The 137,586-nt window shown below is 54.8% G+C and overlaps 7 protein-coding genes across 12 annotated transcripts in view; 1 reads left to right on the top strand and 6 right to left on the bottom strand.

The window, feature by feature from the left end:
- Positions 1-5,231, bottom strand: part of LRRC61 (leucine rich repeat containing 61) — a 28,929-nt gene extending 23,698 nt beyond the window's left edge. The window contains exon 1 of the mRNA XM_025380325.1: positions 4,824-5,231. The gene's annotated coding sequence lies outside the window, so the exon portion shown is untranslated. The remainder of the gene's footprint in view (positions 1-4,823) is intronic.
- Positions 5,232-17,097: 11,866 nt separating this feature from the next.
- Positions 17,098-18,740, bottom strand: LOC112620185. Its single transcript, XM_025378459.1, has one exon. The coding sequence runs from the start codon at positions 18,277-18,279 to the stop codon at positions 17,782-17,784; it is 498 nt and encodes a 165-aa protein (XP_025234244.1). The 5' UTR covers positions 18,280-18,740; the 3' UTR covers positions 17,098-17,781.
- Positions 17,098-25,141, bottom strand: ATP6V0E2 (ATPase H+ transporting V0 subunit e2). 6 transcript variants are annotated; one of them, XM_025378455.1, is made up of 4 exons: positions 23,856-25,141; positions 22,069-22,116; positions 18,946-19,057; positions 17,098-18,491 (listed from the first exon to the last, which is right to left on the bottom strand). In XM_025378455.1, exons 1-3 carry the CDS (start codon positions 24,098-24,100, stop codon positions 18,964-18,966), a joined length of 387 nt encoding a protein of 128 aa, XP_025234240.1. In that variant the 5' UTR covers positions 24,101-25,141; the 3' UTR covers positions 17,098-18,491; positions 18,946-18,963. The 6 variants fall into 6 exon arrangements, with proteins under 6 accessions (XP_025234240.1, XP_025234237.1, XP_025234238.1 ...); XM_025378452.1 differs by having other exon boundaries at positions 18,989-19,057; XM_025378456.1 differs by having other exon boundaries at positions 18,143-18,491; positions 18,941-19,057.
- A 5,045-nt stretch (positions 25,142-30,186) lies between these two features.
- On the bottom strand, positions 30,187-41,343 carry LOC112621840 (zinc finger protein 862). The gene is made up of 4 exons (XM_025381275.1): positions 40,953-41,343; positions 37,868-37,972; positions 34,898-37,012; positions 30,187-33,299 (listed from the first exon to the last, which is right to left on the bottom strand). The coding sequence occupies exons 3-4, from the start codon at positions 36,999-37,001 to the stop codon at positions 33,127-33,129; spliced, it is 2,277 nt and encodes a 758-aa protein (XP_025237060.1). The 5' UTR covers positions 37,002-37,012; positions 37,868-37,972; positions 40,953-41,343; the 3' UTR covers positions 30,187-33,126.
- Positions 41,344-46,447: 5,104 nt separating this feature from the next.
- On the bottom strand, positions 46,448-59,168 carry LOC112620740 (zinc finger protein 862-like). The gene is made up of 5 exons (XM_025379549.1): positions 58,908-59,168; positions 52,861-52,972; positions 51,354-51,458; positions 49,204-49,901; positions 46,448-47,456 (listed from the first exon to the last, which is right to left on the bottom strand). Exons 1-5 carry the CDS (start codon positions 58,929-58,931, stop codon positions 47,238-47,240), a joined length of 1,158 nt encoding a protein of 385 aa, XP_025235334.1. The 5' UTR covers positions 58,932-59,168; the 3' UTR covers positions 46,448-47,237.
- A 4,740-nt stretch (positions 59,169-63,908) lies between these two features.
- SSPO (SCO-spondin) lies at positions 63,909-120,925 on the bottom strand. The gene is given in 103 exon segments (XM_025379868.1): positions 63,909-64,083; positions 64,941-65,091; positions 66,585-66,715; positions 67,527-67,587; positions 67,762-67,857; positions 68,509-68,726; positions 69,529-69,575; positions 69,667-69,809; positions 69,911-70,038; positions 70,210-70,412; positions 70,549-70,687; positions 71,095-71,211; positions 71,363-71,521; positions 71,812-72,090; positions 72,350-72,396; positions 72,669-72,793; positions 73,035-73,165; positions 73,900-74,067; positions 74,379-74,723; positions 74,914-74,960; positions 75,036-75,188; positions 75,458-75,704; positions 75,799-75,930; positions 76,701-76,868; positions 77,068-77,277; positions 77,800-77,955; positions 78,104-78,145; positions 78,508-78,731; positions 78,856-78,986; positions 80,092-80,258; positions 80,542-80,741; positions 80,845-80,941; positions 81,272-81,472; positions 81,703-81,873; positions 81,993-82,184; positions 82,276-82,322; positions 82,878-83,047; positions 84,060-84,139; positions 84,264-84,434; positions 84,583-84,789; positions 84,983-85,035; positions 85,686-85,780; positions 87,730-87,875; positions 88,092-88,223; positions 88,612-88,782; positions 88,962-89,008; positions 90,245-90,497; positions 91,184-91,348; positions 91,660-91,833; positions 93,085-93,176; positions 93,348-93,473; positions 93,557-93,686; positions 93,812-93,934; positions 94,035-94,214; positions 94,949-95,113; positions 95,198-95,416; positions 96,719-96,862; positions 97,146-97,316; positions 98,803-98,860; positions 99,604-99,676; positions 100,204-100,354; positions 100,434-100,578; positions 101,282-101,409; positions 101,519-101,737; positions 102,050-102,154; positions 103,287-103,341; positions 103,443-103,596; positions 104,177-104,327; positions 104,447-104,629; positions 104,722-104,862; positions 104,959-105,111; positions 105,223-105,454; positions 105,535-105,626; positions 106,409-106,645; positions 107,103-107,324; positions 107,520-107,753; positions 107,997-108,166; positions 108,258-108,351; positions 108,448-108,597; positions 108,948-109,057; positions 109,146-109,273; positions 109,375-109,571; positions 110,723-110,857; positions 111,208-111,464; positions 111,721-111,815; positions 111,930-112,119; positions 112,860-113,094; positions 113,318-113,483; positions 113,660-113,887; positions 113,972-114,147; positions 114,697-114,814; positions 116,037-116,181; positions 116,490-116,730; positions 116,837-117,008; positions 117,281-117,433; positions 117,860-117,939; positions 118,028-118,186; positions 118,924-119,017; positions 119,116-119,360; positions 119,603-119,782; positions 119,949-120,031; positions 120,434-120,616; positions 120,876-120,925. Coding segments are annotated over 103 exon segments (15,477 nt in total). The 3' UTR covers positions 63,909-64,060.
- A 2,395-nt stretch (positions 120,926-123,320) lies between these two features.
- On the top strand, positions 123,321-132,682 carry ZNF467 (zinc finger protein 467). The gene is made up of 5 exons (XM_025379456.1): positions 123,321-123,787; positions 125,818-125,892; positions 126,336-126,452; positions 127,679-127,789; positions 130,625-132,682. The coding sequence occupies exons 2-5, from the start codon at positions 125,859-125,861 to the stop codon at positions 132,148-132,150; spliced, it is 1,788 nt and encodes a 595-aa protein (XP_025235241.1). The 5' UTR covers positions 123,321-123,787; positions 125,818-125,858; the 3' UTR covers positions 132,151-132,682.
- Positions 132,683-137,586: the final 4,904 nt, after the last annotated feature.

Raw genomic sequence — 137,586 nt, 5'->3', positions numbered from 1 at the left:
TTTTTAAATAATAAAACATTTTAAACATCTAGAAAAGCACAAAAAATATTGTTTCAGATACCCACAAAAAACACCTCAAAGAGTAACTATATGTTTGCCACATTTGCTTCAGACATCTCCCTGTCTTTTTCAAAGAAAAAATTGTGACATACCCAAAGCTCCATCGCCCCCACCCTATTTTCTTTCCCTATTTCCTTCTTCTGAGCCAATCAGTACTCTGAGGTAGAGGCTGATCACTCTCTTCTATAAGCCAGGGTTCTTTGGTGCAAACAATAGACATAACTCTACCTATCAATAGTTTAAGGAAAAATGCATTTTCTAAGGTGTATTAAATAGTTCAAGAATCCTTGGCAGGGCTAGAGGAAGAGCTTCTAGGTTAAATCCAGGAACAAGGCTGACAACTATTCTGCAAAACTGGTCACATAAAGTCACTGACCCCAGATACCTTCGGCTCCTGCCACAGTGACGGAGCTAACACCGCTGCCACTTACCCTAGGAGACACGCATACAGCCACGGTGCCACATGAGCAAGCTGCCACCACCCCTACCACCACAGCTTAGCATGAGTGACCTGGGGACTAGACTACATGCAGAACCTCACTCGCCCTGGAGGGGCCATATGGCTCCAGTACTGTGCTTGCCAGAAGAGCTCCATCCTGTCCATGGCCTCTGCCTCGAGTTGCTCATTTCTGCCACTAACACTTACCCAGGTGCATCTTCTTCACAATCCCCAAGTGTCTTGCAAAAGCTGGCTCCAAAGATTTCTGGGAAATGTTGTTTTTAGCTTTCCAGGCTCCAGGTAGGTCCCCAGGGAGCTGCCAAGAAGGCTCAGTGAGCCCTTCCAGTGTCTGTCAAATAATCCAGTATGTGTGTATCCATAACAACACACACACACACTCACTCTCTCTCTCTCTCTCTCTTTCTAGGTAATGTAAACCAAAAATAAAATTCTAAGGCCCTCGAACCATCTGAATGCACACCTCCTCTTGGCCAGGGCATTCCAAAGTTAACCTGAAACACTGGTTCAGGCCATGATGGGAAGGGAGGGTTGGATATGCCTCACTGTATCCGCCTCCCTTTTGGATTTCAGGAAGAGCTAATAGGAATTAACATCAACATAGACCTTAAGTCTGATAAGAAACATTTACAATCTATTCTGTGAAGCCTGCTACCTGGAGGCTTCATCTGCATGATAAAACCTTGGTCTCCACAATCCCTTATCATAACCCAGACATTTCTCTCTATTGATTCCAGGTCTTTGGATAATAACTTGACCCTTTCAACCGATTGCCAACGAGAAACTTTAAAATCTACCTATCACCTGGAACACCCTTACCCACCCCACCCAGCCCACCCCATTTCAAGTTGTCCCACCTTTCTGAACTGTCACATGTGTCCGTAGAGAAGACCACCTAAACAGGCTTTGTGTGAGCAGCAAGGCTGTTTATTCACTTGGGTGCAAGTGGGCTGAGTCTGAAGAGAGAGTCAGCGAAGGGAGGTAGGAGAGAGGCAGCTTTATAGGACTTGGGTAGGCAGTGGAAAGTTACAGTTAAAGGTAGTTTTCTATTGTTAGCAGAGGAGGGGGTTACAAGGTGCCTGGTCGGGGGATCATAAGATTCATCATCCAGAAGAATGTCACAAGGTCAATTGATCAATTGGGGCAGGGCCAGAACAAGTCATAATGGTGGAATGTCTTAAGTTTGGTCAATCTGTTAAGGCAGGAGCTGGCTGTTTCACTTCTTTTGTGGTTTTTCAGCTACTCGAGACTTAGCTCCTGCAGGCCATCTGGACATATATGTGCAGGTCACAGGGGTTACAATGGCTGAGAATCGGCTCAGAGGCCTGACATTCCTGTCTTTTTATGTATAAAATATAAAGCTATAAGAAAAGATAAAGAAAATACCATTTTTTTCTGGGGATTATTGGGGTAGGGGTGATGTTTCTCAGGACTGCTTCAAGCATGACCAGGGACTGCGTGGACACCTTAAAGAAAATTTTATAATCAGTTAGTGCAGTAAGTTTCAGGTCTAGGGTGCATGTCTATGTAGCTAACAAGGTGCCAGTTAGCACATTTTTGAGCTTGGAATTACCCTAATAAAATAAGTTCTCTAAAAACAGTTATCAGGCATATTAGCTTTAATGTAGGTGGTGATGAGTTTTTAGGCCAGGGAAGGAATAATGTTTTATGTACCAAAGCTTTTTGTCCCCATTTTCTGTCATATGAGTGGGATTCCCTGTTGTTAAGCCAATGATCTATTGTATTACCCTTTTCCCATAGGTATGAGCAGCGGTCTGAATGGAGAAGTTCAATAGCTTTTATTGCAGAGCCTATGCAGGAGAGATGATAAGTAAAATAATCTTTGTCTCCTGGATTAAGCTATGGAAGAATGAATTTTCCATGATCTAAGAACCACTTGCCCTGAGTTGGAAAAGACTGGTAGAGCAGGTTTTTAGAAGAAGAGTAGGTGAGAGTGATAAAGGAGAAAGAAAAATACTGGCCTTCTGGAGTGGGGGCTGGAATATTAGCAGGTGTGGAGGCATTGGTTATTTCCTTGGCTGTTTTGTTGGCATAAGCATTTTCTTTAGCAATAAGATCAGTTGGTTTCTGGTGTCCTTTACAGTGAATGACCCCAGCCTTGGCTGGCAAGAGAGCAGCCTTAAGGAGGGCCTTTATTAGAGAGGTATTGATAATGGAAGAGCCTTGTGTGGTGAGAAAACCTCTTTTGGTCCAACAGGCAGCATGGTTATGGAGGATGTGGAAAGCATATTTGGAGTCAGTGTGAATGTTAATGTTCATTCCTTTGGTGAAAGAGAGTGCATAGGTTAAAGCAATCAGTTCAGCTTGTTGGGAAATAGTGGAGGGAGGAAGTGCAGCAGCCTTGATAATAGAGGTATGGGACATGACAGCATAACCAGCTTTAACTGGCGAGATTTGGCTGGGTTTAGAGGAACTGCCATCAATAAACCAAGTGTGGTCTGGGTTTGGGATTGGAAAAATAGAAATATGAGGAAAGGGGGAAGATGCTATGTATATTAGGGAGATACAGTCATGTGGCTCAGGACTTGTGCTGGGTGCTAAGTGAGAAGCTGGGTTGAAATCAGGCCCATGGGCAATAGTTACTGTTGGGGTTTCAATAAAGAGTGAATAGAGCTGGAGGAGTCGAGGGGCAGACAGTAAGTGTGAAAGGTGTGAGGAGGATATTAATGCTTGAAGGTTGTGAGAACTGTAGAGGGTAAGTGGAGCATAGCTTGTGATTTTGAGGGCCTCTAGAAGTATTAAAGCAGTGGCTGCCACCATACGTGGACATGCGGGCCAGCCGAGAACTGTGAGGTCAAGTTGTTTGGATAGAAATGCTATAGGTCGTGGGCCTGGCTCCTGTGTGAGAACTCCAGCAGCACAGCCTTGTATTTCAGCTGTGTGTAAGGAAAAAGGTTGAGATGAGTCAGGGAGTGCTAGTGTGGGAGCTGTTTCTAGGGCCTTTTTGAGAGAATGAAAAGAAGAATGGGGAAAGGACTTAGGGTCTATGGGATCAGTTAAGCGGTTTGGTTAGAATGGCAAAGCCTGGTACCCAGAGTTGGAAGTATCCAACAATGCCTAAGAAGGAAAGGAGTTGTTGTTTGGTGGTCAGGATAGGGGTCTGGGAGATTAACTGAATACGGTCTGCAGGAAGAGCATGTGTATGTTGATGGAGGATTATGCTGAGATATGTAACACTAGGGGAAGAAATCTGAGCCTTAGAAGGGGATACTTGGTACCCTTTTGAGTAGAGATGTTGAAGAAGTAGGATAGTGTTCTGCTGGGAAGATTGGTAAGAGGGGCTGGAAAGAAGAAAGTCATCAACATATTGAATAAGGTGGGAGGCAGACAGGCGGAAAGAAAGGAAGTCATGAGAGAGGGCCTGACCAAAGTAGTGTAGGCTGTCCCTGAAACCTTGGGACAGGACAGTCCAGGTGAGTTGCTGGGACTGGTGGGTGTCAGGGTCAGTTCAAGTAAAGGCGAAAAGAAGTTGGGAGGAGGGATGCAAGGGGATGGTAAAGAAGGCATCTTTGAGGTCGATAACAGAATAATAAGTTGTGGAAGTGGGTATTGAGGAGAGGAGAGTATAGGGGTTTGGCACAACAGGATGGATGGGAAGGACAATTTGATTTATGAGGCAAAGGTCTTGGACTAGCTGGTAGGACTTATTCGGTTTCTGGATGGGTAGGATACGAGAGTTGTAAGGAGAATTTGTAGGCTTTAAAGGCAAAGGTCTTGAATTAGCCAGCTTCTGAACGGGTAGGATAAGGGAGTTGTAAGGAGAATCTGTAGGCTTTAAAAGGCCATGCTGTAACAGGCAAGTGATAATAGGCTTCATCCCTTTAAATCTTGCTGTGGGATGGGATACTGGTGTTGAGCAGGGTAAGGGTGATTAGGTTTTAATGGAATGGTAAGGGGTGCATGGTTGGTTGCCAGAGAAGGAGTAGAGGTGTCCCATACTTGTGGATTAAGGTGGGGAGACACAAAGGGAGGATATGAAAGAGACCTTGAATTGGGCAAAAGGACAGCAATGAGGTGTGGCTGTAGCCCAGGAATAGTCAGGGAAGCAGATAATTTAGTTAAAATGTCTTGGCCTAATAAGGGAACTGGGCAGGTGGGGCTAACTAAAAAAGAGTGCATAAAAGAATGTTGTCTAAGTTGGCACCAGAGTGGGGGAGTTTTAAGAGTTTAGAAGGTTGGCCGTCAATACCCATAACAGTTATGGGGGCAAGAGAAACAGGCCCTTGAAAAGAAGGTAATGTGGAGTGGGTAACCCCCGTATCTATTAAAAAGAGGATGGACTTACCCTCCATTGTCAAAGTTACCTGAAGCTCGGCATCTGTGATGGTCCAGGGGGCTTTCTGAGGCAATCGGGCAGCATCAGTCTTCATCCGCTAAGCCGAGATCTGGGAAGGAGTCAGCCAGAGAGCTTTGATCCAGAGAGCTTTGATCCACAGCCCTAGAAGTGGCTGTGATATGAGTTGGACAGTACGATTTCCAGTGGGATCCCGCACAGGTGGGACACAGCTTCGGAGGAATTCTGGGCTGCAGACATTTCTTGGCCCAGTGGCCAGTTTTGCGACACTTGAAGCAAGGTCCATGAGGAAGGCTTAAAGGAGTAGCTGGAGGCTGTCGTTTGGTTGTTCTGAAGTTTTTATGTGCTGAAGGTATGGCTGGGGTTTCTCTTACAGCAGAGGCAAGCAGTTGCAGCTCTGAAATACATTGCCGCTTGGCTGCCTCTTTATTGTTGAACACGTTGAAGACAAAGTTGATTAATTCCTGTTGTGGGGTTTGAGGGCCAGATTCCAATTTTTGAAGCCTTTTTCTAATGTCAGGAGCTGACTAGGTGATAAAATGCATATTGAGAATAAGATGGCCTTCTGGCCCTTCAGGGTCTAGGGCTGTAAAGCATCTGAGGGTACAAGGGTAGCCACCAAGCGGGTCAAGAACTGGGCTGGGTTTTTGTCTTTACCTTGGGTGGCTTCTTTAAGCTTGCCATCACTAACAGCTTTGTATGCTGCCTTTTTTAGCCCTTCAACTAGGCAAGAGACCATGTAATCTCGCCTAGCTATACCTGGGGAGCCTGTCTGGTATTCCCATCGGGGATCATCTCGGGGAACTGCCCTGATGCCTTCTTGGATATCTGGCACATGATGCCAGCAGGTGTCAGCATGAGATTGGGCTAGGGCATAAACTCTTTCCCGCTCATCTGGGGAGAGGGGAGAGATCAGGATGACATTTAAGTCATTCCAGGTTAAACTGCAGGACAGAGTCAAATATGGGAATTCCTGTATATATTTAGCGGGGTCTGATGAGAAAGAGCCCAGATGCTGACTGATGTGGGAAGGGTCTGATAGAGAAAAAGGTACATGAACCCTTACTATGCCCTCAGCTCCAGCCACCTCTCTAAGAGGAAACTGTTGGGCAGGTGGGAGAGAGCTAGTTGTGGAATGAAACTGTAAGCCAGACTGAGTGTGAGGAGGGGAGGTGATAGAAGAATTATAAGGTGTGGGAGCAGAGGCTGAGGAAGAATTGGGACTTGATTCAGCCTGTCGAGGAGTGGCCTGGGGAGGGGGAGAGAGGTCAGAGGGGTCTGCAGAAAAGGAGGATTCAGAGTACTCTGAGGTTGCGATAGAGACTGAAGAAACGGACAGGAGAGAAAGAAGAAAGAGTTGGGATGAGTCGCATTGGGAGCAGAGGCTAGGGAGGAAACGAAGTGTAAAAAATGCCTGGATGTAAGGCACCTCAGACCATTTGCCCATTTTTCAACAAAATTTATCCAGGTCTTGTAGGATGGAGAAATCGAAAGTGCCATTTTCTGGCCATTGGAACCATTGTCGAGTTTGTATTGGGGCCAAGCAGAGTTGCAGAAGAAAATAAGACTCTTAGGTTTTAGGTCAGGTGAGAGGTTAAGAGGTTTTAAGTTTTTAAGAACAGAGGCTAAGGGGAAAGAAGGAGGAATGGAGGCTGGAAGGTTGTCCATAGTAAAAAGGTAAGTTTAGAGAAAAGAGGGGGTAGAGACACAGAGAGAGGGGGGATGGTACTTGTCACCCAGGGGAGGTGGTACTTGCCACCAAGATGGAGGATCAAGGCATGTGTCCCCACAGTGATTAAACACCTCTGGAATGCGGGTGAATAATCCGCAATGACAGACACCAAGGGAAGACTGTCTTCCTGAGTCAGTGACTGGCAATGGAGTTTGGGGTCCACAGACCAAAGGGGTCCTTTCTGTCTCTACCAGAAAGGGAAAGGAAATGAAGGGAAGGGAGAGATCGAAGGGTGACGTGGAAATTGAAAGGAGAAAGAGGTTGAGGGATAGCGAGAGAGGTTGGAGAAAAGAATAAAAAGAGGCCACTTACCCGATTTAAAATTGGTGAGGTGTTTTGTCTGGGCCGGTCTGAGGACCCAAGGTTGTAAGTGGATTTTCTCATAGAGCAAAAAGCGGGAGGACGGGGGATTGATCTCTAGAGGGAGGTCCCCCGATCTGAGTCACAGCACCAAATGTCAAGTGCCTCTGTGTGAAGAGACCACCTAACAGGCTTTGTGTGAGCAATAAAGCTTTTTGATCACCTGGGTGCAGGCAGACTGAGTCTGAAAAAGGAGTCAGCGAATCGAGATGGGGAAGGGGTTGCTTTATAGGAGTTGGGTAGGTAATGGAAAATTACAGTAAAAGGTGGTTATTTATTGTTAGCAGAGGAGGGGGGTGCAAGGTACATGATGGGGAGATTATAAGACTTATTGTCCAGAAGAATTTCACAAGGTCGGTTGATCAGTTAAGGTAGGGCAGGGACAAGTCACGGTGGTGGAATGTTGTAATGTTGGTTAATCAGTTAAGGCAGGAACTGGCTGTTTTACTTCTTTTGTGGTTTTTTGGCTGCCCTGGACTTCTTGGCTCCTGCAGGCCATCTGGATGTATATGTGCAGGTCACAGAAGTTGCAATGGGTGAGCTTTGGCTCAGAGGCCTGACATGAACCAAATTAATGTACATCTTACATGTATTTGATTGATATTTCATGTCTCCCTAAAATGTATAAAACTAGGCTGTGCCCCACCCACATGATCTTAGGGTCTCCTGAAGGCTGTGTCATGGGCCATGGTCACTCATACTTGACTCAGACTAAATCTTTTCAAATGTTTTACAGAGTTTGACTCTCCGGTGACAGTAATAAGGGTTAGAAATACACATATATGAAACAATCTATATATCATTTTATAACTGCTTTTTTAAAAAGCTAAGCATTATACTTTGTTTTCCCTATGTTGACATATGTAGTTCCAGTTCATCATTTTAACCATCTTATAGTATAATACTCCCTTGTATGAATCAACCACTGTTTGTTATCCATCTCCCTATGAAGGAGCCATTCAATTGTTTTCTTTTTTTTTTTTTTGCTACACAAATATCATTGTCTATGTCTCATCACACATATATACAAGAAATTTTCTAGGATAGACACCTAGAAGTGAAGCTGCTTGTCTTTGAGTCTGAGGTGTTCATCTTGGCAAGGTATTGCTAAATTGTTTTTCCAAGCTGGTTGACTCCATTTGCACCCCTACTTACATTTCCCCCATCCTCCCCTGCTAGCAGACATAACTTGCCCATCTGATGAGTGTGAAATGATGTCTCATTGTGACTTTAATGTGCATTTCCCTAATTACTAATGGGGCTAAATATATTTTTCACCTACTGATTGGCCACTCAAGTTTTGCTCCTTGTGAGTTGCTGGGAATATACATGCCAATTTTTCAATTGTATTTTTCAGATTAATTTGCCAGTGTTGTTTATATAATCTGGATGGCAATCTTTCATAAATATGTACCACAACAATCTTTTCCCTGCCTTATTTAGAAAATTATTCCCTTTTCTGATGTCAGGAAGTCATTCTCTTATGATTTACTTGAAACACTTTGACATATTGCTCTTTGGGGTTAGGTCTCTGACCTTCTTGAACTTTATTTCTGTGCATGATCTAAGGTAGGGCTGCAGTTCTTCTTTCGAAGTAAGGGTTCAGATTTGCCCACTTTTAAAACTTGGGTTTGTCATATTGTTGAAGTATGAGTTCTTCATATATTCAAGATACAAGTCTTTTGAAAGATATATGCATTACAAATAGTTTCTTCCAGTTTGTGGTTTGCTTTTCATTTTTTTTAACAATGGTTTTGAAGAGCAGAAAAAGAAATGAGGCTGTCTGATCTTGCCCTCTCTCCCCACCTTCTCCTTCCTTCCCTTTTCCTGGCACTAGATTCACTAGGAGTAGGGGAACTTGTAGCCAAAAATATATAAAGAACTTCTATAAATCAATAGGGAAAAGACCAAAAAAAAGTAATAGAAAAGCAAGCTCATGATTTGAGTAGGCAAATTAGAGAAGTGGAAACCGAAATGTCCAATAAACAGGTGGAGTCAAGCTTAGCAGCCATTAGGGAAATGCAAGTTAAACTACCAGCCAGGCGCTGTCGCTCATGCCTGTAATCCCAACACTTTAGGAGGCTGAGGTGGGCGGATCATGAGGTTAGGAGATAAGAGACCATCCTGACCAACACGGTGAAACCCCATCTCTACTAAAAATACACACAAAAAAATTAGCTGGGCATGGTGGTGCACACCTGTAGTCCCAGCTACTCAGGAGGCTGAGTGAGGCAGAAGAATTGCTTGAACCCAGGAGGCGGAGGTTGCAGTGAGCTGAGATTGTGCCACTGCACTCCAGCCTGGCGACAGAGCAAGACTCTGGCTCAAAATAAATAAATAAAATAAAATAAAATAAAAATAAAATAAAATAAAATAAAATAAAACAAACTACCATTTCACACACATCATCTGACTGAAAACATTTAAGAAGATGAATAGCAAATGAAGTCCAGAAACTCACACAAGGCTGGCTGAGTGTAAACTGAAACAATCATTTTGGAGAGAAATTTGGCAATCTCTTGTAATGTTAAAAGCTCTTTGACTCCTAAATATATGTCCTAGAGAAATTCCAGCAAATGTGCACAAAGACATATAAAAGATGCTTACTATTTGTTAATCTGGAAGTAACACAGGGGTCATTAATAGGGGGGTAGAAAAAGAAAGTGTATATCACTAATGAACTAGATCTATATGTAACAGCACTGTATCAGTCAGATGTGTTGCAATAATGCTGCATAACAAAACACCCCAAAACTGACTTATAACAACAGGTATTTAATTTTGGCTAGTGTGTCTCTGCTTCAGCTGGGCTGTAGTAGTCTGTTTTCACAGTGGTGATAAAGACACACCTAAAACTGAGGGAAAAAAGAGATTTAACTGGACTTACAGTTCCACAAGGTTGAGGAGGCCTCAGAATCACGGCAGGAGGCAAAAGGCACTTCTTACATGGCAGCAGCAAGAGAAAAATGAAGAAGCAAAAGCAGAAACCCCTGATAAACCTATCAGATCTCTCGAGACTCATTCACTATCACGTGAATAGCATGGGAAAAACTGGTCCCCATGATTCAATTACCTCCCCTTGGTCCCTCCCACAACACAGGGGAATTCTGGGAGATACAATTGAAGTTGAGATTTGGGTGGGGCCACAGCTAAACCATATCATGGGGTTTGGCCAGTCTAGCCTAGGATTGGCTCGACTTGGCTCAGGTCATTTTGTGATTAGTGTGCTCCTCACATTTCATCTTCTCTGGGCCCAGTAGGCCATCCAGAACATGTGTAAGCCAGCGACACTACAGGCAGCTCTGGGAGTCAGTTTATATACCAACTCCTGATGGTACGTCCAGCCTGCTGCCCAGGAAGGAAGCCAGTGCTGGCAGCTGGAAGGCGCCTGGCGTGTATGGGAGCATCAAGAGCATGGGGAGATGCACTGCAGTGGCCAGCACAGACCTCCAGTCTGTTATCACAGTCTCACTCTCTGTAATAAAAAGGTTAATAAGGTAACAAGGAGGTTACGTTGCTGTTTTAATTTGCTTTCCTTGACTAAATTATGTTTAACATCTCTTCATGCTCAAAAGTTTTTTGTATGTCTTCTGTGAATTCTTTTGTGTCATTTGCTCATTTATCTACTTGTGTGGTTTTTGCCTTGAAGGAAATTTAAATTTTAATTTAGTTAAATGTATAAAGTTTTATCTTCATAGCCTCTGGATTTCTTTCTTTCTTCCCCTGAGATAGACCTTCCCTATTACATGATAATTTTAAAAATTCTCCAATGTTTTTTTCTAGTACATTTCTAGTTTCCTTCCATTTTGTATTCGTTTTGCTGCTGGGACTCTGGACACTGTTAATTGCCCTACTCATCTCTTCCTTATGTATTTGGTTTGCTATGTTTATCATATTCATTTTTTTTTCTTCCAGTCAGTCTCGCTCTGTCGCCCAGGCCAGAATGCAGGAGCACAATCTCTGCCCACTGTAGCCTCAACCTCCTGGGCTCAAGTATTTCCCCTACTTCGCCTTCCTGAGTAGCTGGGACTACAGGCTCACACCTCTACACACACCCAGCTAATTTTTGTATTTTGAGTGGAGACAGGGTTTCACTATGACGCCCAGCCTGGTCTCGAACTCCTGGGCTCAAGGGATCCACCTGCCTTGGCCTCCCAAAGTGCTGGGATTAACAGGTGTCAGATACTGTGTCTGGCTGTTTATCATATTCTTAATTCCTGATTGTAAATTTATTTCTGGACTCTTATTTTCTCCCCTTGAGTCATCTATATGTTCACGTGCCAGCCCCACTGCTTGCATTTCTGTAGCCTTGCAGATGGTATCTTTATCTTAGACTTTTTAGTAGCTGGGAGTGCCAGTGTCCCTCTCAATGCTCTGCTTTTCCAGGAATGTCTTGGTTATTTCTTACATGTTTGTTTTTCCCAGAGGGCTTTAGAAACAGCATGCCAATTCCAGTATCTGCTTCCTCCCCCCGTCCTCCAAAAGCATTTGTGTTTTTACTGAGAAGATGCTACATTTTACATTAAAGACATTTGACAGGAAACACAAAAATACAGATACCTAAGCAGGCCCTAAGTATATTTCATGGCACTTATTTGTCAGGTCCTGCCTCACATACAAAAGCACGCAGGGCACTTGCCACCTTCTCTTCCCCAAAGTGCATCAGTGTGGTGACCATGACAGGAACAGAAAAGGGGAAGGAAGCTGAGATCCTGGCAGAATAAAATGTGGCATGGAATTAAATAGTTAATATGTAAATATAATGAAATTAATAGCATTTATCGACCACATAAGCACTTTAGTCGATTACCTCAGTTCATAGTCACAACTCCTATGAGGCAGGTGCTACTAATATTATCCTGATTCATCAATAAAAACGAGGCTCAGAAAGATTAAGTCACTTTCACTCAACTAATCATCAGTAGAGCTGGAATTTGATCCAGGTGTAGGCTCCGCACTCTTAACCTCCAAGCTGAGCTGAGCTGCTAAGTGAAGTTAAACTGCTTCTGGGAGGCTGGGTAGAGAAAAAAAAGAGAAATATGTTTGCTGAATCGATTGCTGCCAGCCAAGGGCAAGGCCTTTGCACCTGGCATTGCAGGTGATTGACGCTGCAGAATCTGCAGGAATTCAGAGCCTGGGGCTCCTGCTGTATGGGACACAGAATGGGAAGATGAAGTCACCACCCCAGTGTGTCCCAGGTCTTTGTCAGAGGACGAAATGCTGACATTTCAGGTGGGCGGAAGACCCTTGCTGCTATCATGACCCTTAATCCTGAGGTTAGAGAGCCAAGGCGGGGGTCCTGTAGGGGTCTGAGAATATCCGTCCCAACCATGTCCACCCACCCTGCTCAGGGAGCCGCCTGCAGGGAGAACACCAAGTTCCACTGGGCTCGGGGCAGTGCCGGAGCTCCCTGCCCCCGGCCTCCTGGGAAGCACCAGCTCGCAGAGGGACCAGCTCGTGCTGGGGTCAGTGCCTGCTCTGATACCTGGTAGTCCCTGGCAGCTTGAGGGCTTCCTTGTTGCTGGGGTGTAGTCTTCTGGTCAGAAGCTCCAGTCCTGCTGGGGAAGCCAGCTGAAGGCATCCGGCTCCCCTCAGGGCCCCCCAGCCTCCTTTCCTGAGGGTCTGGGGTGATAACTAAGTTTGGAAATCCCTTGAGGGGTTGAGGTTCTAGAGCAGTGGTTTCAATGGTAGGGGTGCTTCCCTAGGGAACATTTCAAAATGGCTGGAGACATTTATAGTTGTCATGGCCAGGAGCAGGGAGAAGGGCTCTGCTAGCATCTGGTGGGTAAAGGGAAGGGGTGCTGCTAAGCATCGTAGGATGCACAGAATAGTGCCCTCTCTTGCTCCCCGTCCCCCACAAAAAAACCCAAAGAATTATCTAGCCCAAATTGTCAACAGTGCCAGGGCTTGGACATCCTGTCTTCCAGGGCTTCGGTTAGCACCGTAACCCTTGGGAGCTGGTTTAAAATGTGAAGTCTAGAATCCCGTGTGAGACTCTAAACCTGCAGGGTGCAGTGTGGAACCCAGGAACCTGTACTTTCAAGCATTCCAGGTTATTCTATTACAGGTAGACCACACTCCACATTGACAAGTAGCACTGCAGGCCGCACCTGGCGCATGATTCCCGAACTCTGGCCCCGTGTGGGTCTGCCTGTGGCAGAGGCACCTGGAGAGCTGGCTAAAGCCCCAGCCTCCTTCATCCCTGGAGGTTCTGTTGTAATAGGCATGGCTTCCATCCCAGAATTCCATGGGTTGTTTTGTTTGGCTTGAGTGATTCTTTTTTTTTTTTTTTCAATTATTTTTAAGTTGACAAAAATTGCGTACATGTAGGTGTATACCATGTTTGGAAATGTGTATACATTGTGAAATGGCTAAATTGAGCTAATAACAAATGCATACCTCACTTTTCATTTTGTGAAATGTACTCTTATCAATTTCCAAGCATACAACACACTGTTGAGCACTTTGTCACTGTGGGCTGCACACTAGGTCTCTTGGACTTACTCCTCTTGTCTAACTGAAATTCTCTACCTTTTGACCAATATTTCCCCAATGAGAGATTCGTATTTAGATTTGCTAACCCAGTCTGTGGCCTAAATGCACACAGGACTCTGATCATCTGCCCTCATCTTCCGGTGTTACAAGTCAAGCAAAACTGCGGTGGCTGCCAGCTGATTTCATTCCCGGAAGCCCAAAGCTTTATCAGCGGAAGGTCACGTCCAGCACGCAGATAAGATTAGCCACGCCTCTCACTTCACCTCCAGCTCCTCACTTTTCCAGAATTATCAACTATCCTATTTCTGTTCAAAGTAGCCAAAATTAACCAAGGGCTGCTCTTCGGGGGCTACTGCAGGGAGCGTGCACCCTATGGCCAGCAGGAGCAGCACCTCCCTCCCTCCACCAAGAATCTGTGGCATCCCTGTTACAGAATGGAATGTGCTAGATCTCTCAGGGATGTTGAGGTAGGAAACAGTTCGGGAAGATGGAACCAGAAGACGACTCAGGAAGCCTGGGATCAGACTGGAGAACGGCAGGGCTCTTCAGCATGGTCCTTTGGTTTCCGAAGCAGTGCCTGGCACCTTGTAATGGCTCAATGCTCGTCAGCCATTGCCACTATGAAATATTCCTGAAGGGCGTTTCCTCCAGGCTGTGGTATTGTCTGGAGAATTATTGTGGCTCCCTGCTCAAGCCTGTGGCTCTAGGGCCACCATCTCTGACCTCCACACCATCCACCCCCAGCGATGCACCGACTGGACAAGGTCTCCCTGGAGACTTCATCCTGCCCGTAGGTGCTGCCCTCTGTTGGCCATACTCTTTGTGTGCAGCTTAACTTTTCTTGGTTACCTTTACTTTTTTTTTCCTCAGTGGCTTTGTTCTCCCTCTCAGCGTGGCCTCCAAGGCCACTTCCTGGTCTGCCACTTGGTATGGTTCAGGGCTGCCCTGCTGTCAGCCACGGTCCATTTTTAGAGCTCTTTTGCATCGTGTAGGTTCATGAGCATCAGAGGCTGATATTTACTGATGTGCCTCCCACATTGGGGGAGGTGGGTGGGGTTTGAAACTGAGAACTCTAACAGAAGTTGGGTACATAGTGACTGCGTCCAAACCCCTGCACCAAGAGACTGGACCAACCCTAGCATGGCTTCTGGCAGCCCAAAGTGGCATCCCTGGGACCACCTGGCCACCCTTTGAGTTCCTGTCTGAAAAGCTCAAGGCCGTCAAAATCGTTCAGTGTTTGTTCCTACCAACACCTGACAACAGGCCTCTGACCACCCCCCCACCCAACTTTCTTAGAGCATTTACGTTAAAAACGCTTAGAGTCGTACCTCCTTCCCTTGTCCCTTTGAGATGTACACGCATGTCTGTCCGGGAGTGTCTTTCTCAAGAGCCTGAGAGCCAGTCCTTTGAAATGGCATCATCAGGAAGGATGGGGCCTGTCTCCCAGGCTCTGGGGGAGGACAGAAGCTAATTTCCATCACTGCCAGCTGGCACACACAGCTGGCCCGGCCACAATAACACAAACAGCCCTTTGTAATTCTTCACTCCCATGGTTCCTGAGCCCCGGAGTGCCCTTTCCCGACTCCTACGTTCTCCCATTAAACTGTCCAGTCCCCCTGCACAGATCCGAATGGAGCTCAGCTTCTCCCGTCAGTGGTTAATGAATAAGATCTGTTTTCGTAGCTTTAACTAAGGTCCAGCTTAGTTTATCTTTGACAGACCCACTCACCCTGCAGGTTCCCGCCTCGGGCGTGGAGAGAAAGCCTCTGGGAGGAACATGGTCCTCACCAAAGCGTGGGAGACTAGATCGCGCCAGGGAGTGCAGTGGACATGAGCTCTGGGTCCCTCTCCTCTCTCCTGGAATGGCTGCACAGGAAGGAAGGGTCGAAGACGTGAGAAAGGCCACCCTGCCTGGGAAGGAGCTGCCGGCCCTCAGCAGTCCAGAGGCTGCCCAGAGAGCAGGAAGCAGCTCTCCAGGACTCCACCTCCCAGGCCCAGATGATGCCGCCCAGGGTGCTCAGTGAGAATTCACCGACAGCCACACACATCCCGGGAGAGTGTCTAAAGATGCCACCAATCCAACATTATGGAAGGCAAGAACTCAGCAGAAACCGAGACGGGGAAGCAGTCATTTGGGATACATGCCCCCCACCCCAATCCTGGGCCAACGCGGATCTTCAGCATCCTGAACCTGAAGTCCCCATGGTGGGCCCGTGGCGGGCTGGGTGTGGCTGTAGAGATGCAGTTGCAGGAACTGGCTGAGTGGTTCCCCCAGGCCCAGGGCTGACCCACAGCGACCTGGGAAAATGGGCCCAGAAGGTCCCTCCTTGTTTAGTGTCATCTTTCCAGGTCCAGCTTCACTGGGTCCACAGGGTCCCCATCCTGAAGTCACTGTGTTTTTCAGCCCCCACCTGCCCACTCACTCCCAGCCCACTGCAGTCTGACTTTACTGCCCATCACCAAAGATGCCAGCTGACCTTGACTTCTTGGAGGTAGAGGACAATGGGGGTCTGTGTTGCCTCAACCACTCTCTCCTGTTGAACCTCTCATCCTCCTGAGTGACACTCACCTGGTTGTCTTCTGGCTGCCTGCAACCTCCCAGCATCCTCCATGGGCCCACCTTCCCCCACCCACCCCGTGACCTCACACTCCCTGGGGTTCTCTTCTGGGTTTCTCTCACACGGAACCCCCTGAGCAACCTGCACCCCTCAGGGATCACCAGTTATTTATGCCGATGGCTCCAACTCTTCATCCTGCAGCCTCATCTTCCTCCTGACCATCCACCCCACCCATCCAACCACTACCAACACTTCCATAGGGTGCCCTGGACACACACGACTCAGCAGAAAACAAAAAACAAAACACCCCAGCTCCCACAGCCACTCTCAGACCTGCCCCTGCTGTACTCCCCACCACTGGCAGCCTCAGTCTCTATGGGTCACAGTCACGCAGCTCCCCCCGGCTTCTCTGTCCTCACCACTTCCACCAGGGGCCCTAATAAAGATGTCAGACCAGCCTGCCAGCCACTGTGTAGCTTGTAGAGATAACGCTAGAAATCCAGATGGCCGTGTCACGGCCCTGCTTTAAATCCCTTTCACAGCTCCATGGCCCTTGGGATCCATCCAAGCTCCTCAGCTGGCTTTCCGCCCTCAGTGCTCTGGTGCCTCCATTGTGCGCCTTCCAGTCCCGCCCCACCCTCCTGTCCCTCCAGGGAAGTTCTTTCAGCTCTGTCCTGAGCGACAGGCTGGGCTGGAGGGCTGGGCTCCTGCTGCCCGCTTCCCCACTGGCCCTGCAGGAAGCCGCGCTGGCAGATCCCAGCCCTAGGCTATTTCATGAGGCAGGCCTTGGAGCTGCTGGGGACCTGCTTCACTGCACAGCCCCAGGAGTCCTGCACTCTGTCCTCTGGGGCCCAGACGAGTGGTGCTCAAAGCTGCACTTGAACAAGTCCTTGGTCTTCCTGCCAGGCCTGGTTCTCCGCGGAATCTGGGCAGTCAGCAGCGGGCCGGATTTTCCTCCAGATCTCAGGAAAGCAGTCCTGGGTGTCTGTGTTCATAACTGCAGCTCCCGAAATCCTTCCCTGCTCCCCTCCCCAGACCCACCCATCGGAGAAACAAGAATCAGGTCGGCGGGGCAGGGGACCTGCGCACAGGCAGAGGCCAGGGCTTTGTCACCAAACAGTAATCTTTTCATCACCATTATTTATTAGATATGAACCAGGTTTTCAACACAAGTCACACTCAACACCCTCACCCAACAGGAGGGGCAACGGAGGCCCGGAGAGGGAGTGTTGGGGGAGGATGTCAATGGGAGGCCCCAGCCTGAGCCCTGAGCAGCCGGCCAGCCGGGAACTGGCATGTAAGTGAGAGGCATCCTATTCTCCTGCTGCTCGAAAGACAATGCCCACTGAACAGGACAGCAGGCCAGATCAGCAGTCCATACAGAAGCAAGGCTGGCGTTTCTTCCCCTGGAGCACCGGTGAGGACAGGCCCTCAGCTGGGAGCCAGGCAAGGCGGGTGAGCTCTGTGCTAACCACTAACCACACCGGGAGCTTGGGTAAGCATGAGGGCAAGGCTGGAGAGGCCCGGGGCCCCTGCGTGTTGCTTCCCACTCCTGCCAGGCCGGCACGCCCCCATTCTTCACCATCCCTAGCACAGAGCTCAGGGCCCAGGGGCAGAGGGCAGGGCTGGTGCAGGAGCAGGGCTGGCCCGCCCCATAGCGCCACTCCCACTGCCCCTTCCCCTCTCTCATCCCAGCTCTGGTCACTTAGATGCTGCCATGAGAGGCTCTGAAATCCACCCCCACTGCAGCCTGAGGCCCAAGTCAGGGCCCAAACCTGCCCTGTGCTCAGTGCAGTGCAGCGTGTCAAACCTGCACTGACAGGCTGGGGTCGGGGAGGGAAGACATCTGCTGAGGGGAGGTCTGGGTGGGAGGAGGGGGAACAGGATATTCTGAGGAGACACAGCAAAGGGTGCCAATATCTAGGACTGAGGCCATCTGGACCCACATGACTATGTTGCTTTTTGTGTGTGAATGTTTCTCTACTTTAACATTTTCAGAAATTTCACATCTAGATGTGTCAGAAAAGTAACAATTCCATGCCAGAGAAAAGGCCTTGCCTATAACCCAATAGAGGCCCACCAGTTCCCAGCAGGATGGTGGCAGAGCTGCTGAAGGGGCACCGACTCCCAGGCCTGGGCCAGAGCACCCTCCACGCGGACACGGGTCCTCCTCAGGATGGGCTGAGTCCTGGCATCTGCCCCATCCGTAAAGGGAAGGAGCCCGCCCATACCAGCTCCCCAGCAGCATCTCCTTGGGAAAGAGGGCGAACTCCAGAGCAGTGCGGGTACTGGAGCAGGACATCCCCTCAGCCACTGCTGTGCCCAGGGCTCCCCAGGGCCCAGGCTGGCTGGGAAGACTGGGAAGACTTCCAGGGACCAGGCAGGCCCTGCAGGTCTGGGTCTCTGGGTGCCAGCAGGAGGGAGCTGGAGACCAGACACAGCTGTGTGGGGGAGGGTCCGGACGAAGGGGTTGTCAGGGACAGTGGAGCCACAGGCATTCTGAGAGCTGGGCACCTGAAAAGCACATCACATGGAAGGGTCCCGGCCTTGGGGTGGAGACTCCGCTCCCCCCGACCCTCCCTGGAAAGCCCCCTCACCCTTGCCCAGATGGTCCTCAGCTTACCCTCTCCCTCCCTCCGTCCAGATTAGGGTCTTGCGTTGGGGTGAAGTGCTGTGAGGATGGGGGGTGGGGAGTGGTGCTGGGAGCATGGCTCCCATTTCATCCCTGGCGGCCAACACAGTGCCAGGCAGGCAGGGAGTCCATGCTCAGTCCTTTCCCCGCCTTTTTTTTTTTCACGAAATAAATAGATGCCTGAATCCCAACAAGAAGTCTAACCACGGCCTTTTCTTTCCCCTCTTCCCCACCCACACTGCTTGCCCACACAGTACCTGGGTCGGGGCAGCAGGTCACTCTCACCCACACCCCTCGCCCACATGGTACCTGCCCCACCCCTCGTCCACACAGTACCTGGGTCAGGCAGGCAGGTCACTCCCACAGGAAGCGCACGTACCAGATGGTCTCATTCTTCAGCTGGGGCCCGAACAGGGGGTTTAGCTGTGCCAGGATGGCGATGAGCCAGCTGCCAGGGACAGCAAAGCGTGGTGAGCCTGGCACAGGAGGGTCCTCCCACACCCACAGGGGAGGCCTCAGTCACATTCTTTTGGATGCGGCCAACCCAGCAGATGGCAGGGCCTGTGTTCCCAGGGTGAAGGGCCCAGGGCGCCATCCACACTCCCGCAGGTGCATGGGGTTGGTATGGCATTTGTGGGTTTGGTTTCGGTTTCATTTGATGTTCGGTAGATCTGAAGGATCCCCGAGTTGGGGCTGAACCTGGGGTTAGGGAAGAGGGGAGGCAGCCTCAGGGGCGCTTTGGGAGCGACTCCCAGCTGTGCCCTCAGACATTTCTGTCCAGGCTCCCCAGGCTCCACACACCAGAGCAAACAGGGTGGGCCTGGCGGGCAGCACATCAGAATCATCTCCTCTTAGGAGAGAGAAGGAACTACCCCAAGACGTGAGGAGCTGTCGGGTCCGGGGCCTCCTGCCTAGGCTGCTGCCAGGCCACTGCTGTTCAGGCCAGAAAACCCTCAGGGACCTGGTCCCACCTGTCATCACTGTTGGACGTCTGGGTGGCTGTCTGGCCCGTCATTCGTGACAAAGCTCCCACCTTCATTGCCACCGTAGTTAGTAGGTCCCCATGCTCTGCCCCCCATGACCATCCACACTGCTTTGTCTGTTTCTGCAGGAAGGATCGATATTGTTCCTCTATGAATCCCTCACAGTAGGTAGGAGGACCTAACGCCCAGGAAGCCATGAGAAATTGTTACCTCCTTTACATCAGCATTCTCTCTGAGTTTATGTTTTGTAAATATAATTGCTAGGTGTCACATTTTCTTAGAATGGCCCCACCTTTCTACCTCTATGCATCCAATGTGCAGTGTGCTTTCTGTTTCCCGTATGTTGATTCGGTCAGTATTTGGGATTACCCCACATCTTGTGTAGACTCCGTCTCCCCCACCCGCCCAGCTACCAAACCCAAGCTCCTCTGAGGCCCTGCCATGGGCAGGTGAGAATCTTTTGTCAAGCCCTGAAGGACCTAGAAATAGCATTAAGAGAAAGGGCCTTAGAGATGCTCTGTCCAGGAAGAATTTTGAAAAAAAAAAAAGTGTGTTTAAGTTAAACCACGTGTTAAGAGTCATCATTATTTCTAACAAGTTTAGTTTTTGTCAGTAGGAGGGCTTATACATTTCCGGGTGCAGTGGCGTGTGCCTGTAATCCTAGCTACTCAGGAGGCTGAGGTGGAAGGATCGCTTAAGCCAAGGAGTTCAAGCACAGCCTTAGCCACATGGCAAGACCCTGTCCCTACAGAAAATTTAAAAATCAGCGAGGCGTGGTGGCACACGCCTGTGGTCAAAGCTAGGCTGAGGTGGGAGGATGGCTTGAGCCCAGAAGGTTGAGGCTGCAGTGAGCTATGATCCCACCACTGCACTCTAGCCTGGGCAACAGAGTAAGACCATGGCAATTAACTAATTAGTTAACAGCCAGGTGCAGTGGTGTGCACCTGTCATCCCAGCTCCTTGGGGAGGCTGAGGCAGAAGGATCATTTGAGCCCAGGAGTTTGAGACCATACTGGCCTGGTCTCAAGACCAGGGGTCTTGACAAGACCCCATTTCAATCAATCAATCAATCAAACATAAGGTAAAATAAGAGAATTGATTAACAGGAATAAAGAATCCATGATCTAATCAGATAAAATAGTTTTAACTATGATAACATACATCAAATCAGAAATCAAGTAAATTTTTTGAAAGTGAGTTTTGTCTTATGTATTTGAAAAATTTGGCAACCCTGGAAAATATTCCAGTTGCTTTCAAAAGAATCTGTTACCTCTTAAAGAATCAGCATCTCATCACTTTACCTGTCCTGTTTTGACTGTTCTAAGAACACCCAACTATGCCAAGCTTAACCCATAAAAATAATGTACAAGACATAGGAAGATGGGAAGCCCAACAGCCTTAATGCAGCTCGATTAACCACGAGACAGGCCTCCCCGCAAACTAGAACTTGAACTTATCTCTTGGTTGGCAGCCAGGATCGTCTAAATGCGGAGCAATGTAACAGCAGGATTGGGATGGATGCGGGGGCAGGGCCTTTTTCTTTTTCCTTTTTAAAAAAATTTAATAAAGAGGGATTGGCTATTGTGAATGGCAGTTTTGGCAAGAGACCAAACAATGGACACTGAGGATCTGGAAACTGATTCCCTCACACTGTCCAGGTACTCGAGTCCCTGGGAATGTTCTTCTATATCCCCAGGGTACCTATCCCAAGTTTGAAGACTTACTCTCACCTACTGGTTCTTTTTTTAGAGTTGGATTCTCACTCTGTTGCCCAGGCTGGAGTGCAGTGGTATGATCTTGGCTTACCACAACCTCCATCTCCCAGGTTCAAGCGATTCTCCTGCCTCAGCCTCCTGAATAGCTGGGACTACAGGCATGCGCCACCAGGCCTGGTTAATTTTTGTAGTTTTAGCAGAGATGGGGTTGCACTATGTTGGCCAGGCTGGTCTCGAACTCCTGACCTTGTGATCCACCCTCCTCAGCCTCCCAAAGTGCTGGGATTACAGGCGTGAGCCACCGTGCCTGGCCTCTCACCTAGTGGTTCTAAGATGGCTTCATTCCAGTCACCTGGGGGCATTCATGAACAACAGGAATTCCCAAGTGCAGATCTCGAGAGTTGTAATTTCATGGCTCTAGGGTGCAGCCTGAAAACTGTGTTTGAACAATCACTCCAGGTGACCCAGTCAGGCACAGACAGCATTGACGTGGCCCGACTCCTTCCTTGCCCAGGTGAGAAAACTACAGCCCACGGGGCCAAAACACTGGGGCAGAGCCAGATCCAGAGCCCAGGGTTCATGACTTCTGGCCCACTGCTCTCTTTCCCATTCCACACCACCTCCACTCCTGTTGTTTTACAGGTTCAGCCTTTCAAAAGGCATTTACTACCAGGACAGAAGGAAGAGCGGGCTAGGGTGAAGAAGAAAGGAGGGAGGACAAAGGAACTGGCTGATTTTGAGCTGGGGAGAGTAGTACTTACAAGAGGTAACAGCAGACGGCGGTGGCGACCAGCATGGTGATGATCACTCTGCAGCAGAAGAGGACACGGGTCAGGACAGATGCAGCCAGCACCTCACAATGCCTGGCCAGGACCAGAGCAAGAAGAGCTCCTGGTGTCAGCTCTTTTCCATTGGCCTTCCTGATGCCTCCTGAACACAGGAGGCTGAGTTCTACTCAGGGTAAGAATAGCAAGCCAGAAAATAAAAACTGAAAGTGTCACCTCACAGAGAGGCCAACCTTGACCACATCCAAGTTGCCTTAAGAATCCTTCCCGGCCGGGCGCGGTGGCTCAAGCCTGTAATCCCAGCACTTTGGGAAGCCGAGATGGGCGGATCACGAGGTCAGGAGATTGAGACCATCCTGGCTAACACGGTGAAACCCCGCCTCTACTAAAAATACAAAAAACTAGCCGGGCGAGGTGGCGGGTGCCTGTAGTCCCAGCTACTCGGGAGGCTGAGGCAGGAGAATGGCGTGAACCCGGGAGGCGGAGCTTGCAGTGAGCTGAGATCCGGCCACTGCACTCCAGCCTGGGCGGCAGAGCAAGACTCCGTCTCAAAAAAAAAAAAAAAAAAAAAAGAATCCTTCCCTTCATCTCCCTTCTCTACCACCCAGTATTTCTCCATCTTAATGCAGATGTGTTGCGGAAAGGCAGTGCTCAGAGCTGCATTTGTGGAAACCCACCAGGGAGTGGTCTGTGGAATTCAAAATTCATGGAGCAAGGGGAAGGAAAACAATAGGCTAGAAGACAGGACAAGAAGCAGGCAGCCTGTGAGCCACTTCTGAGGCCCGGTGACTTGTTACAAAGAGAACAGGGACTAGCCACTTTGTGTGTACTCAAAGAAGACCAGAGACAGAAGCTTCAAGTGCAGCAAGAGAAATTTCAGTCAAACTGAAGCAAGAACTCACCAAGATTAGCAGGAGATGCAAGACATGAAAATGGTTTACAAAGTGAAGCTGTGGGATCCCAAGCCTTGCTCGTCTTTAAGAACAAAGGCAGCACTCACAAGTCCAAAGGGCCTTTGGGAAAGCTAACTCTAATCCAAACCAGGCCCTTGATCTTTGATGTAAAGCACTGCAAGCTGGTGCTGGAGACAGGAGCACTGGATCCCTTTTTCAACATTACTAAGCAGGTTGTGCCAGTCCTGGCTGGGCACTGGGTAGACAATGGTGAATTGGACAAACTCCAGCCTCTGGGAACATGCAGTCAAGGGAAGGGTGCTTTGCAACTGAGGATAATATGAAGCAGAAACTGGTGAATGGCGCAGCAATCTGCTAGAGGACCTTCGAAAAATAACGCCAGCGAAACTTATCCCATACCTACAAAGTGCCATGCACTCGAGGGGTTTTAAATGCGTTACCGCAGGTCATCCTCACAGCAGCCTTTTAAGGCAGGAGTCGACATTATCTCCATTTTACCCATAAAGAAACTGAGACTTGATATTGGCTCCAGGTCACACAGCTAGCAAGGAGTGGAGAAACTGCGTCAGTGCCACCTGTGCCCTTTACTGGCTGCAGGAGGGATGACAGCCATCTCTAATGTCACTCTTCTCTTTACCTTCTGTATATGCCCTCTCGCCCCACCTCCTGCCTGTTCCCGGCTGTCAGAGACCCAGGTGCAGAGAGACCTCAGAGGTGGCGTCCGGGTTCCTGGCGTCCCTCCTGCGGACGCTCGCTGCCGGGCAGGAAGCCGCCGCCCCGGGGCGGAGGGGAGAGCCCGGCCAAGGGGCCGGGGTGGAGAGGTCTGCAGGGCCTGCGCGCCTTCCTTACCCGCGGTTGGGTCCCTTCGGCACGAACCAGGGCCCGGCGATGCCGATGAGGCCCCAGAACGTGGTGAAGATGATGACCGGGAGGGCGAATGAGTGCGCCGTCATGGCCGGGCGCAGGATGCCCAGGTGGGATGCAGGGCCGAGCAGCGGGCGCTGCAGATGCGCGGGTCCCCGGCCGGGCAGCGCGCTGAGCATGCGCAACAGGAGTCGAGCGCCCGAAGCGATCAGTCGGGCCGGTCCGCGCATGCGCACCTCCGGACCCAGCCCGCCGCGCTGTCACTCAAGACCTGCCTAGGAGCCCACTCGCTGATTGGCTGAGCGGGGCCGCGGACCGAGAGAAACGCCGAGGTTGAGGGGGTGCGGCCGTCCGGGTTCGGCGATGAGCTTGTAGGGTCCGCGTCCGCCCCGAGCCCGCACAGCCAACGTCATGCCGCATTCTTATTTCCAAAGGTCCCTGGAGCTTGGGATCCCACCCCAGCGGTCTTCGGGGCGTTCTCTGCCTGTACGCGCCCCGCCAGCTCGGCCCGAAGCGCTCTGCGGACCCGCAGCCTGGGCCGCCCCGGACCTGACGGCCATGCGGGGGTCTGACGCGGGAGCAATGGCCTCGCCCTCAGAGACGCAGCGGGAGGGCGGTGCCCGCCTTCCCTCTGGCCGGGTCCTCGGCACGCGTTCTCCTCACTCCCAGGACAAGCGGAGCGGCGGGCGGGGACCAGGGCCTGGGGTCGGAGACGGTGGAGCCAGAAAGGCGCCAGCAGCGCAGAGACGTTTGGGGGCAGGCGGGGGCTTCGCGTCTCGTTGGCGGGAAGCGGAATGAGGTTGGACCGGCCGGGCCGGCGTTCAGAGACCCGGCGGGAGGCGGAAGGCTGGCATCGTCGCGGACGTCCATCTGTAGCGAACCCGGCAGAGGCTTTGGGATTAGATCCCTGACTCCTTGCGTCAGTAGCTACAGTTTGTTTAAACATAAAATGGGATGGCCGTTCTTACAAGGTTCCTGGAGGATTAAATGAATAGGCATGTGGAAAACACTTAGCATAATAGGGCTCGGTAGTTTGTTCCATCAGGGCTGGAAGAGACTTCAGAGCCTGCTTTCCTCCTTGGGCGTTTGGATCTCACATATCTCTTCTGTGGCAATCAAAAATCCCCATCTTCTGTAGAGATCCCTTTTACAGATCAGTGGCCTCCAGGCGCTGTCTCTAGCAACAAGTGCTACCCTAAGCAGCCGGCCACACATATTCCCTGGCTTCATGACATGGGGAGGCGCAGTCCCCACGTGATGCGGAAGGGAAATGTGCCTGTCCTTGCACTGACCCCATCATTGATGTGTGCTCCTGGCGGTTTCCCAAAGCAAGAACCAGTCACATCCGCCCTTCTCTGTTCCCTAGTTGAAACCTCACTATCCATCCCTTCAATTCATGCATGTTGGAGGTGGGCATGGGGTGACACCAAACTGTTAGGTATAAAATACCATCTTAGCCTTCGAGGGGTTTCTAAAGTAGTTGAGGAGTGATATATTCTGGTAAAATCATAATGCTGGCCAGCACAGTTCTAAGAGCCCTGTGATCAAGGTAGCCAAATACCCATTATGAGAATTCAAAGGGTGGAGAAATCCAGGAAGACTCCCTAGAGGAGGTGAGATTTTAGCTAGATTGTAAACAATGGTTATTTTTCTCATGCAGAGTGTGTGCATTGTTGAGAACACTGGTCTAGGATAAGGGTGCGCTTGGCATCCAGGAGATAGAGTTAAGAGGCTGTCGATTGAGGCCTTCAAAAAATCACCATGAGGGCTGGGTGCAGTGGCTCACGCCTGTAATCCCAGAACTTTGGGAGGCCCAGGCGGGCGGATCACGAGGTCAGGAGATCAAGACCATCCTGGCTGACATAGTGAAACCCTGTCTCCACTAAAAATACAAAAAATTTAGCCGGGCGTGGTGGCGGGCGCCTGTAGTCCCAGCTACTCTGGAAGCTGAGGCAGGAGAATGGTGTGAACCCGGGAGGCGGAGCTTGCAGTGAGCTGAGATCACCGCGGAGCTTGTAGTGAGCTGAGATCTGAGATCGCGGCACTGTACTCCAGCCTGGGAGACAGAGCGAGACTCCATCTCAAAAAAAAAAAAAAAAAAAAAAAAAAAAAGCACCAGGAAAGTTCCGTAGCTCAAAAAAGATGGACTTTTTTGAATTTTGTTCTGGAAAAAAAAAAAAGAATCCTCTGTATAAAATGACAGCTGTAGAATGCAATGTATTTCCTTTCTTGCCTCTGCTCCTTTATCTTGGCTTTGGCCGGAAGCAAAAGCAGGGCTGAGTCTGAGCAGCCACTCATGTCAGCAGCCTGTAGCTCTCTTTTCCTTTAATGTTTTTGATGTTTCATTTCTGTCCTAATTTGCATGTGATTGCATGTGTCATTTGTTTGGCAGCTTTGTGATAGTCTGAGGTCCATGAAGGGATTAAAACCAGGAACTGGCTCCTTTTCCAACCACTAAAGCCTCATCTGGGCCCACAAGCTCTTGCTGTTCCCTGGAGCGTGACTAGAAGATGTGAGCAGCTTTGTGCCGGAGCCCCATTTCCATGGGTAAAGTGTTCACCTGATCAAACAGCTCCCCGGAGTTCCACAGTACCACATATTTATTTTCTAGAACTTTGTTTTTAGCTGAAAGGAATCTTAGAGGCTCTCTGAGGCAATCCTATCGCTTTACAGGTGATAAAACTGAGGCCCAGAGAAGTGAAGTAACTTGCCTAGGCCCACACAGCTCATCAGTAAAAGAGCCAAAACACACGGCCAAGGCTTCTCCTTCCTACTCCAGTGTCTCCTCCACACTCTCAGCTCACCCCTAGGGCTTGTGCTCAGGTCTTTGCAAGTAAGGCCTGTGACATTTAAGGATGTGACCACCTATCTCCCACCCATTGTTCTGGTGGCCATGAGGAGTAGAAGGAATTGTACCAGGATGTGACAAGAAGGAATTAGGAGCTGGGAGTCTTGCTGGGTGAGGACCTTGGCCCCTTGCTTGCTTGCCGTCTAATAGGGGCGCTCCTGGCCTGTGGGGTCAGGGAGAACTGACCTAGAGCATGGTTGTCTCTGTGACTAGCTGAGCCTGTTTTTCCTTCAAGGGCCCCTGGCAGTGGGAAAACATATTATGACAACTGCCCTGTTTTATCAGCCCTTGGCACTCCTGTTATTGCCCTGAAATAAACATTCCTACCTGTATGCCAGGCCCTGCCTGTTTATGGAGCTTTCTTAGGTTTACAACCTACCCCCACTGTCCCAAATTGATGGGGTGAGCCCAGGGCATTAAACGGGTGGTACAAGTCAGGCTTCAGGACTGACATGGGTCTATGTGTGCTCAGTGTGGGTTGGGACGCTCGGCTGTCTTTCTCCCTACGGTGCATGCTGCTGCCAAACCAGAGATCACTTGTAGACTTGAAAGGGAACGTGAGCTTTGGGTGAAGAATTCCCAGCCCCCAACAGAGGCCAGAAAGCTACCACTCAGCCAGGTAAGTCTTGATGGAACATTTCTGGCACAAAGGTAACCATATTCATTGAGCCTTTAGTGCCTCCTGGGTCCTAGCGCTTCTGTGGTTTGGATTCAGGTTTTGTACTTTGGTTTCCCGCCGTTACGACAGGAGCTTGGGTAACCTGTGAGAAACACGGCCACAGTGTAAACCTCTGGAGACAAGCTACACTGAGGGGACAGTCTGGGTGAGGGTAACCAGTGCCGTGGCTGTGCGAGCTCACGTGTGCTCTTTCAGGAGGACATGTCTCACAGCCACACATCTTCAGCTCTGACATGCTCAATCTCACACGCCCTTTTCTGAAACCTCCATCATGTGCTTTCTGATTCTCTACAGGAAGAAGGAAAATAAAGTATGCATTTTATGACACAACCCAGCTTGCAGGGATGAAGTAGAAGGTCCTCACTGTACCTCATGGCAGGCTGCTGACGGCAGATATTTAACCTGGCTCACTGAACTGGGCAGTCAGGGAAGGGTCGGCTCCTGCTCTGTCCAGCTCTCTTCATAAGGGACTCGGTGATACTTTTTATAAAAATGACTTTGATTTCTGCAGAAGGCGGCTTGCCAAGCTTGCTGTCCAGCAGTGGCTGCTGCAGGGAATTATTCAGATGGCAGCAAGAGAACCCTGGCTTCCTGGGCCAGGACATTCCCCTCACATGTGTTGGAATGAGAGCAGGAAGAACGCTGGTCGGAAGTCCCTACCCAGGGCTCTGGGACTTCAGTGTTCTCAGACCAACTGGGCCACTCCTCTGAGTTGGGATGCTGACCCACACTTGGCCCTGGCTGCGGCATCCCCAGGACGCTGCCCTTAGCCGTCATCTCGTTGGGGCTGGGGGCTGAGCAGGTCACACCGAACAAAAGGAGTGTGTCCCCATCACTAAGCTCACATCTGAGTTCTCTTCCACAGAATTTGGTAACAAAGTCAGAAACGAGACTGAAGATGATTCTGGAGGCCACTGGGAACCTCCCAGAATGATTCTGCAGGCTTCTGGGAAGCTGGAAAACCCCAAGGCCAGACTGGCCTCTGAGAATTCCCAAGTCCTTTAGATTCCACTGGAAAAGCCATCCATTGGTGCCAAGTGTGTGGAGAGCTTCAAGAGCCATACAGCCCTGGCCATCCATGAGCATATCCATGTCGGGGAGTGGCCCTGAAAGTGTCCTAGTGTGGCAAAGGCTTCCCACTAAGTGGACCTCAGATGGCACAGGAAGACCCTCCTGGGGATGTGGGAGGACACTGCCTAGGCGGTGAGGGGCCGCTTTTTCAGGTGTGCACATTAAACGCAGACACAGCCTCTCTTGGCTGCCAAGAAGCCTGTGCAGGGCCCAGGACCACGGAACACTTGCAAACTGTCACTACCCAGAGGCCTGCGCCTGTCTGGAGTGTGCCCAGTGTGTCTGTGCCTCTCAGCTTATCTGGACTCACAACAGCACCGCCGCAGCACTGCAGGGCCCTTCTGTTGCTGTGAGTGTCAGGGCACTTGCTGGCTGCCTGAGCAAGGCAAAAGGTTCAAAACAGGAAGTCTCTGGGCAGCTATTCCCAGGCGCAGAGAGGAGCAGTGGCCACGCAGGTGCCAGTGTGGCAGGAGCTGCAGTCAGAGGCAGCATCTCCAGAGCCCTGGGAGCAGAGGCCAGCCACATAAAGCCCACGAGTGTCGCTGGCATGGGAAAGGGACATGAGGATCACACTGACTCAAGAGAAGGCCCACAGTGAGGAGGCCCCACCGAAGCGTCCCCAGCAACAGGGGCTGAGGCATCTGAGGCAGCCAGCCCACTTGGAAAAGCCTGCTGACTGCACTCCGGATGTCAAGAGGACCCTTGGGAAAAAGAAAGGCAGGAGTGCAGCACCTTCCAGAGCCTCAGCTCGCTTCTCTCCTTCTAGCTCCGGCTGGAGTGATGGAAGAGGCTGCGCTGGGAGCTACCTCCCTGGGGGCCTACCCTGCCCAGCCTGAGCGTGGAGGCTACTGGCACTGCGCTTCCCCTAGTGAAATCCATCTTCCCAAAGGAACCCTGGGAAGGGGTCAAGGAGACCCTGTTCACCCCCACCATGGGGTCAGGTCTTCACCGCATGGAGGCCGCACGGATTTCCAGTCACAAACCCAAAGCCTTGCTGCCTGTGCCTCTGCTTCGATAGTTGTTTCAATGTCTTTTTTAAAAAAAATCACATACACTCGAGTAAGATTGAGTCTCCTCACCGAAGAGATCTGGCTGTATCCCGAGTCTCTGAAACCTTTGCTGCAGTCCCGTGGGAGCATGCCGCGCAGAGGATGTGGAGCCCCAAGGGCTCGCCAGAGGGATCTCAGGAGTTAGGCCTCAAGGAGCGCTGCTGAGTGACAGGTCTGATGCAGCAGCTTTTACTACTGGTGGAAATCGATGTTTTTTCCTTCAAAGTCTAACTTTTTAATTTCAGTAAACCAAATTAGATCATGTATGTGAAAGCACTTTGTAAACTATACAGTACTCCAGAAAAGGCAGCCAAGCCCTTAATTATAACTCACCAAACAGCCAACTCTCATCTCTACCTTCTATCTGGCAAAAATGATTGAGCTCACTATGAAGGACTAGAGAGGAAAGAAACTGAAAGACAAAAACCAGGTGAACACACAGGCACTTCCCCTGCCCACCTCTGTTCCTGGCCCTGTCCCCTCTTGAGCGAGGGCAGAGCTCGTTCCGTCCGCTTCTCTGAGCTCCTGGTCCTTGCTTAGGGACACACAAGACAGAGATGTGTTGAAATAGACTCTGCTTTATTCAGGTAGCAAAAGGTTAGGAATCAAACATGGTTTTTAAAGCCTCCTTTCATCTTTGAAAATGCAGGAGAGAACATCCCTAGGCCAGTTCGTGTACCTGCCCCTCCACGCTGTTCTGGTAGGTACTTAGCACCCCAGAAACCCACCCTCTGCAGGAGAGAGAAGCAAGGTTCTGGAGCGTGGTCACATACTCTAAGGTATCTTCCAGGACAGGGGGCTGGCTCCCTCTCTCCCACCTGGAGTCGCTATGGCTACTGGGATCAAACTACCAGTTACATACTGGTTACTTGGAATGTCAGACCCGGTGGGCATCAGTCATCAGGGAGAGGGAGGGGAAATGCCAGGACACGTACATACGGATGCTGTCAAGACTACAGGCAAGGAGGAAGGTGGCGACAAGCACTGGGACTCCAGCCAAAGCGGGAGTGCGTGCTCCTTCCACTCCCAGAGCCCTGTGGTTTTTCTTCTTGTGAGGCATGAACAGGAAGCCTCTCCAACAAGGGGGTCTCCGGGCACTAGGGGCCGAAACTCAGCCAGCCTCTCCAAACAAAGCAAAGGGGCCGGCCTGGGCCGGGGCCTCGGATAAGGACGCTCACTGTGTTTCCCCAGGAGTCCTGAATGAGGAACTTCAGGAATGAGACGGCAGTCATCTTCTTCCTTCTTGGTCATTGGCTGACAAAGGGGAACGGAGCAGGCCTGCGCCCCTTGAGAAATCGGGTAGTGTTCTCAGTGGCCCCGCTGCAAGGGGACCGCTTTTCCCACCACCTAAGGCAGGCACTGGACGGTGTCCTCGGAGCACGCTGATGCTGACGTGGAGAGGGCGAGGGGCTTCCCCTGGCTTCCACCTCAGCTCCAGAACTGCTCCCACAGAGACCCACTCACGGCTGCTCACAGGATGGCCCCCTGGCTCTGAGGGATTCTTCAAGGATGAAAAGGCCTCGGGAAGCGTGTGTGCTGGAACAGCACCTTGATGTGGAATCCCTGTGGGTAGGGCAGAGGCTACAGCCCCACCTAAAAAAGCCTTTCTCCCTCCCCTTCCACCAGTTCACATCCACAGTGCCTGACCTGGGCAAGTTCCTGAACGCCCATGGAGACGGTGATGGAAAGAGGGAGGCCTGTGCGTGTCTTAGCCACGTGGATAGTAACACCTCCCAGAGCTCCCGCACCACAGGCCTGAGGGGTGCCTCTGACCGCCAGACCCACAGGGCTGGGAGACGTTTCCACGGGTCAAAGGCAGAAAGCAAGAAAGGAATTCCTGACTAGAACTGAAAACGGCAGGAAAGCAACAGTGCTGAGGCTAAGTGCTGGGGTGGGGGATGAAAGGGCATATGGGGTACTAGGGCACCTGCAGTACTGGGGAGGGGCTTGGACGCCAGCACCTACCCTGGGAATGGGAAGGGTACTCAGACAGCAGCTTCTACCCTGGGAATACGAAGGGACTCAGGTGCTCAGATGCCAGCACCTACCCTGGGAATGGGAAGCAGCAGATTATGGAGAAAGGGCCCACCCACAGGGGCCTGCGGCACAGCACAGGACCCGCCTGAGCCAGGCAGCAAGCAAGCTGGGATGGATGGCACCCACTTCCTGCCTGTTTAAAACAAGTGTCAGGCAGGGCAGAGAAGCCCTGCGTGCTGACTTTCCTTATTTCCTGCCCATGGTTAAGGAAGGCAGAACCTAGACAAAATCATCCCCCTCCTGATAAGCGGCCTCCTGAGCCTGCCAAGATGGAGCTGCCCCTGGAAGGAAAAGTGCTTCGCTTTAGGTGGAAGATGGGCAAGGAGGGTGTGAACCTAGCAGTGCCGGAAGCCCCTCTGTGCCTCTAGGGCGGTGCTTCTGTGGTTCTGAAGCGGGAGCAGGCCCACAGACCCTGGAGGAGCTTGTTCAAAGCCCTTGTCACTGAGTCCCCATTCCGGGATGTCTCAGTGGGCCCTGGCGATCCTGGTGCAGAGTCCCCAGGGCAACTCAGAGAAGAGTGGACTAGCCTGTCATGCAGATGGTGCATTCAGAGAGCAACTCCTACAACAAGGACTTTGGAGACAAATTCCTACCTGTCCCACTAAGGACGAGGATGGGGCGGAAGGCAGATAAGTCCACACTGCAGTCAGAGGTCTTTCAGGGAGCCCGAGGCTCTCATTCACTAATCCTAGGGCAGGTGGGGAGTCGGCAGGCACTTGGATTCTCTGCTGCCACTTCATGGAGAGGGAAACTGAGGCACAGAAAAGAGGAAGGGATTAATCAGACCACTGCCTGCAGCAGAGCTGGGGCTGCATCCCAAGCCTCCCAACTCCAACTTGGTCCCATCCTCTCCTGAGGAAACCGGGCCGGGCGTGCCACAGGTCAAACGCGGCTCGGCTCTGCGGGAAGCACCAGACCCCCTGCCAGAAGAGCCCCAGCTCTACCATCTGGAGCTGCAGGAAGAGAACTTTCTTGGGTGCTCTGTGCAAAGGGCTTGTGATTGTTTCGCCCTGAAGGAAGCCCTGGGAAGAGGTACAGATCCGCACGAGATCGAGACCTCACTGTTTCTGCTGCGGGAGCCAGGGTAGGAAGTCCCAGAACAATGCCTCTGGGGGCTCCTGCAGCCAGGCCAGCTGTCCCTAGAGCAGAGTCAGCCTCCCCTCTAACAAAGTGGCCTTTCCCATTCTCACTAGGCTGTGGGCAGCCTCCCTGGAACATTCCCCAGGGATGTCCAACAGTCTCCCCCACCAGGACAGTCCTCTTGCCACCAGAACTCAGGGGCTGAAACCTTTCATGATGGGGTTATTTTCTGGAGCACCTTAAAAATGAACTTGAGATATAGAACCTTCTGGCACATTCGTGTGCTGTGAGGCATGGCTGTGCTGAATGGGCCTCAGGAAACAGGTCATGCACCTCCTAATACCCCTGCTGCTCCGGGATGCCACGGCCCACTTCCTGGTGCTTAGAGACCATCGCCACCAGCAGAAGATCCTAGGGCAGCCTAGAATCTGCAGAGCCTGTCCCAGTGATCCCAGAGGCGTCTCCAAGGCAGTCCCAAAGACTCCCTGTCCCTCAGGACATCCCAGGGGCCTCTTGGCTGGTGTGGGGGTACAGGAGTCTCTCAGGAGGCTCCATGATACAGTCCTTCAGAACCTCCACTGCTGCCCTGGAGGGCACGATGGGTGGCTTCTGGCTCCCAGACTCCACATAGAGGGCTCCCATCTCCTCCTTCCTGGGCCTGGCGCCTGTGGGGAGGAAGGAGAAGGCAATTAGACTGACCGACAGTGACTGCCTTCCACATCCGACTTCGCCCAGGGGCTGTTTGGTGAGGAAAGCTTGGCGGGACAGACGGGAGACAGGACCGGGACTGCTCTTTGCAGCCCGCATCTGTTCCTGCTCTGTTCATTATTTTATCCTAAGACAGGGGATCTCAACTGGGGGTGATTTTGTTCCCCAGGGACCATTTGCTAATGTCTGGAGATGATTTTTGTTGTCACAAATGGGGGTGTGCTACCGGTATCCAGTCGGTATCTAATAGGTAGAGGCCAGGGATGCTGCTCCAGTTCCCACAGTGAACAGGAGGACCCCCCAACCAAGATTACCCAGCACCAGTGTCAACAATGCCGAGGCTGAGAGCCCTGCCTGGAAGGAGGCATCAGTGCGTAGTTTGGTAGTGTTTGGACCCATCTGTGCTGGTCTCATTTTCCCTGTGGAAAGAGTAACTTGCTCCAGGGCACACCTGACAATCATTTTTTTCTCCTTAGCACCCACAGGGCTGGACACAGAGCAACTCACTCAACAAATGCCTGGGTGGGGGGCCCACCCAGCCCTCTCTCGGTTCTCCCTTTTCCTTATCAGTGAGGGGTCTCTTTTCTTCTCCTCACCTGCCCTACTGCGGCTTCAGGGCCACCCTGCTTCCTACAGAGCCTCTGTCAACCATGAGACCCAGTCCCATTTCTGATGACCACAGACTCAGAGGTGAAAACTGGGAGCAGCAACAGCTGGAAGGAGACCAGCTAGAGACGCCAGGAGAGAGAACACTGCTCCATCCTTGTCAGGTGACCGCGAGTGGTCTGCAGAACCCCAACAACCGGCATATTTTCTTTGGTTTTCAGTGACTACCTGAAGACAGAACATTTCTTATCTGTGGCTTTCAGTAACTTTCTCTCCCTTCTAATACAGCTTCCCCTCAAGCAAGTCCCTGACCCTAGCCCTCCGGTCCAGAGAGGCTGTTTCTGTTCTCCCCTGCCCTGTGAGATTCCTGCCTGAAAGCCCCACCATCTCCTCCACATCTCACCTCCTCCACAGCCACGCGGACCTCTTCCCTCTTGAAAATTCCTGCCCAGTCCAGAGTCAATCAGCCCCACTTAGAATGTGATGGCGCTGCCTGGGGCTGGTCAGCCCTCTCCTTACTCCCAGCAGTGGTCCTGACCTTTAACTAGCGCCGTTTGCACCACCTGCCAAGCATTGTCCTGAGTGCTTTACATGCACCACTCATTTGGCAAATGAGAAGGCACAAGGGGATAAACTTGCCCAAGGCCACACAACCAGTCGGGGGCAGAGCCAGCACAGCACTGTCACCAGGGCAGACAGGCTCTATAAATGCATGCTCTCTGCACTAAGCTCTGCTGCCTAGAGCACATGTGTGTCATCTCCCTGGCAGGAGCACAAGGTCCTGGAGGGTGGACGTCACGCATCAAGTACCCACTGGCCTAGCAAATGGGTGGGCGCATGACAGAAGCTCCACAGGCACCTGCAGTCCTGTCTTCTTGGCCTCTGGCTCAGCACGGGGCTGGAGGGCAAGATTCCCCTGCCTTGGGGGAGCTCTGCCACGTGTACTTACTTGCAGGGGAGCGGGCTGGTACCTGGGCACAGGCATAGACATGGCTGAAACGCCGGCCTGAGGAGGTCAGGAACCAGTGCTGGATGGCGGGCTGAGGGTCGTACTCCGTGACGGCCACGCCGTTCACAGCCGTCATCATGAGCATGTTGAGCACCTCATTGGAGAGCTTGGTCCTCTCATCGGTCCTGATCCGGTTCATGGCCTTGAACCCCCGCTCACAGCAGGAGGTGGAGATGGGCACACAGACCACCACGGCCATGAGCTTGCTCAGCAGGGGGAAGCGGCAGTGCTGGGCCAGGGCGTTTTTGCAGAGCATGGAGAACGGAAGGTGCTGGGCGATGGCTTTCAGGCCCAGCCACTCCTCCAGCAGAGCTTCCTCACTGTATCCTTTTGGGAGGGAGCACTCGAAATACCTGGCCAGGGTGAGAATGTCATCATTCCCAAAACTGGCCAGTTCCATCCCGCTTGGCCAGGCCATGGTGTCAAACACCTCCATGTTCTTTAGCTGTGGGGGTCGGTCTGCGTCGAACCTCTGCTGGAGGTACTCGATCCCGGTCAGGACCGTCTTCTCCCTGTCTGCCTGGAACCGCTGCTCCGCTACCTCCAGTCCGTCCAAGCAGATGCCGTGGAGCCGCCCATCCTTGAAGCTGGCGTTGAATTCTTCCTCTTTGGGCCCCGCCTGGTGACGGAGGCTCTCCAGTGCCACATAGGCCCGGCCCAGCGTGGCGTTCACCTCTGTAATCAGCACGATCTCCTTCTGGCACACCTCGGACAGAGGCCTGTAAATGCTCAGGAAGTCCAACAGGAAGTGGCAGAACTTGACAAAGTGGAAGCCGCGCATGAGCTTCAGCATCCCCTTGGCCCGGTGCCCAATCTGGCCCCCAGCCTCCGCCACGCTCTGGAGATGCCTGGCCAGGGCGGGCCAGCTTCCGAGCAGCGCGTGCAGCGTGCGCCTCCTGCTGGCCACCCAGCGGACTGCGTTCAGATCCTTCAGGCGGATGATCTCCTGCTCCAGAGACGCTGCACCTTCCTGCAGCTCGTTCAGCCTCTTGTTTGACGACTGATAAAACTTGAAGACAGTGCGGATGTGCCGGTCACACTTCTTCACCAGATCGATGCTCCCGCAGGCATCCACCACAGCCAGGTGCAGCCGGTGGGCTACACAGTGGACAGGCAGCAGCTGCGGGATGACCTCCTGGAACTTTTCCACAAGGCCTCCTCTGCAGCTCAACATGGCTGAGCCATCCGTTCCCAGCCCCACCATCCAGCCAGGCTTCCGGAAGGGGATGTCCAGCTCATCCAGGGCAGAAACGATGGTCTCGAAGTAGCCATCCGCTGTCTCACTGCAGAGAGGGGCCAGAGTGATGTAGGACTCTTTCACCTCCATCTGCTTAAAGTAGCGGATGTAAATCCCCACGCAGGCCTGCTCGGAGGCGTCAGTGGAGCTGTCCAGCAGCACGCTCACGCAGGGCGAGTTCCGCACGTCCTCCAGGATCTCCCTCTTCAGGGTCTCCGAGATGTACTTGATGAACTGAGTGCATGCTGTGCGATTGCGGTACTTGCCTAATATCATGGTCCCGGTGCTTTGGAGGAGCTGCAGGATCTTCTCAAAGTCATTCAGGGGCCTTGAGTGGTATGCGATGGAGTAGGCGGCATTGAAAAAGTGCTCCATGTTGGCCATGAGGTCGCTGGAGATCTCTGGAATGAGGGCAGTGTGAGGGGTGTCTTCCTTGATTTCAACCGTGTTCACACAGAGCCTGTGGGCTTTGCTGACTTCATGGTATTTTAAAGTCTCCACTTTAAAAGGCCCCGTATAACCTCTGACTAACCGAGATGATTTGTCGTGGAGATTAGGTCTTTCTTTGCAGGCTGAGCAGAAGAGTTTGGTCTCTTTGGGGTCAATGACTAACCATGGGAACTGCCCAAACCATGACCTCTGAATGGAACGGGGCCTATATGTCCTCTTGATTCTCCTAGGTCCATCTCCTTCTCCTTCACAAATGCTGGGACTGCAGCAGGAGGCACGGGCCTCCACAGGAGAGGCTGGAAGCAACGCAGAGTCTGCAGCCAAGGCCTGTGTGTCTGCCTCTCTCACTGCCACCATCTTCTTGTTCCCTTTGGAGAAAATTAAATCATGCTTGGTTCTGCTACCCAGAACTCTGCAGTCTTCTATCAGCTAAGACACCCCCAAATTTAATAAGTATCCCTTAAGTAAGGCAGAAAAGATGAATGCAATCCTTGTTTCTAGAGATCATTAGTGGCGTCCACTTAAACCCTCCCCCATTCTTACCTATGAAAGTTAATCTGGCTCTCCCAGAGTTGTTGCTAATCCTTGTGAGTTCTTTCACCAGCGCCCCAACCACCCTATCCACACAGCTACCCTGGGATCATGTGACACCAGATACCAATAAGTTCAGTTAACCCCCTTGGCCACAGAGACTGTTGGATAAGCAGGTGGCTTTCACTCTTGTGTGAGGCTCCACAATGGAATAGGTTAAACACCTGCCAAGTCTTTTACGAGCCTCAGAAAGAATTAGGTACAGAAGTAAGTGTAGCAGCTACAAGCCAAGAAGTTACTGATTGAGATACACAAGACAACAAATTCTCACAAACCAATGGTGCTGTCACTGAGCACTGGAGAAGGAGGGAGAAGGGATGAGAGGCTCACAGATGGGTTCCCTGGCTCCTCGAGATCAATGTCCCCACATACCTACTCCCACCAGCTCTGCCACAGCCTCCATCAGCACTTCTGCTTACAAAAGGACCTGTTTTTTCCCACTTTCCCAGACTACTCTACACTCTGTGGGCAGGGTTAGTTGCTATTCATCTTGTCTACCCAGGGCCTCCTGCCAGGCTTGGTGCCCAATCGGCCCCCATTGGATGGACACGGCTGAGCTCATGCTGTTTGACTCATCATAGCCGCCTGGGCCCTGGCACATGTCCTTCAGAAGGCTGTAGGTTTAGACTCACCTGGAGGACGACCTTTCCCCCACTTTGGCCCATTTGGGTCCTTGATCCAGGGTGCAGCCCTCCGCTCCAGTTTGGAGATCAAGTCTGGCTTGGCAGCAGCAGGTCCTGTGGCAAGGATGAAGAATCATGCTGATGTCACTGCTGTGGCCAAGTCGAGTAGCCCTCTCAAGCTAGACCCGGCCCCTGAAATACACAGAGGTGTCTCTGGGTTCTGTCCTTATAAAGTCTAGTCGGCCAAGGGCAGGCGGAGCGCAAACCCAGAGTGCCAAACAGGCAGTAAGGGGAGGGGCACCCCTCAGCTAGGATGGGACTTCCACAGATCCATGGGCCAGCCCTGGGAGCCACGGGCCAGCCATACACACCAGAGGGGGAAGGGTGGAAACAGGAAGAACCATAGGGACTAAGCAGGAGGGGAAGCAGCAGCCACGTGAGAAGTGGAAGGTCCCACCCACAGCTGGCCCACGCATGTGCCCCTCTGCCCCCACAGCTGGCCCACGCATGTGCCCCTCTGCCCCCACAGCTGGCCCACGCATGTGCCCCTCTGCCCCCACAGCTGGCCCACGCATATGTCCCTCTGTCCCCACAGCTGGCCCACACATGTGCCCCTCTGCCCGGCCTCTGTGAAGGTGACCAACTACATGGGTTTTTGAAAGGGGCACTTGGAGGCCTCCCGAAATGCCTACCATCTGCAATGGAGCCTGAAATCTGACTAAAGGAGATTTGGGTCTTTGGATTAAGCACTGCCCTTTACTTAAAATAGGAATATTGTTCAGGGGTATGCAAATAAACCATTTCCTCTAGTGAAAATAAAATCCATCACTATCTACATCATGCTTCTGTGCATGTCTGTGTGAATGTGTGCATAAACTTTCTGTGGAGGGCCACACGAGCAGCTGGGCGTGTGGGTGCTCCTGGAGAGGAACTGAAGGACAAGGGAAAAGGGAGGCTGGTTCCCACCATTCATCTTTGGATCATTTGAATATATTTATATATATAATGATACATATATGTGTGTGTGAATATCTACGTATTTACTAATAAAAATATAAATAAGTAAATTACTAAAGTGTGTTAGATTGAACATATATTCTTCTTAAAATATCTCTAAAATGAGGTCAAAGGAATAATAATAACAAAATGAGGTGTAAGACCAAGAGAAATTGGATTAGGAATGCAAATCCATTTTTTGGAAGGAAAGGAGACAAAAGAGAGAGAAACGAACAGAGCTGAACACCAAATGCCTACAGATGGGTTAACAAGGAGAAGCAAGTTGGCTGGTACCAGAGAATCCCAGAAAGATTCAGAAACTGCAGGCACCAGATATGGGAGAAGGTGGTGGGTGGGGAATGGGCGGGAGCAGCGGACTGGCTCAAGTCTGACAGAGATCTGATCAATCCCAGATCCTCTTACCTATGCCAGGAAACCAGGAACCACCACCACCACACCCCAGAGAAGAACAGAGGTTCGGTCTACAGAAAAACTTACCCAGAAAGGCTCCAGATCCCAGATACCATGTACACAGAAAGGTGAAGGGGTGGTGCATACTGAAAGCAGGGAGACTGAGTCATGTCTATGGACTGAGGGGTGCGGTGCTCGACTCCAAGAATGCTGGCTGGGCTTATCACACCCTCCAAACAAGAGACAGGAAGCGTTTTCTTCGGAAAAATGGAATTGCCCTTCCCTCTCCCCTCAAAAGATCTATGGACACTGACTTTTGTGGGTTCTTCAGTAAGACATCTGGGTTTACAGCTGGTCACCCTACAGTGAAAAGTGAAGCCTACTCTTGATGCTTCCCAGCCACGCACAGGCCTACAGCCATGCACAGGGCTTCCAGCCCATTTGTAAAGGCTTACTCTTGCATAGGAATGAACCTGGAAATAATTATTTAAGAAAAGCCTCTAACATGAAAGAGAGAAACCAAAACAAGTAGGAAAAGATTTAAAAGAACTTGAAATACAGCAGGAAGCAAAACAAAACTTCAAAATAATGAGAATTAATATTCCCAAGAAAGAAAAGTCATGATAGCCATTCATGAAAGAGGCAATAAGAGTGCTTAGAAACTAAAAAAAAAAACCCAATAGAATAAAAAACAAATAGTATCGTCAGAAAATAAACTGGAGGAAATGTCCAAGAAAGTAGTATAGAAAAGATAAAAGCAGAAAATAGGAGAAAAAGAAACACACAGAAAACCAGAGACTCAATCCAGGAAGTCCGATATCAAACTAATAGAAAGGAGTTTCTGGAAGAAAGAAAAGAGAAAATAGGAAGAAATCCTACAAGAAAAATTTCCCAAACAGGAAAAGACCAGTTTCCACAAGGAAGAGAAACACCAGATACCCAAAACAAAAGATTAAAAACACACTTTATATAAAACATCAAGACATATCATTAAAAATCTGAGAAAACTGAAATCAATTTCAAAAGCTTTTGGAGTAGAACAATTAAGTCGTGTTCAAAGATTCTGAAATAAGAAGGCACTAGACCTCTCAACAGCACCCGTAAAACCTAAAAGGGCAATGCTTTCAGAATGCTGAGGAAGAATATTTCCAGCCTAGAATCCTAGGCCCAAACAAGTTATCACTGAATCGTGAGGGAAGAATAGGATGTTTTTAGACAGGATGCACCACAGAAAGAAGGCCTCCCCTGCACCCTTCCTTAGGAAGCCACTGGAAGACCACAAAAGAAGAGACAGACTCGGGAAACTGGGGAGAGACGAAGGCACATCTCAGAGCACAGGTGTGCCGCAGGCCTAAAGGCTGCCTAGGTTAGACAGAGCAGGGGAGGAGAAGACCCTGGGAGCGAAGTCTCCAGAGAAAGAATGAAATGGAGAGATCAGAGGATGTCCCATCACGTGGAAAAGACTCTTCGGAGGAGTTTTATAATTCCACTGGAGAGTCTGGGAAGAACTGATGAGGGTAAAGAAAGAGAAAAATGAAAAAGAAGAAAAAATTTTCCAATTCGAGGGGGAAGAGTCCTACAATGAAGGAAACACCATCACAATGCACCACCTTGTTCAGCAGTAAATCATACATAATCATATTGGGCAAATAATTGATACTAATTTAACCAAAAAAGTATGATGTACCTGTTCTGAGAGGATGGAGGGAAGAGAAGTGGGGGCCCAGGTGATATAACAGGGCCGTATCTTCATCTTCCACAGTAGGAATCAACAGAATATCTAAACTCAATAAATCAGGAATACAATAAACATAAGCCACAGGGTATTAAAGTGTGATTCTGGACGCCTGCTCTGGCTGAAAGCCTCCAAAAGTAGGAGCCAGCTCTTCTGCATTCCAAAGTCAGACACGGACACATGACCTGGAAAGAGAATGGCTGAGGGCCGGGGGCTGTGGCTCCAGCCTGCACCCATCGAGAGGAGTCACAGAGCTGAGCCTGAAGGAGCCAGGAAGCTGGGCACCAGGGATGTTTCTGGAAAGCATTGTCAAAGGTATTGTGAGCCTCTCTCTCTGACTATGGGGAGCGGTGGGTGTGCCCTTTCCCTTAACCTGAACTGTATCTCTGGGAGCTGTGAGGGGCCACCAGTCCAGGCCTGGGTAAGACTAAAGTAGCCACGGGGTGCCTTGGAGGTGGCCATGTGGAGAATGGCCTACACGCCCAGATCTGTGACAGCGCAAGGTCTGGAAGTGCTTCCATGGTTCAGATGTGGGCCACGTGGGGAATGAGAAGAGGCCTGGCGTTGTCTGTGGGGCCTGCCCGTGACGGCCGGCTGCTGGTGTGATGCTCCCCTGTGAAGGTGCCTATATGGACAGGCTGCCAGGGCAGACATTCACCCATGTCCAGGTAACTGCAAGCGAGAGGGTCTCAGTGCCCAGTCAGGGGTATTGCAGAACCCACAAACGCCCAAACAAGAGAACCAGCTTTAAAAGACTACAGCTCTAAGTAGCTGGTGTCAGATTACACGTCAAGTGAAACCTTTCTCATACCTCTCCCACCCACCCACCAATGCCATCCCCACTGAGGATGAGTCAGAAATTCTGAAACCAGCAGGGGGTGGGAGAAGAGGAGCCCCTGTCTTCCTATGGCATGGGTCCGGATTCTACACCTGCAGCAGGTTGAGGCGGGAAACGCAAGAATCGAGTGTTAAGTGAAGTCCAGATTTTCTGCCACTACACAGAGACGGGGCTTTTGTTTCCTAAATTTTCCTTTTGGTAAATTTCTGATATAATTTCAAATTTACAGAAAAGATTGAACAACACAAGGAACTCCAATCATTGACATTTTGCCCCATGTATTCTGGCATGCTTGTGAGCTCAAAGGCACGCTCCCCTGCTCGGTCTATACATATAGCTACAACATTTTTGTGAACTATTTGAGAGTAAATTGTTTGCATGCCCCCCTTATTCCTAAGTACTTCATGTGTATTGCCCAACAAAAAAGGACCCTTTAACAGGTGGTAGGTGGGATTCGAACATGGGCTCCAGGGCCCTCACCCTGGCTTAACCCCTTCCCCTTGAGGTGAGGGCACTCTGAACAGGATGAGAGGTCACACTGTCATCACGTTACCTTGCACAGCAAAGGGAGATTAGCCGGTGGAGCCGACCTAGTTACACAGCTCTTTAAAAGCTGGTGCTGTTCTCAGCTGGCAGCAGACCGGGAAGTCTGAGCTTCAAGGCACATGATGATTCCACACACTGCTGCCGGCCTGAGCACGGAGGGGGCCACAGGGAAGCACCCGAGAGCAGCCTCTGGGCTAAAAGTGCTCCCCGCTGACAGGCAGCAGAAGAATCGCAAGGAGCTAGATTCCGGCAACAGCATAAGTGAGCTCAGAGCCTCCAGACAGGAGCCTGCCTGTCCGCCCCTTGGTTTGGGCTAAGACCCTAAGCAGAGAACCTGGTCAGGCCCACCTGGACTCCCGACCTGCAGAGCTATGAGATAATACATGAGTCTGCAGTCATTTGAAATGGGGCAGCAGAAAGCAAAGGTGTCTTATACAACCAGAGTTATAATGATCAAAACCAGGAAACTCAACACTGATATCATACTATTATTAATCTACAGTTCACACTAAATTTCTTCACTTGTCCCCAAAATGTCTCTGTAGCCCAGCATCTGTCCTAGCATCATGCACTCAAGTTGTCACCCCTCTTCAGTCTCCTTTAATTGAGGTAGTTTGCTGGCCTTACTCAGTCTTTTTTTGATCAGGACACTTTTGAAGAGTTTTGTACCAGGCATTGCACTCATTGAAATTAGACCAGGAAGATTTTATGTTATTTGAGTGTGACAAGAAAAAGTTCTGGGCTCTGCCTAGATTGAACCCAGAGGGTGAGAAAGAAAAGGCCCCCAGAGCTGACATGCTCAGTGGTGAGCGGGAGGATGCAACTGTTTTATGAGCGCGTCCTGCTGGAGTCCATCCCCTCTAAGATGATGTCCACATACGTTATTTAGAAAGAATGCGGCAAATTACTGGAAGAAACAGCTACAAGATTCTGGGGAAGAGGACTTCGTAAAAGAGAAAGGTGGGACAGGGGACTGTCGTTTTGTTTTTTTTTTTTTTTGAGATGGAGTCTGGCTCTGTTGCCCAGGCTGGAGTGCAGTGGCACGATCTTGGCTCATTGCAACCTCCACCTCCCGGGTTCAAGCGATTCTCCTGCCTCAGCCTCCCGAGTAGCTAGAACTACGGGCGTGCACTACTACGCCCGGCTAATTTTTGTATTTTTAGTAGAGACAGGGTCTTGCCATGTTGGCCAGGCTGGTCTTGAACTCCTGACCTCAGGTGATCCACCTGCCTCAGCCTCCCAAAGTGCTGAGATTACAGGTGTGAGCCACCACGCCCGGCAGAAATATTTAACAAGAAAAATTCAAAACAAACAGGGACCAAATGTTCCCAAATCTGTTTGCCTCCGTTTATATTCCCTTTGAGGACTGTCCACCTTTGACTGCCGCTGGCACCACCACCCTGGCCCCAGGAATACCGTACCCTGACGGTACCTCTCTGAAGCTGCAGCCTACATCTTATCAAAACCTCTCTTTTTGTTCCCTTCCAAACAAATGAAACAGAGGGGAATTTTCAGCCTTTTCTATGACTTAGTAATAGAAAAAGAACGAGGGCACATAACTGTCGCGAGTACATGCACACACCCACAAACACCCACATTCCCTAACAGTCCATAACAATGGTTTGGCCTACAAAGGACTCCTCATCCTTCCAGGCCAACTTCACCAAAGGCCAGCAGGCCCTATCCCATGAATCCATTCTGCAGATACTCAGGAGGCTGAGGCAGGAGGATCACCCGGGCCCAGGAGTTTCAGTCCTGACTGGGCAATATAGAGAGACCCTATTTCAAACAAACAAATCAGTAAATAGATGCTGCCACTCTAGCCCCTCACCTTGGTTCTTCTCTCTCTAGCTCCTGGCTGCCCCCACTTGGAGGCCATCATCACATGCCCTGCCGTGGAGAAGCTGGTTTCCCAGACACCACCTGCTGGGGGACTTGAACTCCCTTGCTCATCTTCTTTAGGGTCCTCCCACTCAGTGTTGGTTTCCCTGAGTGACACAATGCCTTCCCCCAGTTCAGCAAGGCCTGGCTGTAGTTACCGACTTCTCCTGTGGACAAGAAACTGCCTGCCTGCAGTGAGTGACTGGCCACTCAGCATATGATGACACCTTTACAAATAAAAGCAAGGGCTACCCACATAGTCCCTATGTTGGCCTATTTCTGTTAATGACAAATACTAGTTTCTTAACAGTGGGACGTAATTGAGATTTCTGGCTGCTTTTTGGGAAGAAGCAACAGACTTCATTAGATATGGCAAGCCAGGTACAGTGGCTCACACTGTAATCCAACACATTGGGAGGCTTAGTCGGCAGGATTGCTTGAGTCCAGGAGTTTGAGACCAGCCTGGGCAGCAAAGTGAGACCCCAACTCTACAAAAAAAATTAAAAATTAGCTAGGTGTTGTGGCATGCGCCTGTAGTCCCAGCTACTTGGGAGGCTAAGGCAGGAGGATTGCTTGAGCCCAGGAGTTCAAGGTTACAGTGAACTATGATGGCACCACTGCACTCCAGTCTGGGTGACAGAGTGAGAGCCTGTCTCTCTCTCTCTCTCTCTCTCTCTCTCACACACACACACACACATACACAAAACAAAGTTGAGTTTACCCCAAGAAGAAGTTTTGTGTTCTATTTACAAAAAATATTTAAAAGATAATGCAAAAGAATATTTGGTTTTCAACTCTTAAAGCATTTGTTATGGAGGCTAAAGTGTGGGAAATTAAAAAAAGAGCCAAAGTAAAAATAATAATAACAATTACAGAATCTCCACTATGTTTTAACACTACCTTATATCCCAATTTAATACTACTATATATCACTTTTAAATATACAAATAGCTTATGCCAGGCCCTGCCCATAGTCTCCAGGCTCCTTAAGATGCTTTTATATCTCAAACATGAAGAACTGTTTAAATTGGGGGATAAAGGATAACCAGAAATCCAGTTAAAGTAACTGAAAGGAATCACACACATGCAACTCCGTTTCTAGACTCCCACACCTGTCTCAATTTCATGGACAACTGGAGAGGCCAGGCCCAGCCCCTAGAAAGCCTTTCTGATTCCTGCCTCTGACCCTCAAGGAAAATGAGTTCCCTTCCCTCTGATTACATTTTTTGTTCATCCAAATAAAACTTAAAGACCTTAGTTAGCTAAGATTTCCCTACTGCCTAATTTATGTAAATGAAAAAGAAAATGATAAAATGTTTAGATCATGCTCTATCAAGACACAAAATGTGAGGGAACAGGCACAGGCTAAACAATCCTGGCCAGCCCTCCCTGCACTGCCGAAGAAGCTGCCCTGGGCCGGCAACACCATTGCTGGGTACTTTCACAATCGCTGGGGGGCTTCACAGCGAAACTGAGTCGCTAGTGCCAATTACTCTAAAGGAAAACCCAACTTTTTGTAGAGGGTGTGCATTTTTAAAACAGGTGTGAATTTCGCCCTCACTCTCACTGCTCTTCAGCACAGCAGAGGCAGTGATGCTCTTTGAAGAGATACTCCTAACCTAGGGCATGATGACAAAACCTCTGTCACCACAAAATAAATAATTTAAGTCACTTCTGAATGTTTGAGGAGCCATTTAAAAATTATGAACAATGACAAAAAGATGTATATAAGTCAAGGATGTTTAGAAATTAATCCAGATCTTAGCTGCACCCAAAAGTGCAGTATACACAAGGGACTATGACATCAATCAAGTCACAGACTTCTTACTTCCTGTTCTGCAGAAGTCACAACACAGGTTGCTGCTGGAACTCCTTACTTATGTACAATAGCCTGTTCCATAAGGTTTCTGTTACCATGTATGTTAGTAAAGAAATACATAAAAGATGTAGAAGATGAAGAGTTGGCCAGGTGTGCTGGCTCATACCTGTAATCCTAGCACTTTGGGAGGCCAAGGCGGGTGGATCGCCTGAGGTCTGGAGTTTGAGACCAGCCTGGCCAACATGGTGAAACCCCGTCTCTACTAAAAATACAAAAATTAGCCAGGCATGGTGGCACACACTTGTAGTCCCAGCTACTCAGGAGGCTGAGGCAAGAGAATTTCTTAAACCTGGGAGGCAGAGGTTGCAGTGAACCAAGATCGCGCCACTGCACTCCAGCTTGGGCAACACAGGGAGACTGTCTCCAACAAAAAAAGTTGTCTTTCCATCTTGATGGAAGTTAACCTTGCTAACTGCCAGAAAGAGGCAAAGAGGATAAAACAGCAGATGCAGGAGAGGAGAGCACCATCCCGAGGAGTAATAAGCACTGCCGTCTTCCTAATCTGCCAAGGTCCAAACCCCATGACTCCCATGCTGAAGGCTGCCAGCCCTTGCCGGCACCTGGCCAGGATGCAGGAGCCTCAGCCCTGGGCTACACAGATAGGGGTGGCTCTGCCAGGTCGTCCCCTCCATCATGGTTCAATGCCCTTCCTCCTGGTCCACCTGGTTTTGAACTCAATTAAAACATTTCCTACTCTATAAAGGCTTCCTGATCCCTCCCACCAATGCCCAGGAAATCAGATCCCTCTTCTTCAGTAGCCCCCGGTACTCTTCTGGAAGCTCTTTTATGGGAGACTGTATTATTTTATAGTTTCTTATTAAAATGTCTCTCTCTCCCACAAATGTGCTAGGCCCTTGAAAGCAGAGACCACGGATCAGCTGTGTTCCTCTGGCACATAGTAGGTACTCCAAAATGTCTGGTGGGGGATGAATGGACGGACAGATGGGTGGATGAGAAGGTGATAAAGCACGGTTACACCAAGCAGGGGAGTTCTGAGGTGCAAAAGCCAGGAATGGTCTCTGCCTACGCACGGGGAGGGGGCAGGAATGCGAAGATAACCACAAGCCTCAGCTCCCCTTGTGGGCTTCCCAAGTCAAATGAGGGTGGCGAATAAGAGGCTCGGTGCGTCTTTACCTAAGGATGCCAGCAGCTCGTAGTTCATCCGCATCACGTCTCTGTACAACTCCTTCTGCCGCTTGTCTAGCATGCCCCACTCCTCCCGGGTGAAATACACTGCCACATCCTCGAACACCACCGGCAGCTCCTCAAACACCACAGGAACCTCCTCCGACAACCCCTCTGCAGAAGGGTCCTGGAACAAACAGCAGCGGCCACTCAGCACCGCCTGCCAAGCCAGATGCCCGCGCAACACTTCTGGGGCCTTTGGAAGCCCTATTTCTCCTGGGAAGCTCACCAAGAGGCCCAGATGCACTCAGAGGAATGAATTTATCCATTGAAAGTCAAAGAATCAAATTCAGGAGGCCATAATTAGTAAGTTAAAACCAAGTGAGACTCGGTTAGACCCTAGGATCTCCTGGGCGGAAATGAAAGCGTATGGAAAGAAGAGGCAGCTGGGCAGAGCCTCTCACTGCATGCTGTCCTCAGAGTCCTGAGAGCCGCCTCCTGGTCACCTACAACTAAAAGGTGACCATGTGCCTCTAAGAGCACCTGCTAAGATTTCCCAATGGGATGGGAACGAAGAGGTGGTCAAAATAGTTAAAGATGCTTACGACCAGTAACTGGTTTACACATGCCTCACTGCTCAAGGAATTCAGATGATAAAAGGTTAGATCTGTTTATTAGCTTCTAACACTAAAAAAGGTCAGGAATAGGAAAAGAAATGAGCTATGCTGTTTTTCTGGATTTTGGAAAAATGAGAGTTTACGCAGTTGAACTGGATTCCTTATGATGCCAGCTCTAGGAGGAATCTCCGAGTTATTCTCGCCAGACTCCTGGAGGGGAGTTAAAAATGATTTGTTGTAAAATTCTACTTCTATGCAATAGGTGAGAAATGGGGAAGCTTCCAATGAACACAGTTTCCTTACAGGACAACTTTCCAAAGCATTTGCTAACTACAAAGGAAACCTAAGGTGGGCGCTAGAGTACTTAGTGCCCAGCAGTGCTGTGGGGAGTGGAAGGAAAGCATGGACTGGCAGCTCAGGACTCTGGGCAGATTCTGGCACTGACTATAAGAGTTCTAGAACCCCGGACATGTCACTTGCTCCAAAGTCTGTTTTCTTCCAACAAGATGAGTTTAATAGCACTTGCTCTACTGGCCTCACAGCAACATCAGAAACATTACGTCAAACAACATGTGTGAAAAACTGCAATGTTTAAAAGTGCAACATGACTCCAAAGTTAAAGTTAAACTGTAAAAAATACTAGACAGGTGTGGTAGATCATATCTGTAATCCTAGCATTTGGGGAGGCTGAGGGGGGAGGACTGGTTGAGCCCAGGAGTTCAAGACCAGCCTGGGCAGTATAGCGAGATTCCCATCTCTACAAAAAATAAAAAATTATCCAGGTGTGCAGACACACACCTGTGGTCCCAGCTACTTGGGAGGCTGAGTGGGAAGCATTGCTTGAGCCTTGGAAGTAAAGGCTGCAGTGAGCTATGATCACACCACAGTCCAGCCTGGGTGACAGAGCGACACCCTGTCTCTTAAACAAAACAAATTTAAATATCAACTATTTAAGGGCTCTGTGATTGTTCTGTGGTTGTAGATTATTTCTTGAGATCGGTGTTTATTTTGGATTCTGAATAAAGATTATTGTTTCCTTTATACCGGAAGTAGAAATGTTCTGTCTCACTAATTACGTTTTGTTATTTGCAAAAAGGAGATAATAATAGGGCTGTTGTCCAAATTAAATGAGATAATACATGTGACGCATCTAAAACAATGCCTAGTCCATGATAAGCATGTTAGTATATGCTAACATTATGATGTCAGCAGTGGGTTATTGCTAGTATTCTTTTTTCCATCATCAGCCTGGATATACATTATTTTCAGTATAGAATCCTTCTCTGTAAGATACAGCCATCATTATAAACATATTACCTGAATGCAGGATTCTACTGCATCATTACATAAAATATCAATGTCTGAGGAGCTGTGGATGCCATCAGTGACTTCTTTTTGCCTCAAATCTGAAATGCAGTCCAGATACATAGCAGGAATTGCTCCATTCCCCCCAGGGTCCTCTAGTTCAGCTCTTGAGCTTGGCAGGAGCTCAGCCATGCTATCAAAGCCTCCCAGAGGCCCTCGGGGGTAGAATATGGGGTAATCTGCCGTGAAGAGTGGCTCCGGGCTGGCCAGGACATCTCCAGATGGGTCTCTGATGCTCCGGAACCGGGCTGCCCAGATGGGGTCCCTTGCTGCCAAGGCATCGACACAGAACATGTGGGCCTTGCTCTTGGCGTGGTATTTGAGAGTCTCCACCTTGAATGGTCCTGTATAACCTTCTATTAGTCTTGACCGTTTGTCCCTGATGGAGGGGTATTCTCGGCAAGCAGAGCAGAACAGAGCCGTCTGCTCCTCATTCATGATCAGCCACGGAAACTGCACAAACCATGACTTCTGGATGGACCGGGGCTTCAGGAGTTTCCTGTTTCTTCCTGCCCAGTCTCCCTCGATGTGTCCACTGCACGTACTGAGGTGGGAAAGGCGGGCTTTCTTCTTAGGCGGCAGGGACTGTCCACTCTCCCTGGTGGGGCCTTGCACGCCCATGTCTTCCATGTAGCCCATCTGTTTTTTTCCTTTAGAGAACAGGGACGGAAGGCATTTGCTTTAAAATCCTGTAGTTAGAGCCACTGCAACTCACAGTAGCTCTGAAGAACCTCAAATATGAAAAGCGGAAAGCAAACACACACACCTGAATTTTCTTCTAGTCCTGGCCAAGTCTGCAGGCCCTTCCCTCACCTAATCCAGAAGAAAGCCAAAGGGATGGGCTTTACGGAACCCTCCCCGTCCTTTTTGTTTTTTGAATTTAAAGGACAGATACAACCAGCCAAAAGGAGATCTTTGCAATCTGATCTATGAAACGTACAATCTTCAGGAGTCAAAATTTATTTATGGATAAGAACACTAACATAATAGAACATAGGATTTAAAAAAGATCACTAAAGCCACACACCGCAACTCCAGGGGAAGACAGCTGCCTATCTCCTGGGCAGGCAGTTTTCGTCCCCAGGTAGTTTTCCTTAAGCTATAATCTATCTTCGGATACTTTTACCTCAAAATACTGGATGCTGACCCAGTCCTCAAGAGAAACTCAAGTCTAATTCCTCTCTTATAACACAAACCTTCAAACAGATGAGGACTCTCATGACCTCACATCTTTTTTCTTCAAGCTGAACTAGAAGTTTCTTTATTCACGGAGATGAAATGCAACTCAAACGACTCTAACTCCTGTGGAACCATTTCTTATGTACCAACATCAGTTCCAATGCCCAGTGGCTGAGGACTCAACATTTTTTGTGCCAGGCCAACAGACTGGTCTACAAAACTGTAAGGGCATGAAGCTGTTAATAAAGAGTCAGAAGGCTCAAAATAAGAGCCAAGCAAGGAGAAATGAAACAAAACAAATCTGTCTCTATGATACTTTCCAGAGTCACAAAGGTGTCTAGAGCTCCTTGTGGTCTGAGAGAAATCACAAGGGAAAACAAACTTCTGTGATCTGATTCACATAGGATCTTGCTCCCCACCTCCCTCTTCTCCCACAGTAGGAGTTGGGTTAACTCGGTTATTTTACATAATGACAAGATGTCATCTGGCCTGGCTAAGCCAACCCTTGAACAGGAGGGTCTTATCGAAAGAGGGAAGAAAAGATAAATCCCTAGGACTTAACAGACAGCTGTTCATTCATTCATTCAGCGATTATCTATTGTGCAACAGCTGGGTGCCAAGTATTGTTCTAAGCACTAGGAAATGGTAGTAAATAAGACAAAGTCATGCCTTCATGGAACTTATAATAATTATAAATAAACATATTCTCCTGGGTAGAAATAAGACAATGGGAGATGAGAGGTTGGAGAAGGACATTAGGGGCAGTGTGTATATTTAGATATTAATCAGATGACACCTGGGAGGAGAACAGCAGCGTCAGCTGGTGGAGAACAGGGAGGGCAGAGGATGAGCCTGGAGTCCTGGGGCTGCCCCTGCTCCCTCTCCAGCCAAGCACCTGCCCCTGAGTGCAGGTCCACACTCACCTTGGTGATGCTCCAGGTGGCTCCTCTGGCCCTGGACGCTGCCAAGCCATGGCTCTGGCCCTGGTCCGAACTTACAAAACAGCTCAGGGTTGGCAACAGTTGGTCCTGAGTAAAAAAAAAAAAAAAGAGAGAGAGAGAGAAAAGCACTGTGAAGACTGGCTCTGGGTCACAACACGAAGGAAGCATCTGTCTGCGACATCTCTCGGCATGGTGAAATAAGGGGCCAAGCGGGAAAGTAGGAGTCTTGGTGGTTCAGCACAGTGGTTCAGTGGTTTAGAAACTCGTATCTGTGAGGCCCTTAACAGAATAGGAGACTAGGAGAAAGGAATGAGGGCAAAAGGAGGCTACACAGGTATAAAAACTATGGGTCAGAAACCCAAATGCTGAGAGGGGCCAGCCTGGTAATATAACAGAGGAAACCAGGCCAAGTTCAGGGGCTGTGGCAACCTGCAAGACGTAAGGGAACAGTAGCTACTCAGCTGCAGAAGGGCTGCCACTCGGGATGCAGGCTCAGCCCTGCCACACCGTCCTGTTTGTCAAGAGATGCCAGAAATCCATATTCTTATGTGAAAACTCCTAATAACTATATATTGGCAATTTAAAGAAGCCAAACAAAAGAAACAAAAGTCAAAAAACAAAGCAAATCAAAACTCCAAGCAGTGAGCCGTATCTGGCCCATGAGCTGCTACTTTGCAACTTCTGGTTTGGAAGAATCAGTGGTTTTCAAACTCTTTTAGCTGGCACAGGAAGACTCAACCCAGCTGCAGTCCTTCCACCCACAAAATGCTGAGATTGTGGCTTCTACTATGCCTTACACAGCAGCCAAGACGAAATAAGAAAAGCATGGTAGACAGTCATCAACTTGCAATCAGTCAACAGTGCATATCTGTACACACATGTTGAAATACAACCAACCAACTCTGTCCTTGGCACAGAAAGTCTACCCAAAGAATCAAAGGAAAGAGCATTCAAAAAATAGACGAGATGAAAAATACACTTGTGCAAACTCTTAAACTGTTTTATCTCACTAAATCTCTACAATAACCCTAAGATAGAAATTCAGGCTTAAAAAGGCCAAAGGCACTCAAGTATCCAGTGGAGAGCTGGGATTGAGATCAGATTTCCACATTGCAAATGTGATGCTCTTGCCACCACTGCTTCCTACCTCCAGCGCCCTATGGGCTCCACAGATCCACAGGCCTAGCTTCCGAGTTTCCCTCCTGGCCCCTTGGGGCATTCTGAGGCACCAGGAGACAGACCCAGGAGTCTAGCCCAGGCCTGCCAGATTGCCCCACTTCTCTTGACCATTTTATGGGGAGAAGAGAAACGGTGATGTGTGAATTTGCATGCAATTAAAGTAGATACGGGATCGAGCAGATAGGTAGTGTAAAGATGCCTAGACAAATGCTTGGATTCCAGAAAACTCTCTCCAGTGTTCCTGACGCAGATGAGGTTGGGAATGCTGATCTAGATTGATGGTGGCAGGGATGTGGATGGGCACCCATACCCAGTGGTGCCACCAGCTTGTCGGAACCACAGAGCTCCTTCTGTTGCTGGCTCAGCAGCACCCATTCCTCCTGGAGTAAGTACACAGTGATGTCATCAAACGTCACAGGAGCCTGAAAGGAAAATGACAGCTGCTAAGTACCACCCTCTTCCTTAGATTTATCTTCCAAAAGTGTTCCTGACCACCTGAGGGTACCCTGCATGGGAAGGGGTGTTGTCAATTTACATGCAAGGCCCACACCCCATATCTCCCCACCTGGGTACAGATCATAGTGAGAACGAGACTCGTTTCTTCCGGGAAGTGCCATGCGCTGAAACGAAACTGACCCATGAAGGAGCGGGCTTAGGAGCTTCTCCGTCCCCTCCCTGCGTGCTCTTCACCCGCCTCCCACAGGCCCGTTCCTTCTCAGCCAGGGGCTGGGCAACAACTTAGGGCACATTCTTTCATGGAACCTTAAACATGGTAAACCTTCACTTAGGAAGATGTGTCCGATTTCTAGAAATAGCTGAAAGTCATTTAGAACTATGTCTGTGAATGATGAAAACAGGCAATGCTTTGGGGCTGAGATCTACATCCCGTGTGGCTTGTAAAGGGGCTCTGTGGGGCAGGGAGTTCAGAAAGTGCTTGGAGGAGTTCCAGATTAAGACGGCAGATTAAACAAGCCCATTTAATTTGGTTTATTCCCTGTTAATTTAAAAGCCCATCCCCCAAACAAAACCCCCACTATAACAGGGGGCACAACAAGGAGACGACCGCAATATGCTCTTGGAAACCGAGAAGCAGATGAAAAAGCAGTCACTCAGCAGATCCAAGAAAATCAAATCCTCGCCTGGCAGCAGGCAAAGCGGAGAACCACCCAAGGTACACTCTGCATCCTCAAAAGCTTGGTATCTTCCAGCACGGGAAACCTCTAGCACAGGAGGGCAGGCAGGCAGCCCAATGGAATGAGAACTAGGGGAGGGCTGTGCCCCAACAAATGCCTCCCCAGGTTCTTTACATGAGGCTCCAGCTGATAAGCCCGTCCTCCCTCTCACAAGCACAGAGTTATTAGAGTTTTGGTCTTCCACTGCTAAATGTCAGCAGACTGGACTACCAGACACTTGGGGAAAGGATCTAACAGGGACTGTAGAGACCAAAACAGATGGGAGGTGTTGGGGTGGCGGGGGGATTGCTAAGAAAATGTAAGGGAGGCATGGAGAAAAAAACTTAAAAAAAAAAAAAAACCTATCATCCAGTCATCAAAGAGGTAAGGTACTGCAGCCACACAACAAAATGTTATAAAAGAAATCAACAGAAAAAGTAGAAATGTTTTATCATTTTAAGTTTTGTGCCATGAAAACATTACCTAAAGAAATTTTAAAAAGAAGTAAATCAATCAAATTATCAACAAAAAACAAATTTCTCAGTCCAAAGAAAAATAACATTGGGAATAGCAGCATGCCATTTAAAAATAGGTGAAATATCGATTTTAACCTCGACAGTAGACATTTCTTGAGGAAAATGACATAGATCATTCTTACTGGTCACTATCATAATAGATTTTTCTTATGGTGACTGCAAAAAATTTGGACAATAGAAATAAGCAGAAAAAAATGTATTAAGATCACACACATTCCCTTTATTGAAAAAGAATTACTTTTCATTACCCTTCTTTCCTGAGAACCTGTTAACATTTTATATATAACCTCCCAGTCTTTAGTCTATGAATATGTATGAACGGTTTTAAAAACAAAAATGGAATTGTACTGCCAAATGTGTACATTTAAATAACTATTTGCTGTAGAGTGTCTTCCAAAGCAAAATGAAATATTTCCAAAAACCGACTGGAAGACAGGCTCCACTAAAAGAAAGTGGTCACACAGGAAAGGAATCTCCATGAGATACAGCCTAGGGACAGACAATGTGGGGAAGCATTGAAGATATCCCCAAGATTAGGCTGAAGGCAGATTCAGGATGACTGCTGTATCCCAGGACTGAAGGGCAGCCTGTCCAGATTGGGGCAGGTTAAAATACTTGTGACTCAGGACAGCCGGGGTCCCTCTTCATGCCCATCCTTCCCGGGCATGCACAGGTGAGCATAATAAGGACCAAGGAACCATCACGTTAGCTCCACCTGAGAAGGAGCATAGCTAGGACTGTCCATTTGGACAATAGCGTCTTCCCAGCAAGAGTGATAACACTAACACCTGGTACCTCTCTTAAACAATATTATAGCAAGAGCCTTCTGATTCTAGGTGACTGCAATGTAAAGAAAACACAAATCTGCATGAACAAGAGGAGTTCCTCATCTATGTGTAATACAAAGAATATCTCCCGATGTTTTATTTTAGCGGTTCCCACTCTCTACAGGGTAAAGCTGTCTGAATTCTCAGTCTAGCACCAAAGCCCCCTCAGTCTGAATCTAACCCACTTTCTAACTTCAGCTCTGTGCATTGCCTAACTCAGAACGTCTCCTCCAGCCAGACTCATATCACTGCAATCACCCAGCTTATCTCGCACCTTTCCTCTCTCTACACTCCCAATCTTTAGATCCTGACTGCCCACTTCCTCCCACTGACTTAGAATCCACCCACCCATAAAGTTGCGATTCACGTTCTCTTTCAGGAAGGATTTCCTCACCACCTGGCCCAAGCATTCATCCTTCTCCTGAGCAAGGAAGGCTTTGTATCTCCCCTAGAGTCCAGTGTTAAAGAAATCTATGCTGCTTGGTTGATTTTAAAACTTCCTTCATCAACACCACCCTTCTCCCCACAACCATGTTATATGGAAAGTATTTTATAGGCACTTAATTCATTTTTTTCATTCAACACACATTTATTACTTAAGTGTTCCTATGTGCTTGGTGCATGGTAATTCAAAGATATGAGATTAAAATCTATCAGGAGGTGACAGACAACTAAGATGCAGGTGCAATAATAGAACCATGTTGAGAAAAAAATGAGAAAGGAGTATCAGTCACTTGTACAGGAAAGATAAGAGAGGGCCAGGAAACAGAAACATTGAGGCAACAAATACATACAGAAACAAGTACACATATAGACTTCTCTTTGGGGGCATCAACAGCACAGTCTCCCAGGAGGCACATGAGGGGGCGGGCTGCAGTGTTCTTCAGAGCACCCACACCTTGCAGCAAAAGGGCTCCTGTAGTGATGCTATTTTATAAGCATTCCTATTGAATGAGACCCTACTAAATGCCAGGAGCTGCTCCACTGTTCTAGCCGGGGATGTAACAGTCAACAAATATGTAAATAAATAAATAAACATGAGAATTTTGTTGAGTGATAAGGGTTGGGAAGAAAATAAAACAGGATCATGGGATAGAGCATGGTGGGGAAAAGTCTGACCCGTATCCATTATTCTGCCAGTGACAGGCAAGATGTCCTACACTCAATGTGGGATATCAATCCAATGGCCTCAGATGGCTTTTAGTTAATAAAGACCACAAAACAGCACCCAAGAGTCTAGTAATAGACCAAATCACTATCTCACAAGGTAGTCTCCCAGTTCCGAGCCATAAAAATGCTGTTCAGAGTGGAGCTGTAGAACAGCACCGCTATTCCTTGTCATTCATTTGCAATACATCTTACACTGCCAGTTGGTTTTGTAATTACTTTATTTCACTCTTGTATGAAGTTCTCATTTCCCATATTAGAAAACAACTGTATTTGGGAAGGGCGAGCATCTTTCTGAGATACCTTAAAATAAAGATTAGAATCAAGGGTGAAATTTCCAGTCTCTGAGGTTTCACTTAGTGGTTGGACCAGAAAAGGAATCAGGTTTCTCCTCTACCTTCCAAAATGTTTGTACAATCATGCATTGCTTAACAACGGGGATAAGTTCTGGGAAATGTGTCCTTAGGCAATTCTGTCATTGTGGAACATCACAGAGTGTACTTACACAAACCTACATGGTACAGCCTACTACACATCTAGGCTATATGGTATACCCTTTTGCCCTTAGGCTACAATCCTGCACAGTATGTTACTGTACTGAAAACTGTAGGCAACTGTAACACCTAGTACGTATTTGCGTATCTATACATAGAAAAGGTAAAAATACGGTAGAAAAGACAAAAAAAAAAGGGTACATCTGTATTGGGCACTTACCATGAATGGAGCTTGCAGAACTGGAAGTTGCTCTGGGTGGGTGGGTGGGTGAGTGAGTGAGTGAATGTGAAGGCCTAGGATATGACTGAACACTTCTGTAGACTTTATAAACACTGCACACTAAGGCTACACCAAATTTATTAAAAATTTTTCTTTCTTCAATAAATGAACCCTAGCTTATTTTAATTGTTTTATAAACTTAATTTTTTAAACTTTCGACTCTTGTAATAACACTTAGCTTAACACACATTGTACATCTGTACAATATTTCTCTTTAAATATCTTTGTATTTTTATTTATTTTCTAGCAAACCATTCCGTCAACAAAAGGTATTTTTCTTTATATTCCATGAGGTTTTCTATTTTAAAATTTTTTTTTTTTTTTTTACTTTTTAAGTTTTGTTAAAAACTAAGACACAAACACACACATTAGCCTAAGCCTACACAGGGTCGGGATCATGAAGATGTCACCAGGTGATAGGAATTTCTCAGCCCCACTGTAGTCACAGGGAATGTACGTGACAGCCGTGTTGATGGAAACCTTGCTCTACAGCGCATGACCGTATTTCTCTCTTCTCCCATTAAAGGCTAAGAAAGCCTACCACTAAACAGAATAGCTTGGAAATCAACCTCAAATCACTGATTCCAATATCAATCCTAATATTTTATAATCCTTCTTCCCCCTACATTTTGCCCCTCTTTATTCAAATTCAGGTTCAATCTAAATCAATCCGGGGATATTTCTAAAGGGTAAGGCCCATAAGCTCCAGCTTTTCTTGGGTTTTGTTGAGCTTTATTGTCTTGGACCCTGTACTCTGTAGGTGCCGTGTCTGGAAAATGCATCACTGCAGCTTGTGGAGGGAAGGGAGGATGGAAGAGATGCTCATGCGAGAAATCACCTCTTTTGAAATTCAGAGTCCTTCCTAGTCTTCCCAGGAAAAACTACAGCATCAAAAGAACCTCATTATCCTTTTCTCTCTTTTGGTGTGGGACAACCCTTCCAGGCGTGTCCAAGTTATTGAAGTGAAAACTGCAGGGGAGCTCCTTGAGAAAGGTGATCATTTCCTATTTATCCTCGTACTTCCAGCATCTCGTTCAATTCAAATCACAGATCACAAATGTTTATTAAATGGACAATTTTTTTAAGGGACTCAATAAACAGTGGAAAACGTTTGTTGAGAGAATTCTCCTCTGTGCCAAATAAGAAACAATCCTCGAGAACTGGCAGCAAACAACATCCAGAAAGATGTTAGTCCCAAGAGGCTGCCACTGTCTCCAAGTTAATGTGCCCACAACCACACTAGTCTTTGCTGACACGGCCTGGAAGCCCTGGCAATCCCGTCAAATCCCTGAACTCCACCCCCAAGCACTTTCTTTCCACCTTTTCTTCCAACTCAAAGCCTCTTGCCCAATGCCAATTTATGACACAGGTTTCTAAGCAATGCCCAGATATTCCATGAAGTACATAACCTAGAAACAGAAGTGGCAAAAAGCATGCCAGATGCCCTCTCCTTTCAGCCCTTTCTTGGGAAGCAGGATCTAGGCAGGGCCAAGCCCTCAAGCGTCCCACCCTGCGGCTCCCACTGGCGTCCGATCCAGACTCCAAGCCTTAGCCCGGCCTCTTCAAAATGCCGAAGGTGGTGGGCGAAACAGGAAGCACCTTCGCATCGCTACACTCGGGGGTCACCCAACCCAGCATAGACCCAGCGGCCACTCGCCAGCTCCGGGAGGATGCGCGAACACCGAACGGGCGCGTCCGCTCCTCTCCGCCACCCTCCCGGGGTCAGCCGCCGAAGTGCGGGAACAGAGGACGGGTCGGCGAGTCCTTCCCTGCAAGCCTGGCTCATCTGCGGGGCCTCCGCCCGAGCCGCCCCGCCTCGCCCGAGCCCGGCTCAGGGATCCTCGGGAGGGAGCGGGCGGCCCCCGGGCCTTCCAGTCCTACCTTCCCCGACTCTCTGGGCTCCATGGCCCCGCTTTCGGAGGCCCGTGCCGCCCCCTCCCCCCGCGGCCTGGCCTGAGGATGCAGCCGCCGCGACCGCCCCGGGGACCCAGGCTCCCGGAGAGGGAGGGCACCCAGGCAGGGAGGGAGCGCGGCCCGAGAACTTCGCTCTCTCACGTCGGGGGGCGGTAGCGCCCGTGGACCCAGGATAGGCGCTGAGCTGGGACTCGCATCGTACCGAGCGAACAGCTTTACGGCCACTGCCCAGCCCCGGGCGGCGGGGCATGACGGGAAGTGTAGTCGGCTCTAGGTGAGCGGCTCTCGAAGCTGCTATTGGCTCCCGGAATGCACGCCCTGATTGGACGCCGGCGGCGCGCTTGCGGCCCTCCCCGCCTCCCTCCGGCGATAGTTACTAGGCAACGGCCGCGTGGCGTCCTTTAGTCCTTGCAGCAAGGGCAAAGCGCTGTGATTGGGCTACGCGAAGGCCAATGTCAACCTTGAAGGTTCTAGGTTTTCTTTTATTAAGGAGGGCAATACTTTTTGTTCTATTCACTCAAAAAGTATCATTGGTTGCCTACCACGGGTCAGGCCGTGTTCTAGGGTTTGGGAGAACACAGTTGAATGAGACAAAGGCCTTGCCTTCAAGGGACTCACGACCTATTAGGGAATCAGACCGGAAACAGATAATTACAAAACAGAGACAAGTGCCATGAAAGAGGTAAGCACAAAACATGAATTAAAGCCCGCCTTGTCACCTTAGAGTGAAGCGGTGGGGGATATGAGGTGCTTAGTTAAGGATTTCCTGAGGAAGTGATGCCTGAGCAGAATTAAAGCAAGAGGTGGGGGTCTGCCAGATAAGGGAGGTGCAATGGACTGACTGGTGTTCCTCTCCCAGGAGATAGGGCGTTTGGGAAGTTTATATGAAGTCGTGAGGGTAAGGCCCTTATGGTGGGATTAGTGTCCTTGTAAGAAGTTTTGTCTGAGTGTGGTGGCTTACACCTCTAATCCCAACTCTTTGGGAGGCTGAGACAGGAGGATCACTTGAGCCCAGTAGTTTGAGACCAGCCTGTGCAACATAGTGAGAGATCCCATCTCTATAAAAATAAAATAAAATAATCTTGTGAGGTGGAAGTATCACTTGAGCCTGGATGGCCGAGGCTGCAGTGAGCCAGGATGGCGCTTCTGCACTCCAGCCTGGGTGACAGAGCAAGACCATGTCTCAAAAAAAAAAAAAAAAAAAAAAAGACTTTTAGGGGGCCAGGGCAGGGATGTGCCTTCATGAAGGTGTTAGTGACCACATGCATGCTGGGGGAACTAGCTAGGCCCTTTGCCCTTGTGCCCCTCTGCCTTTTGCCATGTAAGGACACAGCAACAAGGTGCCCTCCTGGAAGCAGAGACCAGGCTCTCACCAGACACAGACACTACACTACTGGTGCTTTGATCTTGGATTTCCCAGCCTCCAGAACCATAAGAAATAAGTATCCATAATTTATAAATTACCTAGTTTCAGAGATTTTGTTATAGCAGCACACACAGATTAAGACAATGGCCAACTAAGTTTTTTGTATTTTTAGTAGAGACAGAGTTTCGCCATGTTACACAGACTTCAAGTAAGCATTTTCCATTATCCAACTCTGCTCTCCTGGCCAAGGTACAATAGACCTAAACTCTGTTCGAGGAGTGTAGGGGAGTCTGCATTACTGAAAAAGAAGAATGAGACACAACAAATGTGGAGGAGAAGGCAGACAGTGAGGACTCTATGGATTCCAAGTGGCCTGCCACTCCCCACCTCGGCTATATCACTACCTTGAAGAGCTATATTTTTACCCATGAGTTATCCATGTCTTTATAACAGATTCTCTTTTGGGGGTTAAAAAACTGGAGGACAGCTAGGGTAAATCATTCTTTTGACACGTTTTTCCATAAAAGGTTTTCCATTTTCCCAAGAAAAATGGAGCAGTATCTAGGGGGAAATGGGGAATCAAAGCAGTGGGACTAAGATATGAGACACAAAATCTTGTTTCTGTGTTGATAGGAAGGAAACTGATGATTCAAAGGGGGATAGTGCAAGGACCCAAGTCCTTGACAAAGCAGGAGGGTCTAGGAACAGAGTATCAAGGACTCTTCCTAGGGATAGGAACACTTCTTTTTTTTTTTTTTTTTTTCTTTTTTTTTTTTTTGAGACAGAGTCTCGCTCTGTCGCCCAGGTTGGAGTGCAGTGGCACAATCTTGGCTCACTGCAACCTCCGCCTCCCAGGTTCAAACAATTCCCCTGCGTCAGCCTCCTGAGTAGCTGGGACTACAGGCATGCACCACCACACCCTGCTAATTTCTGTATTTTCAGTAGAGATAGGATTTCACCATGTTGGCCAGGCTGGTCTTGAACTCCTGACCTCAAGTGATTCACCTGCACTGGCCTCCCAAAGTGCTGGGATTACAGGCGTGAACCACTGTGTCTGGCCCGTGTAGGAACACTTGATTATGCCAGGAGGGAAGAAGAAGATGGAGTAGATGTACATTTGTTTGTAGATTTACTGACGGAATTTCCATCCAATGATGTCTTTTTGAGACAAGATCATCTCATGAAAATGAAGTGGGGGAATAGAAGGTATACCAAGTCATCTTGGAGAATGGGAAATAGAGCTTACCTCAAACCTTGAATTAGAGGCCAATTTGAAGTTTATGATCACAAATTTAAGGTTAAAAAAAGCCTAGCTGTGAAATTCTGTTTAGAAACAGAAAGCTGGGCAGATATTTGACTTCATCCTGGCTTGGAGTATTGCCAGGTGGGTATTTTTTTTTATTTTTTTTTTTTTTGAGACGGAGTCTTGCTTTGTTGCCCAGGCTGGAGTGCAGTGGCGCGATCTCGGCTCACTGCAAGCTCCGCCTCCCGGGTTCACGCCATTCTCCTGCCTCAGCCTCCCGAGTAGCTGGGACTACAGGTGCCCGCCACCACGCCCGGCTAGTTTTTTGTATTTTTAGTAGAGATGGGGTTTCACCGTGTTAGCCAAGATGGTCTCGATCTCCTGACCTCATGATCCGCCCACCTCAGCCTCCCAAAGTGTTGGGATAACAGGCATGAGCCACCGCGCCCGGCCATGCCAGGTGGGTATGAAGGAGGCACAGAAAAGCAAGGGAGTGAACAGTACTTGCACTGGCGTAATCATAATGGTAGGAAAGTGATTCCCAATTCCAGCTGCACATTGGAGTCGCCCATGGACCTTTCAAACATCCTGATTTAATAGGCCTTCGATGGAGTATGGGCACTTATTTTTTTAATTTGTTTAATTTTTTTTTTTTTTTTTAAGAGACAGGGTCTCACTCTGTCACCCAGACTGGAGTGCAGCTGCGTGATCTTGGCTCACTGCAGTCTTGACCTCCCGGGCTTAAGGGATCCTCCCACCTCACCCTTCCGAGTAGCTAGGACTACAGGAGCGTGCCACCACACCTGGCTAGTTGTTTTTTTTAACTTTTTGTAGGGCTGGGATCTCACTATGTTGCCCAGGCTGGCCTCAAACTTCTGGGCTCAAGTGATCCACCTGCCTCCCAAAGTGCTAGGATTACAGGTGTGAGCCACCATGCCCAGCTGGCATTGATATTTTTAAAGAGCTCCTCATGTCATGTGCTTCTAATGTGCAGTTGATGTTGAGAATCACTATATAGACCATTAATCTAAGCTGTGTCATGAGGGAAGATAGGAGGCTAATGAAAAAGTGAGAAAGTGGTGGGGTCAATGAAATTGAAATCACAAAAGCAGTCATAAATTATAGCAGTGGAGTACTAGAGCAAGTCAGCTGGAGGGATGGGAAGTCATGATTAGTAAGTAAATATCTGCGAGGTTTTGAAAATGGTCTAGTCATGGGAGTGGATTCCCAAGACAGAGGGAAGAAGGTCATTGTAGGTGAGCAGGCAAAGAATGTGAGACCAGAATTTTGAGTAGAGTATCCACACGGACACTGAAAATTGGTGGAAAGGAATGCTGGGCTATGAGTTAAATTCTTCTATGGATGATAGGGAGTGACCAGGGTGGCAGTTGGGAGTCAGGGAGGGTGGTGTCACTACAGAGTGGCTCAGACAACCCAGGAAGAGGGCTCTTTGCAGGAGGAACAGGGAGAACTGGCCCAACAGAAACAATAAACATGAACATCACAGAAGACAAGTATCTCTTTTCCTGGCCTGGAGGGGGGATGAAGTCTCAGCTTCCAGGTAAAGGCTTCAAGGGATGGGCAAGCTAGTGTCAGTCATGACATGATGGTGGAAGAAGCCTTTGGAGATGGGGATGATGGAGCAGAGTCTACGGAAGACAGATGTGGAGTCTCAGAGACCCCAGTGGGTATCTGGGAGGGAGAGGCAGTGTGGGGGCGGATCAGGAGAGACTGGGATTTACAAGAGGGATGTCATGAGAGGTGGTGGTGTCGAGGGACAAATGGGGAGGCTTGGTCTCCTGAAGAGGAATGGAGACCATGGGGACATGCAACAGGATGAGCTAGTCTCTTGCAGCACAGGGGGCCTCTTTCAATTTTTGTCCCCAATACTTAGCTCAATAGTGTGGCTTCTAGCTAGCTGCTATCTCTGGCTTCACAGGGTAGGATAGGACTTTGGGGTGAATAAAACAAGGAAAGCAACTGGGAGGTGGGCAGAGTGGTGTTGTAAAAAGGAGGTTGTAAAAAGGAGAGGGAGAAGCAGACATCAGCCCACATGTAGCAGACTGTCCTCCACAGCTGAAATCACACTGGGTGGAGGAATATGACCTGGGACACTGGTGACGTCTAATACGGGAGGTCTTCAGGCTCCATTCAACCCTGTCCTGCTACAGATGGAACTGAGGCTCAGATATGGGAATGATTTGTCCAGGTTCACCAGTCATGGGGAATGCCATCTTGAGTCCATAGCAGATGTGCAGAGGTCTCCAGGAGACAAAGTCCTCACATGGGTCCAGGCCAGGACTCAGGCCCACCCTACCTCTTCCCTCTGAGCCCCAGGATAGAGACGCTGCACAGTGACTTGTTGCCAGTGTCACTTTATTTGGAACATGCTAATGCCAAGTCATGGACCCCCAGTTGGGGGCAGGTGGGAGAGTGTGGGAGGACATGGTCAGTGCTGCTGAGTCCCATGATCACAAGAGGGACGGCTGTAGACTCAACCAGCGGAGCCTGTTAGTGCTTTGAGAAGTCACCTCCTAGGGGACACATGAGGGGGAGATGGGTTAGTAAGAGAAGCAGACTTGTCAGGCTGGTGCCAGGAGAAAGCCCAGAGCCAACACCAGGCCTTCTACTGTGCTCCACCCAGGCGGCATTGGTGCCTCCCACCTGTTTCCCCCTCACCTGCCACACAGTGGGACCTCAGGTTATCATATGGCAGGTACTTAACAGAACTAGGCACCTGCCAGCCACTTCACATGCATGCCTTCACCAGGTCCACCCAACAAGCCTGCATAGCAGTGTTAGCCCTGCTTAAAAGATGAGGTCAGGGGGCTGGCCACAGTGGCTCCTGCCTGTAACCCCAGCACTTTTGGAGGCCAAGGCAGGTGGATCACTTGAGCCCAGGAATTCAAGATCAGCCTGGGCAACGTGGTGAAACCCTGTCTCTACAAAGAAAAATTAGCCAGGCATGGTGGCTCATACCTGTGACCTGTGGTCCCAGCTACTCAGGAGGCTGAGGCGAAAGGATCACTTGAGCCCAGGAGTTCCAGGCTGCAGTGAGCCGAGACCACGCAACTGCACTCCAGCCTGGGTGACAGAGTGAGACCCCCTTCTCAAATTAAAAAAAAGATGAGGTCAGGGAGGCTGAGCAAGGAAACAGATGAGCTGGGGTTTGAACAAGGTACAGTTACTCCAGACACCCACACTTACACATGATAGGAGATGAAATGAACAAGAACACTGGGAAGAAGGAAAAACATGGACTAGAAGAACTCAACGAAGAATGATGGAACGAGGAGCTATGTGTGTGTTCCTGGGTCTAGTTCAAAACACTGGGTCCTTGCCTAGGCTCCTTCCCCATCCCTTCCCTGCCCGGAGCCCTGCCCAGACCCACCCTGGCAGGAGCTGCACTGGCAGCTGTGGATGACTGGCAGCACCACGGGCTCTGTGTGGCCACCCAGACAGCGCAGGTTCAGGATCCGCACGGGGCTCTCCGGGTCTAGACGGTAGCTGCAGCAGTCACACTGGCTCTGCAGGTATGGCTCCTGGGCGAGAGGGAGTGGGTGAACTAGGGCCAAATGGAGTTTCCTCCCCTCGTGGCCTTTCCCATTTTAGGCGGGGTGGGATGGCAGGAGGGCCAGAGCACACCCTCTTCACTGAGCAGGGTGGCTGGGCCACTGCTAAGCCCCTTTTGCAAGAAGCCCACCTCCTTCACCCCCACTGTCTGAATGTCCAACAACCTACAGGTTAAACGAATCCTTTTAACGTGCCCATCAGTGCCTCCTGGCTGCAGGGGGAAAGACATACTCCTACCGCAAGGGGCTGAGTCTAGTGGGACAGAGACTTATATATGAAACTACAAATAAGTCAGTTCTAACTGCATAGTTCTGGTCCCAAATGCAAAGTGAGTTCTCCAAAGCAGATCCCTGTGCACTGTGGTTAAAGCACCTCTATCAGAGTCCTATGAACATATCATTTAATTTTATGTATAATTCTATTTATAATTTTGCTTTGAAATGGGTAGTACATTCGTACAATGCCAGGTTCAAAAACTGCCAGAGGTTATTCAGCAAAAAATTATCCCTCCAATTTCTATCCCACTATCAATTTCTTCCCTCAGGAAAAAAAAAAAAAAAAAGCATCTCTTAATTACTCTCTCTCTTTTCTCACTCTATGTTTTAAAAATTCTAAAAGTGTGAAAAAAATTCCAAAAGTGATTTGGGAAGGTATTTCCAGGAGGTCCAGGATGCACCTGGGGGAGCCGTAGAGTGGCTGAGGGTTAAGGGGCTGTGTCTTTGGGGACCAGGTAGAAAAGCATCCTTGTCTTCCAGGATGAGGTAAACCAGGTGGACTGAGGTGGGAGGGACGGCCGCAGAGCACTGCGAGGTGGGCCCAGGGGCAGGCGGTAGTGGGAGTGGAGCTGGAGAGAGGACCCTGGCAGGAGGCAGCTCAGGTCACAGCTCATCAGGCTCAGGCTGAGGGGACTCAGGGTGGGCACAGAGCCCCTCGGATGATCCTAAGAAGGATCAGGGCTTCTGGGTCCACAGAGGGCAAACGCAGAGTGGAGCCCTGCCCAAGACTCAGAGCCAGCCTGGCTCGGACAGCTTGTGGGAAACGTGTGCGGTGATCCTCTCTGTAGAAAGGGCGTTCCGGCAGAGCCCTCATGCTCTCATGCACCGTGTGATGAGTTCTAATTTCAGAGGTTAGCTTAGCTCCTCCATGCCTTTCTTTGCTGGACTGCTGGCTCATTGCCTTGAGGGGCACAGCGGGCACATTCTGGGAATGGTGTGGGGCCACAGAAGACCTTTGTGGGAGGGGGTCAGGCACCTAGTAAAATCTCTGGGCCAACCCACAGGTGCACACCACTGCCTTGGGGAAAGCTCCGACCATCCGCCTCCCTGACTCCACTGTTATCTCCATGAGAAGCACCTTATGCCTCGTGGCCTCTGGCTGTGCCCAGGTCCCAGGCTCAGCGCAGCCCTCGGCAGCCACTGGCCAATGCGACTCCCCTGGCCTGGACGGCAGGTCCGTGGCTCACCTCTGGCATGACATGGGTGCTGGACGGGCAGTACCCACTGCAGTAGCTCACTTCTACCTTGTCCAGGTAGCAGGTCCCTTTGGTGAAGTTTCGAAGCTCCGTGAGGAGCTGGCAGGAGGGCAACTGCTCCTCTGTGGGGAGGGGCATTGAGTGGCAGGAGGTGGGGGCAGGGCACAGGAGGCGGAGGTGACTGAGGGGACTGTGGGGGGGGGGTTGGCACAGAAGGTGGAGGTGATTGAGGGGACTGTGTGGAGGGCATAGGAGGAGAAGGTGACAGAGGGGACTGTGGTAGGACACAGGAGGAGGAGGGGAGGGGACTGTGGGGAGGGCACAGGAGGAGGAGGGGAATGAGGGAACTGTGGGGAGGGCACAGGAGGAAGAGGGGACTGAGGGGACTGTGTTGGGGAGGCACAGGAGGTGGAGGGGACTGAGGGGACTGTGGGGGAGGAGGTGACTGGGGGACTGTAAGGGGAGGCACAGGAGGATGAGGGGACTGAGGGGACTGTGGGGGAAGGCACAGGAGGAGGAGGTGGCAGAGGGGATTGTGGGGGAGGGCACAGAAGGAGGAGGTGACTGAGGGGACTTTGGGGGAGGGCAGAGGAGGAGGAGGTGACTGAGGGGACTTAGGGGGGACAGAGCACAGGAGGAGGAGGTGACGAGGGGACTGTGGGGGGGACAGGGCACAGGAGGAGGAGGTGACTGAGGGGACTGTGGGAAGAGGGGCAGGGCTTGGGTCTGAGGGGAACATGCCGGGTGGGGCAGCCAGGCACTGTGATATGTGCTGGGGTCTTCACTCCTCAAATCCCCATGGCGGGTCGGCCTGGGGGAGGCAGGCAACAGGCAGGCACCTGCCAGGCTGAAAAGGCCAGGTGTGGGGCGGCAGAGGAGAAGGGTCTAGACCAGGGAGAGGCACCCCCCAATGTGCCCAGGTTCCCTCCATACCCGGAGCCTTCCTGCGGCAAGAGGGACAGCAGCTCCCTGGCTCCAGCACCATCTCCTCGCCCTGCAGAGAGAGAGCACCAAGGTGGTCCTGACACCTGGAGTCCGGCCCGCCCTCCCCAGAGGAGGGTCCCAGGAAGGAGCCTGAGGAACCAGGAGGGTAGTAGGGCTGCAGGGGCTACCTGAGCACAGGTGAGGGGGGAGCCACCCTGGAGAGTAGCAGGGATGCAGGGAGTACCTGAGCACAGGTGAGCGGGGAGCAGCGCTGGGTGCAGACAGGCCTCCCACTGAGGCAGAGGCAGCTCTCACAGGCCTCCTGCCATTCAGATCCAGGCTGGGGAGAGTAGGGGAGAGCCTCCTCTTGGTCTCTGCCAACTTGTAGCTTTCTCTCTCTCTCTACTTATTTATTTATTTATTTATTTATTTATTTTTGAGACAGAGTCTCGCTCTGTTGCCAGGCTGGAGTGCAGTGGCGTAATCTTAGCTCACTGCAAGCTCCACCTCCCCAGTTCAAGTGATTCTCCTGCCTCAGCCTCCCAAGTAGCTGGGATTACAGCTGGGAATATACAACTCCCAGCTAATTTTTGTATTTTTAGTAGAGATGGGGTTTTACCATGTTGGCCAGAATGGTCTTGATCTCTTGACCTCATGATCTGCCTACCCTGGCCTCCCAAAGTGCTGGGATTACAGGCGTGAGCCACCGTTCCCAGCTCCAACTTGTAGACTTTTCTATAATAGTATTCCTGATCCCCAAGCCCAGACTGTGAGTGCCTAGCTGGGGCACTGGGCTTGGATGGAGTCGGGCAACAAGAGACCCAGGAGGGAGATGAATTGTTGGGGCCAGAGACAGTCCAAGGGGAGAGGGGAGCCCTGCTGGCTGCTGCAGGGCCTGGAGCAGGGGGAGGAGCCAGTGGAGTTACAGACAGATGGGGAGGCTTGAGGTCAGGAATGGGTGGGTGGTAGCAGAGGGGGTTCTGTGTCTCACCAGGTGGGGATGCCCGAGGTGCCAGCACTCGCAGAGGTCTTCGGGGACGCAGGGGCCTGCCTGGCTGCGGAAGTGCCCAGGCTGGCACACACAGCCCGAGGCTCGAGCCGAACTGCAGTTACTCCGGGTCTCTGTGGCATTCATCTTCTGGCATGTCTGCTCGCAGAGCCCCAGCTCCCCCGGGGCCACCTGCTGCCACATTTCTCCAGGGGGGCACTCTGCCAGGGAAGACCATCCAACCCACCTTTCCAGTCAGCCCTAGATCCAGCCTCGATTCCGCCCCTCCCAAGCTGAGCACCCTCATGTCCCCGTCCTGCCTTCTCAGCCGCAGTAGCCTCCAACCACACCTCCTGATCTTTCTTATCCACCCACTCAAACACTAGCTGGACCCAGGCCAGGTCTCACCTCCTTCAGAAAAGCCTCCCTGACCAATCCTGTCCACCCAGCCTCTATTCTCGGCACTGATGTCTCACCCTCTGGGGTGCTGCCTGCTTGTCAGAGGCCTGGAGACTGTCCTGTCTCTGCCTGTTCTAGGGGGTGGTCTGCCTGGAGGCTGGCCATGCTGCGTCTGCATTCACAGAGCCCAGCGTGGCAGAGCTGGGCACACGGTGGGTGGGCCCTTGGTCTTGATCAGACTGGGGCAGCACTGCACTGCACAGGGCAAATGCTACTGCCCAGGGGCTGCCAGGCCAGGCCCCATTTCCACTCACCCCTCCAGACCTCAGTTTCCTCACTGGCAGGGAAAGAACCTTCCACTTCCTGGCGTCACTCGCAGCCCTGGCTCTGTGTACACCGTGTGCTAGGGAATGCTCCACAAGTGGGGCAGACCACACTGAGTACCCCAGGGAGCCCTGGGCAGGGGGTGCTGGGTCTCCGGTTAGAGAGAGGTCAGTGTGGACAGACAGGGGAGGGCTTCTTGAAGCTCTGTCTAGGCTGTGAGCAGGGCCCTCCTCTCCTCCTCAGTGCCAGTCCCGGGCCTTGACTTTGGAGGTGCAAAGGGCATGGACGGCCACATCTCACCCTGACAGTCAATAAGGGAACAGCTGAAGGCTCCACCATGGCAGACACTGGGAAGACAGAAGCACACTCAGATGCCTCCCATGCCCTCCTCCCCACCCTTCCTCATCCCTGCTCCCCACCCCAGGGCCAGGCCCTCACCAGCGGGTGCAGTTCCGGGTGAGCACAGTCCCTGGGGGCAGCTCCTGGGCCTGCTCTTCCAGGGTCAGGGTGAGGCCCCAGGGCAGAGAATGCTGGGTGCAGGGGCAGGCAGCGGGAGGCATGCACGTGCCATTGTGCAGCAGCTGCAGCGAGGCAGGTTCAGTGACACTCAGACCACCGCCTCTTCCCTCCCCACCTGCCGGCTTCCCCCACAGGGAGTCAGAACACAGCACCCAATACCCACCTGCCCTCCAGGGCAGCCACAGCCAGGCTGGCAGGGCTCCTGCACACAGATGGCACCAGGCTGCAGATGCCAGCAGAGGTGTGGGCATGAGGTGGCACAGGCGCTAAGCACCTGGCCAGGGGGGCACTCTGTGGGGTGCACACAGATAGGGAGATGGGAGGGACCCAGCAACTCCAGTCCCAGGGAGGGGGCTGCCCTGAGTCCGACCTCCTCTCCCCACACCTACCCCCCACGGCTGGGGCAGGGCCTGGGCTCGGCAGCAATGGAGGGGTCAGTCACCTGCCGCCCAGGGCACTCACCAGGGCAGGGCTGCAGGTTACACTCCTGCCATTGCTCCGTGTCCTGGGCCTGGCATGGTGCCATCCCAGGACCTCCCTCGCAGCTCCGATGTCGCTCCATAGTGCCCCCACCACAGGGGGCCGAGCAACTGCTCCAGGCTGACCAAGGCCCAAGGACTGGACACCCCTGGTGTGGGCACACCAGGGACCCGTTGACACAGGTGCTGTGGACAGGGGTAAGCACAAAGGGCTCCAGTCAGGGTGAACAGAACCCTTGCTCCCCAGCAATGCCAACGAAGGCTGACCTGCCCCCTGCCTCCACCCAAAGCTCCCTTAGCCCTGGCGGGGCTGCAGCCATACCAGTTTTGGCAGTCCAGCTGCACCACCTGGGCCGGGGCCAGCTCCCAAGAGGCATTGGCACTAGGGAGGCCACAGCGGCAAGAGGAGATCGGCACACAGTGCCCATCCTGAACCAGCTGGCCAGGGGGACAGCGGCAGCCTAGGGATGTGGGTAAAGAGGCCGAACAAAACTGGGTGCTCAGGCAGGGCTTACCCAGTGGATCCTCCCCCGGCAACCAGATCGAGTCCAAAGCCTGGTTTCCACAGTACCTCCCACTGCCCATGCACAGGAAAGGGCTGCTCTAGCCTGTGTGGGCACCACCCAGTAACCCTGACAGCCACCTGAGCATCCACATGGAACAGTGGCCCTGAGTGACGCTCACTCCTTGCAGGACTCAGAGCTGGCTGCTGAAAGTGACCACTTTCCTGCCCCGCCACTCATGACCCAGCAGCCTGAACTTCCCCCACCCCTGCCCGAGATCACACTCTCTCTGGGAGCAGGAGGCAGTCGGGGGAGGCCCAGGCTTTCCGGGAACTCCCAGCCAGGTGGTGGGACCTGCTGGCTACCTGGGCGGCAGGGTCCCTGTAGACACTGAACGCGGTCCCAGAGGTCGGCACAGCTGCGTGGGCACTGGTTGGCACAGTCGAGGGTAAATACAGTGTTTCGGGCCTCGCAGCTCTCACCTGAGGACCAGATGATAGGAGTCTGTGTTGGGGACACTTTTGGCTCCCCACTTCTACTGCACGGCTCTGGGGTAGAGCCGACTCTCCCCTCAGGTTTGATCTCAGATGTTCCTGTCCCAGACCCTCCTCTGGATGTGGGGATGGGAGTTACCTGGGCAGGGCCCTCTGTTGCAGCTTTCTGTCTGAGCCCATGGCCCCCGGCAGCCTCCTCCAGTGGGGGCCTCTGTCCCTCTCCAGCGTAGCCTGAACCCCCCACTGCAGGGCACCTGGCAGGGGCTCCATGGCCCCCACAGACTCCACTGGCATGAGTCTGGGGAAGGCACAATGGAGTCAGTACCCAGGCCCATCTCCAGCCTTCCCCTCAAGCCTTGAGCTTTGTGGCTGCAAGTGCTCCGTCTGGCCTTAAAGCCCTCTACGCCCTCCAGCTCCTCTTTCTAGCTCCTGCCCGGACCCCACCCCAGCTTCAAATCCTGCAGGCCCTAGAGGCAAGCAGGAGGGGCAACAGATCAATGCGCTCTATAGCCTAGCCCCTTCCACAAAGTTCCCCCAACCCGCACTCCAGGCCCCTCCTGTCCTGTGACCTCTGCCTCTCCCCATTACCAGGGCAGGCTCCAGGGTCAGGGCAGAGGCGCTGCTGGCGGAGGGGTGCAGTGCAGAGGTGAGGGGCTCCAGTCCAGGGCCTCCCTGTCGCAGGATCCAGACAGAGCCGGTGGCGGTGCTGCTCTGAAGCCAGCAGCGGGGCCGAGGTGGGAGAGAGGCTGGTTGGGTCCTGGAGCCAGCGCTCCTCTAGGGCAGTTCTGGAGGCAGGGGCCAGGGCGCTGGGCGGCAGGCAGGGCCCACAGGGCGACCACTCGGACCACTCACTCAGAGGCAGAAGACCTGGAAGGGCAGGGTGTGGGTGCCCTTCCCAGTGACCGCCCCCCAGCCCAGAGACCCCGGGGACAGGCAGGCGGGGCTCAGGGTCATGACCAGGAAGTGCTGGAAACAGGAAGGCTGAGGGTGGTGTGGGTGCAGGGTAGGGTGACCCACCATCCCTGTTTGCCTGGGACTGTCCCCGTCTTAGCACTGAAAGTTCTGCATCCCAGAAGCCCCCCAGTCCCAAGCAATGGGGACAGTTGTCTCCATAGGTCAGGGTTACCTTGACAGCCCTGGCTGGTGCAGTGCAGCTCCCCACGCCGGCATTCACTGCGGGAGGGGGTGGTCAGGGTAGACTAAGGGAGGCAGGACCCAGCCCAGGACCTCCCGGGCGGGGGGGCGGTCATGCAAGGGTAACCTGAGCCCTAGGCACATTTGGGGCAAGATAAGGGAGCTGCAAACTCTGGCATCTCATGGTCCTGTGTCCTGAGGCTGGACTGGGCCCCCCAGGCCTCCCTGCCCTATTCCCTGGCCCCAGCACTCTGTCTCCCTTCCCCCATCACTCACCACTCCTTACACCCACTCCTTCCCCCATCACTCACCACTCCTTACAGCCCAGCTGCAGGCGGTCCCCAGGGGCCAGGGTTATCCTGGCTCCTGCTGCTGAGGTATGCCAGCAGTTACACTGCTCCGGGGGAATGCAGCCCCCAGCCTGCTCCAGCAGCCCCTGGGTGGAAGGAGAGACGGGACAGTGATCATCGTGTCATCCCAGCACCCAGCACTGTGCCCTGCCTGCAGCACATGCAGATGTATGATGCCGAGTAAACGGCAAACTGGGAGGAGGCACCGAGTTCCAAGGAGTTTGAAGGAGGTGGGGTCACCATGGACATCACAGAGAGGAGGAGGAGTGGGAGTGTGGGCAGAGGACCCCCTTTTTCTTGGGAGTTGCCCCAGCTCCCAGCTCTCACCTTGGGGCAGTAGCAGCCCGGCTGGCAGGGCGGCAGGTCCTGGCAGAGCTGATGGCTCAGGTGTGTGGCACAGAGCCCAGAACAGGGGGAGCCGCAGGCATGGAACTCAAAGGGAGGCGTGCAGCTGTCCTCTGGGGGAGATGCGGGAGAGGCAGGCTGGTGGGGGAACAGCCCAGAGACACCACTCCCAAAGCCCAGAGAACATGCTGCATGGTTCCACTGAGGCCCCTTGGGGTCACCTGGCAAGAGTACAAGATGCCCACCCTCCACATGTCAGAACAAACCAGTGTTCCCCATCTGGCACCCACTCAGCTCCTGTGGGCACCTCCAGGGAAGATCAGGATGGGTTGGGCCTTGGAGAGCCAGGAAGATGCCTGGAGGAGGCAGCTGAGGAGGGGGCTGCCAGAGTGAGGGGCCTGGCAGGAGTGAGGGGCCTGGCAGGAGTGAGGGGCCTGGCAGGAGTGAGGGGCCTGGCAGGAGTGAAGGGCCTGGCAGGTGCTCCAGAGACTGGCAGATGGGAGACAGAGGGGCAGAGATGGAGGGCAGGAGGGCAGCCACAGCAGGAGGCAGGTAAGACACCCTCCTAGAGGGCAGCTACACAGGCCAAAGTCACAGGCGGGCTGGCAACTGCAGGGTGGACAAATTGTGGTGAGGGATTGGGGGTGCAGCTGTGACGGAGTATCTGGGGAGAACAGGGGAGTGGCTGGGTTCGAGGGCAGGCATGGGTGCAGGCACAGGTGCAGGCAGCCGCTTTGAGGTCTTGGGGTCATTACATTGGCTGTGAGGGGAGCAGGGAGTTCCAACAGGGACCCTTGGTGGCTGCTGCCCTGCTCAGCTCCCTGTTTTCTTGCTCCTGGAGCCTCACCAGAACAGTTGCCGATAAGGCAAGGCCGGAAGTGGCCATCCAGCCGCGTGCAGGGGGCGCCTGCCCTGGCCCCTTGGGACGCCGGGCCCTGGTGTCGGTAGCGCTGCTGCACCAGCACCCGGCAAGAGCAGCGCGTCCAGCTGCTCCAGCTGCTCCACACACACTCCTCTAGGGACCAGAGGGGTGTGTCAGCCCCCTCTCCCCTGCCTGCCCTCTCACCCCAGCCCTGCTGACGCCCTCCACAGGAAACAGGCAAGAGGGGCCTGAAAGGCTGGGCTGGCTGGACGCCCTCTCACCCCACAAGGAGGGCCCCAAGGGAAGAGATGGTGGGAAGATGAAAGGAACTGAGCAAAACATGGGGGCACAGACAGGGCAGGCTTATTTGAAGGGATCATCCGGGAACTAGAAAAATATTTATTTTCTGAATCTCCCAAGGTAGGAAAAGTGGAGAGGTGATTTCACTTCCCCTGCACACTCACCCGGGCAGGGCCCTGGGTAGCAGCCCTGGGTGTCCAGGTGGAGGAAGGTGCCATTGCAGCTGGGGTCCGCCTTGGCTATCAGGCAGGGGCAGGACCCAGAGCGAGAGGCCAGGCCCAGGCCACAGCTGCGGGAACAGGGCCCCCACGGGCCCCAGGAGCAGGCCTCCAGCAGCCCTGGGCAAGGCTGCTGCCCGCAAGGCTGGGTCTGGGTGTCAGGGCCCAGGCAGGGTGGGCTCCCATGGTGAGGGGCTGCGGCCCTGCAGGCCCGGGTTCGGACCTGGTTTCCACCTCCACAGGAGACAGGGCAGTCAGACCAGGAGGACCACAGCGTCCAGGCCTCAGGCACTGTGGGAGGGCACAGGTGAGGTCAGAGGAGGTGGAGGGAGCCAAGGCCACAGGACTGGGTGGGGACCTGCATGGTGGCCCAGGGAGTGGCAGTTAAGTAAGGTGGGAGAAAATGAGACCCAGAGCACATGGCAGGCAAGGCGTGAGGCTAGAAGCATGGCTGAGGCGGGGATCCAGAGGCAGCCCAGACCTGCACACTCCGTGTCTTCGCAGATCACACCCTCCGGGGTGCAGGAGCTGGGAAAGAGCCAGGACTCAGGACACTGCTCTCCGGCAGGGCGGCTCCAGCCCCACTCCCTGCCCTGCACTCACCACTGCTGGCACTCCCCGTGCAGCCAGCTGTCCCCCAGGGCGCGGGGGCGAGTGCCCTGCAGGCACAGGGGTGGGCACGAGGGCTGAGGACAGCGCTGGCTCTGGGACTGTTCCTCCCGACACTCTGGGGCCCACGAGCCCGACGTGGAGGACCTGGGTGGGGCCAGGAGGTGAGAGATGGCCCAGGCCCCTCATCACTTGTCTGTCTTCTGGTGAGACACCCTGATGGGACACCTCAGAGTGGGCATGGAGACAGCTAAGGAGAAGCCAGGGCAACCAGGGACAGAGCTGGCCCAGGGTCTGGGGTGGTGCTGTCGCTGGTGACAGCGGGACCCAGGAACTCTCTGTCAGAAGGGAGACTGTGCCTTGCAGAGTGAGGCCCTGGGTGGCAGAGGGGACCTCTAGCCCTGCCAGCCCCATACCGGAAGCGGCTCTGCTGCCCTCCGGGCCCACATGAGTGGCTGCAGGGACTCCAGGCCGACCAGCGGCTCCAGGCACAATGGGTGGGAGGCGGGCAGGGCTCAGCCGTGCAGAAGAGCCGCCCAGCTTGGCATGAGCAGTTGTTGCAGGCATCCTGGTGCTGGCTCCCCGGGGCCCAAATGTGGCCCTGGGCATCGGTGCAGTCACAGTGCCCAATTGGCACGCAGCCGCCATCCTGCTCCAGAGACCCTGTGGGGCAATGGCTGGAGCTGGCACCCCTGGCCCCATCCACACCTTCCCACTCAGCCACCCTGATACTCCTAAAGGACAGGGCAGCACCTACCCTTTGGGCAGTGGCAGCCCTTCTGGCAGACCTGGTCGTCCTGACACACAATTCCCTCCTGGAGGTCTGAGCAGCGGCGGGGGCAGCGGTTGGCACAGGTGACCACCTCCATGCCTGCTGGGCAGCCAGCCTCTAAGCAGATGGGGGGGCCCAGAGTCAGGAGGGCCCAGGGCTCAGAAACCCTCCCTCTTCCCTGCTGGGGACTCCCTACATCCATGAAGCTACAGGACCCATCCCATCCCCCACACTGGTGCCCACTGAAACACAGAAGACTCAGGAAGACTCTGGGATTGGGACATTCTAGGTAGACAGTAAGTTCCTCTCACCTCCTGTGAGTTCTCAGCACCTACCCTGGTACCCAGTAAACGTTTGCGGAGGTGGACTACATTTGTGGGTCTCAAAAGCCAACAGTGTCACCTGGAGCCTCTTTTGTGTCCCCCCAGAGGGTGGGTGGGGACAGAGGAGGGGAGCCCTGGGGGAACCCATGCCACGGGCCTGGTGAGCTGGGGAGGGCCAATTAAAGCAGCTGAAGCTTGGGGGTGACAGGAGGCGGCGCAGGTTCAGCTACAGTCACTGGCTCCATCCACCACCCACAAGTGCCACGCCCGCTCCTGACAGGGCCACTGTCAAAGCCTCCAAAAATCGTGACAGGACTGGATGATTCTTTCCCACCTTGGGGGTGGGAAAGCCGAGAGGAGGAGCTCCTGTTGGTTGGGGTGGCCGGGGTGGATCTTTGGGCCTTGGCACAGACAACAGACACGCTCAGGGTATCCTTGCCCAATGCCAGGCCCAGCCATCCACCCAGAGGGCTCAGTTTCCAAACTGGCCCATGAGGTAGCAGCCAGGCCCCATGCAGAGTGGAGCCCAATAGGGGTGGGACAGGACTGTCACCACTGACATACCACAAGGCGTGGGATTGCAGAGCCGGGCCTGGTGCCGCTCCCCAGCACAGGGGGCACCCCCGTTCTTGGGTGGGGGGCTCGAGCAGCTGCGGCTTCTCAGGGATTGGCCTCCCCCACAGCTGCGGTCACACCAGGACCAGGGACTCCAGCGTGACCAGCCCCCGGGCACTGTGTGGGAAAGAGAACGGCCACCTGAGGGGTCGGCTCAGGCAGGGGCCCCCACCTCTCCCACGAGCCCGGGTCAGGATCTGGTGCGAGAGATGGAAGTGCACGCAGGTAGGCTGGGTGCCTGGGAGGGGGCACTGATGCCAGGGGCCTTCCAGGGGCAGAGCCTAGGGTACGCCCTGGTCTCCCCCAGCTGCCTTACCTGGGCAGGCTCGCAGGTTACAGAAGCGGCGCTCTTGGTAGGCGGTAAGGATGTCGGGGCACCAGTGCCCGCTGGGCCCAGGGGGACGGTATGCCCGCAGGCGGCGCTGCTGACCCACCCCGCAGCTGCGGGAGCAAGGTTCCCACGGGGCCCAGGAGGTCCAGGAACAGTTCCCAGCCCCACAGCCAGGGCCAGGGCACAGGGGCAGCTCTGTGACACAAAGCGGAGCTGGAGCCAGTCCCGGCTGCACGACACCTGCCCAGCCTTTCCCCTCTGCTCCCAGCTTAAGGATAGAACTCCACCACCCAGGCTTAAGGGTAGAACTCTACCACCCAGGCCAGCCTCGTCCAGAGCTCTGGGCTCTCCGTCTGGATCTGACATTTTGACTACTGTGCGGCTTTGACAACTGGGCCTCAGTATCCCCTTTTCTCATTGGGGACAGTAATCCCAGACTCACAGGGCTGCAGAGGGATTTGGGTGGGACCTTCGGGTGGCTGGAGAGTTCAGCACACACACAAGAGAACAAGGGATGTGCTGGAAGTTGGGCTCCCCAGCAGCTGCTGAGGTTGGCAAAGAGGACCCAGAGCCCGGAGTCAGCCACTGATTTGAAATGAGATGTCAACACTAGAAACCAATGATTACTTGAGAGGTATTAGATGTTGGAACTTGGGGGTTACAATGAGTTGTCTGAGGGTGGTGGCTGGGGTCAGAGGTTGAGGCTGGAAGGTGCACCTGTGCACGAGGGCAGGTTGCAGGGGCGCTCCTGTAATGGGTCACCCATGGTGCAGTTAGCCAGGCAGAGGCGGGTGCGGCTGCGCCATGCAGGGCGAGCAGGGTCTGTGCAGCTTCTGGAGCAGGGGGACCAGGAGGACCACGGGCCCCAGCCACCTGGGGGAGGGAGTGGGGAGGGCGCCTCCTGGATGAGTCGGCCCTGAGCTTCAGCCTCTCCAGGAAGCAGGGGAGGGGGAAAGGGTCCCTGGGCTTGCTCTTCCCACAGGGAGGCCATGAGGCAGAGGTGCAGGGAGTCTGGAGCTACCTGGAAGGCCTGTCACTGGCTCCACCGTGGACCCTTCAGCCCCTGTGCCAAAGGAAACCCCACTCAGAAATGTTTTTGTACCCACAGTGCACCAGGACCCCGCCTAAGGCTGGCAGCTGGCACTGTGGGCTCACCTAAAGCTGGCAGCTGGCACTGTGGGCTCACAGCTATCTAGTCCAGCCCTCCTCAGCTTGAGCTCCTGTGGACACCCAGGCCCCAAGCACAGCACTTCACTGCAGGATCAAGGCCTTTGCTCAAGCCGTTCCTTTCCTTCCAATACTGGTCAAAGTTCCCTCCCTCCCTCAAAACCCCTCAGATACTGCCTCCTCCAAGAAGACCTCCTAGATGTTTGTCCAGTGCCATCCTGACCCCAGCCCTGCCCACCACCTTCCTGTTGTCCTTACCAGGGCAGTCTGGGCTGGGGCAGTACTCAAGGCCCTGGCGGGGCCCACGGCAGCCCTGACCACTGGGGACGGGCATGGGGAGCACACACTGGCGGCTGCGGGTGCGGGTGCCCAGCCCACCACAGGAGCGGGAGCATGGGCCCCATGGGCTCCAGGGACCGAAACCACCACCGGCCTCAAAGCAGTCCTCCAGGGAGCAAGACAGCGTCCCATGTGCACAGGAGCTGGGGGAAGAGCCAGGTTAACCCAGCCCAGGTGGGGTCAGAGGGCAGACTGGGGTTCCTGGTCTCTTACCCTCTAACCCCTCCCTCCACTGAAAATCTCCTTGACCCTCACCATCCCCCTCACCAGTTGCCGCAGCTTGTATGAAGTGTCTGACCCGAGCCGAGCTCATCTCCAGGCCCGAGGGACTGACCAGGGTCAGCTCTGGCGGCTCCCAGCTCCTGCAGTAGCCAGGCTGTCAGCACACAAGGGCACTCCTGGGGAAGTGGGGCAGAGCAGACAGCATTACAGCATAGGCCACCCACCCAAGGCCGGGCACATCCCCTGGAGAGACTTGGGGAGGGTCAGTGTGAGGACCCAGAAGAGGGCTTCAGGCTCCAGGAAAGCATTTCGAGGAGCAGGGGCTGTTCACCCACGTCAGGGAAATGAGCACACCATGAGAGGGGCATGGCCTGGGCTTGGCCTGAGCTGGCTTCCCCACACAGAGTGCCCAGCAGGACACAAGGAGGCACCAACACAGGCCCTCACAGACTCAGATGTGGTGGGGGGGCAGAAAGAGCCTCAGCCAGGAATCGGGATGTTAGGGTTGGGTCTGGCTCTGCTGCTGTGTGTGACCTTGGTGTGTCCCCTCCCCTCTCTGGGTCTCACTGTCACCATCTCTAGGTCTAGGAGGTGAGACCAGGTAAGTAGCAGCTCTGGTCCCTCCTGGCTATGGCATCCTGGAACTCTGGCTCAGGGGTGGCCACTGGGCAGCCGGCCTTAGGATTAGGAAAGGGATCCCTGTGTGCCCGCTGGGCTCAGCAGAGCAGAGCTGGCCCCGGCTGCCGCTGGGATGCACAGCGGGGGACCAGCTGGGGCCAAGGGGAGTGAAGGTGAGGGGCACTGTTCCCACAAGTGTGTGATAGGCAAGAAAGAAGCGGTGAAGACCCATGCCCCACAGTGGAGGACAGGAAGGTGAGGCTGGGCCAGTGAGGTTGGGGGACATGAGAACCTGGCAGGAAACTGCCCCTCCCTGCCAGGGTGACGGGTCAGCGGGAAACATAGGGGCGGGTGAGAGCCCCGGCGGGGTTGGGAGATGTGCCGGTCAGGAGCAGAGGCCAGGCAAGTCCAGAGGCAGCAGGTGTCCCCCATTCCCGGGGAACCAAGGACCCCAGGAGTCTGCGTCTAAGTCTGCCTGCCCCCGACGCTGTCAGCAGAGGCCTCAGGTGGCCTCACCAGCCTGTATTCTGCTTAGGGGCCTGCCCAGGGGTGACAGGGTCTGCAAAAGTGACAGACATGACAGAGGGGACAGGAAAAGGAAGGGCAGGGAGGGCAGGGAGGGCAAGGAGTTGTGGACAGGTTGTGGGGTGGACAGGTTCTGACCTGCACACAGGCCAGGCGGTGCTGGAAGGTGCCCTCAGGGCAGTGGCAGCCCTCCTCGCAGCCCTCAGAGAAGCAGCCCACCTGCTGCGTGATGTGGGTGCAGGAGAAGGGGCATCCCTCGCCGGGCTGGCACTCGCGGTACAGGCGGCCAGCCGGGCAACCTGCCTCTGAGGCAGCAGACACATCAGCACCTGCTCCAGCCCCGGCCCTCACTGCCCACCTCAGGGAGTGCCTTTCACCTGCCCATCCCCCTGCCATAGGCACTGCCCCCTCCCACAGGCTCCCACAGTCTGGCTGAGTCCTCCTTCACTTGTCCATCGATGGTAGGAGGGCACTGGGGGACAGGTGGGAGTGAGGAGGGAAAGGCCAAAAGGCAACCATGAGTCAGGGTCAAAGGCCAGGATGGGACTCAAAGGTCAGAGGGGGGTTAGGTCCCGGGCTGGCGCTCACCTCTGCAGACCTGCGTGCTGCATGTGCGGCTCTGGCGGGCAGGCCCTGGGCAGGGAGGACGGGCACAGCGCCGGGAGCGCAGCTGCTCCCCACCCCCACACGAAACACTGCAGTCTTCCCAAGGGCCCCAAGAGCTCCACAGCCCAGGGTCCGGGCAGCCGGGCACCTCCTGGCATTGCAGAATGCCTGCCACACAGGTGCTGGGGACAAGGGAGGGACTTCAGAGACAGGACCAGCCCCATGCCCTGAGGGCTCCCCTCCTGGGCTCTACGCGCCTCCCTGTCCCTACTTTTCTTGGCTTACCAGTTGTCGCACGGCCCAGTGATCACCTCTCCTGGTTCCAGGCTCTCCCAGGAGCTAAACCTAGACCCTGCTGACCGACTCTGGTTCTCAGGGATCCCTGAGGGGCACAGGAGTGGGGGGTGGGGGCTCCAGATAGCTCAGCTCCCCCCATCCATCCTTTCTCCCACCCCATGGCCTTCTACTCCCCACCCTCTTGCCTCTACTGCATGGCACCCTATGTCCTGAACAAGGGAGGTAGACGCTCCAACCAGACAGCCCTGGGTTTGGGGGTGGGGGGTGGGGTGGGTTGAGGGACACAAAGGCCTAGAGAGCTGGTAATTGCTCATTTTTGTCCTGCAGCCCCAGGCTGGGCCCCCGGGGAAGTGGCACAGGGGCTGGACAGGTGGCACTGCAGTGCTGGGGCCTGGGGGAGAGGGGAGGCACTCACCCATGGCTCCAGGCTGGTACTGGCAGCGGCAGCGGGCCAGGGGCACGCACAGCCCATCCTGGGAGAGCTGGCCCAAGGGGCACCCACAGCTGGGCTGGCAGCCCGCAGAGCCTGGCTGGCACACACTCCCAGGGGACAGGTCCTGGCAGGAGCGGGGGCAGGGCTGCCCACAGGGGTGCAGGCTCTGGCCACCCCCACAGTCTAGGCAGGAAGAAAGCAGAGAGGGTGGTCATGGAAGGGCATCCTGAGGGATCTGCAGACCTCCTGCCATGCCTATCCCCCACTCGGGCCCACCGCCTTGACCAGGTCCATGACTGATGGCCTGGGAACTGTCCCTTGAGAGAGTGACATGATATGTGTGGAGATCAGAGGCCAGAGTCAGCATCTCCCTAGACTTAGAGGCGCCCTCCTAGACCTTACTGAAGCCTGACCTGTGCACCGGGTGGAATTGTCCTGGCAAGGGCGACTCTGCGTGTGGCTCCCAGGGCAGGGCCTCCCTCCCTCAGGGGTGGGGGGCTGGCTGCATGCCCGGCTCCGGTGGGACTGCCCCAAGCACGTGTCGCAGGAAGACCATGGCCCCCATGGGCCCCAGGCTCCGTCCACTGTGCCAGGAAGACAGATCACCGGCATTAGGAGGCCCAGGAGGCCCCAGGTCAGCGGGGTTGGAGCAGGGGTTTAGGGCCTTTTGCGGGAGGGACGTAGGCCTCGTGGGGCATCACACCTGGGCACGTGGCAGAGCTGGGGCAGGCCTCCCTCTGATGCTGGGCCCCTGCCTCCCCAGTCTCCCCGGTGCATGGGGCACCCCCATGCTGAGGAGTGGGGCAGGTGCAGGCCCTGGAGCGGCTCCTGGTCTGGCCCCTGCAGGGCTGGGAGCACAGTGTCCACTCCGACCATGGGCACCAGCCTCCGGGCACTGTGAGGAGAACGGAGGGCACTGGGGTGCAACCCATCCCTTCCCCGGTCCCAGGCCCCCCTCTTTGCCTCCCTCCAAGCTGGGCACATACCTGGGCAGGGCAGGTCTGTGCAGTTCAGCCTCCCCTCCAGGCAGGTGCTGGGCAGGGGGTGCAGACACAGAAGGAAGAGGCAGCAGCTCAGTCCCACCCCAAACCCTAACCCTGCACCCCCCCACTGCCTCTCCCCTCCCCTCATCCTTATGATTGATCCTCAGTGTTCTTCCAGACAGTGCCCCATCCATTGTTCTCCCAGCTCTCCAGTGCCTCCCCATCCTGCTCCCTGTCCCACTTAGTTGGCCCTCTCGGGGTCACCAGCCGATGCCTTCTCTTGACGAAGGACTACAGGTACCCGGGAGCCAACTGTGTGGTCAGATGGGTTGTGAATGCCATATCTGTCACTCCTCCTGCCCAGGCTCCTCCTGCCCAGACCCCTCTTGCCCCTGAGCACACGCCCAGCCCCTGCAGACACACAGGCTTAGCTTCAGCTTCCTCGCCTATCAGACACAGGTCATGGTGCCTGCCCACATCTGCTCAGGGATTGTGGGGGGCAAATGTGACCATCCGCGGAGACTCCGGAGAGCTCAAGAGCATGGGATGAAGTGGGGCGACTCCTGCTGGCATCCCTGCCTCCCACCACGGCGGGGGCCCCTTACCAGTGGTTGCAGCCGTCAGGCCTTGCCAGCTGAGCACCCGGATGGTGCCGCTGCCCGGTCAGCAGGTCCAGGCAGTCGCAGTGACCCGGCTGCACGCAGATGGCCCCGTTGGAACTCAGTACCTGGCCTGGTGGACAGTAGCAGCCAGGCTGGCAGCGCCACACGCAGTGCTGGGGGACAGTAAGTGGGGGGCCATCAGCAGAAAAAGGAAAGCTATGCAGGGAAGACAACGGAACAAGGGGCTGGGGAGGAAAGTATGACAGAGGCCTCACGTTTTAAACACAGAGTACACCTTGTGGTGCCAATGAGAAAGGCAGGAAGGGGACCCAGCCTTGCAGTTTCCACTGGAGTCTCTGGGTTGGCCCCTCCCTGGGGGTGGAGGGGAGGGAGGAGCAGCTGAGCAGGTTCCCTTTGGCTCCCTGGGGCAGGGATTTGGAGCTAGGTGTTCCCAAATGTAAAACCCCAATTCCAGCAGGTGACCTGGACTGATGGCCTGGGACCTGGGTCATGTCCCAGACCTCTCTAGAACTTGGGGAGCTGGCTGGGCAAGGGGGCAGTTTGGGAAGGAGCTGGGAGGTCCTGGGGCGGCTGGGAGCAGGCACTGCCTGCAACGACCTTCTCTTCTCCTCTTCTAACTCCTCCTCTTTCTCCTCCCTGTCCCCATCTCCCTTAGCCCCTCCACACCCAAGGCCTCGAAGCCCTACCTCATTCTTCATGGCCCCTACTGTGTCCATTCTTTCCTGCATGTCCGTCTTGCTCAGCCCAAAATGTGGGCTCCGTGGTGACCCTATGTTTGCTTCCCTTTGTGTCCAGGGTGCCTGGGTGGGCACACAGTGGACACCCACTCCCCCACCCACGCACACATGCAGGTCTAGACACCAACGTGCTCATGAGGTTCGAGATGATTTCCCCCTTCCTTCGTGTTTATGCCATTTCTGTCATAATTGTCTGATCTATAGACAAGGGCTGTCGGGTGAGGCTGGCTCTCTATGGGGCGAGGCTGGTGTCTCTCTGGGATGGGCTGGCATGCTCTGTGAACTGAAGCCAGAGCCCCCACCCATGCCCACCTGTGCTGGGCTGTCCAGGCCCCAGCAAAAGAGGCCATGAGCCCAAAGCCATGCCCTGCCCTCCCGCAAAGTGGGCCTTGGGTCAGGTGGCAGTACCAAGGGAGCTGGGACTCACCACTAGGTCATCACAGGAGCGAGGGCATGGAGGGCCACAGGGACTATACTCTGCCCCTTCAATGGCGGTGCAGTTGGTCACTGAGGGCAGACAGGATGGACTAAGAGCTGTGTGGGGTCATCCACCCTGACCTGTCTCCCTGGAATGCTTCCTCTAACTCCCCTTCCTCCGTCCCTGATCCCTACCCCCATCCCTGGCAGGTACCTGGGCAGGGCAGAGCCTGGCAGGCCTCCCCCTGGGCCCGTGGCCCCTCGCAGTAATCCCCCAGGCCCTGGGGTGGGGGCTGGTCACAGGCCCGGGTCCGGCTCCGCAGGCCTCCCCCACAGCTCCGGCTACAGTGGGACCATGTTCCCCATGGACCCCATCCGCCAGCTCCTGGGGGGACAGCACAGGAAGGAGTGAGGAAGGGCTTAGCTGGGGCCAGGGGACAGTTGGTACAAGGCAGCAGCATCCACAGCGCACAGTGGGCACCACCCTGGGCTCCGCAGAAGGGTCCAGGTGGGCAGGGCAGGCAGGCACTCACGATCACACCCTGGCAGGAGACATGGCTCCTCCTCAGCCTCGGGGCCTGGGCAGAGAGGTGTGTGGGTGGCTGGCAGGGACAGCGGAGCCACGGTGGATGGTGCTGCACTGGGGGACCTGGCACAGAACCGGTGCCGATGGCGTCGGGCAGGGCCACAGGAGGCTGAACACTGGCTCCAAGGGGTCCAGGGTGACCACGTGGGCTCACCTAGGGGATGCCCAGGAGGCAGGCAGGCAGGAGGGGGATAGGCACAAGCTGGACAGGCTGAAGATGGAGCATGGTGCCCCTGCTCCCCACCCCTCCTGATGGCTTTCCTCCCCCAGTCTCAGCCCTGGCCCGCTCCTGCAGCCGAGGGATGGGGGAACTGGGGTGCAAGTCAGAAGTGGGGATGCTTCCTTACCCTCCACACAAGGCCAGGAGCTGCAGTTGGCGATGAGCCCGGAGACACAGGAGCTGTGGGGAGCAGCAGAGGGTCAGGGTCAACCATGGGCTGCATTGTGGCCCCCCAAACCCTCAAGTTCAAGTCCTAGCCCCAGTCGCTGGGAATGGGAGCTTATTTGAAGATGAGGTCTGTACAGAGGTGATTGGGTTAAAAGGAGGTCACTGAGGTGGCCCTAGTTTTAATGCATCTTGTGTCCTTTATAAGAAGAGAAAATGTGGGAAGATGACGTGAAGAGACAGGGAGAAGGCCACCTATACACCAAGGAGTGCCAAGGATTTCCGGCAAACTCCCAGAAGAGGAGAGAGGCCTTGAACAGTCTCCCTTGCAGCCCTCAGAAGGAGCCTACCCGCCAACACCATGATCCTGGGCTTCCAGGATCTGTGAGACCATCAGGGGCTGCTGCTCAAGCCCCCCAGTGCATGGCACGCGGTGGCAGTAGCCCCAGGAGGCTCACACAGGGTGAGAGAGGGAAGACAGATGGGGGACAGGGGAAGGGAGGGGTACAGGCAGGTGCAGCCTTAGAGGGCTGGACGACTGTGCCGAGGGGCTGGGGGTGGAGGGCCCGTGTGTCCCCAACTGGAGCCAAATTCCCTGCCTCTGAGGAGGGACAGTGGGTCCTCGGAAGTCACAGGGCCATAATGAGGTGGGGGTGGTGTCTCACCAGTTTTCACATGGACGAACCACAGTGCTGCCTGGAGGGTAGAGGTGCCCCTCGTGGGCACAAGGGCAGTCCTGGGTGGGCACACACACGTTGTTCTGGAATCGAAACCCTCTGTCATCTTCTGGCTCCAGATGGGCTGGGCGTGGGCTCCCCACCCCTGGTCAGAGCCCGAATGCAATCCTCAAGCTCCCCCTTAAAAGCCACCCACCCTCCTTCCACAGACATGCAGCTCTCCCCACTGCCCTCCTGCCAGGCAAATGCGGACCATCGGCTTGGGGGCCATGGGGGCATGGACCCTCCAATTTCTAGGAGAAAAAGACCATCTTAAATTGCAGGACATGAGACTGAACTGTCGAATCCCCATGAAGTCAGCCATGAAAACATGAACTGTGCAATTTGTACAGCAATGGTAGGAAAAGACACACTTTCATCAACAAAATAAAAACAGAAAAACATGGTGCACAGGCAGACTAGACAGAAGTCCTTCAGATTTAAAATAAACAGCCGTCTTGTGGCACACGATTCAAAGTCGAATGCACTGAAGTGTACGGGCCAGGGCCTGGGAAGCACTTTCCCTGCGCCGTCTCACTGACTCCTATGACTGGCTGTAATTTTACCCTAATTTACAAAGGAACGAACTGAGGCACGGGAATACTACCCCCAAGCTCGCTGGGCTACTAGTAAAAGAGCCTGATTTGAACTCAGATATGATTACAACATGTCCCTTAACCACACCCTATGACTCACCCCACGGCTTTGTTCAATCCCACCATGCAGCCAGCATTTCCTAGCCCCAATTCCCACCACCCTCTGACTAGAGTGGCCACCTCTCTGCTCTCCAATCTCAGATCTTCAAGTGCAGGACCACCTCCTCCAGGAAGCCTGCCATGCCTCCCTACTCTCCACACCCTCCAATCTCTGATGTTCAAGTCAGGACCACCTCCTACAGGGAGCCCTCCATGGCTGACCTAGCCTACTCCACAATGTGCAAAGCTCACTTCCTGCCCATCTGATGGCTTCATCTTCATTTTAGGGGCTCTGGGTCTGGTTTCCCCAGACTGGATGCTTCTTGAGGGCAGAGACTACTCCTTCCCCCACAGAACCGCTCAGCCAGAGACTAAACATACAGTAGGTGCTCGATAAATAACTGGTGATAACACAGTGCACAGAGCACTTGAGCAGGGACAATTCACAAAGACCTTCTAGATCTATCACCATTTTTCACCAGTGAAGAAACAGAGGTGGGTGGCCCATGGGCTGCATTGTGGCCCCCCAAACCCTCAAGTTCAAGTCCTAGCCCCAGTCCCTAGGAATGGGAGCTTATTTGGAGATGAGGTCTGTACAGAGGTGATTGGGTTAAAAGGAGGTCACTGAGGTGGCCCTAGTTTTAATGCATCTTGTGTCCTTTATAAGAAGAGAAAATGTGGGAAGATGACATGAAGAGACAGGGAGAAGGCCACCTATACACCAAGGAGTGCCAAGGATTTCCGGCAAACTCCCAAAAGAGGAGAGAGGCCTTGAACAGTCTCCCTTGCAGCCCTCAGAAGGAGCCTACCCGCCAACACCATGATCCTGGGCTTCTAGGATCTGTGAGACCATCAGGGGCCGCTGCTCAAGAACCCCCCCCAGTGCATGGCACTCAGTGGCAGCAGCCCCAGGAGGCTCACACAGGTGGGGAGAGGGAAGACAGATGGGGGACAGGGGGAGGGAGGGGTGAGGGATGAGACCTGCCCAGGATCTCAGGCACTCGGTGACAGCAGCCCCAGGAGGCTCACACAGGTGGGAAGAGTCAAGACAGATGGCGGACCAGGGGAGGGAGATGGGAGAGGGATGAGACCTGCCCAGGATCCCCTGCTGGTTCCTGCCGGAGCTGAGTTATGGCCCATGAGTTCAGTACCCTTTCCTCAACCTTGCAGGGTCTCCCTGTCTCCAGCCCCATACCCTTTGTTCTTCGCTGCCCAGATCCTGCCTGTCCCTTCCCTGCCACCCCACGGTCCCCAAGCTGTGCGGAGGCCTCGCTGGGGCCAGGCACGGGGACACTCACCAGCAGGAGCATCCCAGAGGGGCAGTGGCAGCCAGGGTGGCAGGTCTTGTTAGTTCCTCTTGAAGCGCTGAGCTCTGCACAGGAGGCAGGGCCCTGGGCACAGTCCAGCCACTGCTTGCCCCTGGGACACACGCCAGGCACTGGCCCTGGGGACATAGAAGTTGACAGCCCAGCCCCAGAGCACTCAGCTCTCCCCTGAGCTCCCAACCTGGGAGAGGCACCAGCTCTGGGTATGGGTGGGGTGGTCATGGGGGCTGCACAACGGCTGAGGGACAGGGCTGTGCTGGGGTGGCGGACAGGGGGTTGACAGTGCCCTGGGTTGGTAAGAATGAGAACTGGAGGGTCCCCAGGGCAGCCCTCACCTGTGCAGGGCTGCAGGCCACAGGTGGAGAACTCCATGGGGCTGTGCAGGCCACTGCCCCGGGTGCGGTTCCTGTAGCCACCACCGCAGGGCACGGAGCATGGAGACCAAGGGCCCCACTCCCCACCAGGACCTGGGGGTGGTACCCAGGTCACCACAGGCCCTGCCTCTCGTGCCCACCTCACCTTCTCCTCCTCCCACCCAGACACCCCTGGGATCCCTCCACCGCTTCACCTGTAGTGTCATATCCTACCTAAGGTGCCTCACACCTGCTTGAGGGGCTCCAGTATTCGGCCTAGAACTGGGCTGGTCTCTAGAGAGAAGCTGGGGCTACTCTGAGGAGGGGCCCTGTTAGGGAACAGACCCTCAAGGAGTCTCTGGGGACAACCTCTTAGTGGCATCTCTTAACGAAGTCTCTTGCACTTCTCTGGAGGTTCAGGGTGGGGGGTGATGGGAGTCTTCTTGGCTTCTCTCTGGAAGGTTCTTTAAGGAGGTCTCAGGACCTCAGTCCGAGCTCTCACCTCGGCATGGCCGCAGGCTGCAGAATTCAGCCTCCATGGTGGGGCCTTGGCACTCAGCACCCCCAAAGGCAGCTGGGGGTGCAGTGCCTGCCCGGAAACGGCGCCGAATGCCCACGTTGCAGCTGCGGCTACAGAGACTCCACGGGGTCCAGGGACTCCAGCCACAGGCCACTGCCAGGGCGTGTTGGGGGCAGAGGGCAGTGTGTGTGAAACCAGGTCAGTCTTTTCATACCCTAACTTCCCTGGGGACCACCGAGCTCCCAGGCGTTTATCTCAGAAGGGGCCTAACTCCCCTATGGTCCCTGAGGACCCACCACTGCCCAATTCCTGTGCCCCAAGCATGGGGGTACCTGGGCAGTGCTCCGAGGTGCATGCCATCTCCCCGGAGACACAGGTGCTGCAGAGAGAGGCGGCAGTAAGGCTCTACCTGGCCATCACGGCCACAGTCAGCCCTTACCCCCGGGGAAGCAGCTGAGGCCACTGCAGAAGAGAAACCCGAGGGTCTGGGGTGTGAAGCCTGCTGCCCACGCCCTCTGTGAAGTTCACGATGCACCCTCAGTGAGCCCCACAACACCCAAGCTCTGTGCTGTCCTTTGTCCCAAGGTCTCATCCATTTGTATTTATTGGGAAATGACCTCGAGGGCCGGGGGCAGGGAGGAGGGATTTAGAGAGAGCTGGAGTTCTTCTAGGAGGGAGAACTGGGTACTTCTCCACACTTGCTGTTCTCCCCAATACATGTTTTAAAGCCTATTTATCAAATACTGGAGGTCCCAGAAAAAGATCAGAGAGACAAAAAGTGAGAAAGAAAGGACAGGAGGGAAGAAGAATGAAGGAGGAGGAAATCGAAGGAGGGGCAGGGTATATAAAGTAAAAAGTAAGAGGGAAATGAAGAATGGCCCGGGTGCAGTGGCTCATGCCTGTAATCCGAGCACTTTGGGAGGCTGAGGCAGGTGGATCACTTGAGGTCAGGAGTTGGAGACCAGCCTGGCCAAATGGTGAAACCCTGTCTCTACTGAAAATACAAAAATTAGCCTGGCATGGCGGTAGGTGCCTGTAATCCCAGCTACTAGGGAGGCTGAGGCAGGAGAATTGCTTGAACCCGGGAGGTGGAGGTTGCAGTGAGCTGAGAGGCAGAGGTTGCAATGAGCTGAGATCGCACCACTGCACTCCAGCCTGGGCGACAGAGCAAGACTCCATCTCAAAAAAAAAAGGAAACGAAGTGAAAGAAAAAGAAAAAAGAGGGAAATGGCTTGAGCACCCTCTGCTGGCAGGTCCTGATGTCAGCTTGGTGGGCACTTGAATGTTTCTGAACAGAAATCAAGTGGATCCCAGGTATGAAGTTATATTCAGGAAAGAGAACCAGAGAAAGCTGTGATGAGAGGTTAGACCCCTTCCCATCTCTAGTTCTATCACAAATCGCTCCATCGATCTGAGACCCAATCTTCCCATAAGTCAAATGGGGATGACCACTCGCTCTAGTATTCCCAGGACCCTGCCTGGCACCCGTGGCTGCTGTGTTGTGTTTGGGGAACGGAGCACCCCACCACGGGGTGTGTTTGTGGGAGGGAGCCCACGCCTGCCCACCCCTAGATCCCCGGCCCCTCTCCCACCCTGCCCCAATGCTATGACCCACCAGTTGTTGCAGGAATCCAGGCGAGCCATTGCTCCTGGTGCATAGAGCTGCCCGTGCAGCTGGCAGGGGCACTGACTGCGGGGCAGGCAGCTAGCATTGTGCAGGAAGAGACCAGGGGGGCAGGTGCAGCCAGGGGCGCAGAAGCCCGAACACTCTATCCCAGGGCCGTGCGTCAGGCACAGCCGAGGGCAAGGACCCCCCTCCTGGCGACACTGCTCTGCTGAGCGGAACACCATGTTCTCTGGGCACTGGGCTGGATAGGAAGACAAAGCAGGTCTCAGCAGGGGCAGGAGGGATGGGAAGGGATGGGAAGGGATGGGAAGGGAAAGGAGGCAGAGGGGCGGAACAGAACCTGCAAGAAGGGCATGGGGCGGCAGCCTGCCAGGCAATAGTGTGCTAAAGAAGCCACGCCTCCTGCCCCTACCCTCACAGCTTTGCTCCAGTGTCTGGGATGGCACCAGTACACAGTCACGGCTTTGCTCCATTTTAATACAAATATTATTGAAAACAGACCACAAGGACTCTAGTCATCTGGGATAGAAGGAGCGCTCAGAGGATGAGAGAGAGTAAGGAAGGGGCCAGGGGCTTCAAAGTACGACGAGCTCTGCTCCCCCACGATTCTGGCCGTGAGTGTGTTCTGCCCAGAGGAAGGCCAGTCTGACTCCCTCGGGGAGCCTGTTCTCTGGGGAAGGAGGCTTGCCTCCACCAAAGAAGAGCAAAGGGCTGAGGGGCTACAGCTGCTGGGACCTGGTCCCAGGCAGGTGGGAGAGGCAGGGAGCTAGAAGAGACACAGGAAATCCCAGGCTCCGTTAGCTCCAGGCATTACCTGGCCTGGAGTCAGAGGACAGTGATGGGCGAAGGTGAGGGTGGGGAAAAGGTCAAAATCCCCAGGAGCTGGGCCAGGGAGGCCCGCTGCAAAACAGGCAGAGAGTCTGGTACCTGTGCAGGGCTGCGTGTTGCAGTCCCTGGTCTGACTGTGGGGTCCTGGGCACGAGGTGTCCCCAGGAGCCAAGCTGGAGCAGCTACGCCCACGTGTCTGGATGCCTCCGTCACAGGGGGCTGAGCAAGTGGACCAGGGAGCCCACAGACCCCAGATGCTTGGCACTGCCAGGAAGAGCCCAATCCAGAGTCACAGACACCAGCACGGCAAAGGCAGTCCAGGGTAGGGCATTGTGGGGCTGGAGCTGTGTAGCTTGCAGAGTCTTAACTGCAGCCTCTAGCTCCCACCAACATCTACCACTCAGGCTGGCTTCCTGGGTGATGGCTGGGGTGGGAGAGGCTTAAGGACAACAGCCAGGTTTGCTCCAACCCTTGGCCCCCCCTCCAGGTATCTAGAACCGGCTCAAGGGGGCATTCTTCTTTGCTTCTCATCCCACCCCAGTGTCCGAGCCACACCTGAGCCTGAGGGGGAGTACCTGGGCATACAGGGGGGCTGCAGGGCTCCTCCTGGGTGGCCTCTCCTGGGCAGGATGAATCCCCAGGGCTGGGGCAGAGTCGGGAACGACTGCGCCAGCCAGGGCCCCCTCCGGGGACAAGGCAGCTCTGGGAGCAGGAGGACCAGGAAGTCCAGGGCGTCCAGCCCAGCACCTCTGGGGAGGGTGAACAGGACAGGCCATTTGTGCAAAGGCCTTTTCTGGCAGGGCTGGGGAGGGTCGGGGAGCCTGGGTTAGGTCTGAGAAACTAGGTGGGCAAAAGAGGGCTCACAAGGAGGGAGGCTGCTCTGGGCTCAGGGTGCAGCCTCTGCCCCTTCTCAGCTCACTTGCTGGGACCCCCCCCCCAGTCTTTTTTTCTGTTTTGGGGGGTTGAGGACAGGACCTGTCAGCTGGAGTGCAGTGGGCATGCTTATCGCTTGCTGCAGCCTCTACCTCCTAAGCTCACGTGATCTCCCATCTCAGCCTCCCGAGGAGCTAGGACCACGGACCTGCGCCACCACGGCCAGCTACAGTTTTTATTTTTTTATTTTTTTTAGAGATGGGGTCTCTCTCTGTTACCCAGGCTGGTCTTGAACTCCTGGCCTCAAGCAATCCTCCCACCTTGGCCTCCCAAGGTGCTGGAATTACAGGCGTGGGCCACCGCACCCGGCCTCCAGCCCCACTTCTCACCCTCAGAGCCAGGCACGGAGCCTCCTGTGAACCTGGGCTCGACTACATTCCCACATCTCTCTCCTGGACTCGGACAGCATCTCAGCAGGAAGGACCACCAAAAATCCTCATGTTTCCCCCAGATCAACGCTTCCTGATCCTTCTATACCAGAAACTAATTAAGAGTCCCTGTGGACACTGTCAATGTCCCACCAGCCACTCCCCACTGGCCCCTCTTTCCCTCCTACTGCAAAGATCCTGGCCCAGACCCCGGATGCGCCCTGCCTCTCTTCCCCCTCCCCTCCCCGACTCCTCTCTTTCCCCTTGCCCACCTCATCCCATTGCCCTGCACACCAGTGAGGCTGGGTCTGCTCTGCAGAGACCTCCATTGACACAGGCACTGTCTGAGGGGCACCCGGTGGGTGGAAAGAGAGAAACCATCTGGCACCTTCACCTGGCCTCTAAATGCTGCTGCTGGCCTCCCTCAAACCCTCAGCCTCACCTCTCTCGCCCAGCTCTGCAGTCGCCTGCTCCACCCAGGCCAGCCTGCTCCTGGCGCCTGGGCAGTCTGGGCGGGAGTCTCTGCCTCTCCCTATCAAAGCCCCTCCACCAAGGCCAGTTCAAGGGCTGCCTCTCAGACTGCAGAGGCGTTACCGATCCCCCACATAGAGTGGCCAGTGGGTCCCATCCTGTGTGTTCCCAGGGTACAGAATTGGGAGGAGGAAGAGGGGGCTCCTGCATCCAGGCTCCCGGCTATACCTGTCCCACACTCTGTGTGGCAGCCCTGCAGTTCCTGCCTGTCACCTTCACAGGGGGCGCCTCCCCAGGCTGCCGGAGGGTTGGAGGGAGACCTGGGGAGAGAGGCAGCCCTCAGCACCTGCTCTGCTCTCTCCCTGCCTTCTTCATCCTTCATCACCTGTCCACCATCTTCCCCCTACCACCCCCTCAGGGCTAGCCTGGCTCCTTGCCTCCCTGGCCCCCACCATTCCTTCTCACACTGCCGCCCACCCGCTGTCACACACCTGAACCTGGCCCTCACTCCAGAGCCACAGGAGCGGTCGCAGGGAGCCCAGGAGGACCAGGCTGACCAGCCGCAGGGCAGGGGGCAGCCCCCTGGTTGGCACAGCAACTCCCCCTTCTCACACACACTGCAGGGGAGGGAGAGGCTGAGGAACTGGTCAGGGCTGGGGAGACCCCGGCACAGTGCCCTCCCTGGCGCGGCCGCCCTCACCATTGGCTGCAGTTGGCCAGGACGAAGGACACCCCCGGCCACTTCAGCTCTTCGCCCACCAGGCAGGGGCACTCAGAGAGGGGCAGGCAGCGAGTGTCATGCAGAAGGAGTCCCGGGGGACAGCGGCATCCTGGGTGTGTGTGGAAGAGGGCACTCAGCCCCAAGGGGCACAGCAGTGAGGGGAAGCTGGAGACTGGGGGCTGGTGGGCCTGGGTGGGCACCCCACAGTCTCCCTGCAGGCCAGGTCTGCCTCACCTTCCACGCAATGCCCACTGCAGCTTCTGTTAGCCTTGGGATCCAGGCAGGAGGGTGGGCACGGGGACACTAGCCCCTTCTGGCACAGATCAGCACTCACATACACACGGCCCAGCTCGCAGTCTGGTGGGAGATGGGCACTAGGTGAGCCTGAGTGCTGGGAGGTCCAACTACCTCATGCCCACAGTGCTCTCTCCCTGCTCCCAGCCCAGCTCACCCTTACCTGTGCCACCTGAGCAGGGCTGCAAGCCACAGGGTACCCTCTCTTGGGAGGGCCCGGGGCAGGGGGCACCATTATTCTTGGGTGGGGGGTCCATACAGCTTCTCCGGCGACTCTGATGGCCACCCCCACAGGAGACACTGCAGGGCCCCCAGGCCTCCCACATGGCCCATGCCCCAGCCACTGTTGGGGAAGGAAGACCATCAGGAGGGGCCCAGGAGACACAGGCTATGAGAGAGTAGCCGGAGCCAGGGCTCCCCTCCTTCCCCAGCCTGGGCAGTGGCCAGCAAGGCAGCCAAGGGCCCTGCCCTGGGCACTCCACAGCTCCTCTTCTGTCCCAGAAAACCTCCCCTAGGTGGCAGGTGCCTGGAGAAAGGGCTGTAGGTGCCTCCCAGGACAAAAGCTCTGCTCCCCGGGAAGGGGCTGGGACTGTGGGAATCCTGGGGAGAGCTGCCCTGATGGCAGCTGTAGGGCCATCACAACCAGGGAGGAGCCAGGGTGGGGCTGAAGAGGCCCCTGTATGGGGAGCCCCTCTCTGCCATGCATAGAAGTGGCTGAGGGCCACTCCCTTGGATTGACAGAATAAAAGAGCGACAAGGCCTTCAGCATGGCACCCAGGGACAAGTGGCACAGCTGGCTGACACCTGAGGCCCGGCTCCAAACACCCCCACACGTCATCTCCCTTAATCCTTGCAGTGCCTTCTGAGGCAGGAATGACCACTATTTCCAGGCTATACACAAGAACTTGAGTCTCGGCTCAGGCAGGAAAGGGGGGCAGGGCTGGCTGGGAGGGTCTCAGATGGAAACCCACCCCAGGTTTCCCACCTGAAGGTTCCTGAGGAGACTGGATGGGGGGCTTCCCCACTTCCCTCTGGGAGCAGGGGCTTTCCTGAGGGAAGGCTGGGGTGCAGGGTTACCTGGGCAGGCCTGCACGAAGCAGGACTGGCTTCGGAACCGGTCAGGTGGGCAGCTGCCCCCTGGCAGAGGAGGCCGCAGCAGCTCCTGGCGCTGGAAGGTGAGGCCCAGGCCACAGCTGCGGCTGCAGCTGCTCCAGACAGACCAGGGGGCCAGCACACAGTCCACTGCAGGGGAATGGGGGTTGGGGCTCAGAGGGGCTCATGCAGGAGGGGGCCCTCAGGGCTGCCCCTGCCCTTGCTGGCACATACCACAGCCATCCTCGTCCGAGCCGTCCTGGCAGTCAGGCCGCAGGTCACAGCGCCGCTCAGAAGACAGACACTCCCCGCTGCCACAGCTCAGCTGGCTTGGGGAACAGAGGGCCCTTGAGGCTGGAAGCCCAGGCAGGGCCATGGTGGGCACCGTGAAGGGCACAGTGCTTGCTGCTCACAAGGCAGAGAGAGAAGGGAGCCACATAAGTAGATTCCCGGCTGGATGATACACTCAGCCCATTAACTCAGGCCAAGAGCCGAAGTGAGCTTGCTGACCGGAGCCCCTGGCCTCCCCTTCCTACTAATGCCTCCTGCATCCCATGAGCAGGCTTCATTCCACGACGTGTTGGTGAGATCATGGAGTCTTTGGTCTATACAAGCTCTCACACAGAGATTCTAGATGCTTAGATACCTTTTTTCTGAATGTATACTCCCTGGGGTGGCCATTCTTGTGATTAACATTTGATTTCTTTGGTCATGATTGGAAGACTAAGCTTTGATCACAGTGATCTACTTTGCATGGATGGATGGATGAATAAATGAATGGATGGATATATGGATGGGTAGATGGAAAGATGGGTGGATAGATGGGTGGGTGAATGGATGAATGGATGGGTGGATGAATGGATGGGTAGATGAGTGAGTAGGTGAATGCATGGGTAGCCAATGAATGGATGAATACAGGGGTGGGTAGATGAATACATGGGTGGATGGATGGGTGGCTGATAGATGCATGGGTGGGTGTCAGATGGATGGATGGATGAATGGATAGGTGGATGGATGGGTAGCTGACAGATGAATGGATAGAGGGGTAAGTGGATGGATGAATGGATGGATGGGTGGATAGATGTCTAGGTAGATGGATGGGTGGATTGATGGATGGATGGGTAGATGGACGAATGGGTGGCTGACTGGATGGGTGGCTGATGAATACATGGATAGAGGGGTAGGTAGGTGGATTTAGATGGATGGATGGATGGATGGATGGGTGAATAGATGGATGGATGGGTAGATAGATGCATGGTGGCTGGCTGGATGGGTGGATGGATTGAGGGATGGATTTGTGAGTAGACAGATGGATGATAGGTGGCTGATGAATACATGGATAGAGGGGTAGGTGGGTGGGTGGGTGGGTGGATGGATGCATGGATAGATGGATGGGTGGGTGAGTGGGTGGGTTAGTGGATGGGAGGGTGGGTAGACGGAAAGATGGGTGGCTGATGGATGGATGGATAGAGGGGTAGGTAGACTGTTGGATGGGTGAGTAAATAGATGAGTCTCTTCAAAGGTCAAACAGGTTTTATAAAACAGGCTGAGACCCAAGGCCTGTTCTATTCCCAATCTTGACCATACCCAAAGACACGCACACTTCTGTTTTTACCCATTCTCTCCATTCCCTGCTGCCCAAGCCTCTCCAAAATCCTTTCCAATATGAGCTATAAACGAGGGCAGACACCTTCCTACACTGAAGGATAAGTGCCACCCCCTACCCACAGGATGGCAGGCCCTCCAGCAGCTCACCGCAGTGCCTCTCGTCGGAGCCGTCGAGGCAATCCTCCCTGCCATCACACACCTGCGCCTGTTCCACGCAGCCCAGCACCTCACAGGGCATCTGGCCGGGGCCACACCGCACAGGTGGGAAGGGCCCTGGGGCGACGCTCTGGCCTGTGGGCACCACCATAGCTGGCTGACCAGTCATTTGGCCTGCCCTATCCTTTCTCCTTCATCACCTCCCTGAAGCCCCCAACCTCCCTCCTCTTGGCATCTGCTATTCCTCACTCTGCCTATCTTGGGATAATAGAAAAAGGGTAAACTGGGCTAGGACACTTGGGTCCTCCCCAAAATGACCTTGAGCTGTGTGATCTTGAACAAAGGGCCTCTGTCCCCCTCACAAGGAAGGTGGGCTCACAGAGGCTTTGCACACAGGTAGAAGGACTTGGTGTCTTACCAGCAGGGGTCGCTGGAGTCACTGGGCGTGGGGGCAGCACCGTCACAGCTGCCATACCTGGTGGCAGGGTCCTAGCCTCCATCTGGGATATGGGGGTGGTGGTCACCATCTGCATGGATTCCCCATGGTGAGGTACCCCAGAGGCTGGGCCAGGACTCACGGGCCTTATCTCTGTGGGTGGAGGTGGAGGGAGGTGAGGCTTACCCAGCTCCCCTTCCCAGGAAAGGAAGATGGGGGCCCTTGAGAGGGTATCCCAGGCTTCTGGGTGGTGCAAAGTAATCACAGGTACTGCAGACCACACCCCACCTTCTGAGAGGCCTCGGATCAAAAAAATCCAAGGAGCACAAGAAGGGCTTTGGCTGAAAGTAGAAGACTTGTTTTGATCTGAGATTTTTATTCTATTCCCCAAAAAGAAACACATGGCAACTTCCAAGTTCAAACTCACCATAAAATAAGATATTTAGGGAGAGAAAGAACTGAGGTCATTTTAACACAGCAGCAGAGGGAGTAAACACTACCATAGACTCAGGGTGAGTTCGTTGTTTCTGTTGTAAACAAACAAACAACAACAAACTGATTTTGGGCTTCCTGGCAGCTACAGTGAAAAGAGTTAAGAGTCTCATTTTCTGGCAAGAGATGCATTCAAAGACAGCCTTTTTTTTTTTTTTTTTTTTTTTTAGAACCAGACTGAGAATGAAATTAGAATGTATCCCGTGGGTCTGCATGTTATGGATCTGAGGGGTAGAATCAATTGCTTTGTCTGCTTTTCACAAAAGACACAGAAACAGTCCGGCCAGGTTCTGAATAACTTCCATCAGAACTCACAGGGAGGGGCCACAGTTGTCTATAAGGCCTTCTAGTGTCACAGATGGGGAAAAGCTGAGGCCCAGGCAGGTGGCACGGTGAGGCACAGGGGAGGATGAGCCAGAATGAAAGAGCAGCCCCGGCGCCCTCACCCTCCTTCCTCTCCAGCCCCTGCTGCCCCAAGCCCCACCCAGGTCCTTCCCATAGGGGCTAGAAATGAGGGCAGGAACTCCCCCACACCAAAAGCCCTCTTACCACCCCCCATCCCCGCAGGACAGCAGGCCCTCCAGGAGGCAGCTGTCTGCTGGCTAGCAGGGAGGTGAATAATCAGGTAGCTCCAGGGAGGCCGGTTCACAACCAGGCAGAGCCCTTTCCTTTCTTATACAGGAGCACGCCAACTTCATGACCACATCCAACCCCCGTGCCCACTTAAGAAATATTTGCTGCCAGCAAATGCTTCAGAAAGGGGGGCCTGGCTCTATGGATGGTGAGCAGAGGGAGTGCAGGGTGCAGTCAAGTGGCCTCCCACCCCCATGGGGGAGACATGTCCTGACAAGGCATCTGGGGAGGCAGCCACATTACTGGGCACAGGCTCCGTCCTGGGAGCTGGCCTGGAGCCACCCGCCCTGCCTACCTGCAGCCCACATACCTTGGAATCCCAAGGAGTGGGCAGGGGCAGGACCTGGTCATGTCCAAAGTGACCAGTGTCTCCTCCCTGAGCCAACCCTGTGACTCTCTCGGTTGTGGGGAAGTCAGGGGTAAGGGGATTTGAACCCCTGAGATGTAACTGCCCCTGGCTCTGGAAGAACAGGTGGGACAAGGGTTTGGGGGGGTCTGGAGTCTGTGCACACACCTGTTGGGGACGTGGGGGACTCCTGTCCGGGAGGCCAGTGCTCAGTCTCTGCCAGGCCCTGCAGAGGGAGAGGGCTGAGCACCCTGCACAGCCCCAGGCCCTGAGGGCAGCTCCCATCCCCTGAGGATACAGCCTGGGCGCTCACAGTCCCAGCACTGCTTCCTGTCCATCTTCCCCACAGCCCAGGGCAGAGCTGAGGATGCAACTGCGCTTCCAGGCACCAGCCCACTGCCCTCAAGGAGCTCAGGGACTTTATTCTCAGCAGCCCACCATGGTGATCCATTTCAGCTCTTGCCCCTCAAACTCCCCTTCCCCCATCCAACGCACATGTCCCCCCCACTCCACCCACACACTCTGGGTTCCTGACCAGGCTATTCCAGGTAGGAAGATGCTCCGCGCCTTCTTCTCCACACTACAGACACCCCTCTCCAGCCCTCAAGTCTTGTCCCGGAAGCCCCTGGGGACCCGGGCACAGGGCTCTTTTCGGCTCTGAGCACCAGATGCCCTGGTGCCTGCCCCGTGGGCATAAGCTCCCTATCAGAGGTTCAGGCTTCTCTTGTCCCCAAACCCTTCTGGGCCCTCGCTCTGCCTGCACATCTCTGCATCTCTGTGTTGCCCCAGCCCTCAGCCCTCTGCCAGGCACCGGGAAGCCTCCTGAGAGCAGTACCAGGGAACACACAGGAGGAAATGCTGCGGAGAGGGGAGATGCCGCCGGCTGGTGCAGGAGCAGGGCTGGTGAGGCCTTGAGGCAAGGTCCCTGTACCCTCACTCCACCCTCTGGGCCCAAGGCTCCACACTCACCTCCCTGGGCCAGTGCAGCAGCTGTCCCGGCTGAGCGGAGGAGAGGGCCAGGGTCTTAGCTGTGGAATGGAATCTGGGGAGAAAAATAGCCAAAAGGGCTCCAGGGGCCCTGCCAGCACCAGTGCCCTGCTTCCAGGCAGGGGCATCAGTGTGCTTTTGCTGGGCCTGGGGTCTTTGCTGGGGTGGGCATCCAGGAAGGACTCTGCCCACTGAGGCTGGACAAAGGTGATGTTCCCAACAGTAGCTTCCAACTTGACCGTGGGTTAGAATCACCTGAGGGGCTTGTAAGACACACATTACTGTGCCCCACCCCTGCAGGTCTGGGCGGGCCCGAGAACCTGCCCTTCTAACAAGTTCCAGGTGCTGCCAATGCTGCTGGTCCAGGGCCCACACCTGGAGAACCCCTGCATCAACTATGAGAAAGGCAGGGAATCCTAGAATCCAGGTGGGAAAGGGCCTTGAAGGCACCCAGCTGCAGCTCCTCAGCATGCAGGGTCTGGGCACCTGGGGGGTGAAGGCAGCGTCGGGCCCCTCCCACATGGCTGTCCCCTCGAAGGCCAGGCCAAGGGCGTGAGCTGCACACAGCCGGCCACAGTATACCTGCCAGTGCCCTCAGGTAGCAGCACACAGCCCTCCTCGTCCGAGCCATCCTTACAGTCCAGAACACCGTCGCACAGGCTCCCTCTCAGGGCACACTCACCACTGGCACAGCGGAGTCCAACCCCTGGGCACAGAGGTGCCAGTGGGGACCCTGTGTGGAGGACGTATGGCTGAGGGCTCCTCCCATGGCCCCTCTCTCTCCTGCCCTGCCACCCGGGTGCAACCTGTACCTGGCTCACAGCCCAGCAGCTCCACCCGCAGGGGGACATCGCTGTGGTGGGCATCGCGGGGCCACACCCTGACAAACCTCGCCTGCACCATCTGGCCAAAAGTCCATACGGCAGGGTCCAGGTTGTCCCAGTGTCTGGGGAAAAGCTGCCGGCAGAGGATGCTGCTGACTGAGCTTCACCTCTTTCTCAGGCTGACCTCATGACTTTGAGTGACCCCACTTTTTCCCCAGTTTTCACGGCCACCCCAGAGCCATGCCCCCCACCCTGGCAGTAGGAATTGGGCTCTCAAGGCTGGACAGAGCTGGTCCTGGACTGAGCTCCTCCTGCTGAGCTGGAGGTGACCCTAGGGCAAAGGCCAGGTCCTGTTCACTGCTGTGTCCCCAGGGCCTGGCTCGGCACCTGGCACAGAGCAGGTGCTCCTGAAACAGCTAAGACTTAACACATAGCATGGACTGATTCCCACCGCTTCGTGCGGTTTGTCTCCGGGAAGGATGCAAACCCCCTGAGGGGAGGGCTGTGCCCAGGCTGCTCTCCACAAAGACCTGCGTGGGTCTGGGCTCCCAGAGGCCCTCAGTGAACTTGGTGTCTCCATACCCTCTCTCCCTCATAGGTTTCACATACCTGCCCTGAGTCTGAGCCACTTGGATGGTTTCCAGCATCCATGTGACAGTGGCACCCAAGCCTCAGCTCCACAGAGCACAGTCCCTGCTACTCACCAGGTATTCAACAAGCATCGAATGCAGGCCATGCCCCTCAGGGAGACTGGAAGGCCCTTGGGGACAAAGACTATGGAACCCACAAAAGGGCATGGTGGGCCGCTGGCCCCATCGGCCTTGGGCGGGTGGTACCTTGGGCAGGGGCAAGATGCCAGGCAGGATGTCATGATAGTCATGCCAGCGTAGACCATTGCTGCTGAACTGGAGTGAGAAGCTGGTGGCAGACGCGTTGGAAGAGCCAGTCTCTGGCACTATGATGCCTGGGGAGGGAGGGGCCAGGGTAAGAGCAGAGGTCAGAGCTGAAGGAGCTACACCTGCCCCCCCACCCATCATCACTGCTTCCCCTCAAGCACTGCCCTCCTCACTGACCAGTGAGGTTCCGGGGCTGAAGCAGGTCCAGCTGCAGGTAATGGGGCTGAGTGTGCCACTTGGCATAAGCATGCCCTCCAGCGCGCCATCCGTGAGGCCTGGGCTCCTGGGTGGGAGCCCCCATGAGGACAGCCTGGGTGGGGTGTTCCAGCTGCTGGGACGATGCATGCAGACTCCCCTCGGCCAGTCCTGCCAGCCCCAGGGGAGAATAGCAGGGGTCTGGGTGCAGAAGAGAGAGACAGGCTGGAGTAGGGTAGGACAGAGGGTGGCAGGAGTCTTCAGGGACACGGTGAGGAAGTTGCACGGGGAGCTAGGGGATGTGAAAGGCTCACACGGGTGACTTTGGCCCAGGGAGGGAAGAGTCAAGAGAGGCAACTTAAGATAGGATGACTCCCAGATCCTTAGGATGACCATCCACTACGTGCAGGGCAAGGAGGATGTCCCTGAGGGCCTGTTTCCCCTCCCAGATTGGACAATCCCTGGGCAGCGTGGCCCCTCTCAGCACTACACGCCACTGCACACATCCCTTACCTCCTGGTGGAGGCAGAATGTAAGTGGCCAAAGGGAATCCGATCTGGGGACTGGGAGCCGGAGCTGCAGCGGGAGTGGCCATGGGCTGGACTGTCTGGTTCTCTCCTGTGGGAGGAGACTTCAGGATCAGGAGACAGAGACCAAGAGGCTCACAGTTCCTGGCCCAGCACTCAGGCCTCTCCCCACTTCTTGAGCACTTTCTCCCTGCTGACTTCCCAGGAACAACTTCCTAGCTGGGAAAGGTCCCTCCTCCTTCCCTTGGTGTGAATCGGGGGCTTTCATGTCCACTGAGTATTTAGAGAACATAGAGTAAAACTGCCAGCCTGAAACTATTTTCAGCCCAGGACCCAGCAACTGCAGTTCCTAACCCAGGGGTGCTGACACCAAAAAGTCACCTTCATGGGCATTAGAAAGGGGTTGCCTCTGGATGAAAGCAGCTCTGTGGGCTGGAGTCTAGGCCCCAATCACCAGCTAACTTGCACAGTGAACAACCTGTGCAACTGAGTATGCTGGCTCTGTTTTAACCTCAGCAACTTGTGGATGCACTTTTAGGATAAGAAAGCTGCAGCCTGACCAATATGGCAAAACTCTGTCTCTGCTAAAAATACAACAATTAGCTGGGCATGGTGGTGCATGTCTAACCCCAGCTACTCGGGAGGCTGAGGCATGAGAATCACTTGAAGCCAGGAGGCAGAGGTTGCAGTGAGCCGAGATCGCACCACTACACTCCAGCCTGGGTGTCAGAGTGAGACCTTGTCTCAAAAACAAAAAAAAAAAAAAAAAAGGAAAGAAAGAAAGAAAGAAAGAAACCTGGACCCATAAATGCATCCATTTCAAGCCTTTGTATTTTCTTATTTCATTTATAACTCATTTCTAGGCAAAGATACTTTTGAAAAGTCCGACTTAACTTTGTCTTGGCTGTTCTAAGATGAAAAGAAAACAACCAGAGCAACCAGATCTGAACAGAACCAGAGGAAAGAGAACACCTCAAAGGTGACACCATGGGGGAGGCAGAAAGCCCCCAGAGCACAGGAAGGCAAGGCGGACGGAGAGGGAGGGCAGAGAGAACCCTTCCCACCCTGAGGCCCCTCCTTCCCTTGGCATGCAGAACTCAGGCTTCCTGCCACCCTGAGGCTGGGGTATCCAGCCACCTCCGCTCAGTGCCCCGGTTCCCTCTCAGTGATCCCACCAACTGTCCTCCCCCGGGGCTTCCTTGTCATTTCCCAGGCACACTCACCAGGTAGGGCACAGTGGCAGCATGATTCTCCCGTTCCCTCCACCAAGACCCAGCCCTGCAGAGGCACAGAGGTCAGGCCGCCTGCCTATCTCCAACCCACTCCACCAGCCTCCACACCCCTCCAGCTCTGCCCACCACACACTCCAATGCCCTCACCTGGGGGCAGCTGCCGAGCGGGCAGTAGGGTGAGCAGCGTGCGGTGAGGTTGTGCAGACACTGGCACACACTGCAGGGGCCCCCACGCCAGCGTTCCCCGACACGGTGGACCTGGCCCTGGTGCTCACACCCCTCACAGGGCTCCGTCTGGCACCTGAGAAGGGAGGGATATCCCTGACCTGGTGATGGGGCTTGCTCGGGGTAAACAACTCTCCTGGTTTGCCTGGATTGAGGACATTCCTGGGACTTGGGACTTTCTGTGATAAAACTGAGAAAGTCCTGGGAAAACTGAGACATTTGGTCACCCTATAAGCCCACTCTGCCTCTGCACCTGAGACATTGCAACTGGCCCAGAAGAAGGTCAGGGAAGCAATTTGTGCCAACACTGCAGCCAGCGCAGCAGGTCCCAGAGGAGGCTTGGGAGGCAGCTATGGCAATAGCCCCCTGCAAGCCTCAGCCCAGGAATTCAAGCTGAGTTTGTGAAGCTGCATCTGCGGGCTCCATCTACCCACCTTCGAGACCTAGAAAGCATAAAACTAGAGAAGGGGGAGGCCAGCAGTCCCCAAAGAGGTTCTGGGATTCCCGGGGTTTAGACAGGTAGGGACACAGGGCAGGGGTTCCAAACTGGGGCTGTGTGGTAGATGTGGAAGGGGCACACAGGAAGCTTTCTAAGTGGGAGGTGGGGTGCGGGTCAAGGTCCCTGCAGGTCCCCCAGTGGGTGGGGAACAGAGCACCTGCGTGCCTTGCGGTGGATGCCACGGCACTGGCGACCTCGGCCGGAGGGGCGGGGGTTGTTGGGGCTCCGGAAGGACCACTGGATGCTCTGACTTCCACAGGGGCCCAGACACTCAGCCCAGGGCGACCAGGAGGACCAGCCACAGTCCACTGAGGGAGGGCCAAGAGTCAGGGCCTGAAGGAGGTGGTGGATGCACAGCTGGGAGGTGGGCCTGAAGGAGGGTGGGTGCGCAGGGAGAGGACTAGGGACCCCGAGGGAAGGGCCTCACCAGCACAGTCCGGGTTGAGTCGGCAGCGTCGGGGCCGCCCGTCCTGGCAGATGCAGAGCCGGCAGTCGGCCTTGATGCGTTGCCCGGGCCAGTAGCGGGCGCCGTCCACCAAGCAGGGGCACTGCCGGGGCCACACACACCACCCCTCGCTCCCCAGCACCTGCCCTTCTGGGCACCAGCAGCCTAGAGGGGGCCCAGGATGAGGCTTCCATGCAGAGGGCTGTCGCCACAGACGCACACCCTGGAGCCAGCGCCTGGGCCCAGAGCCCCCTTACCTGGGCTGCCACAGGGCCGATCAGGTGGGCACATGACCTGGTCAGAGATGTCATCACAGGTCAGTGGGCAGGGGGCACAGGGCTGGAACATCAGCTCCCCAGAGCAGGTGGCATTGGGGCAGCTGTCCTGAGGGCAAGGCTCTGAGAGAAGCCGGAAGCAGAGGTCAGAGGTCAGGGAAGGGAGCTCTGCAGAGGTGACGGCCTCCCACCAGCAGTGCCATCCTCTCTTCCACTCACTGGTCTGGCGGGTGCTGTGCGGGCCTCCGGGCAGTGCAGCGCAGGTGCGGCCCCCGTTCTGGGGTGGGTGGCACTGCCGTTGCCGTGTCATGGTGCCCCCGCATGGCTCAGAGCACACAGACCAGGGGGACCAGGCACTCCATTCACCGTCCACTGCGAGGCAGGGGAACAGGGAAGGCAGTGGGGACCATGGGTGAGGGCTGAAGGCCTAGTGGCCTTCTTTCTCTCTTCCTCTATCCAGGCCCCACCACCCCAGCCCCTCACCTGGGCAGGCTGCTGTGAAGCAGGTCTGAGACTGGTGGTCAGGCCCTGGGCAGTGCTGTAGCACCAGGAGGCCGAGTGGGGAGCAGCGGCGGCTCCGGCCCTGCCCCCCGGGCCCACATGTCCGGCTGCAAGGTCCCCACGGGCTCCAGGGGCCCCAGGCCCCACAACCCTGCTCTTCTGGAGAGGGGCCTGCCTGCCCTGACCCTCCACAGTCAGGTTGCCCATCACACACCTGGGGAGGGAGTGGGGTCACGGCTCCTGTGCTGGGGGCAACATGGCACTGCCGCCTCCACCACCTACTCCCATCCTCACCAGCTGGAAGCCTATGCAGGTGCCATTGGGGCAGGTGTATTCTGGGCAGGGAAGCCCTGTCTTGTTGGGGCCTCCTGGGGCTGGCAGCCCCCCTGAGAAAGAAGAGGAGAAAAAACACAGTGAGCAGGGGGTGTGAGCTGCGTCCCGGGCCCAGCCAGCAGGGCCTCCCTTAGGGAACAAAGCGTGCTCACCGCAGTCCAGCTCGTCCTCGCCCTGGGGACAGTCTGGGATCCCATCACAGAGCTGCTCAGGGGTTAGGCACAGCCCCGGAGCCACACCACAGGGAAAGAGGCCAGGGCACGGAGGCAGCTGGGTGGAGCCTGCGGGCACCATGAGATGTCCTGCTCTGCTCCTATCCCTTCCTGCCCTCTCCCTGCAGAGGGGCAGGAAGGTGGATGGGAGGCAGCAGGGCAGGCCAGCCTGGGAGGAGCTGGGGCCTGTGGACAGCTCCCTCTAGGGGGAGGTAGGCAGGACCTGAAAGGCTGGCTTGCAGTGACACAAAGCGTGTGCTCAGGTCTGGTGGGGAATCGCTGATGGCGGGACCCCTCCAAACAGACACACTCCCCAGCCCCGCAGAGCCTCTGCCCACCCTCTTATCCCTTCTTGGCCAAGTGTGGGCAAAGACAAAGCCCCTTTCTTCTCTCCCCTGGGCCTAGGTGGGAGGGCAAAAACATTTCAAATAAAGTTTCACGAAAAAGATCAAAGGAACGCAAACACGGCCCAGCCTCGCATGCCCCCCAAACCTAAATCGCTCTGGCTGCCGCGCCCACCTGTACCTCAGGAGGCGAAGGTGGGGGTGGTGCTCGGGAAGAGGTGGGCCAGCTGGCTTGGCCAGCGGGGGGCCGCGCACGGCCCGGGGGCGCGGGAGCCTCACCGCAGGCGTCGGGGCCCTCGTCCGAGCCGTCGGGACACTGCCGCACGCCGTCGCACAGCTGCTCGGGGGACACGCAGTGAGGGCCGCGGGCGCAGGGCGCGTTGTGCGGCGCGCAGGGCTCTTCGCAGCCGCGCTCGTCGCTGCCGTCGGGGCAGTCCTCCTCCTGGTCGCAGCGCCAGCCCCGCGGGATGCACTCGCCGCTGCCGCACCGAAACTCGAAGGGGCCGCAGGGCGGCGCTGCGGGGAGCGTCCGCGCTGCATCCTCCGCCGGCGAGCGCCCTTCCCATCCCAACCGCACACAGGTCAGTCCTTCCACGCCGCCGCTCCCCTCCCTGCTCCAAGTTCCTTGGCCATTTCCTGGGCCTGGCCCTAACCCACCTGCAACCCGTTCCTGAGAACAATCCCTCCTGCATTTTGCTGCCCTGTTGGTTTTCCCAAAGCTCTCCCCTGGGTCAAGAATTTCCACGAGACTCCCTGCAGCTGGGAGGGAGGCCTTGAACGCCAGGAAAGAGTGTAGACTCTTTCAAACGCCATCCACTTCATTCACTCCAGTGTCTTCGGGAGTCTCCCACTGTGCTTTGCTCCTTCCCATGCCAGAGCAGCGCCACAAATGCCTCTCTCCGAGGTTTCCATGCCCCTCTCCCCCAGGCTTCTGGCCACTAGCTTTCCCACCTCTTCCCTCCAGGAGACTCACCAGGGCTAGCGCTGGCCAGGGAACTTGGCGCAGTGTCCAGGGAGCCAGGGGAGGGGCCAGGCAAAGTACCAGCAGGAGGCGTGGGCAGAGAAGGTAGGGGGCAGTGTCCCGGCCCCTCATCGGCTCCATCTGGGCAGTCCCAGACTCCGTCACACAGCTGGATGGCCCCCAGGCAGGTGCCATCGACACAGGACACCTCCCCGGGGACGCAGGTCACCTGCCCTGCAGCCAGAAAAGAAGAGCTGGCCCTGGGGCACTGCCCTGTACTGTTTGGGGTGCCCCAACTCCCACACCCTGAGGACCAACTTCATAGCAGGAACCTGGCAAAGGAGCGGGGAGGCGAAGTCGGGGCTCTTGAGATGGGCCTTGCGGGAGGGAGTGCCGGGTGGGCTGGTTTCCAGGGTGGGGACAACTCACCCAGGCAGGACTCCTCATCTGCGGCGTCCGGACAGTCAGGATGCCCATCGCAGAGCAGGGCCGGGGGCAGGCAGCGTCCATCGGCACAGGCCAGCAAGCCCTGGGGGCACGGGCAGCCCCGCTCATCTGTGCCATCTCCACAGTCATCCTGGCCATCACAGAGCAGGGCCAGGGGCAGGCAGTGGCTGGAGCTGCAAGTCATCTGCCCCTCCCCACAGCCTGGGGCAGCACAACCTAGCACGGGGCAAGCAGGCAGGCTCAGGACGCTGCTGTAGGGGCCCAGAGAAGCCCTGAACCCCAGAGGGACCAGAACACCCTCTCTTCCCTTCATCCCTCCAAGCCACAGATAGTCCCTGGCAATGGGAGCAGCAGCTAAAGAAGCCACTCCAGGACAGCTGCCTTGGCCCCAGGAAACTCAGTTACACGTGTGAGGACTGACCAACCCTGTCGCTTCCACACATGAGCAAAGACACTCACCCTCCTCATCAGAGCCATCGCCACAGTCGTCCTGGTTGTCACAAAGCCACCCATGGGGCACACAGTGCCCATTCTCTTGGCACAGGGCCTCTCCCTCTGCACAGCCAGGCACCGGCTCCTCACAGTGGCCACCGTCACCCGCACAACGCCATTGACCTTCCTGGCACGTGCTGAGCACACAGCATCCTGGGATCAGCCACAGGCTGGGCTTGGCCCAGTGCTCCTTCAATAGGTGCCCCCCAAGGTGACCTCCCCACTCACCAGTTCCCGCAGTCCTTCTGCAGCACAGACCCCGGCGGGAAGGAGTTGCTGCCCCACTCACAGGGGCAGGAAGCTGGCTCCAGGCAGGCTCCTCCTGAGGCCACAGAGTACAGGGCTCAGAGCAAAAGGGCACAGTGGCCCCTTCCCAGTCTCAGTGCCCCTCCCCTCTGCCCTTTGTCACTCTACACACCGTGCAGCAGAGTCCCCTCGGGGCAGAAGCAGCCCTCCACACAGGCCACCACCTGGCAGTGCCACCCGGGCTCAGGATGCTGCTCATGGCAGGTAGGGGGACACGTGGGGCCACAGGCCTCATACACCTGTCCCCCTTCACACTGCAGGGCTGGGAGGAGAAGAGACAGCCTTGGATCACCGAGGCACAAGGGCAGCAGGATGCAACCACACCAGGCTGGCTGCCCAAGGTGACCACCATGGAGGGCACGGGGCATCTGGTGTAGACCTTGGACAAGACCCCCCTGGGCCTATGTGTACCATGTCAGCTCTACTCAGCAGCCGTTCTTGCATACATGGCTCATCTAGAAAAGCGTCTGGCACAGAGTAAGCACTCAATGCACAGCTTGCCCTTGAATGAATGAACGGCTGTCTTGTGGGACAGGAGAAGCTCTTTCAAGACGCTGAGCCTGTGGCAGTGGCAGGATTGAGTACTGGGGACTGAGGGCAGGGCACACTCACGGCAGAGCTCCTGGCTACGCCAGCGCACATGGTACCCATGCCGGGCACACTCATCTGCGTAGGTGGCAATGGCCGAGCAGAGGCACTCACAGTCACCCCCTGAGTCGCAGCTGTGGGAGGAAGTATTCAGTCCCGGCACCCCCTCTGCACGTCCTGGCACCCTCACCTCGACCCCACTCCAGGTTGTCCCCTCCTTACCCGCAGGCGTCATGCAGGCACCACTCATAGTGCTGCTGCGGGGGGACCTCTGCGTGGCATGATGCAAAGAGGGGCTGCAGCAGCGCCCCGCAGCGGGCCCGAGCCCAGCCAGCCCGGTGTGTGTTCACCTGCAGGCACAGGGTGGCGTCTCCAGCACAGTGGACTAGCGGACACCCTCCCCAGCCCTGCCTCCAGGAACCTCCCTTCCTGCTTTCCCACCCTCACTCACCATGCAGGGATGTGGCAGGTCTCCTGGCTCAGGGCAGAGGGTGCTGAGGCGCCAGGAGTGGGCGGCCAGTTCAGCTGTGGGCTCCAGGACGCCCTGGCGGCTCCGCAGATCATTACTGGCATCTCCATCAAAGTCACCACACAGCCCAGCCACACGACCACGGAACTGAGGAGACAGTTGCACCAGGACCCGAGTCCCTGGTGGCAGGCAGCATGGTTAAAAGTGATGCCACAAGCCCTTATCTGGGCCAGAAGACCCAGGGTCTGTTTTACCACCACCAGGTGCCAACCCACCAGGAGGTGTGGTTACCTCTTTTGTGGGGGGATGATTGGCGATGATAAATGAAGAGACCTACATTTAGGGGGCTCAAGGTGGGAAGTAGGAGCCTATTTTCCTAACTAACACCAAGCCAAGGGCTGGAGGGGGGGGAAATTCTCCATCAGGTCAGATTCCGGGAAACCACACTCCAGGATGGACTGTGAGACTCAGTAGCACCAGCCTCGGTGGCGGCAGGCTGGGAGGGCGGCCCAGCGGCTCAGAGCCAAGTCTATATGGGGGTTATCTGGGTTTCCGTCAGTTCTGCAGAAGCAGTTAGATATGACATATAAACCAACTGCTTATATGGGTGATGGGAAGTTAGGATATTTATTTTCATTTTGCCTTTCTAAAACTTGGTATTTTCTCAATGTTTCCCTTGGTGTGGAAGGATTGCTTTCATAATGATGAAAAAGATAATTATGAACACCTAATTTTTTAAAAAAGTTTTTTTCTCGCTCTATTGCCCAGGCAGAGTGCAGAGGGGTCATCACAGCTCACTGCAGCCTCAACCTCCCAGGCTCAAGCAATCCTCCCACCTTAGCCTCTCAAGTAGCTGAGACTTCAGACGCGCACCACTGTGCCCGGCTAATTTTTGTGTTTTTTATAGACAGGGAGTCTTGCCATGTTCAACCCAGTCTGGTCCCGAAGCCCCGGACTCAAGAGATCTGCTCGCCTCAGCCTCCCAAAGTGCTGGGATTACAGTTATGAGCCACTGCACCTGGCAAAAAACCTAATTTGGGAACTCGGACCTCTTGCATGGACTGGAAGGTAGGGGTGGCACTGGGCTGGGCATGGGGCAGGGCGAGTGCCGGCCAGGCAGGGAGGTAAAGTGAGAGCTCAGGGTCCTAGCCTGGCTGTCGGCCTAGCTCTCAGCCTAGAAATCTGCCCTGTGGAGGTGTCAGGGGCTCAGTGGAGGGAGACCAGGAGGAGGGAGGGTCAGGCATTGGGAGAAAGAACTTGGAGTGAGTCCAACCCTATAGTGCTAAGGTGGGGCACGGGTCTGATGGTTGAGGGAGGGCAGGGGCCTGACCTCCATCCCAGAGCAGGGTGAGGCCCACGCGGGTTGAGAGCAGCAGGAAGAGGCCAGCACGACGCAGGCTCAGCCCGGGGCCTGTGTAGACCTTGGGGGGCGTCACGCTCAGCCCATTCACTGTCACTGCCCGGCCTGTAGAGGAAGAGAGGCATTCAGGCCCTACTTGGAGGAGAGGGTCCTCCAGATCCTCATGAGGCTCTCTAGCTCCCCCACTGAGCCCTTCTTTTGCTTCTCTACCTATGTGACCTTGGGCACGTCATTAGACTTCTCTGGGACTTAATTTCTGGGAGCCTTCTGGTATTATGAGTCCCACCCAAGAGGAGAGGCACCAACCCCATGGCATGGAGGGCAGCCACGCCTGGTAAGGAGCCTGCCAACAGTGGGCAGACACAGGGAACCCCATCCCCGCCCACCTTGCACAGCTGGGAAGCCATACAGGTGTGCCCCTCCCTGGCAATGTCACCCTTCAATGTTGCAGCCACCTCTGAGCATGTGCACAACAATGCCCTCCAGACGCACGGCCAGTGCTTTGGTGCAGGTGAGACCGCTGGCCCCACAGGGCAGGTTCTGGGCAGAGACTGTAAACAGGCCACTGGCCTCTCGCACCAGCAGATACTCGCAGGCCCCGGGAAAGGTGAAGGCCAGTCCATCAAATGTCACATAGTGGGGGGCGCCTGATGCCTGGCACCGCCCGCTGCACCGCTGGCCTGTGCAGTGCCACTGCCGGCCCCGGCACACGCTATGGGCAAGGTGGGGGAGACAGAGTCACTGAGGACAGGGCCCTGGGGCTGGATCCAGGGGAGGCAGCTGGTCCAGGTTCCAGGCAGTTTCAGCAGCCCTCGGGGTGGAGGGGTCCTGCAAGGTCCTCTGGCCCAGGCCAGTCTGAATACCCCAGCCCCCACCACCCCAACCCCTTCTGGTGGAGGGAAGGATGATGTGTGGGGAGCCATGGGCCACAAGGCCAAAGGGTTAGAGGTCACGGCAGCTGCGCATACCAAACGTTGCAGTCTTCCTGGATGGTGGCGTTGGGCGGGTACCACTGCCCACTGTGACGGCAGGGACAGAGGTCAGGAGGCACACAGCGCTCGTCCTGGGCAGAGGGCAGGAACAAAAGGCACCATGTAGGGGCATGAGGGGAGCAGGGCAGTGCCCTGGCTTAAGGAAGGCCATCCTGTTCTCCTACGCAGCTCCTTCTTGGACTCACCAGCAGCACCATGCCGGGCGGACAGACACAGCCATCAGCACTGCCTGCAGGGCAGGAGTGATTGGCGGTAGCGCTGTCACAGGTGAGGAGACAGGCACCAGGGGCATAGACAAGCTCCCTGGGGCAGAATGCCTGCTGTGGAGGGCAGCGGTGAGCTGTGCAATTCCAGAGGCCCCTTTCCTGGCAGACACTGCAGGAGGTTGAGAAGGAGTAAGAGGCAAGTCTAAGCCTCCAGGGACCTGATCTGACCTGGTGAGAATCTCAGGAACCCAGACGCTTGCTGGGTTCCCAGGTGTCCAGATCCCATCATGTTGAGTGAAAACCAGCCCTGATGCTGGAGACCTGTCCATCTCAGCTCCCAATACCCAGTCACTAACACAGGGAGCTGGACTGTTTCCAGCACCCTGACATGCCTGGGATAGACACTGTCACCCTTTCTGTCCCAGCTCCAATAGGGCCATCCTCCAGGCTCTGGAGCAGGACAGAGGTATTGAACCACCCTACTCCTAGCCCAGGTAGGAGAGGGGCTGCATTGAAGCCTGCATCCTCAGCCCCCACCTTCATCAACCCTGGATCCTGGTCCTGCCTGCACAGATCCATAATCTGCCTTCACTTCTCTTGAACAAGCTGTGTGACTCTGCAAGCTCTTTAGTCTATCTGAGCCTCAGTTTCCTCATCTGCAAAATGGGAACAATTTTTCCACTTCTTACTTTATTAGGTTATGGTAGGAAGTAAAACTAGATAAAATGATGCACAGGAAAGTGCTTTATGGACCCTAAAGTGCCCCACGACCAAGGGGAAGTGATCAGCACTCTGTCACCTCCAGCGTGCATGCTGCCACCAACAAGGCTGCACACTCCACCCGTTATCTCCCAAGCTACCTCTTCATCCCCACATTCTTCCTCTTGCCCCAAAGGTCGCTGCCCTCACCAGCGGTTGCACTCCTTCATAGTGGCACTACCAGGGGCATAGCGACGGGCTCCGAGCTGGCAGGGGCACGAGCTGGGGGGCACACACTGGCCCTCAGGATCCCACAGCAGCCCCAGAGGACAGTTACAACTGGCCACACAGCTGCCCAGCTCCCCACAGTCCTCTGGCTCCCCGCAGTGTTGACCGCATGCTGGGGCACACTCTCGGTACTCCTGGCCACCAGGACACAGAACAGCTGGGCACAGGGACACACACAGGTCAGGGGCATAGCCACCGCTGGCTCTCTCCACCCCCTCTGAACCCCACACCCACATCCCCTGTGCCTCTGCAGGAAGAAAAGCCCAGCAGTCTGCCAAGGGTAGTGATGCACCCCGGGCCCCCAGCCATCCCTGGAAGGGGGATGGGCTAGGGAGGAGGGGAGGAGCCTGGGTAGGGCTGGCTGGGCTGAGCGAACTCACGACAGAGGGTCTGGTTCCTCCAGGGAGGTGAGGCACCTTCCTGGGCACAGCGACGCGCATAGGCAGACAGCACCGGGCACAGGCAGTCCCTGCCAGGGTCACAGCCACACACGGCTGCCAGGCAGCGCAGATAGAATGGCTCCCTGTCCACCAGCCTGTGGCATTCCTTGGGAGGAGATGGGGAAATGGGTCAACTTCTCCTCCATGGAGTCTACATCCCCTTGGTCCCCAATAGCACCCCTAGGCTTGTGTGGTCTTCCTTGACCCTCCTAAGAGCCCAGGCGGAGGGCAGGGAAGGTGTTGGCCCATCTTACGGATGTGGGAGGAGCCCAACCCAGCTACCTGGAAGACAGAGCTGTGCAGGATGGCACAAGCTGCCTCTGCGAAGGTGTGGCGCTGGGAGTGGGTGGTGCAGGGGGAGAGCGGGGCACTGTCCCCAGAGGGGCATCTTCCCTTGCCGGCCACCTGGAACTTGCTAGCAAAGGCAGCAATGCTAGTTTCCACATCTCCGGCTGGTGTCAGGAAGTCGTCCTGCTGGTTCTGGGTGAAGGTGCCACACAGACCCTGCACCTGGGCCACAGGCACACGTGTAAGACAGCCGAATGCAGTCCCACCGCACCCTTGCTCAGCCACACACCTGCCTCACTGGCACACCTGGTGGGCATGGCGGGGGTCCAGAGTGATGTAGGCTGCAGGGTCAGACAGTCCCCAGAGCACCTGGGCCCCAGGCCAGCGCAGCAGCAGGAAGGCAGAGGAAGTTCGGCGCACACTGAGGCCATCAGCGCCAATCCAGGGCAAGCCCACGTCCTGCCCATTGACCAGCACAGCTCCTGGAACAGGGGACCTGGTGATGGGGGTGGGGCACGTGGAAGGATAGGGCTTCGAGAAGGGAAGGAGCTTGGGTGGGAAGTAGGAGGTCCCGTGTCAGGGTGGGCTGCTGGGGACAACCAAAGTGTCCACCTGAGCTCCCTACCCCTGTGGCCCAAGGATGACCCTTGGCACACAGATTTTCCAATCCCTCACCCTCATGATCAGTGTGTGGGAGGAGCTAGATGGTGAGCCAGGAGCTGGTTGGGGAGGGTTGGAGGGACCCTGCTGAGAGTGGCCTGCCCGGTCTGGTCATGCCTCGAGGCCTTTCAAGCTCTCATAGCTGCATGACTTGTATTTGACCCCAGGACGGGGCAGAAGATGCCATGGAATCTCTCCTCAGGACTCTGTGTGTCTGTTTCAGAGATGAGAGGGCCAGGGAAGTTGAGGCAGTGTGCTCAGGTGCAGGACTCTGGGGAAGAGTGTCTGGACTCCAAAGCCATAGGGTAGTGTGGAGGGGGAGCAGTGACAGGAGGCCTGGGACCGCGCCAAGAGTGCAGAGCAGAGGCTACCTGAGTCCCTGAGCTGGATGTGGGTGTCCTCCAGGGAGACAGAGATGGCGCGGAGGCAGCTCCCAGAGTCGCAGGCCCCATGCTCCAGTAGGATCAGTAGCTGTCCCTTCACATAGTCCTGGGGCGGGCAGGGGGAATTCAGTGGGGCCAGGCGGGCCGACTCTCTCTGGGGAGGCTTCTGGAGACCTTCCCTACAGACCACCTTCAGCACGCACCTGGAGGCAGGTGCTCACCTTCCGGCCAGCCAGACTGTCTGCCAGGTAAGGGGCTTCGTCCTCACCATGGGCCGGCATGCATGGATGTTTGTGTGTATGTGTGTGCAGGGCCATGGATGTGCACATAGGTGTCATGTGGAAGTATGTGTGTGCATGTTTGTGTGTGCATGAGTGTGCGTAGGTTAAGTGCGTGTCCGCATGTTAGGGTGAGAGGACTCGTCTCTTTCCTCCTCATGGGCATGTATGTTCTCCCATATGTGTGTGCATATGTACACACGTGCTAAATCTACATGCATATATATGAGTGTGTGTCATGTGTATGTCTGCGTCTCTCTGTGTGTACCTGGATGCATGTATATGTGTGTGTGTGCATACAAGTCTCTGTGTGTTGGTGTGTAGCCTGTGTGTGTGTGTAAACATGCAGATCTCTGTGTTGGTTTGTAGCCTCTGTGTGTGTGTGTGTGTGTGTGTGTGTGTCTGCGCATGCAGATTTCTGTGTGTTGCTGTGCAGCCTGTGTGTGTATGTACACACATGCATCTTTGACTGTGTTTGCTGGGGGAGATGGCTGTCCTCTTCCCTCCCCATGGGCAGGCACAGCCTCTCTGAGGACTGTGCTCCCAGGACCTCATCACCCCCATCACTACTTATGAGCGGAGTGGGAATGGTCCAATAGTTCGATGGAGAGATCACTCAGGGGGCCCCAGATGATTGGGAAAATTGTGGCCTGTACCTGAACTTGAGAAGTGAGCTCACTTCATTGGGGGAGGTTTAGGGTGGGAGCAGGGCCTCTTATTTCCCCTGCATGAAGTAGCCTGTAACAAGCCCAGCCCGTCCCATCTGTGAGAGACACGACTGAAGATGGGTTTTGGTTAGTGGCCCTGGGCTGGGTGGTGATGACAGAGGGACTTTCACAGGGAAGCTGGGGAGGAGGCAAGAACCCAGCGGGAGGCCTGAAGGCCTGTGACAGCCATGCCCCCAGTGTTGGTTCTCCCTTGGCCTTTCCTGGGAAGACTCTGGGTTTCCTTTATTTATTTAGGGGTTTCCTTACAGTCAGCCCCACTGTGCCCTTTAGGAGGGCCCCTACTCTGGCAGAGTGCCACTCCTGCAGACTGTCCTCTGCCCACCTGCACCAGGCTGTAGCGGCAACCTTGACCGCCCCGGAAGGAGTAGCTCCGCCCATCAAAGGTGAGGTAGTGCCCGTCCCCGCCCACGGCACACTCGGCGGGGCATAGGGCCTGGGCACAGTGCCAGCGGCCATCCCTGCACACGCTGTGGACACATAGATGAGACAATGAGCTCTGGCATCAGGTCCACACTGAGGGGGTGGAGATGACCCCTGAGCTGGAGGTGACCCCCCAAAAACCCTTGTTCCTCCCCTCCCATGGAAGCCCCTCCTGCTGAAGGGGTAGAGGTCAGCCGGCAAGGCCATCAGCCACGCCAGCAGCAGTCCCAGTCTCTGAGAGGAAGACCCAGAATGGGCTGGAGGCTTAGGGGAAGCAGGTTGAAGAGAGGATGTAAAGGGAGGGATCCGAGGGTACCACATGGCCACCAACCCCCAGCATGGCTCAAGGACCCACCAGGGGTTACACAGCTGGCGCACGGTGTCACGGGGTGCATAGCGCTGGCGGCGGTAGTAGCAGGGGCAGTGGGCGGCAGGCACACAGAGGGTGCCATTCCAGAAGAGGCCTCGCGGGCACTCGCAGCCGCTCACACACTCTTCCCTGCAGGAATCCTCCTCTCCCTGACCCACCGCCTCGCAGCTGGGTGGGCAGAGGGAGGTGCAGTCGGAGTAGAGCTGGCCCCCGGGGCACAGGCGCTCTGTGGGCACATGAGTGAGCTGTAGTCCCCCGCCAGACCCCAGTCAATCCTGCTGGGTGGGGAGGCCCTCAGTCAATCCCACAGCGCAAGGAGGCCCAAGTAATACCGCAGAAGCCAGGTTTCCTCCAGCGAATGTGGATGTGCCGCCTGGCACAGGCCTGGGCATAGCTGGCAAAGGTGGCACACACAGCCTGCCGCTGCCCCTCTTGCCTGCTGCCAGCCATGGCCGCTGCGCAGTAGGCAAAGAGACAGGCCTCGTGGTACTCAGCAGGGGAGACCTGCAGGACAGGACGGCCCCTCAGCAAACAGCCAGCGCCTCCTGCCTCCTGCTTCCATCACTCCATGACTTATAACCAAGCGGATAGGCCCCAGAAGGGACCTCAGAGATCACACACATGAGCCGTCATTTCCCAGAAATAAAGCCGAGAATGGAGAGGTGGGGGTTTGACAGATGGTCCAAAGTAACCCACAGGCAGGGCCAGACCAGCTTACTGACACTTCTCTAGCACCCTCCCTTGGGTGCCAGACACCACCCCCACCCCACTCATACCTGGGCATGGCACTGCCCGAATGGACCTTCCAGCAGCTGATGGCACACGTCCTGGGCTTCAGCCCGCAGGTGGCCAGGTTCTACGTCTGCCTGTGTGAGCCCCAGGGGGCCGTCACAGCCCTGGGCCACCTCCACCGCATCCAGACACCCAGGCTGCAGACAAAGGACATCAGGCCAGGCAGCGTGATGAGGGACGTTAACCAGGACCCCAGAAAAATGCCTCCTGCTCTCACACAGCACCAGGGCTCCACCTTCAGGCCCACCGCCCACATCCTGGGGCTGGGGAGAGAGGCGAGGTGGCAGCCCCACACTGGGCTGTAGTGGTGGGAATAAATGACTGACTGGTTCACCGACACTGGCCTCAGATGGCTAGTTCACGGCAGGCAGCCAGGCTTTCTGTGGGACCCCAAGGCCTGCCCTCCGCCCCTGAGGATCTGGAAGAGGGCCAGGCCCTGTCCTAGGGAACAGGCCAGCGATGAAACCAGGACAAGGGCTTGGAGGTTCAGGAGCCAGGAGCCAAGCTGAAAAGCTGGGAATGGGCAGGCAACTGGGAGGGGGGGGCCCCAGTGGCAGCCTCACCTCCGAGTCAGGGAGCTTCCAGGAATTTCCAAAGGTGGCTGCTAACATGGCCAGTCCTCCGCCTGGCTCCATGAAGTCATCTGAGAAGGGGTGAGGCAGGGGTGCTGGGTCTAGGGCCTCTGGTCTTCCCTTCCCTGCTACCCCAGCAACCAACCACACCCCACTTACCCTCTGGTTGGCCATTGTAGAGCCCACAGAGGCCTTGTGTCTGTCCCCAGAGCTCGTGGTCCACAGAGATGGAGATGGAGCCAGCCCTGTCCAGCCGTACCACGACCCCCAGGCCCCCTGACAGCACCAGCCAGTCCCCTAGCCACTGCAGGCTCAGCCCTGGGCACAGAAAGAGGTCACTTGCCCCCTGCAGCCACAATTCTCACCCTTTCCACTACCACAGCAGGGCTCAGCTGCGCAGGGATGGAAAGGAGAAGGGAAATAACTCACACAATTCTCACATTCTAGAGGGCTCTGCACTTTATACCAAAAGTACATGCTTTACAGCAGAGTGATTGATTTCCATCACAGCTCTCTTTGAGGAGCTCATGAAAGCTGCAGATGCTCTCTGGAGAGAGTAAACTTCGAGTGAACTATGAAACACACGTGCATGTGCACACACATGCATGCACGCATACATGCACACACTGCACCCGTGCACACACAGGCATACATGCAAGAAGCTCACCCCCACCTCACCCTGCAGCCCAGCCAGGACAAAGGTTCTGTGAGGAGAGCTTCCCATTGCTTAGCACCAAAGTGCTACCTCACAGCACTCCTCTGAGGCTGGTGGGGAAACTGGGACTCAGGCAGTCAGGTAGAGGGACTTGTCTGAGCTGGTGCCGCGAGAGTTTGGTGGCGGTAGTTGCAGAGGGTCGGGACCAGGCCTGGTTCCTCCTGGCCCCTCACTAGCTCCGCACTTCAGTGCCTCCCAACAGCAATGGCTGGGGGCCCACCGTGGGCTCGTTCCCAAACTGCCCCCTGCTCCTTTTCTGACCCTGCCTGGAGGGTGGAGAGACTGTCCCAGAGGAGCATGTGGGGGCCCGGGCAGCCTCTTGCTCCCTGAGTGCTCTCACCGTGGAGCAGCCAAGACTGCCCTTCAGGTACCAGCTGCCCCTTCACAGACACATTTCCAGCCTGGATCAGCACCTCCTCAGGTCCCATCGTCACCTGGACCTTGGGGAGATGCATAGTGGAAAAGGGGGCCAGGGCTCTCTTCCTCCCCTGTCCAACCTCCTCCCTGTGGCTGCCCCATCTCTCTTCCTCACCAGCTGACAGTGTCCAGGCTGGGGACAGTGGTCCCCGGGTGTTAGGTGGACAGCCCAAGTGGAGTCCGCAGCACCTGCCAGCAGGTAGGTGCAGCGGCCCAGGAAGTGATAGTGGCGTCCATCAAAGGTGCGGTAGTGGAAACCCGACCAGGAGGCACAGGTGGCTGAGGGACGCTGGTGCTGGCTCCAGAGCTGGCCCACGGCCCCTGCCAGGGGCTGCAGGAGGGCTGGAGAAGAGGCACCACCTGGGAGAGACATACCAACTGTGAACCTCTGAGTGTGAGGCAGAGGTGGAGGGCCAGGACACAGGGCTCCCGGCACAGCGGGAAGCAGGCAGACAGGGCATGGTCCCTCTAGTGGGCCAGGGAGCCAGTATGGGCCCTGTAGAGGGCCCAGCACAAGAACTCCACGTGGGAGTGCCTGGGGAGGCGGAAGGGGTGATGGCCAGGACTGTGCCTGTTTGGCAGGCTGGAGTCTGCAGACACACCTGGCAGGTGTCGGCTGGAGCAGCTGAGACAGGCTTGGGAGCTGCCATCCCGCCAGCTTCGTCCCCAGGGCCAGGCGCAGCACTCCTCCAGGCTTCCTGCTGAGGCATTAGCTGAGCCTGCCTGTAGCTGGCATTGCCACATGGCAAAGCAGTGGCCTCCAGGACTGGCTTTGGCAAGGGCTGCAGTAGGTGGGGAGAATGGGGCAGACCCAGGCAATGAAGATGGGGTAGCCTGGAGTTCTCAGCCCGGCCCTGGTTCTCTGCCCGAAACCACAAAGTTGAGCTAACATCCCCTGCCCAGGACTCCCAGAAGGTACCACTTCCCCAAACGCACTCAGGTGCTTACCCTCAGTGCAGTGGGCGCCCCCCCAGCCTGGGCAACAAGCCCTCACTGTCCGGTTCCGCTTGGCAGGCCGGGTTTCTGGAGGTCTGCGCCCACCAAGCCGGTGGAAACAGGGAAGAGATGTTAGCGTTCAGCCCAGTCCCACCCTGGGGAGGGCTGGGGACATTCAGTTTTGTCAGCTACTCTAATCACATCATTTCCCCTGGCCTTAATTTCTCCACATGCAAAGTGAGAATAATGTTGGGAGGGCAGACCACGGGGATTGGGGCGGGAGATAGAGGGAGTGGGTTTCGGGCCTCTCCCTGTCCTGCCCACCGTAGTGCTCACTCACCCCCCACCCTAATCTCACACACTCCACCCTTCTCCAGGCCCACTCCAAACCTACTTCCCAAATCCCTGCTTTCTCCAGGGCCTCCCTACTCTTAGGATGTCCGGCCTGTCACTCCTTTCCGGCCCAGCAGACAGCCCAGGCTCTCACCCTTACTCACTTGTAGATAGGACAGAGCCCAGGCACTGGGGACCGGGTAAGCCCCGCGCGGACACTCCAGGGCAGGTCCAGCCGCCAGCCCAGACGGCTGTAATGGTCGAGGCTGGCACAGGGTACCAGGTCCTCCTGACGGGGTACTACTTCCTCCTCCACATGGATGGTCTCTGTCCACTCACACCACCGCCTGCCCATGATGGGGAACCACAGCTGCCGCCACCATTCCCTCTGTCACCAAAAGCCCTGTCCTGTGACCCCACTCCCAGGGGTGGTTAACGAAGTAAGGAGGAGAGGATGCTAAGGCAGGGAGAGACACTCATGGGAAGTGGCAGGGGTGGAGGGAGGACCCCTGGGGTGGTGGGCATGGAGTCTGATGCTCCAGAGGGTCCCTGGGCATGTGGCGGAAGGAGGACCCTTGTCAGAGGGGTCCAGGGTGGGCTGCTTACCCATCAGCCAGGGCCCACACCATTCCAAAGAGGAGGGCAGGGAGCAGCATGGCGCCCTCACCCCCAGGGCACCTTTGGGGAACGTGAGGCTTGGGCTCAAGAGAGGCGATACTGCAGAGGGGGCACAGAGAGGCCAGCGGCGCTCTCTCCTGCCCCACGCACCTCCCCACAGCCCAGTGGCCAGTCCTGGGGGCTGGGGAGGCTTTATTCCAGTCTCATGCCCCAGGGCACCAGCTGCCCACAACCGGATTGGACCTGCCACACCAGCCCCTCAGAGGCCAGCTCTCCCTGGAAACAGTCTCCTTCCTGTCCCCTCCCAGTGCATCTGTTTCCGTGTGTGTGTGTTCACACTCTCAGGCACTACCACAAATTAACATGGGGCTCTGGGCAAGCCACCCTCCCTTTCTGGGCCTCAATTTCCTTCCCAGTAAAAATTTCAGGGACTTCCCAGGGATGCACAGATAGGACTCAGACTCCAGTAATCTTTGAAATTGTATGTGCACATTTTTCTGAAGACAGTTCTATAACTTTTATTAGATTCTCAAGAGGGCCATGACCCCATGAAAAGGTTAAGAGCTCCTGGGCTAAATGACCGATGGGGTCTTCCAGCCTTGAACTTCTGCCTGGATGGTGCTCCCCTGCCTCCCGCCCCTCTCTTGCCCAAACTCAGGAGTAGGGGGCAGTGAGCGGGAGCGCTTCCAGGGTAGCTGGGGATCCTGAGTGTGTGGAGATGGGTGGGGAAAATGTAAGGGTTCAGTTTCTTATTGTGATCATAAGAATGATTATGTGTGGCTGGTTGGGCCCACCCTGTCTCCTTCTTGGAGGGTCTCCTAGAATCTCTGGGGTCTAGAACTGGGAAGCCTATGCTGAGGAATGAGAGGACCCTCTGGAAGGAGTGGGCAGGGGAGCCAGCTCCCCTAGCCCTGGGGTAGAGAGCTAAGCCGGATGAAATAATCCGAGAGTCCGGCTGGGAGGGGCAGTGACAGGCTCCACAGGGGAATCCGGGGTCCATCCTGGTCCCAGCAGAGCTCCAAGCACACCCGGACACCGGGGCTGGAATGCAGCCTGGCTCCAATTCCACGCCCCTCGGTCTCCTAAACCTGATATCCCTCCCAGCATCCTGTAGTCATTCCACCTGGGGGAGGAAGGCGGCTGCTGAGAACCAGAGCTGGGCGGGACTCTCCTCCTGGGTTCACCATTGGTCCCGGGGCCAAAAAAGGGCCCAGAGTGAGTCTCTTAGGGGGTCACGGATGGCTGGGATCAACTCCCGCTCTGGAGTCCTTAGAAAGGGCCACATGCACACCCAGTCACCCCCCTTTCCTGTTTTACACACATGCACACTCTCACCGTAAGTCTCACAACGCTGGCACAGGTGCTCGGCCACACCCCAGCACGCACAGTGACACATGCTGCTCCAGGGGCTCCCTTCATCCTGGAGGCAGAGGAGCCTTCACAGCTGAGCTCAGGGATGGGCGCTCTTCCAGGCACTCATCCTTGTGGTGGGCTGTGGTAGCAGGAGCTCAAGGACCATTCACACCCTCCCCTTCCCACCCTCTTTCTCAGCTCTGGATTCAAACCGGGGCTGATCAGGCAGCACTGAGATTGGGAAGAGACCCGAGCTGGAGCCACTCTTTCCAGTAAAGGGGCAGGAGGGAGGAAGCTGGAACCCAAGGGAGTTTGGAGAAAGTTCATGGAGAGGAGACCGGGATCTAACAGTCCAGACTTCAGCACCTCCAGAGCTTTCAGGAGTGGGCGCAGTGGGAACGAGGCCGAGGAGAAACCTCGTAACCTGGGCAGGGAGGGCGAGTGGAGTCCCCTGAGGAGCTGGGGCTGAGGGCTGCCCTCCACATCTAACTCCAGGTGGTGTCCGGGCCAGCAGGCACCCCAGCAATCGTCTCCCGCCCATAGAGCCCTCCCCTCTCTGCAGCCCCCTCCCAGGCCCTCCCACGGACCCCGCCCTCAGAGTCTCCGCCCAGCCTCGTCCCAGCCTCGCCCCCTGGAGCTCCAGACCCGGCCCGGCCTTCTCCCAGGGGACCTGGCTCAAAGTCCTCTTCCCAGTTTCTACTTCGAAAGACCCGTTCTCGCAGGCACAGGGGCCCAGCCCTCTCTCCCGTCTGCCCCCACGGCTGGTTTCGAATCCGGTCCTCGGGACTCCGGGCGAGGGGCTGTGGGTCTGGGTGGATCCGGGCGGAATCCGGGTGGAGAACGGGGGCGGGGCCAGAGTTTCCCAGGCCGACCCCCCCGTGCCGTCCTCCCGCGGGAACGCGGCGCTGCACACCCGGCTGGCACTGGCGACTTAGAGACGGCAGTGCACGACTCGCTGGCTCCCCCCCCGACACGCCCCCTCCTCGTTCCCCCAACTCCTCCTCGCCCACCCCACCCGTTGGCGCTCCACCTTTCCCCGTCTCCTCCCTCCGCGGCCGCGAGCACCCTCCCTCAGCACCCTTCCCCGCAGCCCGAGTGCTCTTCCTCCCCAGCCTCCTCGCCCTCCTCCACCCGCTCTCCCATCACCCTCCCCACCCCTCCCCTCCCCCGTCCTGAGCTCCCACTTCCAGCACCTACTCCGGGCTCGGAGCCTTAAGACCATCACCTGCCCACCTAAGCCCGCAGTGATCCCTCCTGGGACCCCATTCCTAAAAACCCCCGCCCCTGCCTCCCCCAGCCCGGTGCGCCGAGTCTCTTCGCCCGCTCCGTCGGTCCCTCCTCCTTCGCGGGCGCCGTTTCCCGGCTCCAGCTCCCCGCGCGTCTATCCCTCTCCTCCCCGCGAAGTTTCGGGGCTGTCAGTCTGTCAGTCTTTCTGGCCGTCAGCACCCGAGCTGCAGGCGGCGAGCGCCATTGTGAGCAGAGCCGGCGGGGCAGGAGGCCCGGGCGCCTGGGTCCCCGCGGCGCGGGCAGAGTGGCTGGCCAGCCAGGTAAAGGCCGGGGAGACTCCGCTGCAGGCGGCCCCGCCCGCGTCTCCCTCAGCGCCGCGCTCGGGTCACCGCCGGCTCCGCGCAGGTGACAGCCCCGGAGGTAGGGGCGCGGACGGAGGGCGTGGGGGAGGGGCAGGGGTTGGGGGAGGTTGGGGGCTGGGGGAAAGGGAGGGCAAGGCCGGCGAGGGCCGGGTGAGGGCTGTGGGGGTAGAGGGGACCGGGGGGCTGGAGGGAAGGGCGGGGGCTGGGAGTAGGTCGGGCGGGAAGCAGGTGGGAAGGGGCCGGCGGGCCCAGAGGGGAGGGGAGAGGGAGTGTGGGAGGGGGCCGAGGGGGAAGGGGAGGAAGAAGCGGGCGCAGGGGACCGGGCCGCTCGGGAGGGGCGGGAGAGGAGGGCGCTGACAGGTGAGCCCCGGAGCTGGGGAGGGGGCCGGGACCTGGAGTGAAGTCGGCAATCGGAGCTGCTTGGGACGGCGTTGGGGCAGGGAGGTGGAGCTGAGGGTCCCGTCGGGAGGAAAACTTGGGAGGGGTGAGGAGAAGTCCGAGGGGAGCAGAAATGGGGAGGGGGCGCCGCGGAGGAAGGGAGAGGCGCGGAGGGGTGTTCCGAGGAGAGGCGGGGTGGGGAGGGCAGGGCCCGCGGGAAGGTCCCGAGCGAGCGGGTCAGCCCTAGACCCCCAGGCTTGCGGGCCAGAGGACCCGGGAGCTGGGGAGCGGCCTGGGAGGGGGGAGGGGAAGAGCGGTTCTGGGGACTGGGGACGGGGAGGGAAGCGAAGCTGGAGCCTGCTGGGGAGACAGAGGGGGAAGGGAGGCGGGGGCCTCGGAGGGGAAGGAGAGCTGCAGAAGGGAGGGAGGGAGGAGGAGGGCGGTGGGGAGACGTGGGGGAGGGCTGGAAAGGGGGAGGGGAAGGGAACCGAGGTGAGGCGAGGAAAGGAGAAGGAAGGGAAACCGCGGTGGGGGAGGAGAGGAGGGAGGGGAGGAGAGAACGGGGTTGGGGAAAAGAGCTGAGAGGAGGAGGGCGGGTGTTGGGGAGGAAGGAAAAGAGGAGGGGGAAAGGAAGGGAGAGGGTGTGCAGCCAGGGAGGGAGATGGAGCGGGGGAGAACCGGGAGGGCAGGGAAAGGCAGCCCGGAGTCTGGGAGGGGGAGGGGAGCGCTGCCGCCGAGGCAGCCTAGAGCGGAGGGTCAGGGGAGGCGGTGGCAGTGGAGGGCCGACCCCGAGGGGGCCTCGAGGGGTTGGCCCTGCCGGGCGCGGGCGGGCGGAGCCTGAGGGGCGGGGCCGGAGGCGGAGCCGGGGCGCCGGCCCGATTCGCCGGGAGAGAGGGCGGAAGGCAGGGGGAGCGGGAGGGGCGGGGCAGAGGGAAGGCTGCCGGGGAGATGGGGGAGGGGAGTCTGCTGGGGGAAGGGCGGGGGAGCCGCGGGAGGCGGAGCAGGGAAGGGGCAGCAGGGGCGGTGTCCGGGCCTTGGGCAGCAGCCACGCGCGGGTGAGAGGTGGTTTTGTGGTAGGGGTTTAGGGAGAGGCAGTCATTTTCTACCTATAAGAGGACCCTCTCGAGGACCTCCCCAAGCAGCACCCCTAAAGTGACACTCGCTCCCGTCCCAGGGCTGGCTCCTATTTCACCAGCTCGGGCAGTGACAGCTGGAGGGCCTAGGAGATGCAGTTTCCCACCCCCCACCCTGGGCTCCCACCCTCAAGCCTCTCTCCAGAGAATCGAATCTTTACTGCACTTCCCCAGGCAAGGACACTGGGGCGTGGAGTTGCGGTGCTGATGGGCCAGGGCTGGCGGTGAGAGACCTGCCAGGTGAGGGAGTGGCGTGGCTGGTTTCCAGAGCTGACAGAAATGGTTTCAAGGCCTTCTTGGGCCACCTTCAAAGATCTCTTGGCTTTCTGAAATCCAGTTTCCCTAACATCCCCCAGTACCTGGAGATGTTACCTTTGGAGCTCCTGGAAGAGCCCATAGGGAGAGGTTGGGCAGAGCCAGGGCCCAGGTGGAAGCTGGCATGGGAAAAATCTGAACAAGGCTGTCTTTTCTCCGTAGGGTCTGTGGCCGATCCCCAGGAGGAGCTACTCTGGGTTACCATGAGAGAGACCTTGGAGGCCCTCAGCTCCCTGGGTGAGCTGGCAGAAATGAAGGGACTTGGGGAAAAGTTTAGGAGGATTCAGGAGCATCTACAACTCAGACAGCAGAGCCACCCTCAGGAGGCTGCAACCCTGAGGCCCCAGGGGCCTGTAGGGCAACCTGCTTTTCTGTAGCGTGGGGTGTCTGAATGCCTGGACCATAGTAGAGGCTGCGCTCCAAACCGTATGCACACTTGAGCACTCACAGAGCACAGTCATATTTACATCTATGCTATCTCTTCCTTCTGTCCTTTTTGACTCAACTCAAAGGGACTGAGGTTGATACCTGTCCATGTCCATGCTGGTGAGAGACCCTGTCCTTCCTGAGCAGGTTGGGAAAAGTCTCTTGGACAGGCTGGGAAGGGGAAGAGCCCCCGCCTCTGATTACTTGTTCTGTACTGGATGCTTTACTTGGACCCACCCTTCTGCCTGTACCAGGATTCTCTGTGGGACAGCCAGAGATGGTCCCCCAAAGTGAGCCCAGGGAAGGATCCCATACTGTCCAGGAGCAGATGTCCTCTTCTAGGGAAGAGAGAGCACTAGGGGTGTGCTCAGGTAGGTAACAGGAACCATGGAGAGGCTCAGGGAGGAGTCTGCCTGCTTTCCTCCTGCCCTCCCTACCTTCGTCCCTTCTTCCCTCCCTCCTTCCTCCCTCCCTCCCACCCTCCCTTCCTTCCTTCCCTTCATCAAATATTTATTGAGCACCTACTATGTGCGGGATGCTATTCTAAACATTTGGAATACTTCAGTGACCAAATAGCCAAAGATCCCTACCTGCAAGAACTTAATCCTAATGAGTGCAGCGAGTCAGCAAACAATAAGTAAGGAAATTTATAAACTACGTTCAAAGATGATAAGAGCTCTGGGAGAGAGGATAATGTCTGGTGAAGTGGGTTGACGGGGGGTGGGGGCCGAGACTGCTGCCAGTGAGGGTGGGTGGGGCATGTTATAGGATTAAATAGGGTGGCGAGACTGGGTTTCTTTGGGAAGGTAAGATTTGTGTAGGATTTGAAGGAGCTGGGGGAAGCCGAGCATGGTGGCTCATGCCTGTATTCTCAGCCCTTTGGGAGGCCAAGGTGGAAGGATTGCTTGAGCCTAGTTCGAGGCTAGCCTGGGCAACATGGCGAGACCCTGTCTCCACAAAAAAATTAAAAATTAGCCGGATGTGGTGGCTCATGCCTGTGTTCCCAGCTACTTGGGAGGCTGGGGCAGTAGGATCCCTTGAAGCCCAGGCTGCAGTGAGGTATGATCATGCCACTGCACTCCAGCCTGGGTGACAGAGAGGACCTTTCTCTTGAAAAATAAAAGAGGTGAAGGAGACAGCTCAGCAGATTGGGGAAAAGTGCGTCAGGCAGGAGTACAGCCAGAACAGAGCACTAAGGCAGGAATGTGCCTGACCTTTGACATCCTGGTTCTCCCCAGCGATTTGCTTGGAACCAGGGTCCATGTGGGGGCTGGGAAAGCCCCAGCCCTTCTCCTAGGGGCCTTCCTTGCTTCCACTGTCTTACATACACGTATTCCAGAAGCTTCTCACAGTGGTGGCTCTTGTGACCTTGTGGTCCATCTCATACATACCCTTAGCAGCTGCCCTGCTTGAAGGAGTCTGAGGCAGCCCCTGGGAAGCCAGGAACTCAGCCCCTGAATTCTGGTAGGATGTGGGAGGAACCCTGTGGGCCCTGCTGGAGCCAGGGTTTCAAATATTCCTTCTTCCCAGCACCAGTGGGGCCCTTTGGCCATCTGTGATGTCTCCAGAGTCCTTGAGGTATCCTATTCTCTGCCAGGGCACAAGGCCCCCACACCGGAGGAAGGTGCCCGCACAGAACAAGCCGAGGCTCCCTGCAGAGGCCAGGCGTGCACAGCACAGAAGGCTCAGCCTGTGGGCGCCTGCCCAGGTGAGTCTTCCTGTCACTTCATCCCACCATGGGCTCAGGCCAAGGGAACGGGGCCCAGCAAGCTCTGGAGCTGCTATCTCATGAGGCAGGTAATCCCCGAAGACAGGCAGTCCAGGCCCTTCCAACCCAAGTTGAGTCCAGCACCTTTCTGCTGTGGAGCTTCGGTGCTGAAACGGAATTTCACATCTGTAGATGGCAGGAGTCAGACAGGCTGGTCACCAAAGAGAAACACAGCCTCCCCTCAAATGCCTTCTAGAAATCCTGCCTCCCCCTCTTTATTTCCCCCAGTCTATGTCTAATTACAGTTGCCATGAAGATACATGGCTTTGATCAACCTTTTCACTGCCTCTCCCCTGACATGCCGCCTTCCCCAGCTTCCTCTGATCGTGAGGGTACCCAGATGCTCCACATCTGCTGTATTCAACTCATCTCCTCACACCCAGGGTGATCAAACTGCTCATTCTCTCTCAATCCCACCATTACTTCCTTCCACTACCACCATCCTTATTACCTTTTGCCTGAGGAATATCATTTATTCTGCAAGGATTTATTGAGCACCTACTACATACAGGCTGTGTTAAGTATAGGGGAAAGAGATGGACCGTAGAGTTACCTGGGCCTGGTTTGAATCTTTGCTCTGCATTTACTAGCTGAGTGTCCTTGGATAGGCCACCTTGACTCCAGGAGCTTTGGTTTGTGAAGGTTTGTGACAGTGTGTTTACACCACCTCATCTACAGTTGGTCCTCAATAAGCGGCAGCAGTCCCCATTTTTATCAGACACATAAAAACACCTTTCTTATTAGACACAAAAGAAATGGAACACAAAATGTCTGCACCCCAGAAGATAAAATCTGGTTGAAATGACCTTAATATGAGCCAGAACAAAGAATTAAAAGAATAGTATAAAGGCAAGTCACAAATAAGTACAAAAGTGTTAACAGTAAGTGCTATAGGAGTTTATGCTAAAAGATCCACATGCATTGGGAATTTGTCAAAAAAAACATTAATTTGTGCTGCATTTTGAGAAAGGTGTAAACTTCAGTTCTGAAAGGGTTGGGGTGGAGGATGGGAAGACGTTCTAGGGTGAGAAGATCTTGAAGCAGGAAAGGGGAAGAGAGCAGCTTGGCTGAAGTGGAAGGTCCATGCCTGGGAGAAAGAAAGTTGGACTTGGGTGGGGTGAGCCTCAGATACAGCTGGAACCTGTTTTATCTTCAAATAATAGGGTGCTGGGCTGGGCACTGTGGCTCATGCCTGTAATCCCAGCGACTCAGGAAGCTGGGGTGGGAGAATTGCTTGAGGCTAGGATTTCAAGACCAGCCTGGGCAACACAGTGAGACTCCATCTCTGAAAAAATAAGAAATATCAGCTGGGCATGGTGATGCACACCTGTAGTCGCAGCTGCTTGAGGGGCTGAGATAAGAGGATCACTTGAGCCCAGGAGTTTGAGGCTGCAGTGAGACATTATCATTCCATTGCACTCCAGCCTGAGAGACAGAGCAAGACCCTGACTCAATTAAAAATAAATAGGAGCTATTGATGGTTCTTGAGTAGAAAAGTGAAGAGTGCCACAATGAAGGTGAAAGCAGTATCACAGTATGATAAGTAGACAGGAGTGTGGAGTCAATGAACTGATAGAAGAAACTGGGAGTACCTCTGATTGTGGAAGTCCATGTGTGATAGAATCAAGGCTCAGGCCAGACAGGAACTCAAATTATCTGATTCAGTGATTCACAAATGAGAGTCACTTTGGGAGCTTTAAAGATGGAACACATTCGTGGGCCTTGCCCCCATTTGTGCATTTTCTCAAAGTTCCCCAGGAGCTGATGATGCAAAACAGGCGTAAGAGCTTTAAACTACTCCAACTCTTAGACAAAGGGAAAACTTTCTTAGCGGACTAAGAAACATAACTCAAAGAGGTTAAGTGACTGAACCAAAGTCACACTCCTAGTTAGTGACAGAGGAGAACCTAAATTGGACCCTCTCGTCTGGACCCCGGGCTCCTTCCTCTTGGCTGGACCACTGCAGCACCCGAGAGGGGCAACACTCCAGTGGAATCCCCTGCAACCTGCCCTTAGGCTGAGGCTCCCCCAGAGGGCCCTCCTTGCTTCTCCAGAGCCAGTGTTCACTAGTTCCCCAGACCCTGTAAACTCCATCCTGGTCTTCCTAAATGCTGATTTCCCCTCCAGCTGTCCAGCAGGAAAGAAGGGAGTAGCAGGAGTACGAGGGCACCCTGGTTCCTTGGCCACTAGAGGTAAGGTGGGCTGGGGGTGGGGGTTAGAGAGCAAGAGAATCACCCCAGGTGAGATGTCAAAGATCAAGTTTTCAAGGCCACCAGGGAAGGAGGCTCTAGTCCTAAGGTTAAAGTCAGCCAGGGCTCAGTTTGGGAAGGTCAGGTGTGTGGTGAGAAAGCTGCTGAGCCGCGGCCAGTTTGCAGTACCAAGGAGAGCTGCTGGACCGGAGATGGAGACTGAGGTCCCAGAAGGGCACTGCTGGCGCAGGAAGATCTGGGCCAGCCACCAAAGGGATGTGAACCTGGAGCGAAGCAGGAGGACTGAAGCTTGGGCAACCTTCCTCTTCAGGGGTGCCGGAGGGCTCCTGGGCACATCCAGGCCGGGGAAGAAGCCCTCGGGAGGGGTGTGGTGTTCACACGCATCGCAGGTTTCCGAGAGTGCAGGAGGCCTGAGAAAAGCTGCGGATTTGGTCACTCTCAGGAACCGTTAGGTAGAGTGGAGAGCAGAGCCAGACCGCAGGGCTCCAGCAAGTGGAGATCCTGTGGTTAAATAAACGTGGCCGCACGTGGAGCTCAATAGACAATTCTTGTTTTGACCTTTCAGGAGACGAGTGGATGATTCGGAAGGTGAAGGTGGAGGATGAGGATCAGGAGGCAGAAGAGGAGGTCGAATGGCCCCAGCATCTATCGTTACTTCCCAGCCCCTTTCCTGCGCCTGACCTGGGGCATCTGGCTGCCGCTTACAAACTGGAGCCAGGGACCCCGGGGGCACTGAGTGGGCTCGCGCTGTCCGGGTGGGCTCCGATGCCCGAGAAGCCCTACGGCTGTGGGGAGTGTGAGCGGCGCTTCCGGGATCAGCTGACGTTGCGACTGCACCAGCGGCTGCACCGGGGCGAGGGTCCCTGCGCCTGCCCGGACTGCGGCCGCAGCTTCACGCAGCGCGCCCACATGCTGCTGCATCAGCGCAGCCACCGCGGGGAGCGGCCTTTCCCGTGCTCCGAGTGCGACAAGCGCTTCAGCAAGAAGGCCCACCTGACCCGCCACCTGCGCACGCACACGGGCGAGCGGCCCTACCCGTGCGCGGAGTGCGGCAAGCGCTTCAGCCAGAAGATCCACCTGGGCTCGCACCAGAAGACCCACACTGGCGAGCGGCCCTTCCCCTGCACAGAATGCGAGAAGCGCTTTCGCAAGAAGACGCACTTGATTCGGCACCAGCGCATCCACACTGGCGAGAGACCCTACCAGTGCGCGCAGTGCGCACGCAGCTTCACGCATAAGCAGCACTTGGTGCGGCACCAAAGGGTGCACGAGGCGGCCGGCCCGGCCAGGCCCCCTCCCGACGCGTCCGCTTCTCCTCATTCCACTGCCCCGTCCCCCACCCCATCCCCTCCTGGGCCAAAGCCTTTCGCCTGCTCCGACTGCGGCTTGAGCTTCGGCTGGAAAAAGAACCTCGCCACGCACCAGTGTCTGCACCGCAGCGAGGGTCGCCCCTATGGGTGCAACGAGTGCGCACTGGGCGCCACCGTGGATCCCCCCGCCGCCGAGCCCCTGGCCAGCGCGCCTGGCGGACCGGGCTGCGGCCCAGGATCCGATCCTGTGGCGCCCCAGCGCGCCCCCTCGGGCGAGCGGTCCTTTTTCTGCCCGGACTGCGGGCGCGGCTTCGCCCATGGGCAGCACCTGGCGCGGCACCGGCGCGTGCACACGGGCGAACGGCCCTTCGCCTGCACGCAGTGTGACCGCCGCTTCGGCTCGCGGCCCAATCTGGTCGCCCACTCCAGGGCCCACAGCGGCGCCAGGCCTTTCGCCTGCGCTCAGTGCGGCCGCCGCTTCAGCCGCAAGTCGCACCTGGGCCGCCACCAGGCGGTGCACACGGGCAGCCGCCCCCACGCCTGCGCCGTCTGCGCCCGCAGCTTCAGCTCCAAAACCAACCTAGTCCGCCACCAGGCGATCCACACAGGCTCCCGCCCCTTCTCCTGCCCACAGTGCGGAAAGAGCTTCAGTCGCAAGACCCACCTGGTGCGGCACCAGCTCATTCACGGCGAAGCCGCCCATGCGGCCCCGGACGCCGCCCTCGCGGCCCCAGCCTGGTCCCCTCCCCCAGAGGTGGCGCCGCCCCCGCTCTTTTTCTGAGCCTAGTTCTCACCAGGACCCTTTCTTGCCTACAGTTTCGAGAGGCCCGTGCCATGAGACCGCTTGGGGTGAGCACGGTGGCCTGGGCAGCTGTCCGAAGATTTGGCCGCCGCGGTACCCCTGTTTCCTTCCCGCAGTGTCTACGTCCGCACAGGATACCCAGCTTGGAGCTCCTAGGACAGAAATGCGAGCGAACCCTTGCTGGGAACAGTTGAGGCTGAAGTTCTTGGAAGGCTCCCACCCAGGTGCCCCGCTGGAAAGCAGATATTTCCTGGACCCAGCGCGGCCTCAACCAGGGCGGGAAAAGAGTGATTATTTAAGTACTTAAAGTTTCATTAAAATTAAAATCAGAAAGTTCTGGGGCTGTTAAATGAGTTGGGGGAGGGAACCCCTGACTCTCCTTAGCCACTGTCCCAACTCCATCCACACACAGACCACCCCCCTCCACTTGCCCTTCTGTCCTGGGTGAGTTACATTTAGCCAGCTGCTGTTAATTGGTTCTCCCAAATCAAAATGTAATATATTTATTCACCAAACCACCACCCTGGCTCCTGCTTCTAGCTCAGAAGTGTAAGGAAGGAACATTAGGGTGCATTTCACTCACGCCAGGTGTCACAGACTGGAGCTGAAGGAGGCAGGCCGTCCTTTGGCGTGGGCTTGGGAGCTCTGTGCGGTCTCTGCAGCTCTCCCGGGGGATTCGGAGCTGGGTGGCCTGAGGAAGGAGGTGGCACATCCACTGCAGATGAAGGTTGCTTTCACATCGCACTTGCAACAAGTCCTTTCTTGAGGCTGCTGGGTCCAGAAGTCTCTGTATTGCCCTTCTTCAGCCTAGGCAGGTATGAGAGCTAGGGCTGCCTGGCCATGAGGGGGGAGGGCAGGATAATGGGGAGCCTATGGGGCTTGCAGTGAGTAGTCTTGGGTTTGACCCTCCTCTGCCTCTCGTCGGACTTGGAGCGCAGCATTATTCATTTCCCAGTGAGCGGGATGAGAGGCAGAGCAGTGGCCTGAGAGATGGAAGGGCCTTTCACACCTGTGAAGGAGTTTAGACTGTGTCCAAGAGAGGGGGAACCATGGCAAGGTTAGACAGGGCAGGAACAGGGCCACGCTTACAGTCCTGCATTTTGGAAGGATGTTTGGCAAGACAACTCAGGAGTGAGACTGGAGGCCTGGGCATCAGTTGTCCTGGTGACAGGTGGTGGTGACCTGGGACCATAGTTGTGTCAGAGGAAACAGAGAAGTGATGGATTCAAGAGACACTTAATAGGCAGAGGACACAGGACCTGTTGACTGGTGTGGGTGGGGGAATCAATGAGCTTGGCCCGATTTCTGCTTGCCACTGACTGGATGACAGTGGCATACTCCCAGAAGGGAGACGCGGTGTTGGGGACAGTTCGTGCTGGGGGAGCAGTCCTGCATCTGCTGAGTTGCGAGCAGTGCCTGCCCAGCAGGAAGGAGGCTGTGTGGGTGGAGAGCTAAGAAGAGGGCCGGGATGCAGACATAGAGCTGAGAATTTTCCACATGTGCTTCTGGAGCTATGGGGGAGTGGATGATCTTCCCAAAGAACTGAGTGTGGAGTGAGAAATTGGGGGCCTGGGACAGAAGCCTCTGGGACACCAACATTAGGGGATGGCACTGAGAGAGGCCTGTAAACAAGATTGGAGAGTGGAGGTGCAAGAACTGGACAGGAAAGCCCCAGGTTGAGGTGACAGAGGAGCTGAGGAAAGACATGCTTCAGAGAGGAGGAGGCCACTGGAGGCTAGAGAGAGGTCACCTAGGCAAAGGACTTCCAAACCCTTTGGATTTCGCTGCAAGGCAAATCCAGATCTTGGTGAGAGCAGCATCAGGAGCAGCTGGGTCAGAAATCAGATCACAATGGTGAACTACAAAAGCAAAATCCCAGAGAAGGTAGGAGACAATGAGACCTGGATGCAAGTGAGGGAGGGGCGTTGGCTGGGAAGCCTGTCAGAGGAGGCATGAATGCAAATGTGTTTATGAGTTTCATGGCCACAATGAGTCGGTGACTCCAAGTTATTTTAAATATCTTGAAATGTCACGTAAAAATCTGGACTTCCAGCTTCTGTTGTGAAAAAAGCAAAAGGTTTAGCAACTGGTGGCTGGAGCTGAGTGGAAGTTGGCCTCTTTGGACTAAGGGATCAGAGTCCTCAGCACTCCCCCTCATCCTAAAGCCCAACTGGGCTTCTCTGAGGTTCCCTACCCGGCCTCTTAGGCACAGAGCTTGTGATTCCAGCTAAAAAAAAGTCATTTCACAGACTTTTAAAATCAAACACATAAAAACAATGTTTATGTTGGTTAGACCAATGTTTTCCTTTCTTGAAACATTCTGGAATTCTCGTGTAAGAACAGCTTTTAGATCTTACAGCATATTTGGTGAGGCCTACCATGTGCCAGACGTTTTCAGGATTTCACATTATTTTAAAGATTCTCTACAAGGCATGAATATCTTTGTCCTTATTTTTTAGCTTGTTTGCAAATAGTCAAAATTTGTTTAGCATCCAGTCTGGCAGTAGCCAACTCAGAAGACGTCTGCTCAACAAATGCACCGTGACTGTGATGGAAGACTGAGGTTTCTAAAGGCTCTTCCCAAGGAAGAGTTCTAGACTCAGAAAGTGATGGCCTCACTAAAATCAACATCTACCATCACCACCCCTATGTCACCCCAGGTCTGAGCTACCCCAGGTATAACTACCTTGATAAGGCACCAGACTTTTGACTTTAGGACCACATCCTGGTATGTGAAAATGCTCAGAGAAGTAAAGCACTCATTTACTAGTTCTATATCTAGAAGAGAAAGGTTTTATTAGTTAGCTAAAATTTACTTACTTCTCCCCAATCCTGTTCAAAAAAAGAGACTTACTGTATAATGGGTATTGAGTACCTAGTATGTGCCCAGAATGTGCCAGTCCCTGTGAATAGCACAGAGATGTCAAGCACATGCCACCTGTCCGTAAGGAACCTGCAGTCTGACTGGAGATGAGACATCAATGTTCATGAAACAGAGAATCTAAGTGCTAGGTGGCATTCTGCGGGCTCTAAAGACCTGAGGGGACAGAGAAAGCTCTGGAGAGGAGGTGGGGCTGAACATGGAGCTGCATGGACAGGATTCTTGGATGGCTGGGGGAGGAGGAGAGAGAAGGCTTCAACCTCCCCTTCTTACAACATATTTCTTCCTAGATTCTCTGTCCTCCCAACTCTTATCTACCCCTAGTCAGCGGCCCCTCCTCCTTCTCTAATCTCCATGGAGCCTGTGCTTCCCAATCTTTAAAATTTTTTTTTTATTGTGGTAAAACATAAATAAAAAACATAAACAACATGAAATTTACTCTTTTAACCATGTTTAAGTGTACAGTTCAGTGGCTTAAGCACCCTCACAATATTGCGTCACCATCACCACTGTCTATATCCAGGACTTTTTCATCATCCCAAACAGAAACTGTTCCCAGTCTTTTTAATGGGATGGCATTTAGGTAAGGATAATGTTAGGGTCACTGGGGAGCCCACTCAAGGCCTGTGGCGATGGCTGGGGCTGCCCCAGCCCCACACCTGGTGGTCCTGATAGCTGAGAGAGTGACCTCCATATCCTTGGAATTCCCAACACATTGGAGATTTCTGTTCCATGTCACAGACCCGAATTCTTGTTTGTGAGGGAGATGGGACATATTCACTTGTCACAAGAATGATAATATCCAAGTTCCCTGGATTGTGATGGTTAATAGAGAGAAGAAACACCGTGGAGCCCTTAACCCCACCAGGCATCAACCTAGCGATGCCTCTGTCTTTTTCATGGCTTACTCTTTATCAGAGCCCTCAGTTCTCACCCTACCTCCACCCCATCTCAAAAGTTTGAGCTTTTGAGCTCAAACTATCTCATTCCAGAATTTTCGGCAGCTGTTGACTCAGATGATCTTTACACGCTTGTGTCCAGTTAACGCTTCATCTTCCTCTCAGTCCTTTCAGTGGGTTCCTATCTCCTCCCTCCACTGCTAATCTATCCCAGTCTTAGAACCTCCAACTGATAGATACCTGAGACCGGGAGAATGTTTTTTGTTTTGTTTTGTTTGGTTTGGTTTGGTTTTTTTTCTTTTTTTTTTTTTTTGAGACGGAGTCTCACTCTGTCACCCAAGCTGGAGTGGCACAATCTCTGCTCACTGCCACTTCTGCCTCCCGGGTTCAAGTGATTCTCCTGCCTCAGCCTCCCAAATAGCTGGGATTACAGGTGCACACCACCACACCTGGCTAAATTTTGTATTTTTAGTAAAGACAGGATTTCACCATGTTGGTCAGGCTGGCCTCAAACTCCTGACCTCATGATCCACCCGCCTCGGCCTCCCAAAATGTTGGGATTATAGGCGTGAGCCACCACGCCCAGCTGACCTGGGGAATCTTAAATGGAACCCAGTCCACAGTCATTCTGATGACAATCTTGCTGGGAGGAGGTGGAGAAAGGCAAAGAACAGGACCGCCCTCCCACAGGAGAGGTTAGGTGCCCAAGAGAAGAGCAGAACAGTGGTTAGAGGGCAGGGTTTCTCATCTCCTTAGGATTTCAAGCCTAACCCCAAGACTCAGCTCCTTACAGCATGAGCACCAACTAACAAGTACCCAGTGCATCCAAGCGCTTAGTTCCCAAGTTGCTGCTGCCTTTTCAATTTGAGGAGCAGGGGAAATGGTCAGTAAACAGCCAATGTGCCACACAGCCAGTGTATTGCTTTATATTGGAAGATTCTCAGGTGCCTGGACTGTTCCTCTTGTCCATGCTGAGGAAATGAAATTAATCATCAAGACTGGGTTTGGCAGGGTGGAGTCAGAGCAAAGTGAAGTGAGGATACTAAAGCCATTTATACTTCATTCAGGCTTTAGCGAAGCCTGCCTACCACAGGACTAGAGTAAGACACGAGAATCTTTTGTGCAGCCCGGCCTCCTGTATCTTCTCCCTCTCCATCTGCAGGGTTGGACAACAAGGGCTGCTAGTAGAGAGATCTGGAGATGTTCCCCAGGCTTGACTGCCTCAGGCATCCAGGGTGAGTCCGGCATTTTAATCCCCCATAAACATTGGCTGAGCTTTAAAATCTACCCAGGCTTGTGCAAACATGGTCGGAATAGAATGACAGCTCTTGCCCTCGTGGAGTTGATAGTTCAGATGTAAGGCAAGTTTAAGGATCACTCAAGGTCCTGGGAGCTGGGAGCTTTGGGAGACTCACGAGAAGTAAATATCATGCATGGTTCCTGACCCGCAAACCTAACCCGTAGCTGGAAGAGAATGCTGGAGTTTCATGACACACCTAAAACTCAACCCAGGTATAGTATCCTATTCTTCATGAGAGGGCGTGGGCTGGAGCAGTCAGGGGGTTTCTGAGGGAGGAGGGTCCTGGTTGAGTTTTGACTGGAGCTGGGACTGGAACAGACAAAGAGGAGATGGAG

Source organism: Theropithecus gelada, chromosome 3, assembly GCF_003255815.1.
Source record: "Theropithecus gelada isolate Dixy chromosome 3, Tgel_1.0, whole genome shotgun sequence".
NCBI lineage: Eukaryota > Metazoa > Chordata > Mammalia > Primates > Cercopithecidae > Theropithecus > Theropithecus gelada.
The sequence above is the reverse complement of the archived record's forward strand: the minus strand, read 5'-3'. Positions and strand labels throughout refer to the sequence as shown.

Bases quoted from the DNA above. Each gene is read 5' to 3' on its own strand.
- LOC112620740 (XM_025379549.1), bottom strand. From the start codon at position 58,931: ATGGAGCCCAGAGAGTCGGGGAAG. The intron at 52,973-58,907 runs GTAGGACTGGAA...TTTTCCTTTCAG, and splicing joins AGCCCAGAGAGTCGGGGAAG to GCTCCTGTGACGTTTGATGA. The intron at 51,459-52,860 runs GTATGGGTGCCC...TTTTTTACTCAG, and splicing joins CAAGCTGGTGGCACCACTGG to GACCAACTGTTGCCAACCCT.
- LOC112620185 (XM_025378459.1), bottom strand. From the start codon at position 18,279: ATGTCCTGCTCCAGTACCCGCACTGCTCTGGAGTTCGCCCTCTTTCCC.
- LOC112621840 (XM_025381275.1), bottom strand. From the start codon at position 37,001: ATGGTGGCAGTGAGAGAGGCAGACACACAGGCCTTGGCTGCAGACTCT. The intron at 33,300-34,897 runs GTAAGTACACGT...TCCTCCCCACAG, and splicing joins ACCAGCCCGCTCCCCTGCAA to GCGCCAGGCCCAGGAAGGAG.
- ATP6V0E2 (XM_025378452.1), bottom strand. From the start codon at position 24,100: ATGCGCGGACCGGCCCGACTGATCGCTTCGGGCGCTCGACTCCTGTTG. The intron at 19,058-22,068 runs GTAAGTACTACT...TGTCCCTGGCAG, and splicing joins GCCGTCTGCTGTTACCTCTT to CTGGCTCATCGCCATCCTGG. The intron at 18,492-18,988 runs GTACGTGCGCTT...TGTGCTTTTCAG, and splicing joins CTGAAGAATGAGACCATCTG to GTGCCCAGCTCTCAGAATGC.
- ZNF467 (XM_025379456.1), top strand. From the start codon at position 125,859: ATGAGAGAGACCTTGGAGGCCCTCAGCTCCCTGG. The intron at 125,893-126,335 runs GTGAGCTGGCAG...TGCCTGTACCAG, and splicing joins GGAGGCCCTCAGCTCCCTGG to GATTCTCTGTGGGACAGCCA. The intron at 126,453-127,678 runs GTAGGTAACAGG...ATTCTCTGCCAG, and splicing joins AGCACTAGGGGTGTGCTCAG to GGCACAAGGCCCCCACACCG.